Source organism: Dipteris shenzhenensis, chromosome 30 (assembly GCF_047967505.1).
Source record: "Dipteris shenzhenensis isolate YYH24624 ecotype China chromosome 30, Dip_SZ_1.0, whole genome shotgun sequence".
NCBI classification, from domain to species: domain Eukaryota; kingdom Viridiplantae; phylum Streptophyta; class Polypodiopsida; order Gleicheniales; family Dipteridaceae; genus Dipteris; species Dipteris shenzhenensis.
In genome coordinates, this window is record NC_141625.1 from 1,190,365 (window position 1) to 1,334,543 (window position 144,179).

Sequence of the window (144,179 nt, forward strand, 5' to 3'; positions counted from 1 at the left end):
GAGCTTTATTCTGAGAATCAATCTGAGTAAGAGCAGGGACAGCATCCTAAGAGAGAGCATGCATATCATCTTGTAAAATCCCCTCTGCAAGGGATACATCCATATCCTGAGTAGAAGGAGGCTGATGGTGCTCAACATGGGTGCAATCCTGAGCTTCTTCAGCAAGAGGAAGATTTGCCTATCTACCTTCCTCCAGTAGTGCTTCGGAGCAATAGAAGGCTTCTCCAAAGAAGCCATAGCAGAAACTGGAGGAGAAGGGAGAGTAACCTTGACAGTTGAAGAAGGAGTAGGAGGAATGGGCCTGGATGTAGAAGGGCAATCACGTGCAAAATGACCAACCTGTCGGCACCGATAACATGCAGTGGGAAAAGATCCAAAATGTAGCCTGATGCGCATCGGATGGGCAAATCCCAGATCAAGATCTAGAGTAGATGGCATGGGCTGCGTCATATCCCACAAAACACAAAGGCGAACATCACGGGAAGCTTGCAAGAACTCCTGTCTCGGAACATGAAGAGGCCTTCCCAAAAAAGCTGCAAGAGTTGGAAGATGCTGAAGAAGAGGCACAGGCAGCGCTTTGAGAGTATTCCAAACCGGACAATGAGTCAGAAGGGTAGCAGAAGGATCGAAAAGTGGATCCGAGGGCATCACATAAGCGAAGAAACCAGCCCCAGGAACACTAGCACGACTGACTAACCGCTCCACCACATCAGTCGAAGAAACATGGGCATAATAAAATCCTTTGCCTAGAAAGACAAAGAAGGAAATACAATCCGAACCCATTGCAGCTTCAGCCCAACGACGAAGTTGAGCGGCAGAAAAGAACCCTACCCATAAAGTAGAGATAGACTCCAAACTGCTGACCTATAGAAAACCTGAAACCAGAAGGGCAGAATCCAAAGAGCAAACAAACGGGGAACTTGATGAAGGAACATCTGTGACAGAGGCTGAGCATAACTGACGTAGAAGATCTAGCCGCGGGCCATCTGTGAGATCAAGCTTTGCCGATTTGAAAGAGGATGAAGAAGGCAAAGCACCGCGCTTCCATTGAATGAAGACTCGAGTAGGAGGAACAAAGGAAGCAAAAAAAACAAAAGATGTTTCAGGAGCCTGTATGGGCTGTACGGGTAGGAAAATCTGTACGGATCTTGCAGGTACGGATGAAGCAGGTACTGGCGTCTGCGCCACATCTGCCTGGACGGAGGGTTGTACGAAGGGCTAAACCGAAGGCTGTGTAGATAACTGCAGGGGTCGGGGGGACTGTACGGAATTCCGTACAGTTGACATGAGCTGTACGGATGGCGATGAAGGCTGCAAGGTGGAAGACGGGGGTTGTACGGGCAAAACGAGGGAGGGAACATAGGGGGATGGAGGGTCGCTCGACCAGGGCTGCAGGGGCTCCAGAGCTCTCCATCGTCTCACTCACACTCACACACACACACACACACACAGACACACTTTTTGTGAGAAGAAATATTTTATTCCTGTGAAATAATTACATTCATAGTTACTTTCAAAGTGGAGTAGCTACTACTCAACTGAAAATCTCAGTATAAGCTAGATATACATCATGATCAATCAAACGAGTTTGAAAGCAATCATAGAATGATTGCCGTAGAGATCAATTGAAAAAAACAAAAGATGGAAAAGTAGGATCACACCAAAGACTCTATGATTTCTGTCTATCCATAGAGTCCACAGTGCCCAGTAGCACACCCAAACAAAAAATAAATCAAACACCTGTCTAGCTGGATGAAAACCAAACATCCAAAAAAACCTACCAAAAGTAATAGTAGGAAATCTCACTCGAAGCCGCTGTCGGATGAGAGCGAGGAAATCACAAGTGTGGGGACAGTGCCAAAAGATGTGAAGCACAGATTTGGCAGAATGTAGACATCTGTGGCAAGCAGCCGGAGCAATATGTCTATGCACGAGTAACTATCCAGATGGAAAAATGCCAAGTAGGACTCTCCAAAGGAAAAGCTGCTACCGAAGAGGGACTTTGTAATGCCAAAGGAGACTCAGCCACTTTCTCCACCACTTTAGTGGGCGATCCATATGCCAAACAGAATTTGCTCTGTCAGAAATCCAACACTTTATACAGAGAAGGCACTATGATATGTGAGAGCTTCAAAGGACGGGCTGAAGAGGAAGAAGAATGTAGAGTCCAATCCTCAAGCCTATTCTGAAGTTCCAATTGAGGTACCGGCAAGAATGGTTGAAGCATTTCTGAAATTTTATGCCATAAAGGACGATAATGAGCTCCCAAACCATATTTGCTAGCAGCCATAGAAAAAGATAAAAGAGTGCCATCATCCTGAAGTACATCTGCCACAGAGGAAATGCCTTTGACAAATAGAAAGTAAGAACGCCTGGGTTCTTGTATAGCCAAAGGGGGGTGAAATACTTTGGACCAATAAAGATTCTCAGCCCTCAATGAATTTCCCGACAAAGAATCCCTACCATTCCATTCCAGGTGGGATAAAATATGCTTCCAATCAAGAAGCAAACGAGAGACAAAAGGACAGCCTCTGATCTTGCGTTGAATAGAACCAAATAGGAAATCCCACTACATAGGCTTCCAATGCCTAACAGTAGAAGTATCAATATGCAACAAAAGAGAGCGGATCATGAAAGCCCAAGGCTGATCCCCTTGCATGAACTGCAACATCGTTTTCCCCCTATGAGCAAGTATATGCATTTGAATATTGAGTATGTTCAGACCCCCGTGCATCTTTGGAGAGTAGAGACGATGCATAGAGAGTAATCTGAGACTTTTCTTGCCATTTGTTGAACGCCAGAAAATCTCCATGATAGCAGACATAAAGAAACCAGATCTGCCTTAGTGAACATGATGAGAGGCAGATAGAATTGTATGTATGCTATCAAAATGGATTGCGTGATTCGCAAACGAACATGTACTGGCCAAGTTGCAAGCTTCCAATATTCAAGTTTTGCCCTTAACTTTGTAAGCACCCAATCAATTTGTTGAGAACGAGTAAGTGCCAACCCTAGAGGATAGCCAAGATATCGAATCAGTTGAGAAGTTGGAACAATCTCCCCAGGCCACAAAAGACTATGCCAGTCTTTAGCATGCAATGGCAATAATTTTGATTTCTTGAAATTAACACGGAGACCAACAACCAAACCATATGTAGAAAGAGCCTGCATAATCATGGAGAGATCACTCCGAGTACTTTTCAGGGTGAAGAAAGAATCATCAGCATAGGCTTGGGTGATCATGCTACGTCTGCGAGGAATTTCCAATCCATGCAACATGTTAGTGTCCAAAAGGTGGTCCATATATTGAAGCATTGGATGAGTGGCTAAGGCAAAAAGTAAAGCACTGAGGGGACATACTTGCCGAATAGAACAACCAAGAGTCCAGGTTGTAGAAATATCCCCTGAAAGTATGCAGGCAACTTTACTATCTTGATATAGCCAATTGATAACTTGCTGCATTTTTGGGCCAAATCCCAAGGTCTGCATAGTTGATGAAATAAAATCCCACTGAACAATATCAAACACTTTGGCAATATCAACTTGCAATAGCAAAACATCCTGCTGCATATATTTGGCATATTCGATTCCAACATAAGCATTAGCAATGTTATCTGTGATATGCCTACGAGGAACAAAACCATATTGCGCAGGATGCAACCCATCATGTAAATAGCCTTTCAAACGATCAACAATCATTTTGGTAGTAAATTTGTAAATGACCAGCATAAGCGTGATAGGTCTCCAATCAGCCAAAGATTCACAAATTTGCTTTTTTGGAAGGAGTTTAATGTTACGCTCTAGCCGAGGTAGCATGACCTCGGAAGAATCAGTCGACATTTCCCTTATAGGATCTATCTTGCTGAAAATCACGGCTCCATGTAATGCATCTAGCAAATCATCAATCCGAGCCATTGGATACCTGTGCTTAACAGTGATATTATTTAATGCTCTGTAATCTATACAGAGGCGAAACGTATCATCCTTTTTCCTCTTTAATATCACTGGTGAAGCAAAAGGTGAGAAACTTGGTTGAATCTGCCCCAACTTGAGGTATTCTTCCAGTTGCCTACGCACCTCCGCTTCTTCAGTAAAACTCATTCTATAGGGAGGTCTATTTACAGGCTCTGCCCCCGGGATCAGTTCAATCTTATGCTGAACTTTCCGCTCTGGAGGTAACCCATAAGGTAGTTCATCCCTAAAGCATTCAGAGAACTCCTCTGTTATAAGATTAGCCAGCTTGGCCATCTCACCACTTTGCGTAACATCAGTGCTAGTCGAAGAATCATCCACCGACTCTACCGATGCTGTGCAAAGGTATAAAAACTCTACTTGAGCCTTTCTGATTTCCATCACGGAAACCAACGGTCCCTGAGGTATATCTTTTTCACCTCGCAAGACATAAAGCACATCATTCATCTTGAATTGATATACGTGCTTTTTCCAATCAATGGCTGGATTCTTCCTAGAATGCCACGCCATACCCAGGGCTATGTCTGCATGAGCAAGCTTGGTCATTTCAAAATCAAGCTTCTCAGCATAGTCCTGAATTCGAAGCTCCAACTGGGTAACCCTTTGGTCCCATACTTCAGTTGAACTTCCATCTGCCATTCTGACTGTATAAGCATAGTCAGATGGACTTGTCTTTAATTTCAGCCTCAATAAACAGGTGTGACAGTTGGTATCACCGGAGCCCTGACGGAACAGGGATCTCTGAAGGCACGGCGCCGATCGGTAACTCACAGACTACAAAGGGTTTGACAGCAGATTATGAACCAGCAGCTTCAGGTGAATGCTGGTCAAAATGAGATTAGGGAGATGGTGCAAGCCTTGTCGGCTAGACCGTCTAGGATTGACAAGGGCAAAGCTCCAGCAGAGCCAGAGCCCCAGTGTACATTCCTTAGAGCGTGCAGAAGGATCAAGTTGCTCCAACCACTTGGGAAGGGTTCAAAGCTGAATTCAAGAAACGGTGTTACATTTAACAAGACCTCGCTTCCAGGAGTCTGACAGTTTTTGATTTTGCCAAGCAGAGTTCACCATATGCAGCAATGTATGCTTTAAAAGAGGCCAATATTCTAGAAAAAACTCAACTGTAAGACCATCCCATCCTAGAGATTTCCATCTACCACAGGATTTGATTGCATCAGAAAATTCCCTCTCAGTGAAAGGTTCCTCCAATTCCAAAGCTTGAGTAGTGGAGATAATAGGAGAAACATGCTGTAAGAGTAAATTTCTGGCAGACAAAACCTGCTGCGAAGGAGGATCTGCAAAACCAAACTGCTGAGAGAAATGATGTACACAAACAGAAGCAAGCTGTGACCATGAAGTAGTCCATGAACCATCAGGCAGAAGCACCCTGCAAATGTTTGTTTTTAATCTCTTATGATGCAAGCTTTTAAAAAATTGTTTGGAAGAGCAACCTTTATCTGTAAAAGCTCTTTGTCTTGCTCTAGTCTCCCATTTAGCCAATTTCCTTTGATCATTTATCTTAAGACAATGTTTAGCTTGACATAGTGTTGTTTGCTCATGCACGGACAACGGACGAAGATGACTGAGTTCAGTGAGGTCTTGACAAGTCAATTTGGCGTGAGCAACAGTTTCCCTCAGAGTCTTCACGTAAGACTTGCCATATCCTTGAATTACAACTTGCATTTTAGAAACAAAAGAATCCCATGCATTATCAATATCAAAGTGGCTCTGAGAAGACAGAGAGTGAGATGCTTCAGTAACCATGGCCTTGAAAGCAGCATGCTGCAAGTAGCTATTGTTTACAATCAGATGTCACCTTTGAGGCAGTCTATCATCTGGCATATCATAAAAAGATAGCCTCAACCATAAAGGTGCATGATCTGAATGCACAAAGGCATAGTCAATCCACATTTTGCATGTAACATCATCATTTTGTTGTGGAGCTACACTATACCAGCGATCCAGACGTGCCTGATAGGAGGAAAGGGCATTATGTTGGAAAGTGTATCCTGGTCACAAAGGCTGTAATTCCTTCCAAAGATCAACCAAATCAAGGTGCATCAAGAATTGAGACCATGCATGCCTTTCAGGGGTTAACATATGAGTATGCCCTGATGTATTGTCACCATGTTGCGGAGCATTATTGAAATCCCCACAGATAAAGGCATGATATCTCCATGGATATTGCTGCATGGCACCCCAAATTATAGATCTATTCCGAGAAGATTGGGGTGCATAATTAGAAGCAAATTCAAACCCCTCGCCTTGAATGATGCATTGAAGAATAATCCATCTGCCTTGATTGTCATTTAAAGCAATAGCTGGCTGAAGCTCATGCTTGATCAGAAAGACTACTTTAGAGAAAGAGTGCTCCCCAGCATAGAAGATATCATAGCCACATTAATGACTTGTCTTTCCTGCATAGACATGTTGATTGTGTTCTTGTAGTAGTAAGGGGAAAGAGAGAGGTAGAAGACAAGTTCTATAGAAGAAAAAGAGAAAAAAACCAGTAAAAGTTCCCAGATGAACTATATTTCAGAAAAAGAGGGGAGAATCTAGCAATGGAAGAGTACATAGGACCCAGTTACCCAAGAGGAGAGATAGGGGATCAGAGAGTCTTCAGAAACCAGCGTGTAGATGCAGTCCGTGAGCAAAACCCAGCTGTTAGAGGCAGCCCGTAAGTAAACCCTGTAGAATCAGCGACCCAGGAGCAAGAAAAAAGCCTGCAGCAGCAGCCTGGAGAAGGCGGACTGGGCCGTACAGGTCCGTACACTTGTACGGAACTGTACGGAAATGTGACGGGCTGTACGGCTATTAATAAATGCTCCAAAACACCGCGTTTTTGACACACACTACCACACCACACACACAAACACACACGCGCGCACACACACACACACAGAGGCTTACACAAACACAAATAAAGTTTCATCCGTCACTGACAAGGCTGAAAGAAAGGGGGCTGAGAAGGTCTAAGATAGGATGGGCTGATAGGGAAGAGGTTGAAGGACGGACTGGGAGAGGTGAGGATGAGAGGGAAGAGGAAAAGGGAATAGTTTAGAGGTAAAGTTAGCAAGGAAAGGATGATGGGAGGACTGAGAGGTGAGTTGTGTTTGTGTGTGTGTGTTTGGGGGGGGGGGAGGGGGAGCAGGGTGGATGAGAGGTGAGGCGGGGGGGCTGAGAGGTGAGGCGGCGGGGCAGGGAATGAGGTGGGGGAGCAGAAGGGACAGGGCAGGGCGGAGGTGTGAGGCAGGGGCTGAGGGAAGGAGGCGGTGAGGAGGAGGGACAGGCAGGGTGTAGAGGGAAGGAGGCGGGGAGCAAGGAGGAGAAGGAGATGGCAGCAGGGTGGGGGAGAGGACAGCAGGGAGAGGGGGAGTAGCAGCAGCTACCTCTAGAGAGTAATTTTCCTCCAAGTGATGGCTGATTTGCTACCTCTAGAGAGTAATTTTCCTCCAAGTGATGGCTGATTATTTGTGAAGGCACTGACTTGCTAGTTGGACCTCTTGGTGGTGTGTGTGGTCCTTCATTTGTGGCTAGAAGTTGGAGACGAACTTTGTAAATGGTACTGAGAAATTATGGATTGGCATTAGCACACCCGTTATGGTTACTTCTTGACATTTGGTTTGCCCCATCATTAATCTCTGAATTATGTATATGATCTTAACAATGACCTCATACCAGATTTCAGTCATGTAATTGGTAATTGCAGCTTCTAGTGGGGTGGATGGAGACCCTGATGAGCACATTGCTAAACTTACTTAGTGCCTTCATCTAAGGGGGGTTGACCTTTATCTCAGTCTAGTGGGGCTACGGAATTTGACTGGGCATGAGAATACTTTGCCTAGAGATCCACATGGGACATCTATGACCACATAATTAGTCTTGAATATGCAGCTCCGATTGCAAGCTGTCACAATTTTGCACAGCCTTGGATCAAGTGAGTAGGTTGCTCCGATGCCAATAATGTCATACAAATGGCATGCCACAGGAGCATTGCATGGCGCACATGCACTTCTCACCTTTAGAGTATTAACGGGGCAAGCTAGGTGATTGCGATGGTGACGAATTTTGCAACGGCACTGGACATTACTGAGTCTCATGAAGACCCAGTGGCCAAAGCATGGACCATGGACTGGCTTACCAACCCCTAGTGGCCTCCCATCAACTGCATCCGTGGCCGCCCAAAAGGCAACGGACTTTTGAAGCCAAGCCAGGGTATTAGAGAATCATTTTGCTGCAAATTTTGAAGCAGACTGGAAAACATGCAGCTCCTCTTGTTTTGACTATTATCTCTTTCTGATTCCTATTGGAAGTTTTCTCCATGCAAGGGACCCTCTGTACTTTTATGCTCGTTGCTCTATGAAGGAAGAAGTTCCATGAGGCTCATTGGCCTCTTACACTTTTTCTTGCAGTATTTTTGGTTCCTTTTTTTGCAAGTATCTTTTTGTTTCTTGGGGAGCCATTGGAAGGCTTGTCCCAAGAGGTCACCTCTGTTGTGTGCTGAGTAATTTACGTCTTATTCCTTGTATTCCCAGATTAATCCATGGATTTCTTTCTTATAAAAGTGCATATGTCCCACATTGGCACTGCCCTCCTCCAGTCTGATTATTTAAAGTCCATAAGTTGCCATGGCCCTCTTGTTGATCATCTGCGTAACCATGTAATTCTATGTATTTTGTTGTTATGGAAAATCCTGAGATTACAACTTCATCATAAGTTAATGAAAATGCACAAGAATATTAATACCTTTGAAGTCAAGATGGATAATAAATAACATTCATTTTCAGAGACATGAACAAATTCAACAGATATAGAAGGACAAACATCACAAACAATAAATAGTTGTAGGGGATGAATCTTGCCGAGTCAATAATACATTTTGTAAAGTCTTTTATTATGAGATATAGTAGCTAATGGAACCAAAAGAGGCTATCAAGTCTCCTTAGTGGAGGGTCACACATCAACCTCTACTAGGGTTTACTTAATTAGGCACATACATGCCTGAAAATTGTTGCAAAGTTAAAGGTAATGTAGCAAATAATATTTTACTATACTGTAGGATCCACGACATGGGAGATGCATGATTCATGGTCAACAAGTGCTATATATTCCAGTTACAGGCTACATTGGTAATGACTCCTTTAGATATTTCATCAATGACCAAAATGAAAACTTTGCCATTGGTGGAGTGTCTGTCACAGTTTCCCCAACTGCACCACAGATATTCATTCCATATCATGTTTTGAAAGATTTTGAGGATGTGCCCATTAATTTTGACCGGTACGTTGTTAATTCAATAAAACCCAAATTTTCTTCAGCTCCTCATCATAGTTTCCCTAGTTACTGCTTTATTCTCCAGTATTCTGTCCTCCTGTTTAATATCTCGAATCATGAAGAAATCTTGCCGTAAGTACATGTGCTCTTCGTTAATACAAGAAAATAAAGCTCACACAGGCTAGCATCTGTATCTGTGATAATATCTGTGTATGAATAGAACATGTACGGTCTCTTTCTTTTGCTGAATAGACCTTTCCATATTTGAAAGCTTCTTTAAGTACGTTTAATAATCCATTTTGAGACTAATCACAGTGATGAAGACGGATTGGCTGTGGCATATTGGAATGCATCAGCTGAGCTTACAGTAAACATACATGCAAGATTTGGAACAATCTTTCTTGCAGCGGATGCTCCTCAACTCCTACAGCTAGCAGAGATTGATGTTTCCAATCCTCTTTTCTTGTATGGACCTACACGAAAAAGTCAAAATGATTTGACCTTTAAAGGACCTGTCAATCTGATAAATTTAGCAATTAACACACTCCTGTATGTGGGGTATGAACCTAAAACCCCTCTTTCGTATCCTGTGCTGTCAGTGTTTTGACAGAGTTAGTCTGATGAACTTGGCAACCCAAAAAGAAGAAAAAAATTGAAGTTCATGTAAGGATTTTCAAAATCTAGTGCGATGTTTACTCTAACTGTAAACTGTAATGTCTACTGACATAAAAGCTGCCCTATTTTTCCAACTTAAGGATACTGAAATAAAAGATCCACTATTTTTTCCGCTTAAGGTACAGGAACAAAGAAACGTCATGCACTACTGGCAAGGAAGAATGGAATCTAATTTTCATCCTAGATATTCTATAGAGTGTCTGTTCTGCTATTTATGCTGTAATTGAATTGACATTAAGAGATAGCATTCTAATTAGACCCATAAAGGCAAAATACATGCATTGGATCATATGGCAAAACCCTGCTGTACACTGAGATACATAACATCTATCCAAAAAATTAATGTAAAGCACTCATAAAATTGGCAACTGCAGCTGCACCATTTGACGGGCGGGGGGGGGGGGGACCTCAATTTCTAATGCTCAAAAAATAAATATCCTTAGGTCAGCATTTAAAAAAAGAAAAGAAAAAGAAAGAGACTTCTAAGTACGAAAAAAACCCACAAGAGCAGGCTTGAAGCAGTATAGATTGGAAAGAAACCAAGGAAGAGGCTGAAAGTGCCACCTGAATCCTGCTATAGGCTCAGAGAAGAAGGGAGAGCCCTCCATTCCCTAAGGAAAATATCCTTCCTAGCAGAGCATGCCCGAGAGGCACCCTGCATGGTCGCCCAACTGGCCATCAAAGTATATATGGTCTCAACCCAAATACTGGCCATGGTGTGAGAGGGATGAACTTTAGATCTATTCAATGCCTCTGTGCATTTGGCTCTCGAATATGACATGCTGTAATACTTGCCAGTATCTCCCAAGAGGTATACACAGAAGCATGCACTGGTTTGAAAGGGGAGAAAAGAACATCATCTAGAGGGTAATACTCAACTAAATGTTTTCAAGTGAGATAGCCCAAGAAGAGAGTCTTGTCTCTCAAAGAAGACCTAAGGTCCCAAACAAGAAAGCCAAGCCATTGAACCCCAGGTACTGAAGATCCTAGCAATCCCCTTTCAATTAACCTTCGCTTGTCTACAGTCCCATAAGCAATGATGAATTGACTCCTCAGTAGACGTATAGCAAGGACAAGTAGAGTCTGCCATGAACCTGGACCTAATGTAATCCCTCCATAAATAGAGAGCCAAAAGAATAGAGTGATTTTTCTATTCTTGAGGGATTTTCAGAGTCTCCAAAAGACTCTTTGTAAGTCATCATAAATGTGAAAGTTTTCCCAATGAGGGGGCTCTGGAGGGCCTCTAGCCTCTACTACACAAAACCTATCTACGTGTCATTTCATGATATCTAGCAGGTGGGGCCTCAACCACCGCAAGATCAAGACCTTGGCCAAGATCTTGTAACCAGAGTTCAGTAAAGTGATCGGTCTCCACTGTCTGGATGTCCAATCTATCTCCTCCCTTTGGTAGATCCCTGTGCATACCTGTAGCCTTTGAAATTGTGTCCTAGCTAACCCCAGCCCCATGGTCTGAAAAAACTATTTTGCATCCTATCATTGCACCTATGTGGCCTTGGAGGAATAGTATGAGAATTCGGCCCGACGGACCTCCGTGGCCTGCAAGTGGAGCTGCGTGCTCTCGTATCTATCTCGTTGAGCCACTGGCAGTCTAGGTCCTACTCTTTAAGTCTCTCAATGGATGCTAGGTTGCGTCACAAAGTTCTCTCCCACTGTTGAAGAGCATGTCTTCGACAACAAAGAACCTAGGACTGTAGCTCCTGGCTGCTCCATTCGATTGCGTCTGCAACCCAGGATGCCCAGGGCCACCCCACTAGTTGCATCCACATCCCACTAGCGCCTGCTACACCTAGAAACCCCTATTTGGGAAAGTCCGAGGTGGGGCTGCTCTAGATGGAGTACAAGCGGAGAATGATCTGACATTGTGATACCTTCTAAAATGCTCATAGAGCTTCTCCTGTGCAATGCCCAATCCCCAACATAAAATCTATTGAGGCACTCCAACAAACCATAATGCCTGCCCTGCCCAAGGAAAAGTGAAGACTAGCAGGGAGCCTAATAGACTTTGCCTCCCTCCAGGGGTCTCCGCCACCACCACTCATCATGAAAATGAACTGCTCCCAGGTCGTCGTCCTCTCCGCTACTCGCATCTTTGCGAAAGTCTAGGTTGTTCAAATCACCTCCAACAACAATCCAGGAGTCAATAATTTCCAAATCGTCCTCCGAGCAACTCCTTTCCAAACAATTCTTGCTTGATTGCAGTCCCAAAGGCAATGTCGCACTGACTCCTCTGCAGAATGACAATGACGGAAAGTGGGACATCCCCAAATCGTGATCTCCACAGGTTCACTGCAATCCCTCCGTGAATATAAAGCCAAAAGAAAAGAGTGATCTTTCTATTTTTGAGGGATTTCCATAACCTCCTCCAGAAATTCCTACGCATGAAGAAGCTATCGCAATGGGGGGCTCTGCAGGGAATCCAACCTCTACTGCTCAGCTGAAATCTCCTAGCATTACCAACCGTGAAACGAAAGAAGGGAATCCCCCTCTCTTGGTGCCTATGATCTATCCAATCCCACTCTCCTGGGTCCCACTGCACGCACCTGATAGGTGCACCTCCATATAGCCACAACCTCCAGGATCCCAGGGCCAAGAGCAAAGGGTCGAGGTCTAAGTACCACTGCAAGTCCGCTCCATGGTCCAGAAAACCAGCAATCCTGACAAGCTGAAAGGCAACGTCTAGAAGAATATCATCTGTGGATCTAGAGAATATACCTCCATCCCCAGCGTCAAAGACCAAAGCATCTTCCTCGAGACCTCGAAGAGCGATCACCTGTAGAGGAACTGCTGTCCTCGAAAAAGCTCCCATCCAAGTGGTGGAAGTAATAGGCACCTGAATTGTCCATTCCACCGGGATGGCTGCATCTATCTGCTGAATTTGTGTGCTACCCCTCTGAGGTGACTCACGGATTGTAGTCTCTGATCCTCAGGTAGCCTGATAAAAGCCTTCCAAGTGCCTACTGTGTAGGCAGGGCCTCTCTCCCATCCAGACCACTGCATATAACCGGAAGTGCCCAGAGGTCTGCCATGCTCATCAAGTATACTATCGTTCCAAATGATCGGCTGCCTATCAATCTCTTCAAGGGTAGAGGGCGGAACCCTTCAAAGAGTGTTCCTGAAGGCAGTCATGAGAAGAGAGGCTGGAGACCTAAGAGAGGTGGAAGACAAAATCCAGCGAGGGCTGTCCACCCAATCATCTCCTAAGGTAGGTGTGCAAGCCTGAATGCGTCCAAAAAAGAAATCCTTCCAAGGTTCCTGCCCAGGCATGAGTCCCCTCACCACCACCTTGCAAAGCGATGCCTTGCACTGCAAGTCTGGGTCAATGATATTAAGTTCCCCTTCCCATGTAGGGAGAATAATGGTCTCCGAGGCCAACCTCGCTGCAACATCTGTTGTGCCATCAAGTCCACTCCATAGAAAACTCCTGACTGGTCTAATGAGCTGAGTGATACAATCCCTACACCGGCACCAGCAAGAACACACAAACCAGGCGGTGGCCAAAAGAACCTGGTTTACTACCACAACTCTAGAGGCAAGGTCGAGTTTGGCTGAGCTCCAAAAAAGGGGCTTTTTCCTTATACTTTCTAATACTGGGGCAAACTGTTGTGCTGGACAGATGCCCAATCCTACCTAGCATCCCAAATACCTGACAGGAACACCCCTCTGAATCCAAGAAAAGCCAATGTCAACTCCCCAACCTGGAGTGTCCTCATCGCTGATCCAAAAGCCAAAGGATTTATGCCAATTGATGTGTGCCCCTGCAGCTGAGCAAAAAATATCCAAGGCTGTCTGGAAAGAATCAAGAGACTGCGAAGAGGCCTCAATAAAAATAGCAGTGTCATCAGCCAACTCATAGTCAAGAAGCTCCTACTCCTGTTTGAAGGGCAATCTCAACCCATAAAGCTCAGCCTGAGATCTAAGGAAGATACTCATAGCTTCTGCCACAAAGAGAAAGAGGAAGGGGGCTAAAGGGCATCCCTAATGAACTGATCTGGAAATCTTAAACCTGTCACCTCTTACCCCTCCAATCAAAACCTGGCTGTGGGCTGATTTGTAAAGGGAGGCCACCCCTCTAATCCATGTTTCTGAAAATCCAAACCGTAGAAGAGTGCCCTCAAGAAAACTCAAGTCTACTCTATCATAGACTTTCTCAAAGTCTAGGTGTAGAACTGCCAGTATCCTCTGCCGGCTCTGCATAGCCCACTCTGTGGCTTCCCAAAAGGAAAATATATTATCAAATATGCTCCTGCCATGCACAAAGCCTGCCTGAGTATCATGGATGAGGTCTAGAAGAAGGGGCTGCAACTGGATGCTAATCGCCTTGGCCAGGATTTTGTATAGAGTGTCGAAAAGAGTGATGGGTCTCCAATAAGAGATTTTAAGTGATAGTTTAGATATGTGAAAGCTTGCACCAAAAATCAAATCTAGCTTCTGCCATGCTTCCGATGGAGACTCCAAGTCAGATATATGATGTATGTAATCATCACCCAAAGCTAAAGCAATTATACCATATGCTTTTTCTTCTCTTGCTGGATCCCTTGCCGGTCGTGTCAGAGCTGAAGATTCCCCAGCATTTGAGGCCGTAGAAGAAGCGGTAGGAGAAGGTTTGACAAGTCCCCATAAGTTCTCCCGCATTAATGCAAAATTTACCTTCATTTGCCATGTATGGAACCCCTTTCCATTGAACTTCTCAAGATTATATAAAGTAGCCATGAGAGGGTCTAACCCAGATATTGGGCAGTGTCTATCTCTCTTACAAGGCAAAAAGAACTGCAATACTTCCAAAGTATAGCCACTTGTTGTAGCAAATAGTAGTGACTAGTTTTCAAACAATGATGCTACTTTTTATATGCTTCATAGAAGTGGATGAAACAACCACTTTCCAATCACAACCAGGTCTAGCAAGTCAAAACAAAACTGAAGCAACACTTGTAGTGAAGTTATTAAAAACTTCAAAAGACCAGAAATGCTAGAGTAGCATTTTATGTAGCATCTTTTCAAAAGCATGTAAAAACTGTCAAAACTAGAGAGCTGAACTTGGAGGGCTCATAGCACACTCTTCAAAGCAAAAGAAAGGGGGCTTTCTGAGGCAAAAGAAAGCTGATATACCACAGTAGATCCTCTGGGAAGAAGAGGCGAAAAAATGCGTCAGGTCGCCTTCACCTTCTTGAACAAAGTCGACTGGTTTTTCTCTGTTTTCTCCTTCAATATGCAGCCATTGCTGCTCAGATTTCAGCACAAGGTAGCTCTAGGTATGTAGAAGCTTGCCCTGGAAGGAATTAAGAAAAGACAGAGCAAGTGCAGAGAAAACACAGAAGAGAAAATCGACGACTTTTCTGCAATGGCGACCAGCAGCGCGGGTTTTTCTCCAATTGCTTGCAGCCCGAAGTTCGCCCTAACAAGAGGGATCTACAGCAGAAAGGGTGTGGGAAATGGTTGAGAATTGAAGGAGAACAAGCTCAAGCAAAATTTTTGGAGAAGAGGGAGAGATGGTGAAGAAGAAGAAGAAGAAGAAGATGATGATGTGGCAAAAATGGGCTCAAGGGGGATGAAATGGCTCTGATACCATGTTGAAACACTGAAAGGAAAGAGTAGAGTGAACACAAAATCAGAGTACTTGCATATAGAATGAAGAAGAAAGAGGTCCTTAAGTAGGCACCTCATACAAGGTCACTGACATCACTGATGACCTCAAAGCTCCACAATCATCTCCTCAATCTGCTCCTAGATTCACTCAATCATCCTATGTGGCTTTTCCACCACCTAACTGTGCTTGTGGGCACCTAACTGTGCCTCTAGCACTCACACATAGAAACATAAGGTGTGCCTGAGGCATACACCTTGAGATATCCCAACACCAACAAACGAACACCCTTAAGGTGGGGGGCGAGCTCCTGGGGAAGTGCCACAAGCATCCAATCTCTAGCTTGTGACTTGGAGGGGTGGGAGCCATGAATGCATGCGAAGAGAGTCGTGGAATACTCATGCTCCACATGCTCCAAATCCTTTTGCAACTGCTGTAGCTTGTCTTTTGAGAAAGTGATGGTTCTTGCGGCCGGTGTGGGTAGTAACGGATTGACTGAGTGGGAACCCATTCGTCAATTGAGGTGGAAAAGGCCGATTCAAATGCAAGGAAGAACTCCGTCCACTTTCCTGAAGCCCAAGAGACCCCTAACGGAGAATAGGGTACTCCAGATGAGGGGAGAGGGTGAAGGGAAGGAGGAAGAGAGAGGATGAATAGAGGAGGAATCAGCAAGGGGATAGGGGGGCAACAAGGAGGAGGGAGAGGAGAGGAGGGGGGGATAGAGGAGAGGAGGAGTGGAGGAGAGAGGTGGGGGGTGGGGGGAGGGCAGGGAGAGCAGCAGGTAGGAGGGAAGGGAGGGAGGAGGCGGTGCGCGGGGGAGGAGGCAGCGCGCAAGGGGAGGCTGCAGCAGCATGGGGGGGGCTGCAGCAACGAGAGAGGGGAGCAGGGGGGGGAGGCGGGGGGTAGGGGGGAGGGGAGGGAGGAGAAGCAAGGAGGGGAGCGAGGAGGCAGGGGGAGCAGCAGATAGGAGGGAGGGGAGGGGAGAGGCTGCGCGCGGGGGGGAGGAGGCAGCGCGCAGGGAGGGGCTACAGCAGCGAGGGAGGGGAGTCGGGGGAGGAGGCGAGGGGAGCAGCAGATAGGGAGGGAGGGGAGGCGGAGGGAGGGAGGGAGGGGAGGGAAGAGGCTACACGCGGGGGTGGAGGAGCAACGCGCAGGGGGGGCTGCAGCAGTGAGGGAGGGGAGGGAGGTGGCAGCAAGGAGGGGAGCAAGAAGGAGGGCAGCAGGAGCAGCATGGAGCAGCAGTTGTGTTCAGTGTGCTTGTATCCCTGTATTGGTGAAGGATGAGATGTATGTTTCTCTTGATGCACCTTTCACCAATGTAGAATTCAAGACTGCATTACTTGCCCTTCACAAGGGCAAGTGCCTAGGTTCGGATGGACTTACACCTATTTTTTAAATTACCTCTTGGGAGCAGATTGGTGATCACATTACATCAGCCCTGCAAGGCGTACGCGACTCTGGTGAGATGCTTGACTCACTTACAGATGGTCTCATTCATCTCATCCCAAAGGGGGATAACGATAGTATTTTGGATGAGCATGGCAGACCACTTGGAGCTTCCTCTTACATGCAGTGGTCTAGATGGGAGAGGGGCCCTGCATCTTCTATGGGAACATGGAAAGCCTTTAGGAGACTTCCTGCAGAACGACAGGCCCAGATGGCTCATCACCTCAGAGGGAGTGCAGGGAGAGTTCTACAGATTGATGCAGCCTTGCCCTTGGATTGGGTGGACACAGATGACATGCTGGGCATTCCCTTGCAGGTGATTGCTCTTCGTAACACACATGAGGATGCCCTAGTCTTTGATGTTTCTTCGGGCGGCAGACTGTCCAGATCCACAGACAGTATTTTGTTGGAGGTACCGTTTCAACCAGTCAGGGTAGTGGGCTTCATGGAGCATGGCTCTCTTTCAGTGGTACTTGGATCCTGACCCGTTACTCATTGCCCTGGGCTCATGGAGGCTATGGCTTTATGGAGGTGTCCCAGATAAGGTTTTGCAGTGGGACCCTGGGGAATGGGAGTGGATAGATGAAGGGCACTGAGAGAAGGGCATCCCCTTCTTTCATTACACGGTCAGTAATTCCAGGAAATTCTAGCTCAGCTATAGGGCTTGGAGGCCCACCAGATCTCCCCATTGGGAGAATTCTCATATTTCTGTAGACTTGTAGAAATGTTTTTGGCAGAAGCTCTGGAAATGCCACCGGAATAGAAAAATTACTCTCTTCTTTTGGCTTTCTATTCATGGTGGGATAGCAGTGAACCAATGGAGATCCAGGTTCAGGGCTGACCCTACTTGTCCTCGTTGCCGTTCTGCTTCGGAGACAGTACAACACTGCCTTTGGGATTGCAGACAAGCGAGAATCATATGGAAGGGGATTGCAATACTTTTCAGCACATTTGTTCGCCACCCCTTCTATATGACTTGGGGTTAAGTGGCTTGGCTCACTCTTTCTGGGCCCCAGGCTTTCTTTGAGAGACATGATTCGCGTCTTGGGCTCTTCGCATCCGATGACATCATGTGGAGTCGTGCTCTCTAGAGGATTGATAAAGACTCTGTCTCCAAATTCAAACCACACAGATCACGGGCGATGGCATCTATTCTTTCCACCCAGCCTTCTCGTAGATCACATGTATTTTAATTAATTCGTCCTTTTCTTTTCCTCATGCATATCCACGAGACCCTCATTTCCCTAGATGGTTCCCCTTGCCAAATGTCATCATTTTAGCCTTTCCACTTGGTGCACCATTTACCCCTCTCTTGGGGTACATTTAAAACCACTTGCCCCTTGGCATTATTGCACATTTAGGTGCACCTAGGCCTTAGCACTCAGAACCACCTAGTCAATGCCATTTCACCCTCACCTAGGACCTTGGCAGTTACTTCTCTTGACGGTTTCATTTATGCACATTAACTATTACAAAAGTTGGTCATCTAAGAGAAAATGCCCACCAATCTTTCCGAGGTCATGCTATCTCGGCTAGAGCATAACATTCCTTCCCTCTTCAAGCATCAGCGTCCTCGATGATGAAATCTGGGAACACTCTCCATAACTGGTATACGGATTCCCAGGTAGCTTCCGATAGAGGCTGACCATGCCATGCAACCAACACCGTGGGTATCTTCCGATTTCGTATTTGCATTGTTCCTCGGTCCAGGATTCTTATTGGCTTGCGCCTTGCAATATCCTCTATCTCCTGAAACAAAACCACACCTTCGATTAGTGAGTCACCTGTATGCAAAAATTTCTTTAAGCGCGAAACGTGAAAAATCGGGTGCACCTTACACCCCTGTGGCAATTCCAATTTATAGGCTACACTGCCTATTCTCTTTAGAATTAACCACGGCCCATAGTATCGAGGTGATAACTTAGCACACTCTCCTGAAGTCAACGACTTCGAGTGCGAAGGAACTCTGAGAAAAACTTTTTCTCCTTCCTTAAATACTCTTATAGACCGGTTCTCATCCGCATACACCTTGGCTCTATCCATAGCCTGGCGGATATTAGCTCTCGCAAGTGCTAGCATCTCCCGCATCTGAACCACAAAGTTCGCGGCACTAGGCACTTTCTGAGGTACTCCAACTATAGTTGGCTTGACTGGTCTATAACCATAGTTCAGCTCAAACGGACTGAACCCGGTAGATGAATGTTTTCTATCATTGTAGGCAAACTCCAACAATGGCAACCACTTGTCCCACGTATGTTGCCTCAATGACACATATGCCCTCAGCATATCCTCTAAAGTCTGGTTGACTCTCTCCGTCTGACCATCCGTCTCAGGATGATCCCTACTACTCATTCCCAACTCAGTCCTTAGTGTCTCAAATACCGCTGTCCAAAAATGACCGGTAAATCTGACATCTCTGTCTGACACTATGGATCTAGGCAATCCATGCAGACGAAATATATGTCTAATGAACAAATCCGCCACTTGCGGGGCACTAACGGACTCTCTAGTCGGAATGAAGTGAGCCATCTTGGTTAGACGATCAACCACCACCAGGATAGAATCATATCCTTCTTGGGTCTTAGGCAGCCCTACAATAAAGTCCATGGAAATGCTCTCCCACTTACTCAGTGGTATTTCCAAGGGCTGTAAAAGTCCGGGTGGCTTCACCCACTCGGCCTTACTTACCTGACACGAGAAACACCGTGTCACATATTCATGAATATGCTTTTTAATCTTTGGCCAAAAGAAATCTCGCTTCACGAGATCATATGTCTTCTCGACACCTGGATGCCCCGCACACGGGCTATCATGGCACTGTCGAATGACTCTCAGCCTGAGATCATTCTGACTAGATACTACAACCTTGCCATTTCTAACTAGCATACCATCCCTTATGGTATATCTTGCATAAGTTTGGCCTTTTCTGGATGCCAGGTCATCCTTTTCACTTTCCCTGGGTTTTAACACATGAGATTTAGGCCATAAGCTATGGACAAACTCGTCCACTTTTTGAGTTTCTCTTATCTCGGTCATTAGAGCCCTCTCTAATACCGTGAAACTCAGGTTGTGCATAATGCGAGATTACGCATCAGCAACCTTATTGTCTTTTCCTCTTCAGTACCGAATCGTTAGATTAAACTCCTGCATGAGCTCTGCCCACCTAGCTTGGCGGCCCCTCAAGTCAGGCTGTTTACAAAAATGTTTCAGAGTATCATTATCCACATCCACATAAAACTCTGAACCATACAAGTAATGCCTCCATGTTTTCAAAGCATGGATAACATCATACAACTCCAATTCATGAGTTGGCCAATTCCTTTGAGAGGGAGAAAACTTCTTGCTTTCAAAGGCTACTGGCCTTCCCTCTTGAAGGAGAACTGCTCCTACTGCAATGCCACTTGCATCAGATACTAGGAACAATGGTTTCTAGGGATCAACTATTTTTAACACCGGTCCTGAGACCACAGCTTGTTTTATGGTGTTAAAACTTTCTTATTGATTCTGTCCCCAAATAAAAGGTACTTTATCTGAGGTCAGATCAGTCAATGGCGATACTATTCCGGAATATCCTTTGATATGCCTTCTACCAAGAATGATCGCAACACGCGGTCAGACTCTGAGGGATTGGCCAAGTTAGTTCGCAGCCACTTTCTTCGGATCCATTTCTACCCCCTGTGGAGTAATTATGAACCCTAAATATTCAAGCCTAACCATACACAGTATAGTTTTCTTTTTATTTACATAAAGACTGGCTTTCCTCAAAGTACTGAACACTACTCTTAAGTGTTCACGATGTTCAGTAATACTTTTACTGTATATCAGGATATCGTCAATAAAATATACTACGAACTTTCCGATATACGGACGTAGTAAATCGTTCATAAGCATGACGAATGTCGTTGGAGCATTGGTAAGTCCGAAGGGCATTACCAAAAGCTCATAATGACCAAACCTGCTTCTGAAAGCGGTTTTATGCACATCCTCGGCTCTAATCTGGATTTGATGGTAGCTGCACTTAAGATCAATCTTACTGAAAATCACGGCTCCATGTAATGCATCTAGCAAATCATCAATCCGAGCCATCGGATACCTGTGCTTAACAGTGATATTATTCAATGCTTTGTAATCTATACAGAGGCGAAACGTATCATCCTTTTTCTTCTTTAATATCATTGGCGAAGCAAAAGGTGAGAAACTTGGTTGAATCTGCCCCAACTTGAGGTATTCTTCCAGTTGTCTACACACCTCCGCCTCTTCAGTAAAACTTAGTCTATAGGGAGGTCTATTTACAAGTTCTGCCCCCGGGATCAGTTCAATCTTATGTTGAACTTTCCGCTCTGGAGGTAACCCATAAGGTAGTTCATCCCTAAAACATTCAGAGAACTCCTCTGTTATAAGATTAGCCAGCTTGGCCATCTCACCACTTTGCGCAACATCAGTACTAGTCGAAGAATCATCTTCAAACTTGGGGAGATTTGGTCATGTGGCCAAATCTTGTAGGCTTCTTTCAAAGCACTAGGGTATGGGGAATTTTGGCCATGCAACCAAATCTTGCATGCTTCTTTCAAATCACCAGGTTTTGGGAGATTTGGCCGTGTGGCCGAATCTTTCAAAGCACCAGGGTTTGGGAAAATTTTGGCATGCTGCCAAATGTTGCTAGCTTCTTTCAAACCAGTAGGAAGATTTGGCCACATGGCCAAATCTTCAAACATTCAAAAGTTAAATTTGAATTTTAAAATTTAAAATTTAAAGTTCGAAATTCAAAATTTAAATTTTAAATTTTAAAATTCAAATTTTAAATTTTAAAATTCAAATTTTAAATTTTAAAATTCAAATTTGAAATTTGAAAATTCAAATTTCAAGTTTCAAGTTTCAAATTTTGAAATTAGTATCTAGAGATCCTACTTTCAAAAACATCGGGCCTACCGATGCCGTGCAAAGGTATAAAAACTCTACTTGAGCTTTTCGGATTTCCATCACGGAAACCAACGGTCCCTGAGGTATATCTTTCTCACCTCGCAAGACATAAAGCACATCATTCATCTTGAATTGATATACGTGCTTTTTCCAATCAATGGCTAGATTCTTCCTAGAATGCCACGCCATACCCAGGGCTATATCTGCATGAGCAAGCTTGGTCATTTCAAAATCAAGCTTCTCAGCATAGTCCTGAATCCGAAGCTCCAACTGGGTAACCCTTTGGTCCCATACTTCAGTTGAACTTCCATCTGCCATTCTGACTGTATACGCATAGTCAGATGGGCTTGTTTTTAATTTCAGCCTCTTCACGAGCTTGGAGTTAATCACATTGTGAGTTGACGCCGAGTCAAACAACACAATGACATCATGATTGGCCACTTGCCCTTTCATTTTAATTAACTCCGTATCATTAAAGGCTGTATACCCCGTTGCTGCGGGATTAGATAGGATGTTATCAGGCGCACTCGTCACTAGCTTAGCAACAGACACACATAACAAACAAGGTACTAACCTCTGAGAAGGTCCTGCCAGTTGCATCTGCATATGTTCCACATTGGGACTCTCCTGCATTTCCACGTCGCATTCAGATATTATCATATTAGCCGTGCGACGGTCTTTATTTAGTGGACAATCCTTCCACTGATGTCGCTGAAGGCAGCCAAAGCACAATCCTTCTTTTCTAGCTTTCTCTTTTTGTTCAGGGGTCAACGAGGACTTTGACCAAGCCCGGGCTGCCATTGGAGTTATTTTCCTTTTCACCCCAACGGTGGTACTTGTTTTTACTGGTCCCTCAACCGGCTTCACCTGCTTGGTTTGGCTACTTGGCTGCGCGACACTTGTCTTTTTTTTTTTTTTTGCAAAAAGAGACTTCTATTAAGTATTAAAGAAAAACCGTTAGAGCAAGCTCCATACGGGATACATCATGCAATGCACGAAAAGCTCAAGAGCCAAAAAGAAAGGATTGAGGCTGAAAGTGCCATCTCAATCCGGTAGAAGCCTCCGAGAAAAAGGGAGAACCCCTCCAAACTCGAAGAAAAATAGTCCTTCTAGAAGAGGCTGCCCGTGAAGAACCCTGCATGCTAGCCCATATGGCTATCAAAGTGTGAACCGTGTCAGTCCAAATACCCGTGAACACCTGTAATGGGTGTATCTGGGTGCCATCCAAGGCCTCAGTACATCTGGCTCTCCAAATGTGCCAAGAGGAAATGCTAGCCAAAATCTCCCAAGAGGTGTCCACTGAAACATGAGAAGCTCTGAAAGGAGTAAGTGGTACATCCTGTAGAGAGCAGGGCTCTATCATCTGCCGGCGGACCGAGAGTGCCCAAGAAGAAGGCTCACCCTCATAAAACACCTGGGGCCCGGTAAGAGATAACCATGCGACCGAGCCCCAAGTCATGAAGAAAGGGGATGTGTGAAAGATGCTGAGTATCCAAGCAACCCCTTTCCAAACAGTCCTCGCCTGACTGCAGTCCCAAAGGCAATGTCGCACTGACTCCTCTGCAGAGTGACAACGAGGACAAGTGGGATCAGCCCCAAAACGTGATCTCCACAGGTTCACTGCAATCCCTCCATGAATAGAAAGCCAAAAGAAAAGAGTGATCTTTCTATTTCTGAGGGATTTCCAGAGCCTCCTCCAGAAATTTCTACGCAAGTCTGCGGTGATGAAGAAGCTTTCCCAATGGGGGGCTCTGGAGGGAATCCAACCCCTACTGTTCAGCTGAAACCTCCTGGCATTACCAACCGTGAAACGAAAGAAGGGAATCCCCCTCTCTCGGTGCCCATGATCTATCCATTCCCACTCTCCTGGGTCCCACTGCAAGCACCTGATAGGTGCACCTCCATATAACCACAACTTCCAGGATCCCAAGGCCAAGAGCAGAGGGTCGGCTATAAAAAAAGGAGGAGTAAGACCATCAGAACCAGGGCATTTGCCCTTATGAAGGGCAGAAAGAGCAGCCTTGAATTCTGTGTTGGTAAAGCGTGCATCAAGTGAGCATAACATCTCTGGGGTGACCAACACAGGTAAACTCTGCCAAACTTCACCTCTAGCCGCCTCTCTGGCCTGTGAGTTCGGATCTGCGGAAAGAAGGGAGGTATAAAAATCTGTCGCTAAATGCATGACGGTTTCCGGATGGGACTGCAAAACGCCGTCAGAGTCAATAAGCTGCCTGACACTCTCTCTACTATGTCTGGGGCCAAGTGTAGAGAAAAAATGTTTATTGACTCTCCCTCCCAATTGTATCCAAAAGGACTCCCGTGCATGGAAGGCATACTCTGCTCTCTGATCAAGCAAGGTCTGCAAGTGAGCCCTTGCGGCAGCAAGGCGCTCCTGTATCCAAGCATCTGATGGTCGTTTCTGCTCCTCCCTCTGAAGGGCTGCCAACTGCCGGCGGATACCGATCTCTCGCCTGAGTACCTCACCTCGTCGAGCACTAGCAACTGAGTGATAGAAGTCGCTGATACTGTCAAGTGCTGTGGCCACAAGTGAAGGACCGGCCACCCCCCCCTGCATATGAGAAACCCAGATCTCCAACACTACCTCTGTGAGAGTCTCATCCATGTATAAGGCGTCTGGGATCCTGATACTGTGAGACCGTCCTCTCAGATGAGGCTCTGAAATGGACAAAATTACCGGAAAATGGTCTGAAGTGGAAACGCCGGGTGCAATGCAAACTGTCCCCCCTCTATCAAGAGCCCAGTCATCCACATAGAATCTGTCAATCCGAGCATGGATAGGCATCTGCACCCTATGGTTCGACCATGAAAACAAAAGTGACTGAGACTGAACAAGAAATGCATCATCTGACCAAGCATCTCTGCCACTAAACCTGAACAAGAAGGCATCCCAGGCTGCTCTCTCAAGGGAGTGGATACCACCTTCTCTGCCCCCTTTCTTATCAGAAGGTGCCTCAACCATGTTGAAGTCACCTCCAATAATCCATGAATCCGCAATGTCAGCCCACGAGAGCAACTCTTTCCAAAACAAAACACGGTCCCCTCTGTTGTTTGGAGCATAAAGGTTGAGGAAACCAACCTTACATCCGTCAAACAGAAGTAAAACCCACTGTGCCCTGGAGGGGGTTATGGTACCGTGTCCAATGACCAGAGGGAGAATAGAGTCTGAAACTGAAATGCATGTACCTCCTCTGGTTCCCAAGGCAGGAAGCCAAAAAGTCCGGCCTGAAAGCAGCTTACCTGACTTGGAGCAATCTCTGAAATCCAGTTTGTGTTCCTGAAGAAAAAGAATGTCTAGGGAACCACCTGAAACACCTGGATGGAGCTGATTCCTGATCAGCTGTCTGCGACGGCGATGAGGGATGCCGCCCAATCCCTGTATATTCCAACTGGCTATCCTCATCGGCGGGAGGAAGTGGGTTGGAATATCTTACCCGACCTGGTGGCGGAAACAGAAGCCTCTACCGGAGCAGACCTCCTGCCATACACACGAGGTCCGAGGGGAGGAAAATCCACAGGTGAGAGAGAGAATGATCTCTCAACAGGGATGCCGATAACTGGCTCTCCAAAAGTAGAGGGTACAAAATCATCATCTGGGAGGCTAGAGAGGTCCTCCAAAGCGGAAAAAGAGTTCCGCTGAGCCAGTCCTGGGGAGGGGGTACGAAGGATTCCTACCGAAGCAGGAAGAGAATGTAAAACCCCCTTCCCTCTGTCGAAAGAGGGAGGCACCTGTACTGGATCCTGATCAACAAGTGGTGCAGACGAGGTGCCAACTACCTGCGCTGCTGAGGAAGGTACAGCCTGATCCAAGGGTGGAGTCGAACAAGGCTCCTGAACAGTAGTCTCCTCCTGAGGCTCCAAGGGGGTAGCCTCCGAAGAGGTGGAGGAGTGAACTAGAGTAGAGGGCCTAGCCGCGACCGGAACCCACCGTGGGCCAGAGGTGGGGTGGGGTGCTGAAGGGACTCGAGTAGCCCTAGGAGAGGGGGGAGCCCGAGTCTGAGGCCGTATCTGTGGAGCGGTCGGTCCTGCTCCAGCTCTCTGTCGTAAGCGAGTACGAGCTGGTTGCTTTGTGGGCCTCTTTTTCTTCTTTGGGCAATCTTTGGCGAAGTGCCCCGAGGATCTGCAAATCCTGCACTGGTCCTGCCGACCTGCAACCTCAAATCTCTGGCGGAAAAAAGACCCATCAGGTCGCTGTAGCATGATATGATCATCTGAAATACTGGGGTCCTGGACAATGACCCTAACCCTGGGTACCCCGTCCATCCTGACCGCCTCAGCAGCCGAAGAGGGCTCGCCAGGGAGAGGGGGGATCTCTGCCACCACACCAAACCTCTCGCCAATAACTGAAAGAAGCCGGTGATAGACTGAGGGAAGACCAGGGAACCTGATGAAAACAGAAACTCCCTGCTTGTCCTCTTCAACTGGGTCAAATCCCAGTTGAAAAGGAAACAAAAAGATCCTCCTGTAGCCTAGAAGTAGAAACCCGGCCTGTAGCAGGTCTCTCGTGACGTCCGGGGAATCTAGGCACACCTGAAAGAAACCCCGTCCCAACAAACGAACATCCTTGAGGTGGGGGGCGAGGTCCTGAGGAAGCGCTGACAGCATCCAATCTCTAGCTTGTGACCTGGAGGGGTGTGAGCCATGAATGCGTGCGAAGAAAGTCGTGGAACACTCATGTTCGAAATCCTTTTGCAACTGCTGTAGCTCGTCTTTTGAAAAAATTACAGTTCTCGCGGCCGGTGTGAGCGGAGACGGATTGACTGAATGGGAACCCATTCGTCAATCGAGGTGTGTTGGCCGATTCAAACACAAAAATAAAAACTCCGTCCGCTATCCTGAATCCCAGGAGACCCCTATAAGAAAATAGGGGTAATCCAGAAGAAGGAGAGGATGAAGGAGAAGGGAGAGAGAAGAAGAAACGAAGCGAGGAGAAGGGAAGGGGAAGGAGAAGGGAGGAGAAGCAGCAGCAGGCTGCAGCCGGGGGGAAGCAGCAGCAAGAGCGGGGGGGGAGCAGCAGCCTGCAGCGGGGGGGGGGAGCAGCAGCAGGTGCGGGGGGGGAGCAGCAGGCTGCTGCGCAGGGGGAGCAGCAGCAGGCGCGGGGGGGGAGCAGCAGGCTGCTGCGCAGGGGTAGCAGCAGCAGGCGCGGGGGGGGAGGAGCAGCAGGCTGCTGCGCAGGGGGAGCAGCAGCAGGCGCGGGGGGAGGCTGCTGCGCAGGGGGTGCAGCAGCAGGCGCGGGGGGGGGGGGGAGGCTGCAGCGCAGGGGGGGGAGGCTGCAGCGCGGGGGAAGGGGCAGTGTAGGGGAGAGGGCAGGTAGGAAGGGGCAGCGAGGAAGGAGGGGAGGGGGTAGCGAGGAGAAGCAGCAGGGAGCGGGGAGAGAGGCAGCAGGGAGCGGGGAGAGGAGCAGCAGCAGGGAGGAGGAGCAGCAGGAGGGAAGGGAGGGGACAGCGAGGAGGGGAGCAGGAGGAGCAGCAAGGAGCGGGGGAGCAGCAGAGAGCAGGGAGAGCAGCAGCGAGGAGAGCAGCAGTGAGGAGGGGAGCAGGAGGAGCGGGGAGCAGCAGCAGCTTCCATGTATACGACACTTGTCTTTGAAATCCATTTCCTCTGAAATCCCCCTTTTTTCGGATACTCATACTGAGTCCCTGCCTGCACAAATGCACCAGATCTGCCCCTGACATCCTCATGGTTCAGGGCTACTGCAATAGATTCATCTAATGTAGTCACATATTTAGCTCGAACTTCCATTTTGATTTTGTCGTTCAGTCCATAGATATAGTCTTTTAACTGAACCGACATAGGGAGAGGGTCTGTTATTTTCATGACACATTCCCTGAATTTGTCGGTGTACTCTGCCACCGACAGACTCCTCTGACAAAGATTTCTATAAGCATCCCAAGCTCGGGACTCTTCATCAGGTGGGAGAAAGTGTTTCTTAAATTCAGCTTTAAACCCTTCCCAGGTGGTAGGAGCAACTTGATCCTTCTGTTGCTTTATCCACCATCTATCCGCTGCCTCAATAAACAAGTGTGTGGCCTCACGGATTTTCTTTAGATCAGATCTAATTTCACAAATGGCGAAGGCTTCTTCCCACTTGTGTAACCAAACCTCGATCACATCAAAGCTGCGCTCGGTCATCCGACCAGCGTACTTCTCCGGTCCATAATTAGCGATATTAGGCACTTTGACCCTTGCACGCTCTAATGAATGTATACTGGGCTCTGGCTCTGCTGGAGCTTTGCCCTTATCAATTCTAGACGGTCTAGCCGACAAGGCTTGTACCATCTCCCTGATCTCATTCTGACCAGCATTCACTTGAAGCTGCTGGTTCATAATCTGCTGTAAAGCATCTTCTAATATCAAAATCCTACCGATCAAAGTAGGTGTTGTGTGATGTGACATTTGTTGTGTAGACTGTGCTCTAGATTCACTAGGATTCACCCTAGAATTCTGTCCTTTTGCCTCCATAGGTTCACAATGGAAAATGGTTTTTTTTTTTTTCGATCTCCTTCCTCTTTTTTTTTTAAAAATAAATGCAGGAAATTAGGCGACAGTCTCTATTGTAGAAACCAAATCAACAACCGCCCAAAATTCGTATAGAGGGAAAAAAAATGCTCCCTGGAATTTCCTCGCAGATTAAGTGGGCGCGCACTTCCCGATTTTCCTTGTGTGTAAGTTCTTCACGTCAACAGCACTCAGCGTTAACTAGTGGATCACCCGGTCAACATCGACATCTAGATCCCGATCCTTCGCCTTCGTTATGTCGCCTCCTAATATCTGAGACGCCCCCGATGCTTACTCGCAATCTTCCGCCACCCCGTCACGGACAGTTCGCGTCACCTCTGCTGTAGCGCCCAGGCCATCACCTTCCCGTGGCTTCGTATTTATCTGGTCAGCCACCAAGTACCGATGTCGAAGGACTATCCACGAACCTTCCGCTCCAAATTCAAGGACATCTCATATTACCAGCCGCTACCTTATGTGACCCCCAAACTCCAGCCACGAAACAGAAGCCTCGTGCATCGTAGATAACGTCTGAATTTGTCGAAGGCCCGTATGGGATCTCCGTCAAGGTAGTCCACGCCAGACGATACGTAGGCCAATTGTCCGTCGTCACCACGTTGCACCAAGAGTCAGTCCGTCGATTTGGCGCTGAGGTCGTTCGACGATCCCACTTCCGTCTCCTTCGTAGCCTCGGCTCTGATACCAACTGATAAAGACTCTGTCTCCAAATTCATACCACACAGATCACGGGCGATGGCATCTATTCTTTCCACCCAGCCTTCTCTCGTAGATCACATGTATTCTAATTAATTCGTCCTTTTCTTTTCCTCATGCATATCCACGAGACCCTCATTTCCCTAGATGGTTCCCCTTGCCAAATGTCATCATTTTAGCCTTTCCACTTGGTGCACCATTTACCCCTCTCTTGGGGTACATTTAAAACCACTTGCCCCTTGGCATTATTGCACATTTAGGTGCACCTAGGCCTTAGCACTCAAAACCACCTAGTCAATGCCATTTCACCCTCACCTAGGACCTTGGCAGTTACTTCTCTTGACCGTTTCATTTACGCACATTAACTATTACAAAAGTTGGTCATCTAAGAGAAAATGCCCGCCGATCTTTCCGAGGTCATGCTATCTCGGCTAGAGCATAACAAGGATGTTCTAGCCACTCTCTTCAGGGCTGCTCATCTCTCGGTTGATTCTCTGTGGGAGGTTTTAGCTAGCATTGCAGCATGGCACATTTGGAGAGCTAGATGCACTGAGGCTATGGAGGGTTCTCAAGTTCACCCCTCTCATACCTTGGCCAGTACTTGGATAGATACGGTATACACTCTCATGGCCATTAGGGTGACCATGCAGGGCTCCTCTCGAGCAGCCTCCTCCAGGAGAATTACTTTTCTTATGGATTGGAGAGACTCTCCCTTCTTTGCTAAGAATTCCACAAGGTTGAGTTGGCATTTTCAGCCTCAGCCTTGGTTTCTTTCTACCTCATTCTTATGAGGGGCTTTTTATTACATGTCTAGCATGTTGTATTTTCGCACAGAGCTTGCTTTAGCGAGTTTCTTTCTTACTTAATAGAAGTCTCTTTCTTGCAAAAAAAAAAGAAAAAAAAAGTCTTGCCATTTGATCTGCTGTAATCTTTTTCCTTACTGGAATGAAATGGGCTTGTTTGCTGAATCTGAAAATTATAGTCCATATCCCATCATGTCCACTGGATGTATGAGGCATATAAAATATGAAATCCATGGCAATACTCTGCCAAGGCCTATCTGGAATAGGCAAAGGATGCAACAGGCCTGCTGGCTTTTGCCTATCATATTTCACCTTCTGGCAAGTGACACATGTCCTGACATATGCATCTGCATCCTTTCTCAACGTAGTGCGAGAACCTTGTGCCTAAGCTTGTTAGTGACACAGAGTCTTCCATGCATCATCCTAAAACCATTCTTGAGGGCATAATGTTCATGCTTTTGCCCAGCCACAAGCTGTTCATGTACCCGTGAAAAATCAGCATCATCAGCATAGTGATCTACCATGTCATCCAATTCATTGTGATATGAAATGGTCACTGCTGAAACTAGAGGCTTTTTAGACACTGCATTTGGGTGTGGCCTCCTTGAAAGAGCATCTGCTACCACATTTTTATTGCCTGGCACATGCACAATCTGAAAATGGATCATAGAAAGAAAATTGGCCCACCGCATGTGCTTCTCGAACAGCTTCCTCTGAGTGAGAAAGTACCTTAGGGACTGATGGTCTATCTGCAGATAAAAATCAGCACCCAAAAGATAGTGCTTCCAGGTGGTACGTGCATGAATAACAGCCAACATCTCCTGTTCATAAACCTGCATGTGGTACTTTGTATCACTGAGAACGCTGCTCTCATATTCCACAACTCTTCCATCCTACATAAGCACACCCCCAATGCTATGTCCACAAGCATCACAATGGACAGCAAATGGTTTTTGTAGGTCTGGTAGAATAATCACGGGCTCTGAGCGTAACTTCTCTTTGAGTTCCCCAAAGGCTGCAATTTCCCGATCCTTCCATCTGAAGGTGACCCCTTTCTTTTGTAAGGCATACAGAGGTGATGTTATCTCAGCAAAATAACGGATAAACCGCCTGTAGTACGAGCATAAGCCAAGAAAGCTTCGTACTTCATGGATATTCCTCAAAGGTGGCCAATTTCTGATGGCTTCCACCTTAGCAAGATCCATCCTCACTCCATCTACTGAGATAATGTGGCCTGAGAAGTGAATTTCAGCCATGAAAAATTCACTCTTCTTGGCATTTATAACCAGCTTGTGCTTGCGCAGCTCTTCGAAAAATGTGGCCAAATGCTTCTCATGCTCTGCCTCACTCTTAGAATACACAATGATATCATCGAAGAATGTGCCAACATACTCCCGATGATTTCTGAAAATTCTGTCCATGATCCTATTGAATGTGGCAAGAGCATTCATTAACCCAAAAGGCATCACTAAAAATTCATACAAACCAAAGGTTGTCCCGAAAGCTATTTTGTGCTCATCCCCTGGCCATATGCGTATCTGGTGATACCCACTTTTCAGATCAATATGGCTGAATACTGTGGACCATATTAATTGATCCTGAATATCATCTATTTGTGGGATTGGAAATCTATTCTTGATCATGACCTTGTTCAGAGCTCTATAGTCAATGCACATCCGCCATGACCCATCCTTCTTCTGAACAACTGGAGAGCAATAAGGAGAGGAGCTTGGCTGTATCAGCCCTTTTTCCAGCAGCTCCTTCACCTAGCTCATGATTTCCTCCTGTTGGGCTGCACTAACCCAATATGGAGGCTTGTTGGGTGGTGAGCTACGTGGAATCACATCAATACCATGATCCTCCAGCCTTTCAAGTGGCAATTCCTATGGCAAAGCATCATAAAAACAATCCTGAAATCGCAAAAGAAAATCTGTCCTGTTTTTATCCAGCTCTGAAAGGCTGGGATTTTCCTCACTCAAAGAGCCCTCTTTTGCAACAATCAAGTAAGCTGAAAGATGCTTTTTCATTATATTTGTAATAGCAAAAGCTGATACAACAGGGACTAACTCTCCTTTATGTTCTAAAGAACATGGGTCTTGCCCCGATGAGTAAGTGTAAGCTTCTTGTATCTGGTGTCAAGCACACCTCCAACTTGGTAACACCATGGCATCCCCAACAAAAAATCACACTTAGGTAGTGACATAATGTAAAACTCTTCTGTGTCCACATAATTCTGAAATGCAACCGCAACTTCCCGATGATCGGAGTGATAGGAGTGACCAACTCGGGATTAGCCATGTTTGCTTCACCCCAAGTCCCATATCTTCTGCATGTATATGCAACTTTGCTACAAACTCAGGTGAAATGAAATTCGTTTGGGCTCCTAGGTCAAAGAAAACATGATTGATCCCTGATCTTTCCCGAAGCCCTGCATTACTCCATTTTCTCCGATTCATGCGTGCCTCCAATAACATCAGGCAACAGACCAGCACTCGTTGTCTTTGGCTTTTTCCCCTTTGTGTCATCTTTCTTTTCCTCTTCATGCTCATGCTTTTCCTATGCAAAGGACTTCCTCTTCCGATGAGGGCATTCATGGACTCTATGGCCTTCCTGCTTGCAAGTGAAACACTTGTGGGCTTCAAACAGTGCCTGTTTCTCCTCGGGAGACAATCAAGGTCATGGCGAAGGCTGTCCACGCCTCTGGCCTACAACAAAGGCTAATTTTGCTGGTTTTTCGAACCGCTTGGCCTTTTTAAAATCTTTCTTGGCATTACCTTTGTTTCCCGAGCTGTTTTTGAACCCACTGATCCATCCCTGCATCAAGCCTATGCTGTATTTGCATTCTCTATGAGTTGGTACAGATTTGTCACTTGTGTTTTTGTGCAATAATCCCTTCTCTCTTTAGGCAGTCCACAGTAATATTTCTTAACCTGCTCAGAGAAGGGAACCTAATAGTAAGAACTAACAGGTAACAAGGCATCCCAAAATTTCTTTTTGTATTCATCAAAATTCCTGCAACCCTCTGCATTAAGCTGATGCCACTAAGTCATAATGTCCACTTCAAACGTTGCAAATACATCAAAAATTTCAACCGGTCCTGCATCCCACTGAAAGTCTCAAACTTGACTGCTGCCCCACCTTCTTTGAAGTCCTTTAGTTTGCCCTTAGGCGCCAGATTGTCATACACTGGTGGCTGCAAGTATGGGGGCTGCATCAATGCAGGTACATTAGTTCTAGTTCCCATACTGAGATTACCCATGCTAAGCCCGTACCAGACATCTGCGGGGGTTCCAAGGAACCACCCTGCATACCAGGCATCCCTGTGTGCATTCCGGGCTGCATCCCCATGTTGGCATACATTACATTTGCACTCCCGGGCTGCATCATGCCTCCCATCATAGGCTGTTGAACCGGCTGCATGCCAGGCTGAAATGGAGCATTCTGAGGGCCTGACATACCCGTTCCTCCCATGGGCTGTCCCACCATGCCCTGGAAAACTGATCCACTACCAAAATAGCCTGGTTGCATCACAGACTGAGGGTAGGACTGCTGTCCTTGATGCACAAACTGAAAATTATTCCCTTGCAAGGGATTTTGCTGCAAATTTGTGGCTGTTGGGCATTTCCCATCCCAGATCCATGCAAAGGCATATCTGGTCCATGCAAAGGCACCTCTGGTGGCTGTCCACTGAAAGATACATGCATGTGAGTCTTCTTTTTCTTCGCTGCCCACTTGCTTCTGGGAGGTGCTTGCAAAATTTCTGCAAGGTTTTGCGTGAGCAAATTCAAGCTTCCATAGTACTTGCCACTCGCGCTTTATGGAGAGCTTCTCCCTTTGAATCATCACACTCCTCCTCATCGTGAGGGCTACATGCATAGACTCAAGGGGAACATGATGTCCCGCATCTGGTGCATCATCACCATTGGCATAAGGCTCTTCCTCGTGGCCATTTGACAACTCTGCCTCCTCCTACGTGGAGAGAGTCTCTGACCGCTCACGGTCGGACATCGTGGCTGTAATACAGATGCAATAACCACTTCTCTTCACACAAAGTTACTAGGGCCCACCTTCTATAGAAAGAGAGTGTGATCCCGACAACGGAACCACTATATCTAGCCTTCAAAACCGCAAAGGGTGGTAAACCACAACTGTCCCTGATCACACCATCAATTCTAGCCACTTAGCTCAAATACCATAAAAGAAAGTACAGGTGAGGCTAGAATGCCCCCGCTCAATGATCACACAGCGACACCGGTTGGCCCCAAACACTTGGCACCCCTTGCAGTATTTCTTTATTCTTCGTTAGTGAACAGTAATAGCAAACTTACAACCAAGGCGCACCCGGAACTGTTCCCACTAGCTACCACTGTTCACTGGCCCACACTAGGCACACACCGCATCAAACTGGCAAACTGTGCATCCCAACTGCTAGAGGAAGACATAGGCATCCTCTGACCTCAATAACCTGGTCTCAACCTAGGTTCACCCTCTGTAACTGGGTGATTGCAACAGACCCGCGGAATCCCGTAGAGAATCTCAAAACAGAGAACTAGAAATCAATCCCACAGTGAAAACAAAGAGAAACTGGGCTGGAAATCTCGGATTGCGTGCCCATAGCACGGGCTGCCACCAAAAATACATGCTCCTCATAAGAATAGGTCCCCAAGATATCTAGAACCCTGCCAAAGACCTCAAAATAGAGTTTCACAACTAGAAACCCTAATTCATAGCAAGAGAAACCAGCCTCAGGCTGCGTGCAAGCACAGGACACCTGAAACAGGGTTTGTATAGGGTGTACAGCCCATCCGTACAATCCGTACACAGCCCCTGCAGCCTGGAGAAGGTCTGTACAATCTGTACGAACTGTTTGTCAGTCCGTACAGCCTATGAAATGCGTCGTATAGCAACGGATCTACGCCAAGAGGAGTGCGAGCAGATCGTAGTAGAGGCTCCTTGACTTGGGCTGCATGCAACAAGGCTGGATGCAAGGAAACAGAGAAAAATAGCAGCAAAACAGTGACCAGCAACCTCTGGAAGGTCTGGTGCAGTAAAGAAGGAGCACGAGAAGATGTAGAAGTGGGCGAATTCTAGAGTAGGCCCTTGATTTGGACTCCATTTTCCCTAAAGGAGGGGAAAAGATGATAAAAGTGGGGGAAAGATGCTAAAAGTGGAGTTGGTAGGTTGCATGCCTGACATGTGGCACATTAATGCCCCTAACCCCCTCTACCAAGGAAACGTTGGTCTCCTATGGGCAACTTTTGACATGTGGCACATTAATGCCTCTAACTCCCTATACCAAGGAAAGGTTGGTTTCCTAGGGGCAACTTTATAAGGCTCTAACCCCACTAACCAATGACAAACATTGGCCACAGCACTTGCACAGCACTTGCCAGTATCAACGACTTTTATCACTCCGTTGCTAGTGCTCGGCGAGGTGAGATACTCAGGCGGGAGATTGATATCTGCTGGTAGTTGGCAGCCTTGCAAAGGGAGGAGCAAGAATGACGACCATCTGATGCTTGGGTACAGGAGCGCCTTACAACGGCAAGGGCTCACTTGCAGACATTGCTTGATCAGAGAGTAGAGTATGCCTTCCATGTATGGGAGTCCTTTTGGATACAGATGGGAGGGAGAGTCAATAAACACTTTTTCTCTACACTTGGTCCCAGACATAGTAGAGAGAGTGTCAGGCAGCTTATTGACTCTGATGGCATTTTGCAGTCTCATCCGGATACCCTCATGCACTTAGCGACAGCTTTCTATGCCTCCCTTCTTTTCGCAAATCCTGACACACAGGCCAGAGATATGGCTAGAGATGAGATTTGGCAGAGTTTACCTGTGCTGGTCACACCAAAGATGATATGCTCACTTGATGCACACTTTACTAACACAGAGTTCAAAGAGTGCTCTCTCCGCCCTTCATAAGGGCAAATGCGCTGGTTCCGATGGTCTTACTTCTTTTTTTACAGCCTTCTGGGATATGATAGGTGATCATATTACTTCAGCCCTACAGGGCATTTGGGACTCGGGTGTGTTACGCTCTAGCCGAGGTAGCATGACCTCGGAAGAATCAGTCGACATTTCCCTTATAGGATCTATCTCTGTAATATATGTGTTTGCGCTTCATGTAAATGATCGGGAGGGATTTAATGTCAAGGTCCTAGGTGAGGGCTGATAGCACCAGACTAGATAGATCTGAGACCAAGGGCCTAGTGCTAAGATTGTGCCTAGGGGCATGGAATTAAATGCATCCCAAGAGAGGGGTGAAATGTTGCATTAGGAAGGCCCTATATGGATGACATGTGGCATCTAGATCTATCTAGGGATTTGGGGGTTGCTAAGGCTAGAGAGAGAAGAGAAGGATTTGATTCACTTGAATTTCAACGTAGATCTCTGGCTTGCTTTGTGCCTTAGCAGAATAGGCTGGGAGGAGAATCATGGTGCTACTCCCGTGATCTGCAGTAGAGGCTAGTATAGAGAATAATTGGTTGACAATTGGTATCAGAGCTCGGTTGAGTGAGCAAGGGACGGGAGACGTTGTTTGTGAAGGGCCTGCGAGGGGACTTGGATCCCTGTAACGACATGACGTGACCTTAGAAGAAGGTGGAGCGCTGGTGGCGAATCACCCGAGGGTGACGACGAGAAGGCTGCAGAACATCAGACGGCATCGAAGGAAATTCAGCGCTGCCGACGAGGTCCGTGAGGAGCGGCGCTCACGTGGAGGGTCCTGAATTGGTGAAGCGATACGTTGATTGCGACGACGTCGTGCAACACGTGGACCCACGAACGGGCTGATGCAAGTGATTTGACGAAGATAGCTCGTGGGGTGAAGCAGGTTCTCCGCTCATGGACTCGACGGACGGGGTTAGCTGATAGGTTGACGCAGAACGACGGAGCGTAGGTCCGTGGGCTGGGAGATATTCGTCGACAGGTTCGGAGAGTAGGGTTCCCGTAAGCCTGACGGAACAAGGACCTCTGAAAGGCACGGCGCCGATCAGCTAACCCAGGGATTTGAACGATGAGGCGGAATTCATCAGACAGATTTAGACCAGGAAGCTTTCGCCAACTCTGTGTTTTTTTTCCCTGATTAGTTTCGTTGATGCTCCGCTTACTTGAGCAGGATCTCGTAAGTGATAAGTATGCATAAAGTTTGATGTTGTAGCAAGGACAGATTGTGCTTGAGACTATGCCTGTATACTTGAGTCTGAGTTATTTGCAGAAATTTCCCTAGTATAGGGAAAGGCGGGATTTGAATATATGCCTTTGTCAAATGCGTAGTTAGTGTGCATGTCAGATTGCAGGTATTCCCTAGTATAGGGAATTATGTTCAGAGTGTTAGTACACTGAATTGTGTCAACCTTTGATTACAGTGTTCTAAGGGTGTTAAAAAAAAAAAAAAAAAAAAAAACACACAAGCCCCAAAACAAAACACCTACTGAACTAAATGGAAGCAGAAGAAGGGGCTTCCAGGAGGGACCCTGGTGAATCAGGAGTCCGGCCGACCCAGCAGGGATCGCGCCCAGTAGCTCACACTTTATCTGGCAGGATTGCATTGCTAGAGGATGCCTTGCAACAGTTGTTAGCGCAGCAATTACAAGCCAACGCAGGGCAATCTGAACTTAGGAGAGCGTTACAGAGTATGTCTGCCATACCTTCTCGAGAAGAGAAGGGAAAGGCTCCAATGGAACTGGAGTCTAGGGTCCATACGGTCGAGCCTAGGAAGGCTAAAGTGCCAAATATTGCCAATTACAGACCGGAAAAGTATTCTGGTCGGATGAACGACCGTAGCTCCGATGTCATTGAGACCTGGTTACACAAATGGGACGAGGCGTTCGCCATTTGTGAGATCAGAAATGACATCAAAAAGATCCGCGAGGCCACCCATATGTTTAGTGAGGCTGCGGATCGGTGGTGGATTAAACAACAAAAAGATGGCATAGCATCCACTACCTGGGAGGGGTTTAAAAGAGAGTTCAGGAAACACTTCTTACCTCCTGACGAAGCATCCCGAGCTTGGGATCAATATAGGAACCTTCGTCAAAGAAATTTATCAGTGGCAGAATACACTGATAAGTTTCGCGAGAGTGTAATGAAGGTTGACGAACCCCTGCCTCAATCAATCCAAGTGAAAGATTTCATATTTGGATTGAATGATCGAATAAAAATGGAAGTTCGGGCTAAGTACGCGAACACGCTAGATGATGCAATAGCTATAGCCCTGAACTACGAGGATGCCAAGGGCAGCAAGCCAAGTGGGTTTGCACAGGTCGGAACCCAGTATGGGTATCCGAAGAAATCTGGGTTTAAGAAGAAGTGGGCTAGTAGAGGGAGTGGTGGTTCGCAGCCGAGTGGTCAAGCCAAGCAGGCGAGACCGGCTGAAACTCCTAAACCAAGTACCACCATTGGAGTGAAGAGGAAAGTAACCCCAATGGCAGCCCGGGCTTGGTCTAAGTCTCCCTTGAACCCAAAACAAAGGGAAAAAGCGAGGAGAGAAGGCTTATGCTTTGGTTGCCTTCAACCTCATCAGTGGAGAGATTGTCCACGTAATAAAGATCGTCGGATGGCTGAGATGGTGATCTCAGAGTGCGACGTGGAGATGCAGGGAAGTCCCAGAGCGGAAGAGATGCAGATTTAGCTAGCGGAATCTTCTCAGAGGTTAGTACCTTGTTTGTTCTGTGTGTCTGTTACTAAGTTAGTGACGAGTGCACCTGATAACATCCTATCTGAGCCCGCAGCAACGGGGTATACAGCCTTCAATGATACGGAGTTAATCAAAATGAAAGGGCAAGTGGCCAGTCATGATGTCATTGTGTTGTTTGACTCAGCGTCAACTCACAATGTGATTAACTCCAAGCTCGTGAAGAGGCTGAAATTAAAGACAAGTCCATCTGACTATGCGTATACAGTCAGGATGGCCGATGGAAGTTCAACTGAAGTATGGGACCAAAGGGTTACCCAGTTAGAGCTTCGGATTCAGGACTATGCTGAGAAGCTTGATTTTGAAATAACCAAGCTTGCTCATGCGGATATAGCCCTGGGAATGGCGTGGCATTCTAGGAAGAATCCAGCCATTGATTGAAAAAAGCACGTATATCAATTCAAGATGAATGATGTGCTTTATGTCTTGCGAGGTGGAAAAGATATACCTCAGGGACCGTTGGTTTCCGTGATGGAAATCAGAAAGGCTCAAGTAGAGTTTTTATACCTTTGCACAGCATCGGTAGAGTCGGTGGATGAGTCTTCGGCTAGCACTGATGTTACGCAAAGTGATGAGATGGCCAAGCTGGCTAATCTTATAACAGAGGAGTTCTCTGAATGTTTTAGGGATGAGCTACCTTATGGGTTACCTCCAGAGCGGAAAGTTCAGCATAAGATTGAACTGATCCCGGGGGCAGAACCTGTAAATAGACCTCCCTATAGAATGAGTTTTACTGAAGAAGCGGAGGTGCGTAGGCAACTGGAAGAATACCTCAAGTTGGGGCAGATTCAACCAAGTTTCTCACCTTTTGCTTCACCAGTGATATTAAAGAGGAAAAAGGATGATACGTTTCGCCTCTGTATAGATTACAGAGCATTGAATAATATCACTGTTAAGCACAGGTATCCGATGGCTCGGATTGATAATTTGCTAGATGCACTACATGGAGCCGTGATTTTCAGCAAGATAGATCTTAAGTGCGGCTACCATCAGATCCGGATTAGAGCCGAGGATGTGCATAAAACCGCTTTTAGAAGCAGGTTTGGTCATTATGAGTTTTAGGTAATGCCCTTCGGACTTACCAATGCTCCAGCGACCTTCGTCATGCTTATGAACGATTTACTACGTCCGTATATCGGAAAGTTCGTAGTACATTTTATTGACGATATCTTGATATTCAGTAAAAGTGTTACTGAGCATTGTGAACACTTAAGGATAGTGTTCAGTACTTTGAGAAAAGCCAGTCTTTACGTGAATAAAAAGAAAACTATACTGTGTATGGTTAGGCTTGAGTACTTAGGGTTCATAATTACTCCACAGGGGGTAGAAATGGATCCAAAGAAGGTGGCTGCGATACTAACTTAGCCAATCCCTCAGAGTCTGACCGCGTTTTGCGATCATTCTTGGGATTTGTCCAGTTTTATAGAAGGCATATCAAAGGATATTCCGGAATAGTATCGCCATTGACTGATCTGACCTCAGATAAAGTACCTTTTATTTGGGGACAGAATTAACAAGAAAGTTTTAACACCATAAAACAAGCTGTGGTCTCAGGACCGGTGTTAAAAATAGTTGATCCCCAGAAACCGTTGTTCCTAGAAACCGATGCAAGTGGCATTGCGGTAGGAGCAGTCCTCCTTCAAGAGGGAAGGCCAGTAGCCTTCGAAAGCAAGAAGCTTTCTCCCTCTCAAAGGAATTGGCCAACTCATGAATTGGAGTTGTATGCTGTTATCCATGCTTTGAAAACATGGAGGCATTATCTGTATGGTTCAGAGTTTTATGTGGATGTGGATCATGATACTTTGAAACATTTCTGTAAACAGCCTAACTTGAGGGGCCGCCAAGCTAGGTGGGTAGAGCTCATGCAGGAGTTTAATCTAACGATTCGGTACCGAAGAGGAAAAGACAATAAGGTAGCTGATGCGTTGTCTCGCATTATGCACAACCTGAGTTTCACGGTATTAGAGAGTGCTCTAATGACCGAGATCAGAGAAACTCAAAAGTGGACGAGTTTGTCCAGAGCTTATGGCCTAAGGCTCATGTGTTAAAACCCGGGGAGAATGAAAAGGATGACCTGGCATCCAGAAAAGGCCAAACTTATGCAAGATATACCATAAGGGATGGTATGCTAGTTAGAAATGGCAAGGTGGTAGTACCTGGTCAGAATGATCTCAGGCAGAGAGTCATTCGACAATGCCATGATACCCCGTGTGCAGGACATCCAGGTGTCGAGAAGACATATGATCTCGTGAAGCGAGATTTCTTTTGGCCAAAGATGAAAAAGCATATTCATGAATATGTGACACGGTGTTTCTCGTGTCAGGTAAGTAAGGCCGAGCGGGTGAAGCCACCCGGACTTTTACAGCCCTTGGAAATACCACTAAGTAAGTGGGAGAGCATTTCCATGGATTTTATTGTAGGACTACCTGCAACACAAGGAGGGTATAATTCTATCCTTGTGGTGGTTGATCGTCTAACCAAGATGGCTCACTTCATTCTGACTAGAGAGTCTATTAGTGCCCCGCAAGTAGCGGATTTGTTTATTAGACATATATTTCGTCTGCATGGATTGCCTAGATCCATAGTGTCAGACAGAGATGTCAGGTTTACCGGTCACTTTTGGACAGCGGTATTTGAGACACTAAGGACTGAGTTGGGAATGAGTAGTGGGGATCATCCTGAGACGGATGGTCAGATGGAGAGAGTCAACCAAACTTTAGAGGATATGCTGAGGGCATATGTGTCATTGAGGCAACATACATGGGACAAGTGGTTGCCATTGTTGGAGTTTGCCTACAATGATAGGAAACATTCATCTACTGGGTTCAGTCCGTTTGAGCTGAACTATGGTTATAGGCCAGCCAATCCAACTATAGTTGGAGTACCTCAGAAAGTGCCTAGTGCCGCGAACTTTGTAGTTCAGATGCGGGAGATGCTAGCACTTGCGAGAGCTAACATCCGCCAGGCTATGGATAGAGCCAAGGTGTATGCGGATGAAAATCGGTCTATAAGAGTATTTGAAGAAGGAGAAAAAGTTTTTCTCAGAATTCCTTTGCACTCGAAGTCGTTGACTTCAGGAGAGTGTGCTAAGTTATCACCTCGATACTGTGGGCCGTGGTTAATTCTAAAGAGAATAGGCAGTGTAGCCTATAAATTAGAATTGCCACAGGGGTGTAAGGTGCACCCGGTTTTTCATGTTTCACGTTTAAAGAAATTTTTACATACTGGTGACTCACTAATCGAAGGTGTGGTTTTGTTTCAGGAGATAGAGGATATTGCAAGGCGCAAACCAACAAGAATCCTGGACCGAGGAACAATGCAAATACGAAATCGGAAGATACCCACGGTGTTGGTTGCATGGCATGGTCAGCCTCTATCCGAAGCTACCTGGGAATCCGTATATCAGTTGCGGAGAGTGTTCCCAGACTTTATCATCGAGGACGCTGATGTCTGAAGAGGGAAGGAATGTTACGCTCTAGCCGAGGTAGCATGATCTCGGAAGAATCAGTCGACATTTCCCTTATAGGATCTATCTCTGTAATATATGTGTTTGCGCTTCATGTAAATGATCGGGAGGGATTTAATGTCAAGGTCCTAGGTAAGGGCTGATAGCACCAGACTAGATAGATCTGAGACCAAGGGCCTAGTGCTAAGATTGTGCCTAGGGGCATGGAATTAAATGCATCCCAAGAGAGGGGTGAAATGTTGCATTAGGAAGGCCCTATATGGATGACATGTGGCATCTAGATCTATCTAGGGATTTGGGGTTTGCTAAGGCTAGAGAGAGAAGAGAAGGATTTGATTCACTTGAATTTCAACGTAGATCTCTGGCTTGCTTTGTGCCTTAGCAGAATAGGCTGGGAGAAGAATCATGGTGCTACTCCCGTGATCTGCAGTAGAGGCTAGTATAGAGAATAATTGGTTGACAGGGTGAGATGCTTGACTCACTGACCGAGGGACTCATACACCTTATCCCGAAAGGTGGCAACATGAATTTTGTATCCCATTGGAGACCCATCACTCTTTTGGGCACTCTGTACAAAATCCTGGCCAAGGCGATCAGTATCCAGTTGCAGCCCCTTCTTCTAGACCTCATCCATGATACTCAAACAGGCTTTGTGCATGGCAGGAGCTTATTTGATAATATTTTTTCCTTTTGGGAAGCCACAGAGTGGGCTATGCAGAGCGGGCAAAGGCTAGCAGTTGTACTCTTGGACTTTGAGAAAGCCTATGACAGAGTAGATTGGGGTTTTCTTGAGGGCACCCTTCTACGGTTTGAATTTTCACTAGATCAGTTCGTCAAGGATGCCCTTTAGCCCCCTTCCTCTTTCTCTTTGTGGCAGAAGCTAGGAGTATCTTCCTTAGATCTCAGGCTGAGCTTTATGGGTTGAGATTGCCCTTCAGAAAGGAGCAGGAGCTTCTTGACTATGAGTTGGCTGATGACACTGCTATTTTTATTGAGGCCTCTTCGCAGTCACTTGATTCTTTCTGGACAGCCTTCGATATTTTTTGCTCAGTTGCGGGGGCACACATTAATTGGCATAAATCCTTTGGCTTTTGGATCAGTGATGAGGACACTCTAGGCTGGGGAGTTGACATTGGCTTCTCTTGGATTCAGAGGGGTGTTCTTGTCAAATATTTGGGATGCCAGGTAGGGTTGGGCATCTCTCCAGCACAATAGTTTGCCCCAATACTAGAAAGTATAAGGAAAAAGCTCCTTTTTTGGAGCTTATCCAAACTCGACCTTGCCTCTAGAGTTGTCGTAGTGAACCAGATTCTCTTGGCCACCGCTTGGTTCGTGTGTTCTTGCTGGTGCCGGTTGCATCACTCAACTCATTAGACCAGTCATGAATTTTTTAGGGAGTGGACTTGACGGCACGGCAGATGTTGCAGCAAGGGTGGCCTGGGAGACCATTATTCTCCCTAAATGGGAAGGGGGCCTTAATATCATTGACCCGGACTAGTAGTGCAGGGTATTGCTTTGTAAGGTGGTGGTGAGGGGGCTCATGCCTGGGCAAGAACCTTGGAAGGATTTCTTCTTTGGACGCATTCAGGCTTGCACACCTACCTTAGGAGATGATTGGGTGGACAGCCCTCGCTGGATTTTTACTTCTGCCCCTCTCAGGTCTCCTGCCTCTCCTCTCATGACTGCCATCCTCAAAGCTTGGGGGAGCTTCAGGAACACTCTTCGAAGGGTTCCGCCCTCTACCCTTGAAGAGATTGATAGGAAGCCGATCATTTGGAACGATAGTATACTTGATGAGCATGGTAGACCTCTGGGCACTTTTCATTATATGTAGTGGTCTGGATGGGAGAGAGGCCCCACCTACACAGTAGGCACTTGGAAGGCTTTTATCAGGCTACTTGAGGATCAGAGGCTACAGTCCATGAGTCACCTCAGAGGGGTAGCACGCAGGATTCAGCAAATAGATGCAGCCATCCCGGTGGAATGGACAGTTGAGATGCCTATTACTTCCACCACTTGGATGGGAGCTTTTTCGAGGACAACAGTTCCTCTATAGGTGATCGCTCTTCGAGGTCTCGGGGAAGATGCTCTAGTCTTTGACGTTGGGGATGGAGGTATACTCTCTAGATCCACGGATGATATTCTTCTAGAGGTTACCTTTCAGCCTATTAGGATTGCTGGTTTTATGGACCATGGAGTGGGCTTGCAGTGGTACTTAGACCCCAACCCTCTGCTCTTGGCCTTCAGATCTTGGAGGTTGTGGTTATATGGAGGTGCACCTATCAGGTGCTTGCAGTGGGATTCAGGAGAGTGGGAGTGGATAGATCATGGGCACCGAGAGAGGGGGATTCCCTTCTTTCATTTCATGGTTGGTAATGCTAGGAGATTTCAGCTGAGGAGTAGAGGTTGGATTCCCCATTGGGATAGCTTCTTCATCACCGCAGATTTGCGTAGGAATTTCTGGAGGAGGCTTTGGAAATTCCTCAGAAATAGAAAGGTCATTCTTTTCTTTTGGCTTTCTATTCATGGAGGGATTGCAGTGGACCTGTGGAGATCACGATTTGGGGCTGATCCCACTTGCCCTCGTTGTCATTCTGCAGAGGAGTCAGTGCGACATTGCCTTCGGGACTGCAATCAAGCAAGAATTGTTTGGAAAGGAGTTGCTCGGATACTCAGCACTTTTCATACTTCCCCTTTCTTCATGACTTGGGGCTTGGTCACATGGTTATTTCTTACTCGGCCCTTCTTGGGCACTCTTGATCCGCCGACAGGTGATAGAGCCTTGCTCTCTTCAGGAGGTACTACATATTCCTTTCAGAGCTTCACATGTTTCAGTGGAGACCTCTTGGGAGATTTTGGCTAGCTTTTCCTCTTGGCACATTTGGAGAGTGAGATGCATAGAGGCCTTGGATGGCACCCAGATACACCCATCACAGGTGTTCATGGGTATTTGGAGTGACACGGTTCACACTTTGATAGCGATATGGGCTAGCATGCAGGGCCCTTCACAGGCAGCCTCTTCTAGGAGGACTGTATTTCTTCGATTTTGGAGAGGTTTTTTCTAAGAGGTTGCTACTGGATTGAGTTGGCACTTTCAGCCCCAATCCTTTCTTTTTGGCTCTTGAGCTTCTCATGCATTGCATGGTGTATCCCGTATTCCCGTATGGAGGTTGCTCTAATAGTTTTCTTCAATACTTAATAGAAGTCTCTTTTTTGAAAAAAAAAAAAAAACCATTGGTATTGTCTAAAGGCAACCTTTTAATCCTTTTTAACCCCTCTTCGCACATGAAACTTGGGAATCTATATGGGGGCAAACTTCCTAGCTCCATCACACCCCTCCGCGAGGTCAAAGTGATGCCATGCCTTGATTCTAACAATTAGGTCTAGCTAGTGTGTCCAGTTAGATGTTAGCACTAGGGGTTTTCAGGAACTCACTGCTCCTCTAGGCGAGTCTCCCATGGCCAAACTGGTCACAAACTTAGTCATTGTTTATTTGCTTACAAAATTCACGTCCCCGTGACACACACCACCTGAAAATAGTTCCAAACTCCAAGGAAAGGTACTACATCGCAAAGTAAGGCACAAGAGGCTATGAAAAGGCTACCAAAATCCCACAGGCTGATCCAGATATCTCTAACCCCCAGCCTAAGCAAGGCAAGGAAGCTCGAGATAGACCTCCAGAAGTTCAGGCACTCTTGGGCTGAAAAACCATCCCAAGATCTGCCTCCAAGACCCTTGTACTGGGTCTGAGAAGCCTTGGAAGTGCTTGTGATCGAACCGCAGGTGCTTGGGCCACCTAGGCTGAATGTCGAGCCTTCCAAGGGCTGTTGTGTCACCGAAGGGCAGCCCGCTGCTACATACACAAGGGTGCTTACTAGAGGTGCGCACTATGCTCAAAAGTGATCAATGGAACTCAATCGGACAACATACATTAACTCCTTGAGGGAATAAGAATCCCAAATTGAAAAGTCTTTACTTTTTCTATCTTAGGGCATTTCTATGTTTTCACCTTACAAGGTAAAATCTGTGTTTCTGACTATGTTTGCATTATGCTTCAAGAGATCTTCTTATTGAGATTGTTCTGTGAAATGATTCATTTTAATCAAAGAACATCCTATACGGTCACTGTTTCATACTATGCTCTATTTTGGCAGAGACATTCATTTCAACGGGAACAATTCTGTCAATATTTCTGTGATGGACGAGTATGAGACTATGGCATATGGAAGTATTTCCCTTATAATACTTCCTGTAAATGACCCCCCATATATAAATGCTCCTTTTAGGGCCTTACTTGATTCATTTGGGGCCATCATTTATGGATTTTATGAAAATGGAACTTTGATTCCTGTTGAAGGAGATTTTGGTTTCATAACAGTAGGTGATCCTGATCAATTTGACTTCAGAGGTAAATGATATTAAGACTCTACCTGAATGATTTTTGGATATTCTTGCACATTCTTTCAGTGTATGACTAATCCTTACTGTTAAAATTCTATTCAATAACTTCAAGTTAGCAGCTTCAACTTTCTCATATTTGAACCTGTCCTGCGATAGGATATGGAGAAGAGCTGCGAGTTGAGATCCTACTAAAAGTGAAAACTGGTACTCTGTCTCTTACACTACCAAAAAATGCCACAGAATATCTGGAGACAGTTGAAGTACATAGTGGGCATTGGGTGCCTTTTGCATCTCCTGTCACCGAAGATTTTATTAACATTTCTGGGCAGGGCGTAAAGTTCCATGCAACATTGAATGACTCCAATGTGGCCTTGAAGACAATTAAGTACAATGTAAGTCCAGATTACTCTTCACTTGTATCTTCTTAAACGTTTCTTTTTCATTTTGGTAATCTATCTTGCTTTTTGTTGTTCTTTTGCAAAACCTATCATATCTTAATATTTTAAGTATGACTATTATATCCAGAGGCACTACAGTACTCCATTGCTATACTGAAAAGTATGTATCAACATTAGAAGATTTTTCTTTATGCATTCACTAGATTCTCAACTAAAGGGAAAAAACACTCTTACGTGGCAAAAAACATGCTCATCATAGAGTGCTAGAAAAGCACCAAGGCTGAGGCTGAAAATGCCACCTCAACCCTATAGTGGACTCTGAGAAGAATGGGGAGCGGCGAGCCACACCACAAGCTAAGGAAAATTGTCCTCTTGGCAAAAGCCGCCCGAGAAGACCCTTGCATGCTCACCCAAATGGCCATCAAGGTGTGTACAATATCTATCCAATGTGTGAGAAAGGTGGATCTAGGAGCCATCCAAGGCGTCCGTGCATCTAAATCTCCAAATATGCAATGCGTAAATGCTCGCTAGAATCTCCCAAAAAGTATGCCAAAACGCATGTGCAGGTCTATAAGGAAATTTGGAAACACCATCCAAAGAGCATGAATCAACCAAATGTCGTCAAACCAAAAGAGCCCAAGAAGAGTCACGCCTCTCGTAAAAGACTTGAGGCCTCAAGAGAGAGAGCCAAGCCACCGAACTCCAATTCCTGAAGAACAGGGAATGAACAAAGGCACCCATAAGAATAGCAATCCCCTTCCATATGACTCTATCTGCAGTTTCATAGACAATCCTGAATAGACTACTTAGTAGAGAGGCAATGAGGGCAAGTAGATGATGTGCCTAACATGGACCTCCATTAGTTCACTGCAATCCATAGTAAACGGAGCCAAAAGAAAAGAGTCATTTGAGGGAGTTCCAAAGTCTCTTTCGGAAAGATTTTTACAGGTCAATAGAATCATGAAAATTCTCCCAATGAGGAGCTTTGGTGGGCTTCCAACCTCTAAGGCTGAGCTAAAACTTCCTGGCATCACTGACCATGTAGCAAAAGAAGGAGAGTTTCTTCTATCAGTGCCTTGCATCAATCCACTCCCACTCCCCAAGGTCCCTCTACAAACACTTTATAGGGACACCTCTATAAAGCCAAATTTGCTATGAACCTAGGGGAATGTGATCTAGGTTAGGGTCTATACTTGACCTAAGAACCTAATAGGTTGATAGACAATGTCCTCAAGGATATCTGCATCTATACACCTGGACATGCTGCCTCCAAAGTGAACATTAAAGAGGTCCCTTTCTGAACGTCATCATAGTCATACCTGTCCTCATGAAAGCCCCAAACCAAGTAGAGCTATTGTGAGGTAGGTCATGTCCGACAACCCAATCTATGGGTATGGATGCATCAATCTGCTCAATTTTCCTTGCACTCCTATCAGGTGACTTTCCAATTGAAATTTACAAGTGCATCAGACACTCCATAACAATGGTGTGGGATGACATGCTTTTCATTGCCGTCCTGTGTCCTATATTTATCTTTCCATCAGTGATTCTCGATTTGTTGCAAGTTGTGTGAGCATCCGTGTGATGGTTTGTGGGCTTCATGGACGTGCCGTTATATGTGGCAATCAAGCATCAAATGCTTGCTTGAAGGTTATGTGCAAAGGTGGTACCCAAAGTTGGAATGTGCTTTAAGTGCCTTGGTCTAAGCTTTGTGGGAATCCTTGGGAGTGGTAAAAAGGCAGCATGAGGTGGCTAATCAAGGATGACGTGGCTGGAATTAAGAAAAGCATGCATGCATGCTACGTAACTGAGGAAACGATGCTTCTCGTCCACAAGTTGGCAAGTACACGAGATGACAGCAACCAAGAGAAGGAGACGGCGGGATCTTTCAGAAGGAGGGAGTCGAGGGACGGACGGTGACCTGGGTGGGAGTTTTTGCTGGCTGGAGCGTCACTTCTAGGATGCTAGCTCTATCAGCTAGGGAGAAGGCGGCTAGGGAATTGTCCTGAAAGGACCGTCGTGGGCTGATAGTGGCGAGCGGCTGTGTGGAGAGAGATGGCATGAGCTCGGGGAGTCGGGGGGTATGCTTGCTGGGGGGATCGTGACTGCAGGCTGGAAGGACATTGAGCGACAGAGACCATGAGCTCCATGAAACAAGTGAGCAAGAGAGGAGTAGTAATGCTTGTGACATCCCATGAAGGAGAGGCGACGAGCTGAAGTAGGCGGATAATCACGTGAGATGATGGATGAGCCAACTATCAATGGCGAGCTGATGGTACGTGCAAAGCACATAGGCTGGGAGCTTTGAGGCTGGGTCTTCTGGACGGAGGTGTAGCATCGCTACAAGAAAGCTAGAGAGCTTTGGAAGAATCTGAGTGTGTTCCAAGAGCAAGCCTAGAGAAGCTGCAGTGCTCAGATCACATGGAGGCCAGGGATTCGTGAGCTCTCCATGAGCAAGAAAGGAGCCGCAGTACTCGGTATTATTGCATGAAGGAGAGATGGGCTACGTGGGAGGGCGTAGTCATGAGATGGGGCTGGTTGTATTCCATCAAGAGGTCGTAGGCACGAGGGTGATGGAGGCTCTTTAATCTGATGAAGTGAGTGGGAGATCTGAAGTGCAGGTTTTGGTTAAGCTTGTTTACTCGCTCCAAAGTGGAGTCAAGGAGGGTCGTGGTGATTATACTAAGCTGACCTAAAGAGAGCGTGGAAGCTCTACGTAATTCGGTAAAAGGAAGAGCGCCACTGTCGATGATTCCGTGGAGATCCTTGCATGTGATCTTAGGGTACCTTAGTGGCTTGAGAAAGCTTAGTAGCGATCGTGTGGTCTCGAAGGGTTGTGTTGAGCTTCAAGGCCAAGCCCCTGGCAAAAGCTTTTTGAAGAAGGATAGTGCATGCATGTACACAGAAGCCATGAGGGCTGTGAATAGAAAGGCTGTTTGATTCGAGGATGGTTGATGGATGAAAATCCACAAGGTGGCAGGTTTTAAGCATACAAGGCAGTTGGTTACTTGATGACAATGAGGTCTAGGATGTCAGCGAAGATATGAGCATGGTTGTTTATACCTTGAGCTATCAGGAAGTGTTCATGGTAGCTATGCAGTTCTGAAGTTGTCATTTTTTGGAGTTTATGTTTTATGGGTCATCTATGTGTTTTCTGAGCTTGATCTGAGTTTGTAGGAGAACTTGTCCTAAGCTGTATAATCCACTGCGTTCTTTTTGAGGTTATATAGCTTTCAATGGAAATGTGGCCAGAGTGTGAGTTGTATCCGAAGGTGTGTAGAGACAAGGATGTTGAATGAATGCCTTTTACCTTCTGATAGTGTTGTTCACTTGCTTTAAATGTGGATGAGGGTGGCTCCTGTGAAGGCAGATTAGGCTCTATTGCTTTTGTCCATCCATGTTTTGGTTCCTCCACAGAGGACTGTGCACTTCAGTTACCAAGTGTGAAGCTGTGCAATCAGTTGTAGTGTTGAAGAGCTAAGAGAGACGCACAGTTTCCAGAGTTTTGGGAGCTGCCAAATGAAAACGCAACTAGATTCTTGGAAAGGATGGAATCTACAGCACTTATGAAAGATAGGGCAACCCCTGAGATTTTGTTTCAAATCATAAATTATTGCTTGGAGGGAGATGCAAAAGCATGGCTGCAGACTCAAGTTGTTACCTTCAGGACTGCTCATCCTTAGTAGCAAAATCCGGAGTATACAGTGGTGAGAGAAGCCTTTCTTGCACGGTTTGCACAAGCCAGGAGCCCTAATGAAGTTTGGAAAGAGCTGTGCAAAGTGAGACAAGAGGAGGAGTAGGAGGTTTGACCAGTACCTGATTCAATTTGGGAGATTATGGAGTCTCTAGTGTGAAGCTCTTGTGCCGGAGGTGCCTTCTCAAATGATTAAGAGAGACTGCTTCATTTCAAGCCTGAAGCCTTCACTCCGTTTGAAGGTGGAGTTGAGGAATATCGATAGTTTTGAGGATGCTGTCGATGGAGACTGCAGGAAGAGGCAGAAGTCAGAATAACAGGAGAGAAGCTATGACTGGAGGAGAAGTAAGTTCAAATGGAATAGGTAGACAACGGGGATATATCAGCAATGTCCAATGCTGGAATTGTGGGGAGACGGGACATTTTAGCCTTCACTGTGATAAGCCAGCCAGGGCAAGAGGAGATGTCTATCCTGTGCAGCAGAGAACAAACGATAGATCAAGTAATTACAGTATGGAGGTGAAAGATCTAAATCAGCTCTATACCAGTGGTGTGAAATGGGAGGATAAAGGGAAAGGAAAGGCAATTAGCTTGATCAGAATGGAGACCACACCAGAGATTATGTCTATACCCATGCAGTGCAATATGAGCTGTAGGCTGGAATTGGAAGAGGAACTTGAGGAGACAGTCACAGACGAAGAGACAGAGAGTGAGACAGAGGAAGAGAGCATCTCATCAGAGGAAGAGAATCAGTTGTCTTCACTGTTGAAGGAACCGGATGCATATAGAGTTGATGATGTAGGGGAGCTGGAAATCATTACGCTTATTATGAATGGAGGCTTGCCAATTGCTATGGAGGAGGGTGTTACTCAGTTAGATCTGTGTGAGGTGGCAGAGAAGAGCCCAAATGAAGGGGTTGCTACCACAGGTGGCAGAAGGTTGAGAGCCCATTAATGGCAACTAAGAATGAGTCTGTATGTGTAGTGGTAGATGATGATCATGTTCTAGTTCCATGTGATGATGTGCATATGATGGCTGGTCACATTGCAGCAGATATGCAGCCACTTGAAGACAAGGCTTGGAAGTAGTGCATGGTTGAATGCAATCAGTTCGTGGTTGACACTGTGATTGTGCATACCAAAGGGACTGAGATTTCAGATTCAACAAGTGAGGAAGAGAGGTGAAACTAGCAGTGAAGATGAGAGCTCAATCATGTCTGACAGTGACGAGGCTGATGCGGCTATTACTCATAAAATAAAAGACCTGCATTGTGCATGCGGACTTTGATGTGTATGGTGAAATCGAGATTCAATGTTTACAGGATGATGGTGATTCAGATGATGAGCTGGATTGCATTCTTGATGATGCACTGGATGATATGTTAGCATTGATCTCTTCGAAAAAGAATGTAAACACCAGTATGCATATTGAACTGGATGGTAGTGATAGTGTGGTTGATGATCAGCTAGATGCTTTACTTGATGAAACCCTCGTGGATTTTGCATGTGTGGTTGGTAATGACAACAAAATATGTACTTCTCATGATTGTTCAGAGAATGAAGATGTCAGGAGGACAGGATGCATTTCCAAAAGGAGCTGCATTTTGGGTATTATTGCATGAAGGAGAGATGGGCTACGTGGGAGGGCGCAGTCATGAGCTGGGGCTGGTTGTATTCCATCAGGAGGTCGTAGGCACGAGGGTGACGGAGGCTCTTCAATTTGATGAAGTGAGTGGGCGATCTGAAGTGTGGGTTTTGGTTAAGCTTGTTTACTTGCTCCAAAGTGGATTCAAGGAGGGTCGTGGTGATTATACTAAGCTGACCTAAAGAGAGCGTGGAAGCTCTACGTAATTCGGTAAAAGGAAGAGCGCCACTGTCGATGATTCCGTGGAGATCCTTGCATGTGATCTTAGGGTACCTTAGTGGCTTGAGAAAGCTTAGTAGCGATCATGTGGTCTCGAAGGTTTGTGTTGAGCTTCAAGGCCAAGCCCTTGGCAAAAGCTTTTTGAAGAAGGATAGTGCATGCATGTACATAGAAACCATGAGGGCGGTGAATAGAAAGGCCGTTTGATTCAAGGATGGTTGATGGATGAAAATCCACAAGGTGGCAGGTTTTAAGCATACAAGGCAGTTGGTTACTTGATTTTTTTTCCGAAAAAACAGTGCTAATTATATTACTTCGAGAACAAGATACAAAAGGTCAGCTTGTAGCTGACGGGCTGCGTTCACAAATCGGACACAGCCCTAAAAGGTAACACAATAAATCACTCTCTCACGTCGGGATAAGGCGAGTGTGAATGAACAGCCATCGGGGTGGTGAGTAGCACCACCGAAGGCCCTGCGAGGTCTGCTCGAAGAAGAGGCCCTGAGTGTTCCAAGTCCGAAGGAAGCGTCTCCGCTTCTCTTGACCGGACCGGGAATCTCCCTGAATCTGGTCCCACTGGCCTCTGAGGGTATGAATAATCTTGCACCAAATATCAGTCATGACCTAGGCAGTCGATAAGGAGGTGCCACCGAGGATCTGCGCGCAACGCGAGGTCCAAATGTGCCACCCTGCTATGCTGCTGATAATCTCCCAGACTGGCTGCCTCTCCTGAACTTCTGTATCCGCCTCTGCTAGGTGCTGCGGGATACCCTCGAGCAGCCCCCATGTGCCCTGCGTGATAAGGAAAGTGGGGTCCTGCTGGCATGCCTCGAATAAGTGATGTAGACCAGGTGCGGTGCTGCACCAACAGAACGCGCCCCACGTGATCAAGCCTAGCTCTCGTGCTGCGCGAGTGAGAATCCCGAAAGTCCACCTCCACACTTCCTGGGCGCGAGTGCAGCTCCACAGGCAGTGCTTTGGTGACTCCTCAACCACATGGCAGATCTGACAGCGTCCGTCCTGGCCTATCTGTCTCAACCAGCTCCCCACCGGAAGACCTTTGTGGGCGAGAAGCCACAGGAAGTAGGAGATCTTCCGCGGCCGCCAGCTCTCCCACAAGGCCTTCCAGAAGGCCTGCAAAAAGAATCTGGAAATACCCTGTGCATACCAGCTGGGGCTGCTGGGTGGGGGGGCGGCTCTGCATCCTCCCAAGAACTCGCCTGCCCAAAGTCGTGCTGTAGGCGAAGAAGGAGGTCGGCCCCTGTCCTGTCACAACCTCTGGCCAGCTCCACTCTCCTGGGTCCCACTCAAGCTCTGACAAGGCCCGCCCCTCCCAGAGCCAGAGACGCCAAAGCTGCAGCTGATCTTGCTCAATGTTAGGGTTGGTATGCCAGGCCTTCCCCGAAAGGCCTACGATCCGAACCCTCTGCCATGGGAGTAGGGGGTCGATGAGTGCATCCTCTCTCCTGAGTCGTCCATCCCCCATAACCGCGAAGAAAGAAATAGAGGAGTCGACCATACGTCCTGCGACCACCAGTGGGATGCCACGGGGGGTGAGTTGGTTACTTGATGACAATGAGGTCTGGGATGTCAGGGAAGATATGAGCATGGTTGTTTATACCTTGAGCTATCAGGAAGTGTTCATGGTAGCTATGCAGTTCTGAAGTTGTCATTTTCTGGAGTTTATGTTTTATGGGTCATCTATTGAGTCTATAGGAGAACTTGTCCTAAGCTGTATAATCCACTGAGTTCTTTTTGAGGTTATATAGCTTTCAGTGGGAATGTGGCTAGAGTGTGAGTTGTAACCGAAGGTGTGTAGAGACAAGGATGTTGAATGAATGCCTTTTACCTTCTGATAGTGTTGTTCACTTGCTTTACATGTGGATGAGGGTGGCTGTGAAGGCGGATTAGGCTCAGCTGCTTTTGTCCATCCAATGGAGACGGCGTCAGCCAGACAATACCGACCAACAGGATACACGGAGACGGTGATTACGAGGACTGGAGCTAGAGCCAGAGACATGTTAGACTTGGAGTGAGTCTTGTTGGTTGTGAACAAAGTGGAGACAGGTTCTGAACACAAGTGAGCAAGAGTGTACACACAAGAAAGCTCCTATACAAAAGTTCAAATGAAACAACACAAGTACTTGGTATATATAGTACCCAAGTACTACTGGTCAACCATAGGATTGACTTTATGCCTACAACAACATATCTTTGTAATGTCTTATAAATCACCCCTCAAAGATATGGCTGAAAGTACCTTGAAAACATCTAAGGTGTACCCTGCAGTACCTTTTTTTTTTCTTTCCGGGGCAAAAAAAGACTTCTATTAAGTATTAAAGAAAACCGTTAGAGCAAGCTCCATACGGGAATACAGGATACACCATGCAATGCATGGAAAGCTCAAAAGCCAAAAAGAAAGGATTGGGGCTAATAGTGCCATCTCAATCCGGTAGCAACCTCCGAGAAAAAGAGAGAATCCCTCCAAACTCGAAGAAATACAGTCCTCCTAGAAGAGGGTGCCTGTGAAGGGCCCTGCATGCTAGCCCAAATGGCTATCAAAGTGTGAACCGTCTCACTCCAAATACCCATGAACACCTGTGATGGGTGTATCTGGGTGTCATCCAAGGCCTCTGTGCGTCTGGCTCTCCAAATGTGCCAAGAGGAAATGCTAGCCAAAATCTCCCAAGAGGTGTCCACTGAAGCATGTGAAGCTCTAAAAGGAATATGTGGTACATCCTGAAGAGAGCAGCACTCTATCACCTGTTGGTGGATCGAGAGTGCCCAAGAAGAAGGCTCACCCTCATAAAACACCTGGGGCCCAGTAAGGGATAACCAGGCAACTGAGCCCCAAGTCATGAAGAAAGGGGAAAATGCTAAGTATCCAAGCAATTCCTTTCCAAACAATTCTCGCTTGATTGCAGTCCCAAAGGCAATGTCGCACTGACTCCTTTGCAAAATGATAGCGAGGGCAAGTGGGATTAGCCCCAAATCGTGATCTCCACAGGTTCACTGCAATCCTTCCATGAATAGAAAGCCAAAAGAAAAGAGTGATCTTTCTATTCTTGAGGGATTTCCAGGGCCTCCTCCAGAAATTCCTATGCAAATCTGCGGTGATGAAGAAGCTATCCCAATGGGGGGCTCTGGAGGGAATCTAACCTCTACTGCTCAGCTGAAATATCCTGGCATTACTAACCGTGAAACAAAAGAAGGGAATCCCCCTCCCTCGGCACCCATGATCTATCCACTCCCACTCTCCTGGGTCCCACTACAAGCACCTGATAGGTGCACCTCCATATAACCACAGCCTCTAAGATCCCAGGGCCAAGAGCAGAGGGTCGGGGTCTAAGTACCACTGCAAGCCCGCTCCATGGTCCACAAAATCAACAATCCTGACAGGCTAAAAGGCAACCTCTAGAAGAATATCATCCGTGGATCTAGAAAGTATACCTGCATCCCCAACATCAAAGACCAAAGCATCTTCCCCAAGACCTTGAAGAGTGATCACCTGTAGAGAAACTGCTGTCCTTGAAAAAGCTCCCATCCAAGTGGTGGAAGTAATAGGCATCTCAACTGTCCACTCCACCGGGATGGCTACATCTATTTGTTGAATCTTGCGTGCTACCCCTCTGAGGTGACTATATCCTCTGATCCTCAGGTAGCCTGATAAAAGCCTTCCAAGTGCCTACTGTGTAGGCGGGGCCTTTCTCCCATCCAGAGCACTGCATATAATGGGAAGTGCCTAGAGGTCTGCCATGCTCATCAAGAATGCTATTGTTCCAAATGATCGGCTACCTATCAATCTCTTCAAGGTAGAGGGCGGAACCCTTCGAAGAGTGTTCCTGAAGCTCCCCCAAGCTTTGAGGATGGCAGTCATGAGAGGAGATACAGGAGACCTGAGAGAGGCGGAAGTAAAAATCCAGCGAGGGCTGTCCACCCAATCATCTCCTAAGGTAGGTGTGCAAGCCTGAATGCGTCCAAAAAAGAAATCCTTCCAAGGTTCCTGCCCAGGCATGAGTCCCCTCACCACCACCTTACGAAGCAATGCCCTGCACTGCAAGTCCGGGGCAATGATATTAAGGCCCCCTTCCCATGTAGGGAGAATAATGGTCTCCCAGGCCACCCTCGCTGCAACATTTGCTGTGCCATCAAGTCCACTCCATAAAAAATTCCTGATTGGTCTAATGAGCTGAGTGATGCAATCCCTAGACCAGCACCAGCAAGAACACACAAACCAGGTGGTGGCCAAGAGAACCTGGTTCACTACCACAACTGTAGAGGCAAGGTTGAGTTTGTCTGAGCTCCAAAAAAGGAGCTCTTTCCTTATACCTTCTAGTACTGGGGCAAACTATTGTGCTAGAGAGATGCCCAACCCTACCTGGCACCCCAAATATCTGATAGGAACACCCCTTTGGATCCAAGAAAAGCCAATGTCAACTCCCCATCCTGGAGTGTCCTCATCACTGATCCAAAAGCCAAAGGATTTATGCCAATTAATGTGTGCCCCTGCAGCTGAGCAAAAAATATCCAAAGCTGTCCAGAAAGAATCAAGTGACTGCGAAGAGGCCTCAATAAAAATAGCAGTGTCATCAGCCAACTCATAGTCAAGAAGCTCTTGCTCCTGTCTCAAGGGCAATCTCAACCCATAAAGCTCAGCCTGAGATCTAAGGAAGATACTCATAGCTTCTGCCACAAAGAGAAAGAGGAAGGGGGCTAAAGGGCATCCCTGACGAACTGATCTGGAAATATGAAACCTGTCACCCCTTACCCCTCCAATCAAAACCTGGTTGTGGGCTGATTTGTAAAGGGAGGCCACCCCTCTAATCCCTGCATCTGAAAATCCAAACCGTAGAAGGGTGCCCTCAAGAAAACCCCAATCTACTCTATCATAGGCTTTCTCAAAGTCCAGGAGTAGAACTGCCAGCCTCTGCCCGCTCTGCATAGCCCACTCTGTGGCTTCCCAAAAGGAAAATATATTATCAAATATGCTCCTGGCATGCATAAAGCCTGTCTGAGTATCATGGATGAGGTCTGGAAGAAGGGGCTGCAACCGGATGCTGATCGCCTTGGCCAGGATTTTGTACAGAGTGCCGAAAAGAGTGATGGGCTCCAGTGGGATACAAAATTCTTGTTGCCACCTTTCGGGATAAGGTGTATGAGTCCCTCGGTCAGTGAGTCAGGCATCTCACCCGAGTCCCAAATGCCCTACAGGGATGAAGTAATATGATCACCTATCATGTCCCAAAAGGCTATAAAAAAAGGAGTAAGACCATCCGAACTAGGGCGTTTGCCCTTATGAAGGGCGGAGAGAGCACTCTTGAACTCTGTGTTGGTAAAGCGTGCATCAAGTGAGCATATCATCTCTGGTGTGACCAACATAGGTAAACTCTGCCAAATCTCATCTGCGGAAAGAAGGGAGGCATAGAAAGCTGTCGCTAAGTTCATGATGGTATCTGCATGAGACTGCAAAACGCCGTCAGAGTCAATATGCTGCCTGACACTCTCTCTACTATGTCTGGGACCAAGTATAGAGAAAAAGTGTTTATTGACTCTCCCTCCCATCTGTATCCAAAAGGACTCCCGTGCATGAAAGGCATACTCTGCTCTCTGATCAAGCAATGTCTGCAAGTGAGCTCTTGCCGTAGTAAGGCGCTGCTGTACCCAAGCATCTGATGGTCGTTTCTGCTGCTCCTCTACAAGGCTGCCAATTGCCGGCGGATACCAATCTCCCGCCTGAGTACCTCACCTCGTCGAGTACTAGCAACGGAATGATAAAAGTTGTTGATACTGGCAAGTGCTGTGGCCACATAAGGACCGGCCACCCCCCCTTGCATGTGAGAAAACCAGATCTCCAAGACTTGCCTCTGTGAGGTTCTCATCCGTGTATAAGGCATCGGGGATCCTGATACTGTGAGACCGTCCTCTCAGATGGGGCTCTGAGATGGACAAAATTACTCGAAAATGGTCGGAAGTGGAAACACCAGATGCAATGCAAACTGTTCCCCTTCTATCAAGAGCCCAGTCATCCACATAGAATTTGTCAATCTAGGCATGGATAGGCATCTGCACCCTATGGTTTGACCATGAAAACAAAAGTGACTGAGACTGAACATGAAATGCATCATCTGACCAAACATCTCTGCCACTGAATCTGAACAAGAAGGCATCCCAAGCTGCTCTCTCGAGGGAATGAATACCACTTCTCTGCCCCCTTGCTTATCAGAAGGTGCCTCAACCATGTTGAAGTCACCTCAACCCTGCAGTACCTTAAGTACCATGGTTGCACAAATTCATCCAGATGGATATGCAACCTATGGGAGTACATGAAAACAATGTCATTGTGAATCACTTCACAACCCCCCTCGACATTGTGAGAATGTCTCTGATCCTCAAACCATGTCGATGTCGTAAGAAAAGATCTATTAATAGGGCTTTGGTGAAGGTATCTGCCACATTGTCCTCAGATGGAAATACAATCAGAAATACAATCCCGTACATAATGATAATGATTTTCAATGTGTTTCATGCGAGCATGAAAGACAGGATTGTTGGCTATGGCAATGCAACTCTGGCTATCACAGAAGATAGAGTTTGCTTCGCCATCATGTGCATGATGCAAGTCATGCAAAAGCTTCCTTAACCACATTAACTTCGTAGTGGCTGAATTTGCAGCTTTGTGCTTTGCTTCACTGGAGGAAAGAGGGACTCGCTCTTGCTTCTTACTGAGCCATGAGATATAGGCTGAACCCAATGAGAAGCAATAGCCAGTAGTAAACCATCTGTCATCAATGTCCCCTGACCAATCTGAGTCGGTGAAACCACTCAGCTTTAGATCACAATGTGAAGCATTATGCAAGCCAAGAGAGAGAGTGCCATGGACATATTTGAGAACCCTCTTTGCTGTATTCCAATGTGTGATCGTGGGCGTAGGCAATATTAGGCTGTGTGGAGCATAGATATATCAAATTACCAACCAGCTACCTGTATAAAGTGCCATTAAACTTTTCAGCAGTATCATGCTTACTCAGCTCGAGTCCCTTTTCCAATGGAGTAGCCACATGCTTACAGTTCGAATACTTTGTCTGTGACATAGAGATCCCATCATGGGTCTGCCAAAACTCAATGCCAAGACAATAGTGCAATAGGCCTAAATCTGTCATGTCAAAGTTGTGACATAAACCAGACTGCACTACTGCAATTTGCTGCAAATCACAATGAGTGAGTATGGTGTCATCCACATATAGTACCAACATGACCAATTCTGATTTTTGCTACAAAACATACAGATCTGGCTCTGTATGAGTGTTTACGAAGCCCTGGGACAGCAAAAACTGATGTATCTTCTGATACCACGCACGAGGTGCTTGCTTCAGCCCATATAGAGCCTTCCTAAGCTTGCATACCTTGTGCATACCTTGTGCTCTTGTCCGTTCACCTCAAACCTTGGGGCTGATGTACATAGACCTCCTCTTAAAGATCTCCATTGAGGAAAGTGGACTTGAGATCCATCTGGTACACTGACAAACCATAAAACACAGCAAGAGAGATGACAGAACAAATGGTGGTCATCTTGGCCACTGGAGCAAAAGTCTCCTCATAATCTATACCCTCCTCTTGTGCATACCCCTTGGAAACCAAACGGTGTTTGTATTTCTCAACTGTGCCATCTGAATGGTATTTCACCTTATAAATCCATTTCGTGCCAACCACAATTTTCCCAATGGGCGCATCAACCAAGTCCCATGTGGCATTCGTCTCAATGGATTTAATCTCAGCTTCCACATCTTTCTGCCATGCTGGGCTATGCTGAGCATCCTTGAGGCTTTGAGGCTCATTTTCAGCTTCCATCACTGAGGTCATCAAAGCAAAATTGACCTTTTGCTGATTTTTCTTAGTGTTGGCCCTGGTTTTCCCCAAAGTAGGCTGATCCTTAGCATCTTGAATGGTCAACCTTGCCCAACGTGGAATAGATTTCTGTGCTGTACCACTCGGGGCTGCATCAACATCTTTAGTGGCCTCAAGACGTTGAGAATGCCTCCAACCATGAGGCTGTCTATTCTCATTAATTGGCTGCAAATTTGAAACATCTGAGGGAGAGCCATCCTCAACATGTGGCAAGCCATCTGAACTATGAGAATTAGAAGGGGCAGCATCAAGAGACTCCAGCTCATCATTCTTAAACTGGATGATGTCCAAAGGGGTGTCATCGTATGGTGGCAAGTCTGCACTAGTGGGTTGCATGCACTCATTCTCAGCAAAGAGAACATCTCTGCTGATTATTACCTTCCTGGTAAGCGGGATTATAAAGCCTAAATCCCCTGCTTTCAGTGCTACACCCCACGAAAATGCATTTGACACTCTTGTCATCAAGCTTTGTCCGATGTGCATCTGGAACCAAAGCATATGCCACTGAGCCAAAAAATCTGAAACGACTAACCTTTGGCTTAAATCCATACAAAGCCTCAAATGCAGTCACATTAACCAAAGCTTTGGTAGGACATCTATTCTGAATATAAGTGGCTGTCACAACTTCTTCTCCCCAAAAAGCCTTTGAGACTATTTCATGAGAGTATGATTCTTTCTCTCAGGGAGTGGATTCTGCTGTGGTGTGTAAGGGCATGTCAAGTGATGTTTAATCCCATGCTGCTTCAAAAATCCCTCGAATGCATGTGACATGTACTCTCCCCCTCTATCTGAGTTGAGTGTTCCAATTCTAGAATTGGTTTGGTTCTCCGTCATAGATTTGAACTCTTGAAACCAATAGAGCACCTCAGATTCTTCCTTCATGAGAAATAGCCATGTGAACCTGGAGAAGTCATCTATAAAGGTCACAAAGTACCTTGCTCCTCTATGCGTGGGAATAGTCATGGGGCCACATACATCACCGTGCAAATACTCTGGTTGCCTTGACCCAATTCTTGCTTTGTTTACTAAATGGCAAGTGATGCAATTTGCCAAGTGCACAACCCTCACACACTTTATTTGCTTGTTTATGCAATTTTGGCATTCCCTGAGTCATATTATTGTTGTACAAGTAGGACAATGCCCTGTGATGGACATGTCCAAACCTGGCATACCATAAATGAGCCTGGGAACTGTTTGCTACAGCCAATACCTTTTGATCATAAGGCTGAGCATCAAGCTTGTATAAGCCTCTGTCATATGTGCCAGTTGCTACAACCTCATACCCTTTCTTTGGATCCTTGATCCTGCATTGGTTATCTTGAAATTCGACCAACATATGTTGATTATGGGCAATATTTGAAACTGAAATCAGATTTTGCCTCAAATCTGGAACATACCAAACATCTCGGGTATACTTAACTTTCCCATTATCAAGCTGAATAGGAATGTGCCCAACTCCGATGATGTCTTGAGAAGCATCATTGGCACATGTAACCTGTCTGACATGAACAGGTGTGATGCTCTCAAACCACTCCTGGGGGAGGAGTCATGTGCTTAGTAGCACCACTGTCGATATACCATGTATCACTTGCAACAAGGGAAGCATCCCCTGATTGATTTTCAGCATTCAAATCCCCCCTGGCATCCATCTTCTCATTAAATGCAGCAAACACAAAATCTTTATCACCTTGGGCAAGACGAGCTTCACCATGTGCATCTGAAGCACGAGTTTCAGTGGGGGCAACAAAATTACTGCTAGAGCTGTCCCTTTGCCTCTTCTTTTCATTGGCAATCCTTTTTAGACACTCTACGATGTAATAACCTGGCTTCTTGCAATAATTGCGTTTGCCCTTTTTTCTAATTTTTGCTTGAACTGCTTGCATTCCCCTCCGTGGGCTGAGTTGTATGGCTATGTTTTGGCTCAAACTTTTTCTGAAATTTACCCTTTCCACGCATGGCAAGCGCTTGCTCACCCTGACGAGAGGCTTTGGCAAAATTTGAGCATGTCTCCTCTTCCTGCAACAAAAGCCCAACTAACTCATTGAACGAGAGTGGGGCTGCCCTGAGAACAATGGTCAATGATGTGATGAATGTGCCGTATGAGAGTGCTAAGCTATTGAGAGTAATAGAGACAAGCTTCTTGTCTTCTATTTCCTCATCAATACTTGGGAGGTGATCACGTAGATAAGTGATCCTTGCAATATGATCAGTGATGGCTTGGCCTTCCTGCATCTCGAGATCCTAGGCAATGGCCCTTGCCTCATTCTTAACATGATACATGTTTGCCAATCTTTCCCATGCTGCCTTTGCATGTTTGCACGACTTGATAGTCGTCAAATGTGCCTCTTCACATTTGTGGCAATCAAAAACATCGCTTGGGCATTGCGGTCGTTAAACTTCTTCTGCTCCTTCGTCAATGCTATGGGACTAGCAGGAGGGGCTGTAGCAGTCTACTGTGTCTGACCCAAAGAAGCTGTGCTGGATGTAGATGAGCCTGCTGGCCTCACCTCATCCCCACTAACAATATCCCACAAGCCCTTACCAACCAAGATGTTCTTAAGCACGAATGACCACAAGGCATAGTTTGGTCCATCCAGCTTGTCACCCTCCTATAAATTGCCAAAACTGTTTGAAAGAGTCGACATGATGAAAATGGGATACGCACAAGCTGCAAATGTACCTGCAAAAAAAACTGCAAGTCGTAAAAGTGCAACTATCTGCAAATGTGCCCGCAAATCCCAAACTAATACTGGCTGCAAATGCAAAGTACGACTGGCTGCTTTGAAATGCCACTGATTGCACAATGAAATCATTGCAAAAATGGTATCAACCAATCACTGCACTCTGTTGCAATCTAAAGTGCAATCGCAAACTGAAAATGCACAACCCAAATCTGAAATAGTGCACCCACGAGTGCTCAAATGCATCCAATGGAGCTCAAAAGCATCCACAACTATAAAGTAACTACAAATGCACCCAACAATGTAGAGTATCTGCAAATGCACCAAAGAGTGCAAGAGTATGGGCTGCAAAAATAGTCCCAAAGCGAAATACACAGCTCAAAACAGTTACTGAAAGTGCACCTTGGCTCGAAACACCTTCAAAATAGTCCACTGACTGTGTAGGCAAGCTGGAGATGACAAAGGAGCTGAAGTGAGCTGATTGGAGCTAAATGAAGTTGTCGGGAGTACTTCTGAACACAACACATGTGTAGGGAAGAGCCTATAGAAGTATGGAGACGCCTGGAGCTGCTGGAACACACCCGAGAGAGGCTCGAGCTTTCTTGTGTCGAGATCTAAGCAAAAACGCAAACAGTCAAAAACTGCTCAAATCACCTTCTAACAAGTCGTACGGACTCCCGACGCTGTTGCACAACTGCATACGGGCTGTACGGGCAGATCCGTATGGACAAAAAAAATAGGAAAAAAAATTGTCGCCTGAAATGGTGTGGGACATGTATGTTTTTATGCGGACAGCTCAAAATTTTCAAAAAACGTCGAAATCGGACCTCAAAAGGTCAAAAAACAGCCACTAGATTGTTGGAGCTACCTCAAATGTGAAAGCTGGAGAGCTGAATGTGAGAACTAGGAACACGCACTGGAGCACCAAGCTTGTGGGAGTCTGGAAGCAAGCGCAGGAATGGGCTCTAGAGACGGAAGCACTTTGATACCAAATATAGGAACAAAGTGGAGACACGTTGTGAACACAAGTGAGCAAGAGTGCACACACAAGAAAGCTCCAATAGAAATGTTCAAATGAAACAATACAAGTACTTGGTATATATAGTACCCAAGTACTATTGGTCAACAATAGGGTTGACTTTATGCCTACAACACCATATTTTTGCAATCTCTTACAACTTGCCAGTGGACTGAGGCACAAATACAGCCTATTATCCACAAGCCAATGGGCAAGCTAAAAGTTCCAATAAACTGATGAAAAAAGTCTACAGAAGAACAGCTCTGCTGATCACCTTGAGGATTGGGATCGACAGTTGGATGCAGTGCTATGGGCACTCATCCAATGCTATGGGCACTCAAAACAACACACAAAGTTGCAACAGGGTTAACACCTTTCAGATTGGTATATGGTTGTGAAGCAAAGCAGTAGTACCAATGGAATTTCTGGCAAGTAGCCTAAGAGTGGCAATAGATAATAAATTATCTCCAGAAGATTCAATCAATGCAAGATTAGAGCAACTTTTGCAATTGGATGAGGACAGGCTCACAAGTTCCCATACAGCTGATATCATTCAGAAAAGGAGGGTGATTTATTGTTGATGTTTGACAAAAAATTGGGGAAAATGCCAAGTAAATTCAAGCTCAAATATGATGGTCCATTTAAGGTGCTTGAAGTTTTTGAGCAAGGTACATTCAAATTGGCTGACCTACATGGCAACATATTTAACAAACCAGTCAACAGTTTTAGGCTCAAACCTTATGTTGGACCAGACCCCACTCAAGCAAAAATCAACACAATCTCTCTGCAACTATGCTAATACTGGAATCATGATTCTATATTGATTTCAATGGTTCATACTGATAGATCTTTTTATAACAGGCTCCGGCTACAATTCGACACAAGTCCACTAGGCTCACATGAAACGTCATGCTCATCAGATTGGTGGCACTACCCACAGAGGTGATGGTGGCACTTGTTAGCCACCACAGGGCTTAGCTAGGTGGCACTTGTTCACCACACGACTACACATATTGATAGTTGCCAACACTCCATCACAGGTTTTATGCCACCATAGAAACCTCACACATCGAAGCCCCCCTCCTAGGGTTGATGCCCTGCAGATCCCACTCCATGAGCTCTATGTGTCGATGCCGCTATGGTTAGGATTATGGGTTTTCTTTTGTGTTTGTCATGGGTGTTAATGTCCGCTTAGTAGGTCCACCCCTTAAGCTCATTGTATCAGTTTCTTTTAGTCTCATAGACCCTTTGGTCTTTTGAAGACTTTTAAGAAGCTTCCTTTCTTTCTCCCCTATCCCCTCAGATAAGCACCTGGCTATAGGATGATCTATATAAAGAAGTGACCCGTCTGATCTAAGCATATGAAAATCCAAAACGTAGAAGCATACGCTTCAAGAAAGCCCAATCTACTGTCATAAGCTTTCTCGAAATGAAAGAGTAGAATGGCTAACCTCTGGCCACTCACCACAGTCCAATATGAAGGCTCCCAAAATGTAAAGGTATTGTCAAAAATGTTTCGGCCATGCACAAAGCCCATTTACGTATCATGAATAAGGTCTAATAGAATGGGTTGTATCCTCATGGCAGCTTAATATATTTGACTAACTCCAGTAGTTTTCTTTTCAGCCTGATTGTTTGTAGTTGTTGGGATGTTTTATTGAACATAAGAGTCATTCTTGGCTTTGATGGATTTGATCATACATAATAGAAAGTTATTTTCTTTAAAAAAAATAAAATATATAATTTTTAAATTTAGAGTTGTTCCTTTCTGAGATTTGCATGTTTGACAGGGAAACTCTAGTAGTACTACTCTATCTGTTATTGTAAATGATATGGGATCATGGGGATGCTCTTGGGATTGTAAAAATGACAAAATGAGTCCACTCATGGATGAGTCAAACATCATACTGTCATTTTTCCCTCCTACGCCTACCATTCATGGTGAGTAAAATTCACATATCTTTTAAAAAGAGTAGACCAATATTTATAATAAGTATTACAAGAACAATTGCTATATAGTTTGAAAGAAATTTTCATTAATTACATAGTAAAATTAAATGAGAATATAACAAAGGGTATCATCTCCAAATAAATAAAGCTTGCAAAATATTACATCCAATTTTTCAAAACCTAATTCGCAGATGGGGGTCATATTAAAAGATTTTTAGTTTGAGCTTGAAAACCAGATGTTCCTTATTTTGTATGAATTCATTTCTTTTTGGACTATATGTGAATACCATATATGATTTTGATGCATGTTTGTGGAGGCCATTGTCATGTCCAACCTTGTTGTAGAAGAGTGAAACCATAATGAGGCTGCATATATCCCATTTAATAATAATATGCAAGCAATGATCCAATGATGTCGAGGTAACTGGTGAGTCAAAGGTGGATATAATGTAGGTGAGGTAGCATGCACCTTGCCAAGTTTATGCAAGAATCTTGAGTTGGTTGGGCCTCTGGTAGATAGAACGTGCTAATGCAAAGATGTTTGTTTTAGATGTTTACTTGGCTTGCAATCATTCTTTTTTCTCATGTGAATCATCTACCTCTCTCTCTCCTGCTAGTACTCTATGTACTCCTTCTCTTATGCTTAGTTCCTAGATTTTGCTCTCACTCTTGTATACCCTTCTCTTGTTGTCAGTAGTAAAGCATAGTTGTTTTTCTTAATTCATTTGCTCACTCTCTTAGCTTATCCCTACAATTGGTATCAAAGTGATCCCTCGTCAGGAGTGTCTCCTGAGTAGCATAGTTAGGAGGCTTTAAAATCAAGGCATGGTTGTCCAGCAACAATAGCATAGAAGAATTGTCACATTCAACTTAAAAAGGCACTAATCCCTGGCATATGCACATCAAGATGTGATTTATCTAGTAGACATAATAGAGAAAGTGTCTCGTAGCTAATTGACTCAAACAGGGTACTGTAGTTCGATCCTGATGCTGTCTTGCATATAGCCTGATTTTATGCCGCTCTACTCTCAGCAAATCTTGATGCATTGGCTAGAGATAAATGCAGATACGCATTGACAGAGGATTTCCTTCTTATACAATGCAGCAAACTCTCACTTCTTTCAAGGTAGCTTGGGATTTGTTTTCTACTACATCAGGTGCACACATTAAATGGAATAAATCAATGGCTTTTTTTTTTTTCAAAAAAGAGACTTCTATTAAGTAAGAAAGAAACCCGCTAGAGCAAACTCTGTGTGGAAATACACCATGCTAAGCATGTAATAAAAACACCTTAGAGGAATGAGGTAGAAAGAAACCAAGGCTGAGGCTGAAAATGCCATCTCAACCCTGTAGAAGTCTCAGCAAAGAAGGGAGAGTCTCTCCAATCTCTGAGAAAAGTAACTCCAATCTATGAGAAAAGTAACTCTCCTGGAGGAGGCTGCTCGAGATGATCCCTACATGGTTGCCCAAATGGCCATTAGAGTGTGTATCGTATCTGTCCAAGTATTGGCCAAGCTCTGAGAAGGGTGAACCTGAGAACCCTCCAAAGGCTCAGTCCATCTGGCTCTCCAAATGTACCATGCTGCAATGCTAGCTAGGATCTCCCATGGAGAGTCGACCGAGGAGTGAGCAGCCCTGAAAACAGTGGCCGGAACATCCTCTAGAGAGCACGACTCCACAAGGTGTCGTCGGATGTGAAGAGCCCAAGAGGAGTGAAGTCTCTCAAAAAATACCTGGGGCCCTAAAAGAGTAAGCCAAGCCACTGATCCCCAGGTCATATAGAAAGGTAGGTGAACAAAAGCGCTGAAAAGCTCATCCAAAATCATGTCATTCCACATGATAGGCTGCCTTTCAATCTCTTCACGGGTGGATGGGGGAATCCTACGAAGAGTACTCCTGAAGCTAGCCCATGCTTTTAGGATAGCAACCATAAGAGGGAAAGAGGGAGACCTGAGGTCCCTAGAGTGGCACCAACAAGAGCATACAAACCATGCTGTGGCTAGAAGAACTTGGTTAACCACCACCACCCTGGAGGCCAAGTCAAGTTTGGCTGAGCTCCAGAAAAGGAGCTTTCTTCTGATGCTTTCCAACACCGGAGCAAACTGTTGTGAGGGAGAGATGCCCACCCCAACCTGGCAGCCCAAATATCTGACGGAGAAGCCCCTCTGTACCCAAGTGAAGCCAATATCATTACCCCAGTCAGAGGTGTCATCCTCGCAAATCCAAAAACCACTGGATTTATGCCAATTAATGTGTGCACCTGCAGCCGTGCAAAACAAATCCAAGGCTGTTTGGAAGGAAGTGAGTGTCCTGGGGCAGGCATCCAAAAAAACAGCCGTGTCATCTGCCAACTCACTATCCAAGAGCTCTTCTTCTCGGCGGATAGGAAGCCTCAGCCCATAAATATTAGCTTGAGATCTAATGTAGATACTCATAGCTTCTGCCACAAACAGAAAAAGAAACGGGGCAAGAGGACATCCCTGGCGGACGGATCTGGAAATCTAAAACCTATCCCCTCTTACCCCCCCAATGAGCAATTGGCTATGGGCTGATTTGTAGAGAGAGGATACTCCTCTAATCCATGCATCTAAAAAACCAAAGCGAGATAGAGTACCTCTAAAAAATCCCAGTCTACTCTGTCGTAAGCTTTCTCAAAGTCCAAGAGTAGAATGGCCAATCTCTGGCGGCTCTGCATGGCCCATTCTGAGGCCTCCCAAAATGAGAAAATATTATCAAAAATACTTCTGCCATGCACAAACCCTGTCTGCATGTCATGAATCAAATCTGGAAGAAAAACCTGTAGCTGCAAACTGATGGCTTTCGCCAGAATCTTGTAAAAAGTGCCCAAAAGAGTGATGGATCTCCATTGAGACACAAGATTCCTATTACCCCCTTTGGTATGAGATGAATGAGAGTGAGTCTGGCATCTCACTAGAGTCCCACACGCCCTGCAGGACTGATGTAATGTGATCACCAATCTGCTCCCAAAAAGTAATAAAAAAGGAGGGGGTAAGTCCAATCAATGGCTTTTGGATTAGTGATGAGGACACTCTGGATTGGAGAGCTGATATTTGATTCACTTAGATTCAAAGGGGTGTCAATGTCAAATACTTGGGATGCCAAGTCGGTATGGGTATCTCACCATCACAAGAGTTTGATTTTGTGTTGGAGAGTATCAAGAGAAAGCTCCTTTTTTTGAGTTCAGCCAACTTGACCTTGTTTCCAGGGCGGAGAATATGCATCCCCGACCATCCAAACCATATTCGATGGGCACGATACTTTGCATGAGCCCTTAAGCGGGTGATATTGAGTGCATGGGTTGCATACCTATTAGAGACTCACACGTTCGAAAGTGTGGTTTTGACCGTTGTGCATGATGAGTGGTTAAAAAACATGGTATAATGCATCCTCAACATACAAACCATATCTGATGGGCAAGATACTTTGCACGGGCCTTAGGTGGGTGAGATTGAGGCATGTGCAAAGTACCATGTCCATGGAAGACTTGCACATTTGCATAAGGCACCTTGAAGCATGTTTTTAAACCCTTGTGCATGACGGGTGGTGAAAAAACATGGTACAATGTGTCCCCGACCATGCAAACCACATCCGATGGACACGATACTTTACACAAGCCTTAAGGTGGGTGAGATTGAGGTGCATGCAAAGTCCCTGCCCATCGAAGGCTCGCATGTTTGAATAAGCCACCCCAAAGCGTGTTTTTAATTCCTGTGCATGACAGGTGGTGAAAAATATGGTATAATGCATCCCCAACTATCCAAACCATATCCGATGGGCCAGCTTCATGAGTACTCTTATCGTAACTGGATCTGCATATTGTAGAGTTAAGCTTGAAAGAAGAGTTAAGCTAACCTAAAGCATTCTACTACCCTTTTAATATGACTAACTCCGCTTGTGACACCATGACTCTCATTGAACCATATATATAACCCCCCCCCTCCACACACGCACTTTTTTTTTTTGGGTAAAGAAACTTTCCATTAGGAAAGAGAATTGCCTCGCTCAACATCGCCTTCATGTGAGAATACACCACCGTCAGCATCATATTGGCTAACCACAATTTATGCATGTGCACATGTTGACATGTCGCACTGCATGGCCAACCCTTAAACTCCTAATTTCCTCATACGAGGTTTAAGACCCCAACACTACTAGGAAGAAAATCATTTATCAAGGATATCTTGAAGATAAGCTGCTATGGGCGTAAATGATGAATTGCATGATGCTAAGCTTTTTTGAAGTCATTGTTGAATTTGATGTTGTTTGTTTGTTGTGGACTATTTTCCACCATGGTATGAGGACATAGCTCAACTCTTGTCCATAAAGAAATTCTAGTGTGATTGTCACCTAGTAAAAAATACAAAAGGATCATTCAAGCGGCACCCTTTGAGTTGATTGCGGGATAGCTATATAAACTGGGAAGAGATTACATCCTCCATCGGTGTGTACTTCCACATGAAACCACAACAACCCATGAGGAAGCCTACGCTATGTTGGGTGGACGAAGTATGGCTGTTGAAGCTACTACTGGGAAGGTCATGAGAGGCGATTGTTGCTCGTGGCCCAAGCTGGTCTAGGATTGCTATGCACATGGCACAAATGTGGCTCTTGTCAATGAGGGTGCCACAAACTCACTAGGCGTAAGTTTCTCCATCTCAAACATTTCAATCCATTTCCACCTTTCTACTGTTGGGGTGTTGATTTTGTGGGGCCAATCTGCCTAGGAACCAAAAAAGGGAACTAGTACATGATGGCAACCATTGACTAGGATACTTAATGGGTGGAAGCTCGGGTAGCATCTACATGTTCCACACCAATGGTGGCATTCTTTCTTTATGATCAGATTATTCTTCCTTGAAGCTTAGCCATGTGTCTTCAATATGCTTCCACACAGGAGTGTCTGCAGGAGTTCTCCACTTGCCATCGGTTGATCGATAGGAGAGAGGAAAGGACATATTGAAGCTCATTGCTTCAAGAAGCAAGAATAGAAACAAGAGAAGCACCATGTCAATCTCCTTACTAAAAAAAAAGGCTGAACTTCATACATGGTATTTAGACAGTGGTGCTTTTAAGCACATTACTCCTCACAAGGAATGGTTTGATAGCATCAAACCTATTTATGGCACATAGGTTACTTGAGCTAATGATGCTTCATAGGACATCATGGGGTTGGGAGATGTTCCCATTCTTTTGGAAAATGGAAAAAATAATATATCTGTGATGTTTGGTATGTTCCTGACTTGAGGAAAAATCTGATTTCAGTTCCATCTATTGCCCATGATCAGCACATGTTGGTGGCATTTCAAGATAATCAATGCAGGATCAAAGACCCCAAGAAAGGGTATGCAGTGGTGGCCACTTGCACTTATGATGGGGGTCTTTATAAGCTTGATGCAAAGCCATGTGTGCAGCATGCAATGGCTATCTCAAATGCCTCTCAGAGTGATCTTTGGCAAGCTTGGTTTGGGCATGCTCATCCCAAGAATCAGTGCAGCACTGCCTTTGGGAGTGCACTCAGGCGAGGACGATTTGGAAGGGTGTTGCTAGGATACTTTGCATTTTTCATAGAGCACCCTTCTTGACCTGGGGATCAGTTGCTTGGTTGTCACTCACTGGTCCACAAGCTTTCTTCGAGGGACATGACAGCCTTCTTTGTGGAGTCATGCTCCCTCCAGGATGTTTTGTTTACTCCATTCAGAGCTCCCCATGCTTCTGTAGACCATCTTGGGAGATTCTGGCTAGTATTACAGCATGGCTTGTTTGGAGAGCTAGATGTACAAAGGCTTTGGAGGACTCCCAGGTTCACCCTTCTTAGACTATGGCCAATATCTGGGCAGCTACTATACACACTTTAATGGCCATTTGGGCGAACATACAGGGAACGTCTAGGACTGCTACTGCTAGGAGGGTTGCTTGTCTGGAGGGGTTCTCCTTTCTTCTTTGACTCTCCTTCACGGATGAGGTGGCACTTTCAGCTGCCACCTGGGATTTTTGTTTGCTCATTGTGAGCTGTTTTTTCTCATGCTTGACATGATGTACTCCCGCACTTGGGCTTTGCTCTGCGTTTTTATTCATACTTAATGAAGTACTCTTGACATGATGTACTCCCGCACTTGGGCTTTGCTCTGCGTTTTTATTCATACTTAATGAAGTACTCTTCTTGCATTCAATCATAATATGGGTGAGGGAATGCCTGAATTACAGCAGCCTGCAACTGAATTATGTGAAGGGTGTGTCCTTGGCAAGTTGCACCGTACGCCTTAAGGATGGTTTAGTGAGGGCCACTCAAATATAGCAGCTTGTGCATAGAGATGTATACAGGCCCATGAATTACTACGAATCAAAGGAGGGCAAAATATTTTGTCAAATTTATTGATGATTACTCTTGATTCACATGGCTCTTTGTCATGAGAGAAAAATCTGAAGTGTTTTATTAGTTTCAAAACTTTCATCAAGGACCAGACCAATTCTAGAATCAAAACACTCATAACTAACAGAGGGGAGAGTGCATGTCTGATGCCCTCAAAGATTATTTGTCTGAACATGGGATTATGCATCATAAGACAATGCCTTACATACCACAACAGAATGGAGTTGAAGAGAGAAAGACTAGAACACTAATGGAGATGATACAGCGCATGCTAAAGCATAAGACATTGTTAAAGGGATTTTGGGGAGAGGCTATAACTATAGCCACCTACATACAGAATAGATGCCCTACAAAAGCATTGGTCAAAGTTACACCTGCTCAGGTATTCTATGGCTATAAGCCAAAGGTCAGTCATTTCAGAGTGTTAAATTCAGTGGCATATGCTTTGGTTTCAAAACAGAATAGATCAAAGCTTGATGATAAGAGTATCAAATACATTTTTGTGGGTTTAGTACTGAAAGTAAGGGCTACAGAATTTATAATCCTACTACAAGGAAGCTTATTATTAGCAATGAGTATGAATACATGATTCCTGATGTCATTGGGATGCCACTATGCCTTTGGATGCCACATATTGAGGAGATTTCTCCCTCAAATGTTTCAGATAAGCGACTAGCTATTGGGGATACATAGCCCATTGTTTATCAACGTCATGGGGTATGGCAAGCAAGTGGTACCCACTTGATGTAAGTGGTACAACAAATAAACCACTTCCGAAATGGGCAAGGTTGACCATTCAAGATGCACAGAATCGGCCTTCTTTGGGAGAACCAAAGCTAGAACAAGGCAAGCAAACAATCAGGTTAATTATGCCTTGATGAGCACGGTGATGGAAGCTGAAATTGAGCCTCAACATTATCAGGATCCATAGGGACATCCCTTATGACAAAAGGCCATGGAATCTGAGATCAGATCCATTGAAAGCTACTCATTAAATGCAGCAAACACAAAATCTCTATTCACCTTGGGCAAGATGAGCTTCACCATGTGCATCTGAAGCACTATTTCAATGGGGGCAATAGAATTACTGCTAGAGCTGTCCCTTTGTCTCTTCTTTTCATTGGCAATCCTTTTTTGACATTCTACGATGTAATGCCCTGACTTCTTGCAATAATTGCATTTGTTCTTTTTTTAATTTTTGCTTGAACTGCTTGCATTCCCCTCCTTGGGCTGAGTTGTATGGCTGTTTTTTGGCTCAAACTTTTTCTGAAATTTGCCTTTTCCACCCACGGCAAGCGCTTGCTCACCCTGACTAGAGGCTTTGGCAAAATTTGAGCATCTCTCCTCTTCCTGCAACAAAAGCCCAACTAACTCATCGAACGAGAGTGAAGCTACCTTGAGAGCAATGGTCAATGAAGTGACGAATGTGCCATATGAGGGCGCTAACTATTGAGAGTAATAGAAACGAGCTTCTTGTCTTCTATTTCCTCATCAATACTTGCGAGCTGATCACGTAGATCAGTGATCTTGGCAATATGATCACTGATGGCTTGGCCTTCTTGCATCTCGAGATCCTTGAGCTGATTTGTCTAGGCAATGGCTCTTGTCTCATTCTTAACATGATATATGTTTGCCAATCTTTCCCATGCTACCTTTGCATCCTTGCACGACTTGATAGTCGTCATAATGTGCCTATTCACATTGTGGTAATCAAAAACATCACTTGGGCACTGCGGCAATCAAACTTCTTCTGCTCCTCTGTCGATGCTATGGGACTAGCAGGAGGAACAGTAGCAGTCTGCTGTCTGCCTGTAGTTTGACCCAAAGAAGCTGTGTTGGATGTAGATGAGCCTGCTAGCCTCACCTCATCCCCACTAGCAATATCCCACAAGTCCTTACCAACCAAGATGTTCTTAAGCATGAATGACCACAAGGCATAGTTTGGTCCATCCAGCTTGTCACCCTTTGACAAATTGCCAAAACTGTCCGAAAGAGTCGACATGATGCAAAATGAGACACCCACAAGCTGCAAATGTACCTACATGTACCTACAAAAAGAACTACAAGTCCCAAAAGTGCAACTAGCTGCAAATGTGCCTGTAAATCCCAAACTAGTACTGGCTGCTACAAATGCAAAGTACGACTGACAGCTCTGAAATGCCACTGATTGCACAATGCAATCACTGCAGAAATGGCATCAACCAATCACTATAGTCTACTGCAATTTGAAGTGCAATCTCAAACTGGAAATGCACAACCCAAATCTCAAAGAGTGCACCCATGAGTGCTCAAATGCATCTAACAGAGCTCAAAAGCATCCACAAATGTAAAGTAACTATAAATGCATCCAACAATGCAGAGTATTTGCAAATGCACCTGAGAGTGCAAGAGTATGGGCTGCAAAAACAGTCTCGAAGCGAAATACACAGCTCAAAACTCTTACTGAAAGTGCACCTTGGCCCGAAACACCTGCAAAACAGTCCACTGACTGTGTGGGCAAGCTGGAGAGATGACAATGTAGCTGAAGTGAGCTATTTGGAGCTAAATGAAGCTATCAAGAATACTTTTGAACACAATACATATGTAGAGAAGGGCCTGGAGCTGCTGGAACACACCCGAGAGAGGCTGGAGTTGAAAAGAGGCCAGATCTGAGCAAAAATGTTGAAAAACAACTGAAAACTGCTCGAATCGCTTTCTAAGTCGTACAGACTCGAAATCAGGTTCTGACAAGTCGTACGGATCGCAGCATTGTCGCGCAATTGTACGAACAGATCCGTATGGACGAATAAAAATAGATTTTTAAAAAAAAATTTCTCATAAAATGGTGCGGGACAGATTTGTTTGTATGCGGGCAGCTCCAAAATTTCAAAAAATGTCAAAATCGAATCTCAAAAGGTCAAAAAACAGCCGCTAGACTGTTGGAGCTACCTCAAACGAAAGCTGGAGAGCTAAATGTGAGAACGAGGAACGTGCACTGGAGCACCAAGCTTGCGAGTGTCTGAAAGCAAGTGCGGGAATGGACTCTAGAGATAGAACTGCTCTGATACCAAATGTAAGAACAAAGTGGAGACAAGTTGTGAACACAAGTGAGCAAGAGTACACACACAAGAAAGCTCCAATAGAAATGTTCAAATGAAACAATACAAGTACTTGGTATATATAGTACCCAAGTACTATTGGTCAACCATAGGGTTGACTTTATGCCTACAACACCATATCTTTGTAATCTCTTACAGTTGGGGTGACCTCACACAATAATCCAACCCCACATCTAGCCTTTGTTCCGGCCTAGAGACAAGCCCCTAACAATAGTTTCCACGAGTTTTAGAAATGGGAAAACAAAAACGGGCGGGAAATAATGTTTCGGAGTTCCGCTCACCAGAAGAATCGGTGGAAATGGAGTTTTGATTTTTAAGTTTAATGAAATATATTATATATACATAATTATTATTAATACATATGTCATACAACAAGGCTCGAGAGGACAACAAGGAGGAAAGGAGAGGGCAAGGGCTGAGGAGAGCAAGGAGAAGAGGGTATGGGCTGAGGATAGCAAGGAGGAGAGGAGAGCAAGAAGGAGAGGTTGGAGAGGAGAGCAAGGATGAGAGGAGAGGGCAAGGGTTGAGGAGAGCAAGGAGGAGACGCTGGAGAGGAGAGCAAGGAGAAGGGGCAGCAGGCTGAGAGGGGGATTGTAGGATGAGAGGAGAGCAAGAGGAGAGGCTAGAGATGGAGAGCAAAAACTACCAATGGGGTTCTGTGGTTGAGGCGGGTGTGTGTGTGGTGTGTGTGTGCTAGTACTTTTGCTTCTATAGCTGAGCATGGTGTCTACAAGCTCTTACATTGCTGCTCTATAGCTGGGCTCCAGAGGCACTGCAAAAAAAAAAAAAAAGGGCTTGCTCGAAATGCCATTTCTAATTTCGGAAACGGCGCCGAAATGGCTAACTATTTCGGGTGCCCAGAAACTCCGTTTTTGGGCACTATGCCCCTAACCTGTGCGGTACTCTGGCAAAATGGCGATGACATACCCTTGCCCTGGCATCGGCCCAACACCCTCCTAACCTAATAATCTACTACACTGGGCATGCTCCTAAACCTGATGTCAAATCTCCTCAAGCCGAGCTCCTCCAGTTTGTGTCAATCCATATGCGTAGACCATCTCTGCCACTATTCTTCGCTTGCTGCTGATGCCGCAAGGATTGCAATCTCGTGCCAAGGCATCTTCACGAACGAGCTCAACACCCCCCTCTAGAAGCCTCAGGGCCAATCTGGTATGCAAATTGATGAATCTACACATGTCCCGTACAACGAGGAAGTAGTCTGCTCACAAAGATCTTTCTTGTCACAGCTGCTCCTCGCAACCCCTTTCCGGCAATTTGCTGGCCCAAAAGTGTCCAGCAGCTCATGTACAAATCGCTGCATTGTGAAACAAGACACCCCCTCTGGATCTGCCGAATCTCTACTCCCGCGCTGGTAGTCTGCATAGGTCCACTCGAGTCAACGAGAACTTACTCCTGTGGTCGCAGAGCCTGCCCGGAAGCCTACCTCGTACGAACTCCATATGCCTCTACCCACGTGTAGAGGTAGAACAGTGCCTCTGCGTATTCCCATCAACTAGCAAGCCATCAAACGTTTGGTATAGAATAGCTCGCCGCGGCGTATCTGCAACTAACTTCCAGTCATCACCATTTTGTCCATTGGTGATAAAAGATGGAACAGAGCATTTGTAAACACCATGATCCACTTTCCTGCCGCAAACCACATGTCTTGGACCAAACCTATGCTACCCAACAAGGGCTTGCTGCACTCCTACCGTAAGATCAAGTAATTTTACAGAAAGATCCACCAGAGATGTAGCAATCCGCTTCTCTGTATGCTCTATGGTGAGCACAACTACTGAGATGCAGCAACCCGCTGCTCTGTATGCTTTTTGGTGAGCACCACGACTACTGCTCCTATTCTGTCCTTGCACTCCTCAGGCTGCATGTTCCTCAGCAAGCTTCAGTCACCATCCTTAGTGCAACTTCCTTAGATGGCACACTCCAGCAGCATGTGCTATCTTACTGGCTGTTGGTGTGCATCAAGTATTGCTCCTAAGTGGGTGAGGGCTGTCTCTAATCTGAGAGGAACTCAGAGGTAGGGGGTGACGGGGGAAGCACGGTGGGAGAGGAGAGGGGGATGGGGGAGGAGGCGGGAAAGGGATTGCTGGGCTCTCGGTTGTCTTTTGAGAGTTTAAAGGGATCACCGAAGATATATAAAGCGAGGCACCATTGTACTTTTAAATTTTCACTCGAATCTGAGTACTTTGCCGCATACCTATCTCCACCTTGCATCTCTAGTTTCGCTCACATGTGAACTCTTGGTCGTGTGCACCTTTTGATGTCTTTCCTACCATCGCTACAGCTTCACGGAGATTTTTGTTTTTTTCCCGATTTGTTGCCGAGTAAGGCCTACGATTTTGAATGTGTTGAGGAGGAAACGAGCTGCTATGGTGAAGAAACGTGGGTGATTTTATTACGGTAGGCAGCCTAGAAGGAACTTTTCCTTTTCTAAGCTCTCGTTAAGCCATGTGTCGTGATTATAGGCGTTGATCTTTATGAAGATCCAAGGGTTTGAAACATGCTTTCTAGAAAAGCAAACTTTTGTGAGCTCTCCTTAAGCCACTTGTACAATTTTAGGCCCTTGATTTTAGATTTTTTTAAGGGACTAAAACAATCCTTCCAAATTTGACTCAAAAGCATACTTTTTAATTTATTCTTCCCACAAATCGCTGTAATATTTTCCTCCACCACTTGGCTGGGCGATGCATTCACCAAACAGAATCACCTCTCTTTGAAACCCAAGCTTGAGGAAAAAGGATTTTATATAATGCAGGCACAGTAATCTGAGATAGCCTCAAAGGACGAGAAGAGGACCCTGGAGAAGTCAAAGTCCAATCTTCTAACCGGCGGTCCTAGAGTTCCAAAGGAGGAATCAGAACAAAAGGCGAAAGCATAGAAGTAATTTGTCACCACAAAGGACAATAATGAGAGCCCAATCCATATGTAGTGGCTACTAGAGAAAAGGGGAGCACAGTACCAGCATCATCTATAACATCAGCAACCGAGGTGATTGCTTTAAACGAGACAAAGTAGGAACATCGAGGTTCCTATAAAGCCAAGGGAGGCTGAAAGACTTTCGACCAGTGAATGCTTTCAGCTCTCAAAGAATTCCCAAGCAAAGATTGCTGTCCATTCCATTCTAGATGAGAAAGAACATGCTTCGAGTCAACAAGCAAGCGGGAGACAAAAGGGCAACCGGGAAAAGTGCCATCAGTGTAGCCAAAAAAGAAATCCCAGTGATCGAGTTGCCAATGACCAAACGCAGAAATACTGATATGGGTGACCAGAGTCCTAATCGTAAGGGCCCAAGGCTGATCACCTGGTAGAAATTGCAGCAACATTTTCCCCCTATGGGCAAGAATATGCACATGAATATCCGTGATGTTCAATCCACCATGCATATTGGGAGAACAAATGTGATGCATCGAAAGTAGCCTGAGACTTGTTTTGCCATGTTTGGATCGCCAGAAGATTTTCATAAAGACAAACATGAAAGATGTAAGATATGCCTTAGTGAACATGATCAATGGCAAGTAAATTTGAATATATGCCACAAGTATGGATTGCACTATTCGAAGACGAACGTGCAAAGACCCGCAAAGGCCCAGTTGCCAGTTTCCAATACTCAAGCTTTTTTCGAAGCTTATAGCCAAAACCCAATCAGTTTGTTGTCGGCGAGTGAGTTCACCCCAAAGGGTAACCAAGATGACGAACAAACTCAGTGGGTGGAATGATATTCTTGGGCCATAATAGACTATGCCAGTCTTTGGAATGCAAAGGCAGCAGCTTAGACTTCTAAAAATTAACATGAAGACTAGCTGCCAAACCATAAACAGAGAGGGCTTGCATCAAGGCACCAAGATCATTGGGCGTATTCTTTGGGGTAAAGAAAGAATCATCAGCATAAGCTTGAGCAACCATGCATGCACACACATGTGTGTGCGCATGCATACATGCATGCATGTCTCTCTCTCTCTCTCTCTCTCTCTCTCTCTCTCTCTCTCTCTCCCCACTTTGGGGACAGCCTCTTGTAATATAACAATACATGGATTTCACTTTAAAAAAAGTGTTGTGTGTGTATGCATGCATGCATGCATCTCTCTCTCTCTCTCTCTCTCTCTCTCTTTGTGTGTGTGTGTGTATGTGTATTTATTTATTTTAAAGGAAAAAATCTGGCTGCACGATGCCTGTGTTATATCCTTTTATCAAAGCTTAATCAGAACAACATAGTCTAATAAATTATCCTTGCGTCTATTGAATAAAAAAGGTGATCTTTGGAAAGAATCTTTGGAAAGGCACCTAGGTTGAACATTATCCCAACAAAAATATTCTCTAAGGAACCCTTTGCTAGAGCTAGGTTGCACTATGGATATAGGTAATTTGAGTATGTGTAATTCTAGCTCATGATCCAAAAGAGGAACAATGATCACAGGCCGACAAGTATAACATTAAGGCTTGATAGACAAAAGGTCTCCTAGGTGATTCACAAAGTTTCAAATAATTTGTACATTGGAAAGGATCTCACCCTCTCCAACGAAACATATTGACAAATGCCATACATTGAAATGATAATGACATTTTTTTCGTTCTAATGAAACTCTTAAAGTGAAGTTGAGCGACTGACTAATTGTCTTAGTTGACGTAATGTCATTTTAAAAGTTCATTTCGCACCACAGTTTGTAATAGCTTGAGGAACGTATCAACATAAGATTGTACTTTTTTGTTTTTTGTTGACTTATGGAATGATGAAGCCATTCCTAAGGTTTTCCTGGAAGCATTAAAGACAAAGGAAAAACTTAGAGTTGTGTTGCTTATGTAAAATGCTTTTTTAATCTTTTTCTACTTATGCAGGAAGTACTACACGGAAGATCATTATAGCGAGTTGTTTAGCTGCAACTATCATAGCAGGATGTGTGATTCTTGTTTTGTTGCCGTGTTTGATCGTGAGGCTTAATGAACAAAACTATACACGACACACTGTGTTAGCGAAGTCCGCAGGCACATCCTACACAAATGAGGAGCACAAAGTCCAAAGCTCTAGGGTGAAATGGCTATACCATCCTTTTGGGATAAACTCTCCAAAATTAGAAAAATAATAATAAACCAGTATAGGATTACTTTAGGTGTACTATGTTGCATGAATTGAAAGAGAATTTTATGTGATGCAAAGATTCTATGGTCTCACTTTTCAATAATGGCAAAGACAAAAGACATAAGAGTTAAGAGGGATCAAATTATAATACAAACAAGGTGCACTCTATAAATTTTTGCAACATGACATGAATTCATCAACATGTTTACTCCATCCAGGTTTACAATCCATTTTGGATCCCTTCAAGAAGTGGAGATGTAGCTACAAAATGTCTATCCACACCCAATCCAATCGCCTTAAACCTTCGTCGTTTTGAACTTAAAAAAATGTGAGCTTACAAAGTTTTACTTCTATTGGTGCTAAAGTTATGTTACGGACAAACTTTACATGATAAAAGACCTTGTTTTATCATTTTGTGGTCATTTTCTTTCAACATGCATCTAAGTCATAGTTAGATTTAAAATGCCATGAATGATTTACATAACAAAAGATTTTGTTCGACATGACCTATGACCTATGACCTTGGCAGCTTGAAATGTAGTATTCATAAGAATATCATTTGTAGATCTAGTAACCTGCCCCTAGTGTGAACATCAAAGGCCGAGGCATCCCCATATGACCCTCATAGTCCCACAACCTAGATCCTATCCCATATCCATGTCCACTTATCATGTGATGTGGATTTTTCATTAATACCAAAAAGGGCTATTGCCACATGTGAAGGGGATGGCACCCCACCCTACATATTATACACATCGTTCAACACTTTTTAATCTTATGATGCAATAGGAAAACTAAAAGAATTGTGCTTACCAATTTTTTAAAAGTATATACTAATAATAACTTTTTGTATGCAGGTTAGCATCATCAGAAGAGGAATCATCAAAAGCTATGTTGAGAATTCAGTAATCCTTGTAGAATAATCACTACAAAAAAAAACCTTCTTCTTTTCTAAACTATTTATTTGTTCGGAATATACATAGAGTACATCTTTTTCTTTCTTTATGTTTGTCGTGTCTCAAGATGCTCTCCTTGTTGAGAATATATGTAGAGCACATCTTGTTCTTCCGTTAATTTTGTTGTGTCTCAAGATACTTTACTTTGTATTTTTACATTTATTCCCACTTTTTCATTTTGATTCTTAAAATGCTCATCGTATTTTTATAAGTAATGTGCTCATAATTTATTGAAATTTCACAAAGACTAACAATTCATGTACATGCGAATAGACTTTACAATACCTTATCGAAAAGCAGTAAAAAAATACCAATAATAATGTAGCAATTAATATGTATGCAAAGGGATGTGGTGATAATATTGTGCAATAAGAGGGACAGAAGGCCCATGGTTGAGGTGGCATGATTTGCCTTATGCCAACCCCTCCATGTGGATGGCCCCATGTGTGCATTGAATAGGTTGGTTGTGCATAGTCCAAGGGCTAATATTATAGAATTGCGAAGTAGGATGAGGTTACAAGCATCTATGTGGTAGCACTCCACTTGTTGTCATAGGTGTGTTTTGTATATTTCTATATTAGAAAAGGATCCATGCAGAAAAGGCACCTAATCCTAGCATAGGATATTGAGCTTCGACTTATGTGGACTTGGAGGCTAAGGGTTTTCACACCCAATTGAAGGTATATAGCCATTACCCTGAGATGGAAGATGCCCTCCCCCACCTTGTGCATGGGAGGCCTCTTTATTGATGTTGACATTAGCCATAAAAGAAAGTTATGCGTGAAAAGAAGGACACTTCCTCTCCCATTGGCCTCTCTTCTATCCTTGTTAATTGATGCCCCCTTTCTCTCCACCATGAGCTCTCCATCTTCCCCTCATATCCTCTTTCTCCCCCTTTGTCTTGCACCATGCTTTGCACCACACCTCAATCTACCATCCCAAAAAAAAAGAGCAAGTAAAGAGAAACAATGAGATCTTGTGTTCATTGGAAAGTTGAAAGGGTGGGAAGAACATTTCAAAGAGGATCATTGAGTCTTGTGTTTTAACATCTCCCTAGATCACTAGCTTGACAAAAAGTTATTGTCACACAAGTGATATAAGAATTGAAAATGGCTTGGTTCTTGTTTAGGAGATTCAAGAACCATAGGGTATGAAAACTTACAACAAGTAGCACCTCAAACCCTTTCATGTTTGTTCTTCACCTAGGTTTCTTTATGGTATGCATCCCAAACCTAGGGGCGAATATGCAATCTATCCAAGGATACCAATAATAATGTAGTAATGAAAAAGTGAGTATGGTGATGTGGTGAGAAATTGTACAATAAGAGGGCATAGAGCCCATCGTTGAGGTGGTAAGGTTTCCCTTGTGCCAACCCTCCATGTGGATGGCCCCATATGTGCATTGTGAATAGGTTGGTTGTGCAAAGTCCAACGAAAAATATTATGGAATTGGGAAAGTATGATGAGGTGGCAAGCATCCTTGTTCTAGCCCTCTACTTGTCCTCATAAGTTTCATTGTGTATTTTTATATTGGGAAAGGGTCTATGAATATGAGCTTTGAATCTTAACATAGGATATTGGGCTTTGATTAATATGGAAATGGAGGCTAAGGGTTGCTACACCCAATTGAAGGTATTTAGATGTTATGCTCACATACAAGATGCCTTCTCCCACCTTGTGCATGTGGGAGGCCTCTTTATTGATGTTGACATTGACTATGAAAGCAAGCAGAAGGCACTTCCTCTTCTATTAGCCTCTCTTGTATTTTTTCCTAGTTAATTGATTCCATCGTTTCTCTAACCGTGAGCTCTTCTGCTTCCCTCATAGCCTCCATCTCTCTCGTTATTCCCCTCGCCAACATGCTTCATCCCATTTTCATTGTGCATTACGCTCAACTCACATCTCCCAGCTTTTTCTTTCTCCTATTTATCCCTCCCCGCATGTATATACTTCAAATGTCATCTATGTTGGTCAATGGTGCAATGGAGGATCCGTACACACACACACACACACACACACACACACACACATGAAATTATGTATGTATATGTATATGTACTTCTCCTGGTGTCGCTATTGGGCTCTTTGGTCTCTGTATCATGCTCGTACGATTCGTATGTATGAGCACTCTTTAGGAGATTTCTTTCCATATTTTTGTTCTTTGTATCAATGTACTGTTGCAACATGTTTCTCCTATTATTTCCAATACTCAAGCTTTGGAATTGGAGGAACCCTTTACTGAGAGGGAACTGTCAGATGCAATCAAATCCTGTGGCAGATGGAAATCTCCAGGATGGGATGGTTTACTAGTCGAGTTTTTTCTAGAATATTGGCCTATTTTGAAGCATACATTGCTACATATGGTGAATTCTGCATGGCAAAATCAGAAAATGCTAGACACATGGAAGAGAGGTCTTGTTAAACTCCTTCCAAAAAAGCAAATTTGTGAGTCTTTGGCAGACTGGAGACCTATCACTCTTATGCCAGTCATTTACAAAGTCACTACCAAAATGATTGTTGATCGGCTAAAGGGGTTTTTACATGATGGGTTGCATCCTACCCAATATAGCTTTGTCCCACGTAGGCATATCACAGATAACATTGCTAATGCTTATGTTGGAATTTTAAACCAACTTTGAACATTGACACCTTAGTGGGACAATAGCTGAACTTGTTCTTTTCAACTTATCAACTTGTAGTCTACACCCATTCTCACATACAATTGCCCCTTCTCCACCTCTCCCCAAAATCTATTGCATCCACTGATTAGTGTCCTTCATGCTATTCTCAATTTGAGAAATCCTTGCAATGAGAGTTTCAAGGAATTCTCCCATGTCCTGTGTTATTACTCCACCACCATCTGAATGGATTTCTCCCCATAAGGAGGCCATATATCATGTGTTCATGGCACATGCATCCTTAGTATGCTTGCACATGTCTTGAATGGACTTTAAAAGATGGTATTATCTTGAATATGATAAGCTCCTACTTGCATGCTTGGTTGCACGGGCTGAAGCTACCCCCCTTCTAAGTCGTTTCATTATAACAACAACGTGACATTCACGGCTAGACTTAAAATGCCTTGAAGACAACTTGGGGGCCTGATTTGCTCCAAGGGTTAAAGTCTCCACCCTTGCAACAACTTGTTTAGTTGCACGAAGGCTATGTGGCTCACAAAAAGATGACAACACAACGTCAGAAATTATGGAGGCCTCAACCCTTGCAGCTCGGTTCATTGCACGAAGGCTTTGTCGCCCATGAAAGCACAACTCCCAAATATTTGGAACAGTGGTAGAAGTCATTTCAACAGCTCCATGTCCAAAACAGAATACAAAAGCCTTTTCAAGTATGTATTGACTCAATTGTATAATTGGATCAGACCAAAGGCTTTGAAATTTGTTGTAGTCCAGAGATGAGAGAGAGAGAGAGAGAGTGAGATAGAGAGAGAGAGAGAGAGAGAGAGAGAGAGAGAGAGAGAGAGAGAGAGAATGCACTCACTTCACATACACATAGATGGGCACTCTGATGTATGTGTTGAATGAGTTGTGTGATTGCATATCAAAATGAAGGCATGTCAATCCTATGCTTAGATGCTCAGAAAAAGGACTCCTTCCTAGCAAACCTAGAACAACTAGAGATGTGAAATTTCTGCTGCATGGAGCACTTGCCCAAATTTTAGTCTCATTGAAAGACTCTAGGAACCTACCTAAGGAAAATTGTAAAATTGCAATAATATCTAGGCAAATGCATGTATGTCAATGCAAATGCATAAGCATATATGTCAATGTATGACACCTAGAATCCAAAGTAGCTAATGTCAGTGACGATGCATAACATCAAGGTCCATCACTCCAAAACACCTAATGTCAACAACGATCCATAACATCAAGGTCCATCACTCCAAAGCACCTAATCTCAGCGACGATGCATAACATCAAGTTCTAACAGTCCATCACTACTCTCTCTCTCTCTCTCTCTCTCTCTACTTGAAATGTTACCATAGAACACTTTTCAAGACGAAAAGATTCCCAAATAGAAGCTTGTCTTAAACCATGAAAATGTAGCGGCCCCCCTAGTTCTTGCCATAAAGCAAAATAAAGAATCCCATAAATCAACACTATATTAGAGAAATATAATATAGTCACTTCAAAAGTAAAATTTGATATTTTTTATTGAAACATTAGCTCCATTGAGGACCCAAGTTTTAGTTATGTTGGGGGAGACTAGACCATGCACAATACTTTCCCAATTCCTAGAACCCAAGCAACAAGCTTCCGTATGTTGCTATGGCAAAAGGCCTTAATAGATGTGAACATGGTCCCATGGCCAAAACATTTGTTGATTTGCAATTGAAAGAAAGATGTTTGTTGTTTCATATACATCAAAACCACAAACAAAAGCCAATTTATAGATGTTGCGTTAGGAAGATTCATTAGAGTAAACTAAATTGCAGTATTGATATATGCAATAGGATTGTTATAGAGCTTTGACATCCATCATATAAATGTGGTGTTCAAAAACAAAATTAAACTTGCAACAACTGTCAATTTTTATTTGGTATATTAGATGTATCAAATTAATGCCAAATGCATATGTTTCTATGTTGATAAATTGCACTATTGACATATGCAATAGGATTATGGTAGAGCTTTGACATCCATCATATAAATGTGGTGTTCAAAAATACCGTTCCATCACAATAGAGCTCATGAAACTCTCCATCACAATAGAGCTCATGAAACTCAGAGACATGGTCTTGATAAAAACCTTTTTTTAAATTGCTTTCTTGTGCTAAATATAATCAAAACCATTGACACATAGCCAAATTTGCAACTAAAATTTGCATCACATCGTTTAACACAATCATTAACAATTCCATACTAGTATTCATACTCACAAAGTAGCTCATCTCCAAAGGAGATATCCTTTATGGTTTGCACAGTAATGTAGCCATGGGCACTCAAATCTCCTTGTGACTTTTGAGCCCAAGGTGGTAGCTTAGGGATGCATACAAATATAACATTTGTTCTTTCTTTATAATACATTGAGCTATATATATATCCAGTAATGTTTCCATACAATACATCTCCCACAATACATTTCACATCTGTCAATGGCTCAATGAATGGATCTTCAAACATTCCATAAGTCTTCATCCTTGGGAAAAACTTGAGGAGAGATCTCCAAGTATCATGATCATACTTTGGACCATTATATACCATCAAATCTTGTTTCTTCTTGATGCTCGTATGTACAAAAAGACCATATCCTGCCCCAGGTATTGTTGATTTCTTTAATTCATAATGGATGCCATTCATTTCGAACACGTGCTCTATGGGTATGGGCAATTCATGTTTCCATAAACCATTGGATGCAGGATCAAAATTTTGTAATAAGATAGCTCTTCAACTTTTTAGGACAATCTGCAACACCTATCATATGTTTAAAATCAAAGAATCATTCTTTTAGTGGAGGAATACAAACTCACATCACAAAGCACAAAGAATTTTTGCACAAGGTACTAACTCAATGTCTATTAATTATTTCACAAAACAAATTGAAACATAATGTTTTGCAAATCGAATCTAACTAAATAGTGTCCAAATATAAATCAAAATGTAGGTACAAATGTTTTAGCTGAGCATTTGTGTCTACAACTCTAATTAACAAGATCAGACAGATTCACTAAGGGTTGTCTATGCAATAAAATTGAATCAAGTTGGCTAAGAATGCCCTTGCAGCATTAGCAATGATTTCCCTTTCCTTGCATCCAAGAACCATGGCAAAGCATTTTGCCTCACTATCTTTCAACAGCCCCATTTTGGCAAATTTTCATAGCATGCATTCTTCCTCTTCATCAATGTAACATGTTAAGCATGCACCATACTTCTTGTAGTAGGACAAGTCCCTCTCACACTAGTTTTGGTTATAGGTGAAGAAATACCTTTCTCTGTGTCTTTTTCTGAACTACAAGTAGACATATGAGATTCGACATTCATCCTTTCAAGCACTTCTTTGTTTTCTTTCTTTGAATTCAAGGATCACTAGTTGAAAATAATAGAACATATCATGCCCTTCGACAATCGGAATCTGTTAGAAGAGATGGCACTACACACATCTATTGCATCATCTAGCATCTGTAGGTACGGCAATAACTCATGAAGCAAAGTAATATTAAAAGATCCTTGGAACAAAATTAATACATCATATGGAGAATATAGCAAGATAACATATGGAAAACATGAACACCATATAAAGGGACAATTTCAAGCACCTGTTGCTTCCTCTTCTGTTTCCCAAAACTTTGAAGCGTGTTTTTGTAAATGCTCACGTTGCTCTTCATTGAAGGGTTGAAGCACTTTTTGTCCTGGTTTGGTATCAATTTCTTTATCCCCTCCACCTTCAATTGTATCATCTTCTTTTGGTACCCCCTCTATTGCCAATATTGGTTTTTGCAAGCTAGCCCATTGTCGAATTTCATGATTACTGTAAGCATATGTGCAACAAATACTTTCCACCTTTGCCAACTCCTCATAAGTCTCAACAACTAAAATAACACGCCTCTTACAAGAAAGAGACTCTATTGCAGCAAGCCCCTCAGAGAACAAGTCCAATACATACTCATCTTCTCGACAAAAACCCATGATCATGTCTTTCATGATACTTGAACGTTTTCTTCTCAAGGACAATTCAATGTCAAATTCATCATCATCATCCTCATCACCTGATTCTTTTGCACCACTTGATTTTTCATGATTTTCATCTGCAACATATCTTGATGGCACATTGTGCATTGGTATAGCACTCAATATCATTGAAATGCTTTTTCTTGCTGGTATTACCAGTACACAGGCAATTAAGCCATCCATAGATCTAGTGACAAATATATCTACAGTTTCAAAATTAAGGCAAGCAAAGTGTATTTTATATTGTCCGCATGTCTTATTTAATGCTTCTTCAAACATGATACATGATCCATGGTCAAGAACACCACAAGAAGGAATTGCACTGGGGGAGAAGCGATTGTCATCAAGCTTTTCAACAAACACTCAAAGCGATCCTCATTCCAATTTCTACTTCTGCTTGGTCCATACATTACATCCAAAAAAGCAACCCCTATTGCCATTGGCTCTTGGTACACATTATGTATAAATTCCATTCCCTCCATGTTTGAACCGACTGTGTAGAACCTCCAAGGCCGGGTGGAATTCGGTCCATGACTTGAACCTTCACTTTGTCCCATAATCCACCTCAGATACCCCTTTGCAGCATGAGGCAATGGTGGAGTTTCCTTGCCTTGTTGAAGCTTCAGTTTTAACCATGAATCAGAGCAACCACAAATCCGATGATACAATTCTGGAGTAATTTTAAAATGTAATCTGCACTCATCCCAATTTTTTAACATTAAAGAAGGCCGTTCTGCCGATATAAACATATAAAGTTCTTCTTATAGTGTAGCATCTCTCTTGATCTGCATAGCTCGTCCTTCAATATCAAGAATCATGGCATCAATCTTTGTTTTAGTTATGACTACTCTATCTTCCTTAATGTCATTTTGAATTTGACCAATTTGATCATCACTCAATCCACGCAAGCATCTAAACATTGAGACTGTGGGTTTGCCTATGGCATTTTCCATCTTGTGAATATTTGCCTGCAATGTAATCCTGAAGGATGGAGATCCAACCATCATAAATGGAATCGCTTGTAATTATCATATGTACATCCTTCATGGCAAAGCTATTGCCCAATGTTACCTTGCTAGTGTCAATGAAAGCCTACAAAATATATGAATCCATTAGAATGCAATAATTAAGAAAACATTCTTGTAAAAAATGATTCATAATTAAAATATGTACTTACATCCCAATTCTCACGATCTGGATATCCTTTTGCAAGCCCTTGTTGTGCTTTCTTGGGTTTGTTAATGAGAATCCATTGTCCCCTCACCTGCTTAAGTATATCAATGGTATGGAGATTGTCTCAAGATATTTTGAGACTCCAGGTTTGCCATCTTTGATATCTCCACACAAAAGCGTGCGGGACAATTCACTACAATCCTCGCTTGATGTGTGCGGTAGTAGTTCTTTCTTTGGGCCGTGCTGTTATCATCGTTAGATGTGAATATTTTAGCAGCATATATTGAATGTTGTCCAAATAGTATCCAGTAGTGGCACTTGGTTGAATCCTTTTTATCTACCCTTTCTAGCGGCTACTTTGTTTTAGGATTGAAAGGCATTAAATCCGCTACAGCAGCAGGAGGCCTAGAGTTATACCCGAAGTCTGCAGCAAGCCTGATGGTTTCTTTTGCCCTTTTTTTCCTATGACTTTCCACTTGGCTCCAATTCACTATCACTGCTTCTTTCCACAACTGCTAGCATACCCTCTAGAGGTGTTCCTTCCTCTGGTACATCAATTATAGTGAGCTTTCCTTTCTTTGCCCCTTCTCCACTACCACTTGGTGCTATAACCATAGTCAACTTTCCTTTCTTTGTTCCTTCCCCACTATCTTCCCCACTCTTGTGCTTCTTTAATGTTGCTGAAAGTTTGTGATATGATTCAATGATTGTTGTCACTGTGTCAATTTCATTTCCATCAATTGATTCAACACTTATCTAGCCTCTTGAGTGCATGTTGTCATCTACATCAAACTTCATACGAGATGCTTCATAATGGCTAGGATTCAAGAGAAATTTCTTATTTTGATTTATAACGATTAACAATCCAATGTCTCCCTCTTTTCCACCCACATCTTCTGTGATTCGATGTACCGATCCAACACAAGTGTATGCACTTTTGTTAGGTAACAAAACAAATAAGTGAACTCGTGTCAACTGTGATCCCTCAATACTGTATATGTCAAAGTACCATGGTATGCTTTTTTCTCCAAATCCACTTACAACTTTCTCAACCTTCTTCACATTTGTGTCTTTCCTGTAAAAAATCCAAGCATTATACAAACTATCATCTTTATAATCTTTAATGTTAGACAAAACACATTATCAATAAACATATCTGAAATAGAATCAAGAATTAACAGCAAACATAGTGGTAGATTTGAGAAAGCACCCGGGTCTAGGGAGATTTGGCCACACTTATGGGCTTCTTTTAAAGCACCGGAAGGGGAGGTTTGGATGTGTGGCAAAATCTTATGGGCTTATTTCAAAGCACCAAAGTTTGGGGAGATTAGCCTTGTGGACAAATCTTGTGGGCTTCTTTCAAAGCACTAGGTCTGAGAGATTTGACCGTGCAGCCAAATCTTGCTAGCTTCTTTCAAATCGGTCAAATCTTTCTAGCTTCTTTTAAATCACCTAGGTCTAAGGAGATTTGGCCGTGTGGCCAAATCTTGCTAGCTTCTTTCTAATCACGAGGGTCTATGGAGATTTGGCCATGTGGCCAAATCTTTTCAAAGCAACAGGGTTTGGGGAGATTTGGCCGTGCAGCCAAATCTTTTCAGAGCACTAAGGTTTGGGGAGATTTGGCTGTGCGGCCAAATCTTGCTAAATTCTTTCTAATTAGGAGGGTCTAGGGAGATTTGGCCATGCTAGCAAGATTTGGCCACACAGCCAAAACTCCCCAAACCTTGCTGCTTTGAAAAGATTTGGCCGCATGGCTTATGTGGCCAAATCTTTTCAAAGCAGCAATGTTTGGGGAGTTTTGGCTGTGCGGCCAAATCTTGCTAGCTTGTTTCGAATCATAGTGTCTAGGGAGATTTGGCCATGTGGCCAAATCTTTTTAAAGTAGCAAGGTTTAGGGAGATTTAGTTGTGGTGCCAAATCTTCCAAATCTTCCTAGCTTCTTTCAAATCACCAAGGTCTAGGGAGATTTGGCCATGTGGCCAAATATTTTTAAAGCAACAAGGTTTAGGGAGATTTAGCTATGGTGCCAAATCTTCCTAGCTTCTTTCAAATCACCAAGATCTAGGGAGATTTGGCCGTGCGGCCAAATCTTGTATGTTTTGAAAGAAGCTAGGAAGATTTGGCCGCTGTGGTGCCAAATCTTCCTAACTTCTTTCAAATCACCAAGGTCTAGGGAGATTTGGCCGTGCGGCCAAATCTTGTATGTTTTGAAAGAAGCTAGGAAGATTTGGCCATGCGGCCAAATCTCCCCATTTCAAAATTTAAATCTTAAGATTCAAATTTCAAATTTGAAAATTCAAAATTCAAAATCTTAGATTCAAAATTTAAAATTCAAAATTCAAAATTGAAATTCTGAATCTTAGATACAAAATTCAAATTTCAAATTTCAAGATCTGAAAGTCAAATCATATACTAAAGACCTTACTTTCAAATCACACTTCAAGATTTGTACTTTTACAAGACTCTTGCTCGTGGTGTTTCGAAATGGAAAAGATGGAGAACATGCAAGAATCAGGTACACTTTCGATTTCTTTTGTATTCTTACTTGGATGATTGAGTAGCCATTGTTGTTTGTGAGCTTGTGCTCTTTGGATGCAGAGGAGTTTTGGGGCCGGAGTTCTGGGCCATGGAGCATCATAGGTAGGGAGGAGCAAGGTAGGCTGGAAGAGGCTACGAGGATTTGATTCGCAGGAAGGTAGGAGCAAGATAGGACAGAAGAGCTACGGGATGCAAGAGTAGAATAGGGCAGAGGAGATTCTGAGCAGAAGAAGAAAGGGGTGGAGGATTTGATTCGCCAGAAGGAGTGGAGGAGTTGATTCGAGGAGGGACGTTGAGGGAGGCATGGAAGAGAGGAGAGGGCGCACGGAAGAGGCCGGAAGACATAAGAGGAGAGGGCGCTACACGGAACTGGAAGGCGTGGAAGAGAGGAGAGGGTGCACGGAAGAGGCCGGAAGATGCAAGAGGAGACGGCGCAAGAGGCCAGAAGATGCCTTCAGAGGAGAGACCTTGAGCATGGAACTGGAAGGGAGGAGGGATCTCGAGCGATGGAAGAACACAGCGTGTGTTGAGGGAGGAGAGGGCGCACAATACTGGAAGGAGGGAGCCGATGGGAGCATGGAAGAGAGGGGAGGATGCGCACGGAATTGGAAGGGAGGATGGAAGAAGACAACGTGTGTTGAGGGAGGAGAGGATGCACAGAACCGGAAGGAGGGAGCACGTGGGAGCATGGAAGAGGAAGGAGGGAGGAAAAGGGAAGGTTGCAGCGAAGGCAATGTCCACAAAAAGCATGTTCCCTCCAATCCCCCAAAAAAGGGTGTACAGCCAAAAAAAGAAAAAGAAAAAAGAAAAGACCTCTTTCTAATCCAACTATTGAGTGTGGAACCTATGGAATGTTTAATTGATAATCGAAGTTTAAAATCTACATAGTTAAGTGCACATTGTTAGGATAAATCTGGGATGGGGAACCTCCCGGGACCTCTCATTTTGACATAGTTTTGAACTTTTTTGCTTGCAATTAGCTAACCAAGGGTGGAGGAGTGTTTTCCAAGAACTACCCCATCTAAGACATTGTCCTAAGGCTCTCAAACCACCCTAGTTACACATTTGAGATCTAGGAAGGGAGAGAACAAGGTGAGCCTAGCACTTGATCCCCCATGAAGATAAATTCAATTCCTTCTCATAGTTTTACTTTTTATGCTTGGTTTAAAAGGTTTGTTTAGCTTTGCCTTTTAAAGTTTTGGTCTTTTAATAGTTTAAGATTTTTAGGTTTGCTTTTAGAGTAAAAGTATGATTTTAAAGTGTAATAGCGTGAATAATGAAAAGCATGTATGATGTTTTTGAAAGTAGGATTCCAGATACTAATTTCAAAATTTGAAACTTGAAACTTGAAACCTGAAATTTGCATTTTCAAATTTCAAATTTGAATTTTAAATTTTAAAATTTGAAATTTGAAATTTGAACTTTAAATTTTAAATTTTAAAATCTAAATTTTCAATTTTTAAATTTAACGTTCGAATGTTTGAAGTTTTGGCCATGTGGCCAAATCTTTCTACTGATTTGAAAGAAGCTAGCAACATTTGGCAGCACGGCAAAATTTTCCCAAACCTTGGTGCTTTGAAAGATTTGGCCACATGGCCAAATCTCCTAGAACCTAGTGATTTGAAAGAAGCATGCAAGATTTGGTTGCATGGCCAAAACTCCCCATAGCCTAGTGCTTTGAAAGAAGCCTACAAGATTTGGCCACATGACCAAATCTCCCCAAGTTTGAAAGAACGCCACAACCAAATCTTCTCAGTGCTTTGAAAAAAGTCACCAAGTCTCGAAGGATTTGGCCGTGCATCCAAATCTTGCTAGCTTCTTTGAAAGCACCCAGGTCTCAGTAGATTTGGCCGTGTGGCCAAATCTTATGGCTTCTTTCAAAGCACTAGTGTCTTAGGAGATTTGGCCATGTGGCCAACTCTTGTTGGCTCCTTTCAAAGCACCATGGTATGGGGAGATTTGACCATGTGGCCAAATCTTGTGGGCTTCTTTGAAAGCACTAGGGTATGTGGAGATATGGCTTCTTTCAAACCACCAAGGTCTAAGTAGATTTGGTTGTGTGGATTAATCTTGATGGTTTCTTGAAAGCACCAGCGTCTCGAGAGATTTGGTTGTGTGGACAAATCTTGCTATCTCCCTTTCAAAGCACCATGGTCTGTGAAGTTTTGGCCATGTAGCCAGATTTTGCTTGCTAAAATTCAAAGCACCAAGGTTTAGGAAGATTTGGTCGTGTAGTGAAATATTGTAAAGCATTTTCATCCTAAGTCACACTGTCAGATATCAATATTGAACTATAACAAATGTTATGTATGCAGGTGCCACATTGAAAGTGGGGGTTAAAGTCAACTTGCTTGTCAGTGGAAAGATTGTTGCCATTGGGACAATATTCTCTACATCACATGATGACATGTGCTAAGGTGTGCCCTTGGGAGAAAATAATGTATCAGTGGCGATCGATATTTGTATGGATGAAAGTGCACTTCTGCCATTTCCTATAATGGATGCATTCTTAGTCTATGAGGCTTTGCGTAGTGTCAATGGAGCTATTGTACCAATGAATGATATAACATCAGATACCATTGATGTTGAACCTCTATGTGAATATGATGAGTTTTCCATTCGAGAATCATGGAAGGACAAGAAAGTTTTAATATGGGATGAGAAGAAAACTAAGAGCATTGCTGAGGGTGTTGTTTTGTATGTCTACCCATTTGAACCTACAAATTTTGAGATGCTTGGTGAAGGTAATCTAGGTGTGCGAATTGAAAAGTATCATAGTGAAACACTATATTAGAGAATTTAGGAAAATCCCAATTCCCACGAAATAAAATATAGTCACTTCAAAAGTAAAATTTGATATTTTTTATTGAAACATTAGCTCCATTGAGGACCCAAGTTTCAGTTATGTTGGGGGAGACTAGACCATGCACAATACTTTCCCAATTCCTAGAACCCAAGTAACAAGCTTCCGTATGTTGCTATGGCAAAAGGCCTTAATAGATGTGAACATGGTCCCATGGCCAAAACATTTGTTGATTTGCTAGTGAAAGAAAGATGTTTGTTGTTTTATATACATCAAAACCACAAACAAAAGCCAATTTATAGATGTTGCGTTAGGAAGACTCATTGGAGTAAATTAAATTGCAGTATTGATATATGCAATAGGATTGTTATAGAGCTTTGACATCCATCATATAAATGTGGTGTTCAAAAACAAAATTAAACTTGCAACAACTGTCAATTTTTATTTGGTATATTAGATGTATCAAATTAATGCCAAATGCATATGTTTCTATGTTGATAAATTGCACTATTGACATATGCAATAGGATTATGGTAGAGCTTTGACATCCATCATATAAATGTGGTGTTCAAAAACACCGTTCCATCACAATAGAGCTCGTGAAACTCTCCATCACAATAGAGCTCATGAAACTCAGAGACATGGTCTTGATAAAAAACTTTTTTTAAATTGCTTTCTTGTGCTAAATATAATCAAAACCATTGACACATAGCCAAATTTGCAACTAAAATTTGCATCACATCGTTTAACACAATCATTAACAACTCCATACTAGTATTCATACTCACAAAGTAGCTCATCTCCAAAGGAGATATCCTTTATGGTTTGCACAGCAATGTAGCCATGGGCACTCAAATCTCCTTGTGACTTTTGAGCCCAAGGTGGTAGCTTAGGGATGTATATAAATATAACATTTGTTCTTTCTTTATAATACATTGAGCTATATATATATCCAGCAATGTTTCCATACAATACATCTCCCACAATACATTTCACATCTGTCAAACATTCCATAAGTCTTCATCCTTGGGAAAAACTTGAGGAGAGATCTCCAAGTATCATAATCATACTTTGGACCATTATATACCATCAAATCTTGTTTCTTCTTGATGCTCGTATGTACAAAAAGACCATATCCTGCCCCAGGTATTGTTCATTTCTTTACTTCATAATGGATGCCATTCATTTCAAACACATGCTCAATGTGTATGGGCAATTCATGTTTCCATAAACCATTGGATGCAAGACCAAATTTTGTAATAAGATAGCTCTTCAAATTTTTAGGACAATCTGCAACACCTATCATATGTTTAAAATCAAAGAGTCATTCTTTTAGTGGAGGAATACAAACTCACATCATAAAGCACAAAGCATTTTTTTCACAAGGTGCTAACTCAATGTCTATTAATTCTTTCACAAAACAAATTGAAACATAATGTTTTGCAAATCGAATCTAACCAAATAGTGTCCAAATATAAATCAAAATGTAGGTACAAATGTTTTAGCTGAGCATTTGTGTCTGTAACTCTAATTAACAAGATCACCCAGATTCACTAAGGGTTGTCTATGCAATAAAATTGAATCAAGTTGGCAAAGAATGCCCTTGCGGCATTAGCAGTGATTCCCCTTTCCTTGCATCCAAGAACCATAGCAAAGCGTTTTGCCTCACTATCTTTCAACAGCCCCATTTTGGCAAATTTTCATAGCATGCATTCTTCCTCTTCATTCAATGTAACATGTTGAGCATGCACCATACTTCTTGTAGTAGGTCAAGTCCCTCTCATTCTAGTTTTGGTTATAGGTGAAGCAATACCTTTCTCTGTGTCTTTTTTTAAACTACGAGTAGACATATGAGATTCAACATTCATCCTTTCGAGCACTTCTTTGTTTTTTTCTTTGAAATCAAGGATCACTGGTTGAAAATAATAGAACATATCATGCCCTTCGACAATCGGAGCTTGACCAAATCTGTTAGAAGAGATGGCACTGTGCACATCTATTGCATCATCTAGCATCTATAGGTACAGCAATAACTCATGAAGCAAAATAGAATCACCACAATCTATATCAAATTTTGTAGGGAAAATGCAATTTTCTGCTAGATTCACACAACCCGTGTAAGGTGAAACATTAATGAACACTGTTCTTGCTGGTTTGCATTCCTCTTTGAAACAACACCACACTCTCATTAATGGTTTAAACTCTGCTTCCACATTCATCCTATCTGGTCGAATGATTCTACTCTTTGTATGCTTGTGGCATGCCATCGCACCCCAAACCATGAAGAAATGTAACTTTCTGTTAACATGATGCTCCAAAGTGTCCAGCATGTGTTGCACCATGCCCTTTTCTCCTCCAGTGGACCAAATGCCAACATGGTAATGATCGAGGAACCATTGTAGAAACTCTAAACACCCAAGACGGAGAACAAGCCAATGCTTCCCATTGTGCAAGCTCATATGTTTGTTTGACTTCGAAAAACAACGCTCGAGCAATAACCCTTTCAAATCTATCATCACTGCTAGTCTTAATTTTGTTATCACCTCTTTTGACATTATTTCTGAGAGTGACATTATGTCTTCTCCTTTACCTTCTAAGATTTCTTCCTGCACCTTGGCTTCATACAATGACATTGCATCTTCTCCTTTACCTTCTAAGCTTGCATCCACATTTGTCAAAGGAACATTAACTCCAGACATTACATCCTCAACATTTTCAATCAACCATGTTGAGCTTGGAACTTGCATGCTAATGTTCAAATTAGGCACATAATGAATCATTGGATCAGGTGTCACATATACAGGCAATGCTTCTAGCGATGTGAAATTGAGATGGCCAAGATCTATTGATAAATAAGGAAATGAAATTCATAAGTAGAAACAAATTGAAGATTGAGTTGGAAAACCGAATTGTCAAACTTTAGGTTGTGTGCTCTCAATGAAATTTGTTTGAGTGAAAGCATTCATGTTTTTCTTTTTCAAAACAAAATTGGATTACTAAAAAAAGAAAGCATTCATGTTCATATGCATAGTATACCCCCTAAAGTTGTTGAATCTATACCCTTTCAAGTTATTTTAATCCCCAAAACTACATATCCTTACAATGCCAAAAACCTTTGCATAATAGATAGAGTGGAGTCCAACATTATCTAGCATTGCCCAAGTGTTCCCACTAAGAAAAGATTTGGCCAAGCAGCCAAAACATATTTGAGCATTCATATGAAGTGAATAAGGATAGAAACAACAATTTACACTAATTCATTCATCATGAAACATATTCAAGAATACATATGTTCATGTTTGAATTATGGCAATAAGATAGAAGAAATTTCCAAGTAATATTAAAAGATCCTTGGAATGAAATTAATACATCATATGGAGAATATAGCAAGATAACATATGGAAAACATGAACACCATATAAAAGGACAATTTCAAGGACCTGTTGCTTCCTCTTCTGTTTCCCAAAACTTTGAAGCGTGTGTTTGGTATCAATTTCTTTATCCCCTCCACCTTCAGTTGTATCATCTTCTTTTGGTACCCCCTCTATTGCCAATATTGGTTTTTGCAAGCCAGCCCATTGTCGAATTTCATGATTACTGTAAGCATATGTGCAACAAATACTTTCCACCTTTGCCAACTCCTCATAAGTCTCAACAACTGAAACAACACGCCTCTTACAAGAAAGAGACTCTATTGCAGCAAGCCCCTCAGAGAACAAGTCCAATACATACTCATCTTCTTGACAGAAACCCATGATCATGTCTTTCATGATACTTGAACGTTTTCTTCTCAAGAACAATTCAATGTCAAATTCATCATCATCATCCTCATCATCATCATCCTCATCACCTGATTCTTTTGCACCACTTGATTTTTCATAATTTTCATCTACAACATATCTTGATGGCACATTGTGCATTGGTATAGCACTCAATATCGTTGAAATGCTTTTTCTTGCTTACCAGTACACAGGCAATTAAGCCATCCATAGATCTAGTGACAATTATATCTGTAGTTTCAAAATTAAGGCAACCAAAGTGTATTTTATATTGTCCGCATGTCTTATTTAATGCTTCTTCAAACATGATACATGATCCATGGTCAAGAACACCACAAGAAGGAATTGCACTGGATTGTCATCAAGCTTTTCAACAAACACTCAAAGCGATCCTCATTCCAATTTCTACTTCTGCTTGTTCCATACATTACATCCAAAAAAGCAACCCCTATTGCCATTGGCTCTTGGTACACATTATGTATAAATTCCATTCCCTCCATGTTTGAACCGACTGTGTAGAACCTCCAAGGCCGGGTGGAATTCGGTCCATGACTTGAACCTTCACTTTGTCCCATAATCCACCTCAGATACCCCTTTGCAGCATGAGGCAATGGTGGAGTTTCCTTGCCCTATTGAAGCTTCAGTTTTAACCATGAATCAGAGCAACCATGAATCTGATGATACAATTTTGGAGTAATTTTAAAATGTTATCTGCACTCATCCCAATTTTTTGACTTAAAGAAGGCCGTTCTGCCAATATAAACACATAAAGTTCTTCTTGTATGCAGCATCTCTCTTGATCTGCATAGCTCGTCCTTCAATATTAAGAATCATGGCATCAGTCTTTGTTTTAGTTATGACTACTCTACCTTCCTTAATGTCATTTTGAATTTGACCAATTTGATCATCACTCAATCCACGCAAGCATCTAAACATTGAGACTGTGGGTTTGCCTATGGCATTTTCCATCTTGTGAATATTTGCCTGCAATGTAATCCTGAAGGATGGAGATCCAACCATCATAAATGGCATCGCTTGTAATTATCATATGTACATCCTTCATGGCAAAGCTATTGCCCAATGTTGCCTTGCTAGTGTCAATGAAAGCCTACAAAATATATGAATCCATTAGAATGCAATAATTAAGAAAACGTTCTTGTAAAAAATGATTCATACTTAAAATATGTACTTACATCCCAATTCTCACAATCTGGATGTCCTTTTGCAAGCCCTTGTTGTGCTTTCTTGGGTTTGTTAAAGAGAATCCATTGTCCCCTCACCTGCTTAAGTATATCAATGTATGGAGATTGTCTCAAGATATTTTGAGACTCCAGGTTTGCCATCTTTGATATCTCCACGCAAAAGCGTGCGGGACAATTCACTACAATCCTCGCCTGGCGGGTGTAGTAGTAGTTCTTTCTTTGGGCCGTGCTGTTATCATCATTAGATGCGAATATTTCAGCAGCATATATTGAATGTTGTCCAGATAGTATCCAATAGTGGCACTTGGTTAAATCCTTTTTATCTACCCTTTCTAGGGGCTGCTTTGTTTCAGGATTGAAGGCATTAAATCCGCTACAGCAGTAGGAGGCCTAGAGTTATAACCAAAGTCTGTAGCAAGCTTCTCCACATGCTCTTTGTTCAACCCTCTATATACATAGCTTGGAGGAGCTTTTTGACATCTTGCAACTGGAATTGGAAATGTTGCATGCAATCTGAATGGGTAGTATTTTTCATATTCCACCAAGCCTGACGGTTTCTTTTGCCCTTTTTTTCCTATGACCTTTCCACTTGGCTCCAATTCACTACCACTGCTTCTTTCCACAACTGCTAGCATACCCTCTGGAGGTGTTCCTTCCTCTGGTACATCAATTATAGTGAGCTTTCCTTTCTTTGCCCCTTCTCCACTACCACTTGGTGCTGTAACCATAGTCAACTTTCCTTTCTTTGTTCCTTCCCCACTATCTTCCCCACTCTTGCGCTTCTTTAATGTTGCTGAAACTTTGCGATATGATTCAAAGATTGTTGTCACTGTGTCAATTTCATTTCCATCAATTGATTCAACACTTATCTAGCCTCTTGAGTGCATGTTGTCATCTACATCAAACTTCATACAAGATGCTTCATAATGGCTAGGATTCAAGAGAAATTTCTTATTTTGATTTATAACAATTAACAATCCAATATCTCCCTCTTTTCCAACCACATCTTCTGTGATTTGATGTACCGATCCAACATAAGTGTATGCACTTTTGTTAGGTAACAAAACAAATAAGTGAACTCGTGTCAACTGTGATCCCTCAATACTGTATATGTCAAAGTACCATGGTATGCTTTTTTCTCCAAATCCACTTACAACTTTCTCAACCTTCTTCACATTTGTGTCTTTCCTGTAAAAAATCCAAGCAATATACAAACTATCATCTTTATAATCTTTAATGTTAGACAAACACATTATCAATAAACATATCTGAAATAGAATCGGGAATTAACAGCAAACATAGTGGTAGATTTGAGAAAGCACTAGGGTCTAGGGAGATTTGGCCGTGCGGCCAAATCTTATGGGCTTCTTTTAAAGCACTAGAAGGGGAGGTTTGGATGTGTGGCAAAATCTTATGGGCTTCTTTCAAAGAACCAAAGTTTGGGGAGATTAGCCTTATGGGCAGATCTTGTGGACTTCTTTCAAAGCACTAGGTCTGGAGAGATTTGGCCGTGCAACCAAATCTTGCTAGCTTCTTTCAAATCGGTCAAATCTTTCTAGCTTCTTTTAAATCACTTGGGTCTAAGGAGATTTGGCCATGTGCCCAAATCTTGCTAGCTTCTTTCAAATCGGTCAAATCTTTCTAGCTTCTTTTAAATCACCTGGGTCTAAGGAGATTTGGCCGTGTGGCCAAATCTTGCTAGCTTCTTTCTAATCACGAGGGTCTACGGAGATTTGGCCATGTGGCCAAATCTTTTCAAAGCAGCAGGGTTTGGGGAGATGTGGTCGTGCAACTAAATCTTTTCAAAGAACTAAGGTTTGGGGAGATTTGCTTGTGTGGCCAAATCTTGCTAAATTGTTTCTAAGTAGGAGGGTCTAGGGAGATTTGGCCATGCAGCCAAATCTTTTCAAAGCAGCAAGGTTTGGAGAGTTTTGGCTGTGCGGCCAAATCTTGCTAGCTTGTTTCTAATCACGAGTGTCTAGGGAGATTTGGCTGTGTGGCCAAATCTTTTTAAAGCAGCAAGGTTTAGGGAGATTTAGCTGTGGTGCCAAATCTTCCTAGCTTCTTTCAAATCACCAAGGTCTAGGGAGATTTGGCCGTGTGGCCAAATCTTTTTAAAGCAGCAAGGTTTAGGGAGATTTAGCTATGGTGCCAAATCTTCTTAGCTTCTTTCAAATCACCAAGGTCTAGGGAGATTTGGCCGTGTGGCCAAATCTTTCTAAAGCAGCAAGGTTTAAATTGAAATTTTGAATCTTAGGTACAAAATTCAAATTTCAAATTTCAAGATTTGAAAGTCAAATCATATACTAAAGACCCTACTTTCAAATCACACTTCGAGATTCGTACTTTTACAACTCTTGCTTTCAAATCATGGTGTTTCGAAATGGAAAAGATGGAGAACATGCAAGAATCAGGTACACTTTCTATTTCTTTCCTTTTCTTACTTGGATGATTGAGTAGCCATTGTTGTTCGTGAGCTTGTGCTCTTTGGATTTCAAGCAGGCATTTCAAGCAGGTAGTAGGAAAGGATGGAGTTTTTGTTCGCAGGAGGAGGAAAGGGTGAAAGACGCTAGAGTAGGAAAGAGCAAGATAGGATGGAAGAGGCTGAACAGGGACGAAGGAGCAGACGGAGATGTATCATGGCATGCAGCCTTTGCTCTATGGTTCCAAATCCAGGTCACGGACCAGTAAATGGCATTGGCATTTGCTTCAACCTATTGCTCAAGAGTGCGTAAATTTGTGTCGTAGCTGTAGTCGATCGCTCCCACAGAAGGAGGCTGGTGTAGAGCGTCTCTTAAAGGATCAAATAGATCCAGAACATCCGTGAAAAGCCAAGGCATTGTGCTTTTGTTTGGATGGTCGTAGTTCCAGAAACTCAGAGAAAAAGTTTCATTTTGACATAGTTTTGAACCTTTTTGCTTGCAATTAGCTAACCAAGGGTGGAGGAGTGTTTTCCAAGAACTACCCAATCTAAGACATTGTCCTAAGGCTCTCAAACCACCCTAGTTACACATTTGAGATCTAGGAAGGGAGAGAACAAGGTGAGCCTAGCACTTGATCCCCCATGAAGATGAATTCAATTCCTTCTCAAAGTTTTACTTTTTATGCTTGGTTTAAAACGTTTGTTTAGCTTTGCCTTTTAAAGTTTTGGTTTTTTAATAGTTTAAGATTTTTAGGTTTGCTTTTAAAGTAAAAGTATGATTTTAAAGTGTAATAGCATGAATCATCTAAAGCATGTAAGATGTTTTTGAAAGTAGAATCTCTAGATACTAATTTCAAATTTTGAAACTTGAAACTTGAAATTTGAATTTTAAATTTTAAAATTTGAATTTTGAATTTTGAACTTTAAATTTTAAATTTTAAAATCTGAATTTTCAATTTTTAAATTTAACGTTTGAATGTTTAAAGATTTGGCCATGTGGCCAAATCTTCCAATTGATTTGAAAGAAGCTAGCAACATTTAGCAGCATGGCAAAATTTTCCCAAACCCTGGTGCTTTAAAAGATTTGGCCACACGGCCAAATCTCCCAAAACCTGCTGATTTGAAAGAAGCATGCAAGATTTGGTTACACGGCCAAAAATCCCCATACCCTAGTGCTTTGAAAGAAGCCTACAAGATTTGGCCACATGACCAAATCTCCCGAAGTTTGAAAGAATGCCACAACCAAATCTTCTCAATGCTTTGAAAGAAGTCACCAAGTCTCAAAGGATTTGGCCGTGCATCCAAATCTTGCTAGCTTCTTTGAAAGCACCAAGGTCTGAGTAGATTTAGTTGTGTGGCCAAATCTTATTGCTTCTTTCAAAGCACTAGTGTCTTAGGAGATTTGGCCATGTAGCCAACTCTTGTTGGCTCCTTTCAAAGCACTAGAGTATGGGGAGATTTGACCATGTGGCCAAATCTTGTGGGCTTCTTTGAAAGCACCAGGGTATGTGGAGATTTGGCTTCTTTCAAACCACCAAGGTCTAAGTAGATTTGGCTGTGTGGATAAATCTTGATGGTTTCTTGAAAGCACCAGCGTCTCGAGAGATTTGGTTCTGTGGACAAATCTTGCTATCTCCCTTTCAAAGCACCATGGTCTGGGAAGATTTGGCCATGTAGCCAGATTTTGCTGGATAAAATTCAAAGCACCAAGGTTTAGGAAGATCTGGTCGTGTAGTGAAATCTTGTAAAGCATTTTCATCCTAAGTCACACCATCAGATATCAATATTAAACTATAACAAATGTTATGTATGCAGGTGCCACATTGGAAGTGGGGGTTAAAGTCAACTTGCTTGTTAGTGGAAAGATTGTTGCCATTGGGACAATATTCTCTACATCACATGATGACATGTGCCAGGGTGTGCCCTTGGGAGAAAACAATGTATCAGTGGCGATCGATATTTGTATGGATGAAAGTGCACTTCTTCCATTTCCTACAATGGATGCATTCTTAGTCTATGAGGCTTTGGGAGTGTTGTTCATTGGAAAGCACGATCAATGAGTTGTGTGGAAAATGTCAATGGAGCTATTATACCAATGAATGATATAACATCAGATACCATTGATGTTGAACCTCTATGTGAATATGATGAGTTTTCCATTCGAGAATCATGGAAGAAAAAGAAAGTTTTAATATGGGATGAGCAGAAAACCAAGAGCATTCCTGAGGGTATTGTTTTGTAAGTCTACCCATTTGAACCTATAAATTTTGAGATGCTTGGTGAAGGTAATCTGGGTGTGGGAATTGAAAAGTATCATAGTGATGTATCAGGCATCGATACCATCCACTTAATAAAATGGCCCATTGCACAAATAACCTTTTTAGATGGAACTTCATTAAGAATCGATGACACCATGAATTTTCCAAGTGGTTCTAGGCAAAAGCACATGGAAGATGAGGACCCAAATGGAAAATCCACAAAAAAGAGGCGTTACTACATGATAAAGAGGAAAGCTAAAAAACATGGCATGCCATTAGCATCATCTAGACTCACAAGGGATGCACTCACAAAAGTATCTATGATTGATTGTTGTAAACAACATTGTTGTCAATTTGCCGATCGTCAAATGATATCCAAATTATGCATAGAGTATTGGGGCCAAAGTTTGGAGGCTTGCACCAATTATGTATATGACACTCTTGGGGTTGCTTGTCGAAAAGATGACAATGGGCAGTTCAAATATGTCTTTTCATTGAATGGTATCCAAGTTTGTTGTAGAGCATGGTATGAAATGCATGGTATTCCAAAAACAACATTTTATCGATATAGGGAGCAATTTGAAATTGGTAATACAAAGGTGCATGCATGGTAATAAAGGAATCGTGCGGAGAGGTTGGCACCACACAAAACTAGTTAGAGCCATAATCCAAGATTTTGTGGATAACAATTCTGAGCGTATGCCACACAAAAGTAGAACACTTCAAGATGGATCAAGGGAAACACAGCTGGTGATACCGGATGTATACAAGCAGGTTAATATTCTCTATGAGGTTAACATGTAGTTAAAGCATAGTTTGGGTTGTAAGGAGATGTCAACTTCCACATTCAACCATATATGGAACACGGAATTCAAGCATGTAACTTTGTCAAAAACAAGTGAATTCTCTAAGTGTGGTTTATGTAGTGCAATCAAGGCTCAGCTTGCAGCGACAAAATGCCAAAATGAACGTAATAAGTTGATGGAAGATAGAAGAAAGCACATGTTACAACAAAAAAGTTGTAGAAATGTGTACCACACTTGGTGCAGATTTTCTAAAATGTATTCTAAGACATACTTGTGCATTATCCATGATAAGATGGACCAAAAGAAGATAGCCATCCCTAGATTACGCAATCGTTCAAAGGACACAGACAAATCCTTTCAGCTCCCAGTGGCTTTGACTAGCATGATAACACATGGACATGGTCAAGGATGTTATGGTCACTTTTCTTTATCCTTGTGGCCGTCGGATCCTAACTTCAGAATCAGTTCTTTGGCTTTGTGTTTGAGAAATCTTGAAAGATTTGATAACCATGCACTTGGAGATTTGGTACATTGTGGGATGCCAAGGTTTGATAATGCTCTGCTAAATGCACTAACCTCAAGAGAAGCATTGGATTCTCACTATGTTTCTAATGACAAGCAACAACTTCATCTTGGAGCAGTGGGTGGAACATTCAAAGACCTTGGACTTGGAAGTTCCCATCAAGAAAATCCTTATAAGAAACTACCCGAACACCTATTGTTGCAGTTCGATAATTGTGGTTGTGAAAACAAGGACAGGTACTTGTTTGCATACCTATCATTACTTGTTGCTCGAGGGATTTTCAAGTCAATTCAATTGGGATTCTTGATGGTTGGGCATACACATGAGGATATTGATGCAATGTTCAGCAGGTTTTCAGAGAGGTTAAGAACTAGCCAAACATTGACATTTGCACATCTCATGGATACTTTTAGACAATGTGAGGAGTCTTCTTCAATGCCATTTTTGGTAACGGAAGTCCCTGATTTCAAGAGCTATGTTGATGGATGCCTATGCGATGGGCAAGATGCTTTAGTGGGACACTCAAAGCCTCTCCAATTTTGGTTCTTTATGCAAAATGAATATCATGCAATATAAAGTGCATCCACGATCATTAGATTGGCAACCAAGTGAAGGTGGCATTGAGTTGTGGAAGAGACATCCGGATGGTCATCCAATGCTTCCAAGTGGAGAGCCACCTTGTGTACCCAAGTTCGAGTATGTGAAGATCACTCAGATGTGATAGTTGGTATCAAGGAGTATGTACACTTTTGGGAAAAATGGGCACACTTGCAAGTTCTAGAAGCATCTTTCACAAAGTTTTACAAGCCGGTAGTGAAGTACTGGAAGAACATGATTGATGAGCTTCATAAACCAAACAATAGTGTAGAGGGCATGTATGAGAGATTTTGGCCAAAGACGCAACATATTGATTGTGTGCAAGTAGTTGATAATGAAAACGATGAGTTTCAAGGAATTGAAGAGTTGAATGATCACTACTGTGGACCTCAGAGAAAAAAGCCAAAACAATCATTTGATCCAATGGTTGATGTAGGATAATAAATCTAAAAATTTCAAGAAGGTTTTCATACAATATTGGGCATCTATATGCAAAAGACGCAATGCACAAATTGAGGAGGTGTATGCAGATTGTTGGAACAAGATTTGGATGTGCAATAAAGGTGATCCTCCACATTGAGAATTTGTTGATGCTATGGTATGGTCATGGGTTCCAAAAGGTAACCTCTCAAAGAAGGTTTCCTCAAAGAGCAGCAACCTCCGCATCAAGGTGAAGATACCAACCATTGCACGCAAGCAAGCTTTATCTAGTTTCTCTCATAGTATAGATTCCAACTCTGATGCTGACTCCACAATGGAGTGAAGGTACTTGAAAAGCATGACTTTTTTTTCCTTGCACAACGATAATTTAATTGAATACTGACAAATATTTGGAAGGTATGACATTGATCTTTTTTCTTTATCTTTTTTTTTGCAAATTATTGCTTTGTGGTTGCAAGTTCTGCACACTTGACAAAATATCAAGGACTTGTTGCATTCTTACTTTTTCTCCAACTAAACTAAAATGGTGTTTTTGAACACCACTTTTTTTCGAGAAGAGCTTCGTTGAACTCAAACATATGATGTTCTTTTCTCGACTAATGCAAAACATTGACACTCCAAACTGTGAGTTTCATATACACGGCCAAATCCGGTGAGAAAGTCAATGGAGTGCACTCAATGCATTGTAATTGCAACCCCTCAAAAACTACCATGCATTGGTCAAAACCTCAACATTTGACATTTTATTTATGTTGATGCAAACCATGCATATTTGTGAGATTTGGATGGACCGCCAAATCTGTGGGAAAAGTCAATGAAAAACATTGAATGTTACATAATTACAACCCCTCCAAAATTCCCAAATTATCAAGATTTTCCCAAATTCTCTAATATGGTGTTGTGATGTATCAGGCATCGATACCATCCACTTAATAAAATGGCCCATTGCACAAATAACCTTTTTAGATGGAACTTCATTGAGAATCGATGACATCATGAATTTTCCAAGTGGTTCTAGGCAAAAGCACATGGAAGATGAGGACCCAAATGAAAAATCCACAAAAAAGAGGCGTTACTGCATGATAAAGAGGAAAGCTAAAAAACATGGCATGCCATTAGCATCATCTAGACTCACAAGGGATGCACTCACAAAAGTATCTATGATTGATTGTTGTAAACAAAATTGTTGTCAATTTGCCAATCGTCAAATGATATCCAAATTACGCATAGAGTATTGGGGCCAAAGTTTGGAGGCTCCCACCAATTATGTATATGACACTCTTGGGGTTGCTTGTCGAAAAGATGACAATGGGCAGTTCAAATATGTCTTTTCATTGAATGTTCAAGTTTGTTGTAGAGCATGGTATGAAATGCATGGTATTCCAAAAACAACATTTTATCGATACAGGGAGCAATTTGAAATTGGTATGCGAAGGTGCATGCATGGTAATAAAGGAATCGTGCAGAGAGGTTGGCACCACACAGAACTGGGTAGAGCCATAATCCAAGATTTTATGGATAACAATTCTGAGCGTATGCCACACAAAAGTAGAACACTTCAGGATGGATTAAGCGAAACACAGCTGGTGATACCAGATGTATACAAGCAGGTTGATATTCTCTATGAGGTTAACATGCAGTTAAGGCATAGTTTGGGTTGTAAGGAGATGTCAACTTCCACATTCAACCGTATATGGAATTCAAGCATGTAAATTCGTAAAAAACAAGTGAATTCTCTAAGTGTGGTTTATGTAGTGTAATCAAGGCTCAGCTTACAGCGACAAAATGCCAAAATCGACATAATAAGTTGATGGAAAATAGAAGAAAGCACATGTTACAGCAAAAAAGTTGTAGAAATGTGTACTACACTTGGTGCAAATTTTCTGAAATGTATCCTCAAACATACTTGTGCATTATCCATGATAAGATGGACCAAAAGAAGACAGCCATCCCTAGATTACGCAATCGTTCAAAGGACACAGACAAATCCTTTTAGCTCCCAGTGGCTTTGACTAGCATGATAACACATGGACATGGTCAAGGATGTTATGGTCACTTTTCTTTATCCTTGTGGCCGTCGGATCCTAACTTCAGAATCAGTTCTTTGGCTTTGTGTTTGAGAAATCTTGAAAGATTTCATAACCATGCACTTGGAGATTTGGTACATGATGGGATGCCAAGGTCTGATAATGCTCTGCTAAATGCACTAACCTCAAGAGAAGCATTGGATTCTCACTATGTTTCTAATGACAAGCAACAACCTCATCTTAGAGCAGTGGGTGGAACATTCAAAGACCTTGGACTTGGAAGTTCCCATCAAGAAAATCCTTATAAGAAACTACCCTATTGTTGCAGTTCGATAATTGTGATTGTGAAAACAAGAATAGGTACTTGTTTGCATACCTATCATTACTTGTTCCTCGAGGGAATTTTCAAGTCAATTCAATTGGGATTCTTGATGGTTGGGCATACACATGAGGATATTGATTCAATGTTCAGCAGGTTTTCAGAGAGGTTAAGAACTAGCCAAACATTAACATTTGCACATCTCAAAAATACTTTTAGACAATGTGAGGAGTCTTCTCCAACACCATTTTTGGTAACGGAAGTCCCTGATTTCAAGAGCTATGGTGATGGATGCCTATGCAATGGGCAAGATGCTTTAGTGGGACACTGAAAGCCTCTCTAATTTTGGTTCTTTATGTGAAATGAAGTTCCTATCATGCAATATAAAGTGCATCCACGATCATTAGATTGGCAACCAAGTGAATGTGAAGATAGTGGGAGAGAGGGAAGGAGTCTCACTTGAGGATTTCTCACAAGCACAATGGGGGAATACACATAAAGGTGAAGGCTGAAAACAGTTTTCCTCTTCTTAGTTGTGAAAGCCAAAAGAACTCAAGTACAAAGAAAATAGAAGAACCCTATATGTGGGTCTCAAACCAAACTCAACTAACTAAGGTGGCATACTAACTGAGCCACAAACTAGAGTAGATAAGGATAGCTGTCATCCAGCTATTATTCGTGGGCGGTGTACCAACTGCATCTCCAGCTAACAAGTCGGTGACATAAATACACAACGGTCACCCTGGCATATCACGAGTGGAGCTCGATATCTCAACACTCCCCCTCGAGCTCAATCCCAATTCCTGCACACCAAGCAGGTCTCTGAACTTGCGCAGCTTCTCTGCGCCCAAAGCTTTCATGAATATGTCAGCTACCTGATCCTCTGTGCTGACATAAACTAGATCAATAAGACCTAGTAAAACCTTCTCCTGCACATAGTGATAATGCACCTCAATGTGCTTTGTTCTAGCATGAAAGACTGGGTTCTTTGCCAAGTGTATGCTGCTCATGTTGTCACAATAAATGACAACTGGCCCATCTGTAGACTGATGCATATCATAGAGTAGCTTATGCAACCAAGCTACCTCACATGCAGCCATTGTTGCACCCCTGTACTCAACCTCTGTGCTCGACAAGGCAACTGTAGGCTGTTTCTTGCTACTCCAAGTGACTGTAGCATCCCAAAAGAGAACACATATCCACTGGTAGATCGTCTATCAGAACTACTACCAGCCCAATCAGCATCAGTGTATCCATGCAACTGTATCTGAACCCCAGCCTCATAAAATAGTCCATACTGCAATGTGGACTTCACATACCTGAGTATGTGTCTAGCCGCATCCAAATGCGGTTTCCTTGGAGCCTGCATAAATTGACTTACCAACCCAACAGCATAGCTCAAATTTGGCGTGGTAATAGTCATGTAAATCAAACTTCCTACTATGCGTCTGTACATAGTAGGGTCTTCCAGAAGCTCACCTGCACCTGCGCTCAGCTTCACATTCTGCTCCAAAGGAACTGAAATAGGCTTACAGCCTGTCATCCCATATTTGGATAGCATGTCCAATCCATACTGCCTCTGCAAGAGATGTATCCCACTTGGTGATCTAATCACCTCAATGCCCAAGAAATAACGCAGCTCTCCCAAATCCTTCATCTCAAACTTCTGCCTCAATAGCATTTTCACATGAAGGATACCTTCATCACTATCACCTGTGATGATCAAATCATCAACATAAATGACAAGCAGCATAATCCCTTTCTCTGTTTTTCTCACATAGAGTGAGAAATCTGCCTTGGAAATCTGAAAGCCAACAGTGACAAGATACTGTCCTATCTTGTCAGACCATGCTCTAGGTGCTTGCTTCAAGCCATACAAGGCTTTCTTTAACCTGCAAACAAACTCAGGATGAATAGCATGAACATAACCTGCTGGCTGCTCCATAAAGACCTCTTCTTGCAAATCACCATCATGCAAGAAGGCATTCTTTACATCCATCTGATGTAAAGACCATCCCTTTGATGCGGCCATAGCAATGGCTACTCTTACGGTTGCCATCCTTGCAACCAGGCTGAAAGTTTCTTCATAATCAATGCCATATGTCTGTGCATACCCCTTGACAACTAATCTTGCCTTGTATCTATTCACAGAACCATCTGCATTGTGCTTAATCTTATAAACCCACTTACAGCCAATTGCATTCTTGTCTTTAGGCAAAGGCACCAATTCCCATGTAGCATTTGCATCCAAGGCATCCATTTCTTCATCCATGGCTTTCTCCCATTTTTCATTTCCCATGGCTTGCTCAAAAGAAGTGGGTTCTGGTTCCTGTATCACTTTGACCATATAGGCATAGTGAATGGCTGTAAATCCATCATATTTCAGCCTATCCACAGGATACCTAACCCTGGTAGGCCTGCGCAAAATAGGCTCACTTCCAGGTGCTCTCAAAACATCCGTGGTCTTCCTTACTCCAGGTGTAACAACAGAAGGAATACCCAACTCATCATCAATGCTCTGTTCTGAGCCACTGGATTCACCATCCACACAAGAGTGACCTGCATTCACATCAAACATGGGCTGATCTACCTTTTCTTTTCCTTTTCGTGATACCTGCATACCACTCTCTGCATTTCTTTGAGGAGATTCTCCTGATCTCAATCTGCCTGTCCATGGCGAAGTATGTGAACCACTGCTAGACGACACTGCAGGTCCACTGATATTTTGTGATTGCTGCTGTGAATTCTGTGCAGCATTACCATTTGGTGCATCTACATCAATCATCACATTTACTGGTTTATACCAGCTGCTCATCTCATAAAAAACAACATCTCTGCTCACTGTAAACTTACGAGTAGAAGGGTTATAGCATCTATACCCTTTCTGCTGCAGAGAATAACCAATAAAGACGCACTTCTCAGCTTTTGGATCCAACTTGGACCTCAACTCTTTTGGCACATGGACATAGGCAATGCAACCAAAAATTTTCACATGAGAAATATCTGGTTTCCTACCAGTATACATCTCCTCTGGCGTCATGCCATGTATTGCTGCAGTGGGAGTCTTGTTCATTATATAAACTGCTGTAGCAACTGCTTCAGCCCAATAATAATCTGGTAGATCTTTTTCATTTAGCATAGCCCGAGATACCTCTCCAATATGCCTGTTTTTCCTTTCTGCAATTCCATTTTGCTGTGGGGTATGACTGCATGAATATTGCTGCTTTATACCATGCTCCTGCAAGAACCTTGCAAACTCATTTGAGAGGTACTCTCCCCCTCCATCTGACCTTAGGCATTTTATTTGCAGGCCTGTTTCTTTTTCAACCATAGCTTTGAAAGCTTTGAAGTGCCCAAACACTTCACTTTTCTTTTTCATAAAATACACCCAAAGTTTTCTGCTGAAGTCATCAATAAATGTGACAAAATAGTGACAGCCACCAATAGATGCAGCTTTAGTAGTCCACACATCAGAGTGGATTAATTCCAATGGCTTTTTACTCTCTTGAACATGCCTAGGAAAAGGTTTCCTTGCCTGTTTCCCAAATTGACAGGCTTCACAAACCTTGTGCATTTCTGCAACCTTGAATTTAGGCAATCCTGCAACAATATTTTGGGCTTGCATTGATTCAAGTCGCTGTATATTAACATGACCAATGCGTTGGCGCCAGATATCAATATCTGCAACTACACCGGTCCCATGTGCAAACATTGCTGCACTCAATTCAGGCGTGTCTGCATCCAACGTAAACATCCTGTCCTTCTTCTTTCCTTTTGCTATCAAGCGACCATTATTTTTCATATCCTCAACAAAGCATCCATGAGGATTAAATCTGACCTGCAAGCCCTGCTCAACCATCTGACCAATAGAAACCAGGTTCTTGGTGATGTTCGGGACATGAAATACATCAGACAAGTATTTCTTTTTCCCATCCTGCATAGACAAAGGAATTTTGCCAATCTGCACAATAGGATGTGCAGTATCATCACCAGTCTCCACAAATCCTGGTTTTTCCATTTTCCTTGAATCCTGCATCCATTCAGCATGACCTGTCATGTGGTTTGATGCACCTGAGTCAACATACCACACATCATTGCTTTCTTCTGCACTTGTCACAGAATTTGTCATATGCTGCACCATAAACAAATGCTCATTTCTATCATCACCCTGTCTACTAGAGGATGCATAATTGCCTTGCTGCAATTTTCCATTCATAATGTCATTCTGCTTTTTGTAGCAGTCTTTAGCCATATGCCCCATTTTACCACAGCAGTAGCATTCAACACTGCTGTTTGCATTTTGGCCTCTCTGCCATCCACCACGACCTCTTTGGCTCCCCCTGCCTCTAGAGTTACCATGTCCTCCTGCATAGGACTGGTTTTCTTGCATTTGCTGCATATTCTGATTTCTACCACGGCCTACAGATCGGCCTCCTCTACCTCTGCCTCTACCTCTGCCAGCATTTGAGTAGAAGACAGTTTCTTTTGAAGTTCCTGCTGAAGAAGATGCACCACCATTTCTCTGCTCTTCAGAAATTAGAAGAGCAATCAACTCCTCAAAATCAGGAAATTTTTCACGGACGGCAATGGATGTCCGGAACTATGCATAATCCTTTCCTAGACCATTCAAGGTCACAGAAACTAAATCGTCATCATCCACTGGCGACCCAATGGAAGCAAGTGCATCCGCAATTTTCTTCACCTTCATGTGGTAGTCATTGATGCTCATATTTTCTCTCTGTACATTGTGCAGCTCCTGCTTGAGCTGCATTTTCCTGGCTTGCGTATTTGTGCTATACATTTTTGCCAAAGTATCCCATGCCTTCTTTGGCGTACTTGCATCCTGAATATGCACAATCATGGAGTCCGAAATACTGATAGACAGCCAGTACATAACTTTCCTGGCTCTCTCATGCCATCCTTTAAATGCCTGCATTTCCTATTGATTGGGAACATTAGGAAGAACAGGTTCTTCTTCATTTCCTGTAATGAACTCCCAATAGCCTTTTCCCATAAGGAAATTCGTCATTCTAAACTTCCATGCCTGAAAGTTGTTCTTGTCAAGCTTTTCAGTGACAATCTATGAAAGAGAATTAGATGCCATTTCAGAACACCGCAAAATATTCTGTCACTGCAAAAAACACAGCTTTTGCCTCACACGGGCAGATCTGCAAAACTGATGAAAGTGGTATTTCACCACACAGTCACTTCCTAGTGACGATTTTGCATCAACAGGCAACAAGCATGAATCTGCAACTCCCAATATCTCTGCACACAGGCATACGATGCAATTTCTGCGGCAACTTTTCACCGACTAGCCGAGCAGTGGTCGCACAGCCAAAATAGGGCCTTTTTCTGAGTGCCTGCGAAGAACTTCCGCCTTCAAAACGGGCCTCGAGATGGCCTCGAATCAGAAAAATAAAGTCACTAAGGGCTTCGCCCTTGCCCGCAGCATATACTGCACTCTCGCCACACCGCGAAGGGCGTCTCAATTTGAGACAATGCACTCTTGCACTTCTGGCTGTGCTACCTGCAGAGATTTGCTCCCAAACTCGAAATAGGAAAGCAACACTGGTCCTCTTACCAGGACACCGTGAACTTGGTTTTCTTTCTTGAGCTCCTTACCACGAACAAGGCTCTAATACCATGTGAAGATAGTGGGAGAGAGGGAAGGAGTCTGACTTGAGGATTTCTCACAAGCACAATGGGGGAATACACACAAAGATGAAGGCTGAAAACAGTTTTTCTCTTCTTAGTTGTGAAAGCCAAAAGAACTCAATTACAAATAAAATAGAAGAACCCTATATGTGGGTCTCAAACCAAACTCAACTAACTAAGGTGGCATACTAACTGAGCCACAAACTAGAGTAGATAAGGATAGCTGTCATCCAGCTATTATTCGTGGGTGGTGTACCAACCGCATCTCCAGCTAACAAGTTGGTGACATAAATACACAACGGTCACCCTGGCATATTGCGAGTGGAGCTCGATATCTCAACAGTGAAGGTGGCATTGAGTTGTGGAAGAGACATTCGGATGGTCATCGAATGCTACCAAGTGGAGAGCTACCTTGTGTACCCATGTTCGGGTATGTGAAGGATCACTCAGATGTGATAGTTGGTATCAAGGAGTATGTACACTTTTGGGAAAAATGGGCACACCTGCAAGGTCCATAAGCATCTGTCACAAAGTTTCACAAGCCGGTAGTGAAGTATTGGAAGAACATGATTGATGAGCTTCATAAACCAAAAAATAGTGTAGAGGGCATGTACGAGAGATTTTGGCGAAAGACGCAACATATTGATTGTGTGTAAGTAGTTGATAATGAAAATGATGAGTTTCAAGGAATTGAAGAGTTGAATGATCACTACTGTGGACCTTAAAGGAAAAAGCCAAAACAATCATTTGATCCAATGATTGATGTACAAAAAGGACACTTTCTTTTGGTCTGACCAGTAGAAAAAATTTACCCAATTTGGCTAGGCATTGCTCAAACTGATGTACAAAAGGATAATAAATCTAAAAATTTCAAGAAGGTTTTCATACAATATTGGGCATCTATATGCAAAAGACGCAATGCACAAATTGAGGAGGTGTATGCAGATTGTTGGAACAAAATTTGGATGTGCAATAAAGGTGATCCTCCACGTTGGGAATCTGTTGATGTTATTGTATGGTCATGGGTTCCAAAAGGTAGCCTCTCAAAGAAGGTTTCCTCAAAGAGTAGCAACCTCCCCATCAAGGTGAAGGTACCAACCATTGCACGCAAGCGAGCTTTATCTAGTTTGTCTCATAGTACAGATTCCAACTCTGATGCTGACTCCACAATGGAGTGAAGGTACTTGAAAAGCATGACTTTTTTTTCCTTGCACAACAATAATTTAATTGAAAATTTGACAAATATTTGGAAGGTATGACATTGATCTTTTTTCTTTATCTTTTTTTTTGCAGACCATTGCTTTGTGGTTGCAAGTTCTGCACACTTGACAAAATATCAAGGACTAGTGTTGCATTCTTACTTTTTCTCCAACTAAACTAAAATGGTGTTTTTGAACACCACCTTTTTTCAAGAAGAGCTTCATTGAACTCAAACATATGATATTTTTTTCCCGGCTAATGCAGAACATTCACACTCCAAACTGTGAGTTTCATATACATGGCCAAATCCAATGAGAAAGTCAATGGAGTGCACTCAATGCATTGTAATTGCAACCCCTCAAAAACTACCATGCATTTGTCGAAACCTCAACATTTGACATTTTATTTATGTTGATGCAAACCATGCACATTTGTGAGATTTGGATGGACAGCCAAATCTATGGGAAAAATAAATGAAAAACATTGAACGTTACATAATTACAACCCCTCAAAAATTCCCAAATTATCAGGATTTTCCCAACTGCTCTAATATGGTGTTAATCACAATTGTCTATGTTACATGAACTACCCTCTCCCCAAACGAATGCCTGTAATTTTGTACACATGCATGTTAGTGAGATAGAAAGAGAGAGAGAGAGAGAGAGAGAGAGAGAGAGAGAGAGAGAGAGAGAGAGAGAGAGAGAGAGAGAGAGAGAGAGAGAGAGAGAGAGAGAGAGAGAGAGAGAGATCTAATCAACCAACTACATAAGGATCTATGAAATTTTAGTTGCATGGAGCGCCTGCCAAAATTTTAGTCTCATTGAAATAGTCTAGGACCCTACCTAAGGGCATATTTTTAAATCATAACAATATCTAGGCAAATGCATGCACACACACACACACACACACACACACACACACACACACACACACACACAGAGGATCACTTCACATGGCTCTTGCATTCACACACAAATATAAACATACATACATTTATAATCCTCAAAGAAATTTCTCTACCTATTTATCCATCCATATGTATATATAATCATATATTTCTATGATATATGCATGTGTAGAGGTATGGTTGTTTAATTCGAAAAATGTCTTTTTTTGTTTACTCAAACAAATTCTCATATCATGAGACAATGTGCCCCAAGGAAGCAAAGAATTCCTTGGAAACGTAGAAAGCAAGGGCAAATGGTAAAAAATAATCACCTAGCTGAGTAAACAAAAGTAGTGGAGAGAAGCTAGCACTGGTCCAACAACAAAATCGAGCACCTGTAAGAAAAAAAAAGTAAAGCTAAGTGAACCATACATGTTTTAAGCATATGTGTGTTGAATCATATGTCTCATGGTCAAAGCATTTTAGTACATTTTTAGAATTTCATGCAACGTAAGGATTGAGAGAGAGAGAGAGAGAGAGGTTGCGTCAAATATAATGTATCTATTATGAAAATTATTGCAAAGGTTTGAAAAAAAGAACAGAAACCACCTCCATCATTGAAGAGTCTAGGAACCTACCCCTAGATGGTATCCAATCAACCAACTACATCAGGATCTATGCCTCAACAAATTAAAAATCGGTTTAACTAAAGCATCATGCTTAGACCCATGCAATACTTAGAATTACCCATGCATCATGCTCAAACCATGAGACAATGTGCCCCAAGGAAGCAAAGAATTCCTTCTTGCCACATGTCTCACATTCACACACAAATGCATGTATGCCAATGCAAATGCATAAGCATATATGTCAATGACACTTAGAATCCAAAGCGCCTAATGCCAGCGACGACGATGCATAACATCAAGGTCTAGCACTCCATCAATATGCTCTCTCTCTCTCTCTCACCGCCTCCTCGCCGCTCTCCCTCGTCGCCCCCTCCCTCGTCGCCCCCTCCCTCATCGCTCCTCCCCCTTGCCGCTCTCCCTCACCGCTCCCCTCGCTCGTCGCTCCCCTCCCTCGCCACTCCCCCTCGATGCTCCTCCCCTTGCCGCTCCCCCTCGATGCTCCTCCCCTCGCCACTCAGATCCCTCCCCTCACCCTCCCTCGTCGCTCAGCCTCCCCCTCACCCTCGTCGCTCCTCTCCTTGCCGGTCCCCTCGCCGCTCTCCCTCGTCGTTCCTCCCCTCGCCGCTCAGCTCCCTCCACTCACCCCTCCCTCGTCGCTCAGCCTCCCCCTCCCTCGTCTCTCCTCCCCTCGCCGCTCAGCTCCCTCCCCTCACCGCCGCTCAACTCCCTCCCCCTCACCGCTGCTCAGCCCCCTCCCTTGTCGCTTAGCCTCCCCCTCCCTCGTCGCTCAGCCCCCTCCCTCGCCGCTCAGCCCCCTCCCCCTCCCTCATTGCTTAGCCCCCCCCCCTACCACCCCCTCGTCGCTCAGCCCCCTCCCCCTCGTCGCTCAGCCTCCCCCTCCCTCGTCACTCGCCCCCTCCCTCGTCGCTCAGCCCCCCCCTCTACTGTAGCTCTACTCTGCCCCCCTCCTGTAGCTCTACTCTACCCCCCCCCTCCCGTAGCTCCACTCTACTCCCCCCCCTCTCGCAGCCTCTGCACCACCCCCCCTCCCGTAGCCTCTGCCCCACACCCTCCCGTAGCCTTCCCGTGGTCTGAGGGCCCTTGTCTGCTGCAAGCCCTGGCTTGCCACTGGCCTTGCGCAGGCCAGAGCACCCCTACAGCAATGCTAAACAAGATCTGCCTCCCCTGGAAATTGTCCACTTAAACAAGTCCTACAATGGCCCACAAACCCAAACTGTCTCCGAAGCCAATTGTGGGAGAGATCACAAAGCGCATCTCCAGGAGTGGATTAGCAATTGACTGCCAACCAGCCTTGAAAACATCGGGTGCAATGGACACCAATGCAGTTCTTTCTCCCGCAGCCATCATCTCTAATCCAATCACTGCCCCCCCCACCATTGTATCACTTAGCCTGCCCCCCACAGGAGAGGGTCATAGTCCCTCACCCCCCATACAGCTTCCTTCTGTCTCCACCACTCTTATGTCCCCCCTTCCCCTCACCCAGCAGCCTTTCTCCACTCCTCTACCATATACAGCTAGCCTATCGCCCACGCCCCCACAACCATACGCCATGTCCCAGTTCGCACCCCCCCGGGTCCCACCTGAGATGATAGATTACATCTTTGCGGAGCTACATCGACTATGGGATCACACCGTAGCACAAGACCAGCTTATTCAGAGCATGCACCAGGAGATCACTCACCTCCGTCAGGAGGTTGTCTCTCTCACTGCTACAGTCACAGCGGCCCTGCACACTACACCAGAGGTAGAGGAGCGGATCGCTACTATCCAGACTGCTATTGCAGAGACTACTGGGTGGACGTTGCGAGACGGGCACCCAAAGCAGCAGTCTCAGCCACCATCGCCGAGCAGGAACAGAGGGCCAGTAAGGCTCTCAACATCCGAGTACGAGGTATCCCCCAGGCAGATTCACTCACCCCCTTAGCGGATGCGACTGCTTTTGTGACCTCTACCCTCGACCTCGTCGAGCATGGGATCGAGCATGCATGGCGCATAGGACGGGACCCCACGTGCCCACAGCCACTCATCATCCGATTCAGGGATACTCAGGCTCGACTTGCAGCACTCAGGCAGCGTGCTACACTACTGGACCACCCTACTATCTTCATGGATGAGGATCTCACACCTATGCAGGTGGAAGAGCGGCGCACCCTGCTTCCAGCGAGATGTAGCCCGTCAGGAGGGGAAGTGGGCTATCGTCCGAGATGGCCGCCTGTTAGTTGGCCCCCGCCGCCGAGCTCCACCAGGTACTCCAGACATGGTAGCAGACTCCCCCCCCAAATAGGGAGACATGGTCTATGAGACTCAGACTCAGCACACAGTACCCTTGGCATGCACCGTATGGAACTATAATGGTACCCTATGGTCTGACCCTGGGAACTTCTCAGAGTCATACACTGGACGCGACATCGTTTTCTATACAGAGACACATGAGAGCCCTAAGCGCCCTCTCCCCTTGGTCAGTGGCTATACCTGGGAGTCAGTATTCCATGAGGAGACTAGATATACTGGGGGGGTCCAAGGGTTAGGCGGAGTTGCAGTACTCCTTCGCTCAGCGCTCATGAGCTTGACATCCATGGTTAGACGGGATGCCCATGCCCATTACCTATGGCTCCGATTCCGACGCCCCTCCACATGCGACCTCTTTATTGCAGTCTGCTATTTTTCTCCTGAGACGTCACATTTTGCACGGATGCTTCGTGAGGATATGGGGGTATCCCCTATCTAGATCTCTACTCAGACATTGTGGAGTTCTCCAGACGCGGAGAGGTCCTCCTAGTTGGGGATTTCAATGCAAGGACAGGTGCACGTCGGACATCACTCCTTGTGATTTCCACTCAGATCCGGTCCTATTACCTGAGATGGACACAGAGGACTCGGGCTTCCCTCGCTCCTCAGCTGACAGTCGCGCTCCCGTTACTGGGTATGGGCAGGCTCTTTTGGACCTTAGACATATACATGATCTGGTCATCTACAATGGACTAGATCGGTGGCCTGCCTCCTCTGGTTTCACATGTTTCCCACATGGCGGAGGAGCCAGTGTCGTCGACTATATTATGGGATCTCCTGATTTAGCCCCATAGATCACTGACTTCCGCACTGCACCCTTACCCCCAGGAGCTGATCACACTTACCTTTTCTTTCATATACTTGCATCCCGAGCCCCTCCCAGCCACACCCCGCACTATACTACCTATCATGATATACACTTCGATCATAACCTCTCACCTGATTACTCAGCCCACCTAGCCTCCCTCCTCAGACACATAGGCACCATACCCTCTCTAGATCACCGAGCCACCCTTATCACCCACTCCCTTCACAATGTAGCCTGCCACATCTTTCCTTCCACTACCTGGTCCACCCGCCCTCCACCAGCTGGCTCTACTCCTTGCAACAGATGGTATGATGACGAGTGCAAAGCATTACGCCACACACTCCGACTCACGACCCAGCGAAACGCTAGGGCCAACCCATGTCTCACCAGGGATTATCGTCGACTAGTTCGTCGCAAGAAGCTAGCCTTCTTGCGCTAGAATGAGGATATGCTATTGAACATTCTGTTTAGTAGCAACTCCAAGGATTTCTGGAGGAAATTCCTAGAACGCCGATCCCCCCCCCCCCACGGACACTTCCCTCTGGCACACCTATGCATGCACACTCTATGATATCCCTAATCAGCCCCCTCCCGACCTCTCAGCCACCCCCTGCCCCAATTCTTGTATCCTCTTCACAACCCAGGGAGTCACCCACGCAGCGCATAAGCTTCATAACGGTCGAGCTAAGGATCATGAGGGCCTATGCACAGAGTTTGTTGCCTATGGCATCAAAACTCTAGCCCCCATCCTGGCAACGCTGTTCAATGAAGTTGTCTGTCATGGGTTCCCCAGAGCTTGGACCCTGAACATTATCACACCCATCCACAAAGCAAGAGATCCCATGGATCCAGGGAATTACAGGACCATCATGGTTGGACATGTTATGTCCAAGATCTATGCATCAGTGTTAGATGGCGAGGTCAGTGCTCGCGCAGAGATACAGGGGCTTAGGGCATCCGGACAACTCGACTTACGATCACATTTTTACACTTAGAGGGATCATTGAGGAGGCCAGACACAGGAGACAGAGAGTATATTGTTGCTTTGTGGATTTCCGCAAGGCATTCGACACCGTTCCCTGCGCCCGACTCATCAGACGTCTGTAGGAGTTAGGCTACGACTCAGTGATTATCTGGGCAGTAGTAGCTCTCTATGAGCGGGTGACGGGGTAGGTCAAGATTGGCACCAGCTGGACCCCAGAGATCACGAGCACTATCAGAGTCAAACAAGGATGTCCCTTGTCACCGACTCTATTTGGCCTCTACATCGACGAGCTCGAGACCACCATCAGGACACTCGGAGGTGCAGGCTGCTCTCTTGTGGAGACTGACATCCAGATTCTCCTATACGCAGACGATGTAGTACTACTATCCTCTTCTGCTACTGGTCTTCAGTGACACTTGGATGGACTTCAGGCCTTCTGTGATACACATGACTTGAAGGTCAACCTTGGGAAAACCAAGGTGATGATCTTCAACACTTCCAGACCCGCTATGCATCGAGAGCAGTTCCTCTTCGCCGGCGACCCTGTTGAGATAGTTGACTCCTACACATACTTGGGCATTGTCTTCTCAGGCCCGATCTTCATGATGCGCCTGGCCATGCAGGCCAGGATCAGCCGGGGATATGCCGCTCTTGCCAGGATGGAGCGGCAGTGCTACCACTCCCACTTCCAGGACCCGCGGACCAAGTCTCTCCTTTTTTATTCTTTGGTCTGCCCAGTAGGCATGTACGGTAGCCCTTGGTGGGGAGTCGACCTTTCAAACACAGAGTGGGCTCGAGTTGAGCGCCTGCAGATACTAATGTTTGCTCGGATGATCCGTAGCAAACCATCGGTACCACACTAGATCATTCTAGCAGAGTTCGGCGCCTCACCCCTACAGCTTGATGCGGCTTTTCAAGCTATCACCTACCTCCACAGAGTCAGGGATTTTGGCTCCTCTGCTGACGGTCGCCTCCGCCTACCTTGGTTAGCCCTATCCTCCTCTATGGCCTTATCCGTTGATGGGGACCAGCGATGCTGGTATAGTCGTCTTTCCAGTTGGTTCACTCAACTGGGCCTCGACTTAGATCGGTTGCCTCCTTTTCAGTACAGCCTCGACGCTCCACCATCTCCTCTCTCCCCCACGGACCAAGAGGTCAACCGGCTCATTCGGGCGGATCTGCTCCAGCTCCACACCTGGCCGACATGGTTTCTTCACTCCGAGCTTCCTGTGAAGCTCAACTTCTACCGCCGACACTGCCTCCAAATCTCACAGGAGGGCTTCATCACACCTCCGGGTTACACACAACTTCATCTACCACATGCGCTCTGGATCTCCCTCGGTCAGTTTAGGGTCTCGTCACACCGATTACGAAATCGAGAGTGGACGCGCAGAGGGTATCCCACGAGAGGACCGCCTTTGTCCACTTTGCGACTTACAGGAGATTGAGTCGGAGGAGCATTTTGCTTTCAGATGTCCTATCTATTATGCCATTCGAGGCCGATACCACTGCCTCTTCCGCAACGGGTTCGGCTCCCTCCCACACATGTTACAATTCCCGGATCAGTGGTGCCTAGCTGCTTTCTTACATGAGATGACCCACCACCGAGATACTTCTCTTCGAGCACGGTGACACGAGCAGCACACATAGCGTGAGGACACCTAGCGGCCTATCACTGACTTCTTTCAGTCACAGGATACCTCTTCTCAGTCTAGCCGACGATGCGGATGTGAGCGAGAGCCAGAGCCATGACAGCTGCGTCAGCGGACAGACTCACACATCCAGGTCCATGACATTTCGTCTCTCGGCCCACTGGGGTTACCGTTGCCCTCATCCACAGGGCCACCTGCCGCCCCCGACGATCGAGCTCGACTAGGCCGCGTGACGTCAGAGGCCAATCATCTATCGCAGGGTTTTTTCTGACTTCCCATTTGACGGCCCCTCTATGATTGGTCTCTGACGATCACCACCTGCACATGTATACTGTATCTCCCCCCTCTGCCCCATTTTTTTTGTGCCCCCCCTTCTTCTTCTTTGTATCATCTGGAGGTAGACACATATTTTTTGTATCAGGACTAGACACATAGTCCTTCATAACCTCTTTTTTGTAGAAACGGTTGGTTGGCCCGTTTTGAGACCACCACCGTTATGCTCATTGTATCAGTTATCTTTAGTCTCATAGACCTTCACGGTCTCCCGAAGACTTTAATAAACTTTCTTTCTTTCTTTCTTTCTCTCTCTCTCTCTCTCTCTCTCTCTCTCTCTCTCTCTCTCTATCTCTCTCTCTCTCTCTCTCTCTCTCTCTCTCTCTCTCTATCTCTCTCTCTCTCTCTCTCTCTCTTTATCTACCTGAAATGTTACCATAGAACACTTTTCAAGACCAAAAGATTCCCAAATCAAAGCTTATCTTAAACCATGAAAATGTAGCAGCCCCCCTAGTTCTTGCCATAAAGCAAAATAAAGCATCCCATAAATCACAATTGTCTAAGTTACACAAACTACACTCCCCCCAAACGAATGCCTGTATTTTCTTACACATGCATGTTAGCGAGACATAAAAAACGAGAGAGAGATCTAATCAACCAACTACATAAGGATCTATGAAATTTTAGCTGCATGGAGCACCAGCCAAAATTTCGATCTCATTGAAAGAGTCTAGGGACCTACCTAAGGGCATATTTTTAAATCACAACAATATCTAGCCAAATGCATGCATGGAAAGAGAGAGAGAGAGAGAGAGAGAGAGAGAGAGAGAGAGAGAGAGAGAGAGAGAGAGAGATTTATCTACCTATTCATCTAGCTATATATCTATCAATGATATCTACTATTTATCTATCTATACTTATGTATAATCAGATAGTATGATTATATATGCATGTGTAGAGGTATAGGGGTATGAGTGTGTGTGTGTGTGTGTGTGTGTGTGTGGATAGGTAGATAGTGTGATAATTCAAAAGTAGATTGTGTAAAGCCTTTAATTTATCCATTGCACCTTTAAGCTTTTGTAAAACCGCATAAGGATCTACACCTACAAAATGGTTCAACTAATGCATCATGCTCAGACCCATGCATGCCAGTTTGAATTGTACCCATGCATCATGCTCAAATGATGAGACAATGTGCCCTAAAAGAAGCAAAGAATTCAACAAGTAGAAAGCAAGTGCAAATGGAAAGAAATAAACATCACCTACCTGCATAAACAAAAAGTAGTGCAAAGGAGGTACTAGTGGTTGAACAATTGAGTCAAGCACTTGCAAGAAAAACAACCAAAGAAAAAAGGAAAAGCTACATCAACCATACATGTTTTAGTTTCAAGCATATGTGTAATGAATCATATGTCTCATGCCCAAACCATTTCATTACATTTTTATATTTCCATGCATCATAAGGATTCAACCTTCGCAATAAATTTCATAATAGATGAAATCTCTCTCTCTCTCTCTCTCTCTCTCTCTCTCTCTCTCTCTCTCTCTCTCTCTCTCTCTCTCTCTCTCTCTCTCTCTCTCTCTCTCTCTCTCTATCTATCTATCTATTTATCTATCGAACCGAAATGTTACCATAGAACACTTTTCAAGATGAAAAGATTCCCAAATCCAAGCTTGTCTTAAACCATGCAAATGTAGCGCCCCCCCTAGACTGAAAGCACAATAAAGCATCCCATAAACCACAATTGTCTATGTTAAATGAACTACTCTCCCCGAGCTCTCCCCCCAAACGAATGCATGTATGTTACATGAACTACCCTCCCCCCCCCCACGAATGCTTGTATGTTCTTACACATTCGTGCATGCATGAGAGAGAGAGAGAGAGAGAGAGAGTGAGAGGATCACTTCACATGGCTCTTGCACTCACACACAAATATAAAACCTATACACATTTATAATCCTCAAAGAGATTTCTCTACCTATTTATCTATCCATATGTATCTATAATCATATATCTCTATGATATATGCATGTGTAGAGGTATGTGTGTTTAATTCAAAAAATGTCTTTTTTTGTTTACTCAAACTAATGCGTGTCTCAAGTATGGGTGTGTATGTGTGCACATACACATTTCAACACATACAAAAGCGCTTAATTCAAAAAAGTTCTCAATAAAAACATAAACAAACCTCTTTATTTTAATACAAGAACTTAAGAAGCTTAGTGTAAAATTAACAGTGTAAGTACTTGCAAAGGAAAATGTGAGTTTGAGAGAATTCGATGTGGAAAAGAAAAAATGGTTATGATGGTGCATGCAAGAGGATTGGGTTAGGACAATAAAGAACTTAAGGGGGGGGGGAATTTTTCTAATTTGAGGAGCTTAAGGGGTGAAAGGTTGATGGGAGTGGAAGATAATGAATAAGAGGGGAAATTAACAAATTTTAAGGGGAAGGAAGGAATTTTTTATTTTAACTCAATTAGAAAAAGGTGGTAAATTAGAAACGATGATAAAGTAACAAAGTTGAATAGATGTAAGAATAAAGGAAATTTTTATAAGAGCATGAAATTTGGTGAAAGAGTTTAATAGAGTAAAGAAGCATTAAGATAAAAAATAGGGAGGAAGGGGGGGGTGGAAATAGTAGGAGAACTAAGGGAAAAATTAGGGCTGATAGAGGGGGGAATTTTAAAAAATAAATGGAAATAACGTAAGTAGAAAAAAGGGGGACGTGAATGAAGGGATAAAGGAAGATGGAGATATAGGGATTTAATAAATGAGGAGAAGTTGGCCTTTGAACAAGGGACATAAGCTAATCAAATAAAGGGAACACTTAATAAAAGGTGACGAAATAGTGAAAGGGAAAAAAAAAATTAACTAAAAGGAGAGAGGGGTGGTGGTTTAAGATTGAGCATGAGGGTAGCAAATATAATAGAGGTGAAAAGGTAGAAACTTTTTATTTAAAAAAAACTACAAATGGGGGGGGGGGGGTTAATATTGAGCATGGGTTTAATAAACTTTAAAGAGAAAATGGGAAATGAGGTGATGGGGGATAAGGATTTAAAAAATCAGTGGAATGAAAAAAAGAAAGGGGGGATGAGGGGGGGGGGGAGTCAAATAAAGAAGGTTATGAATGCTTAGAAGGGAGAAGAGAAAAAGATCGAGTCCATTGAGGGCAGGTCAAACCGTGCGAGCGGCCATCACGCAGGGAATCCAAACCCCAAGAATGTGGGGGCGGACAGTAAGGATCAAAAAGCCGCGAATGAAGGTCGAAGGCAACGCTCAGGTACTAAGCAAGGCGACAGGTAGTATCACTGCGACTAGTACAAAGCAGGGAGCGGAGGGCAGTGTACAACAATCAGCACACGGTGAGGAAGGCATGGTAGTATTCACGGAGAAAGGGGCTTAGCACATGGGAAGAAATAGGATGGGAATGGGAAAAGGTGGTCCCAAGTGGTCCCATGCATATTTCTATCCTATTCCCATCCCACCATGTGCTAACAAAAAAAGAACTAAGGATGGGTTTAGGAGGAAGAGGACACATGGCATCATTTCATGTGTTTAAGAGGTGGGGACCTTGTGGGGACAAGGACACATGTCATCCTTCCATGTTTTTGAATCTCTAAAAAAGGGGAACCCATTCTGGCTGCCAGGGTCTAGAGGCCATGGTCCAGGATGGGAGAAAAAGTGGCTACTCCCATGCTAAATCCATCCTAGACCACTTGGTGTAGGATGGGAGTAATGCTGACAAAAATATTCCCATCCTAAACCCATGCTAGCCCCATCCATGTGCTAAGGCCCAAAGGAATGTACAGTGGGAAAAGGTGTCAGTACACAGTACGGAACTAAAAGGGTAGCGTAGTAGAACATAGGGGAGTAGAGTGCAAGGCTAGAGGAAATTGTAGTGGGTAGAAGTAGTTGGTGGTTTGGATTTTTATAGTTAGGTGAGAAGGGTAGTCCGGGAAGGGAGAGTCGGGGAGATGGGGAGGTGAGCTGAACGAGGTAGTTAGATAGACATGAGCGGCCTGCGAACCAAAATTTGGTTAGCATAACTTATGGTGGGTTTTCCAAGCGACATGTGTGGGGTTTTTTTTTTTGGGGGGGGGTTTTCCACTAAGTTTTGTGAATGCTTTAGGAAAAATAATTCATAGCAAAGTTTACGGAAAAATAGGACCCTTTAAAAAGGAAAATTAGGACACTTTAAAGGAAAAGTAAAAGAAGAATTAAGAAAGAAGTATAGAATATAGAAAATATTTATAAAGAAAAAAGTTTCAGAAAAAAGAAATGTACAAAGTAAAAAATACAGGAGATTTAAGGAAATAAAGGGTAAAACTGGAAAAAAAGGGGATTTTAATTTTTAAAGGTAAAAATGAAAGTAAGAAATAGAGGAAAATATAGGAGAAGATGAAAAAAGGATAGGAAATAATGGACTTTTAGGAGGGATTAATGAACAAAGGCCATAGGAATAAACGTTAGAAAAAGGAAAATTAGGGAAGGAAGTTATAAATTTTCCTTTTATAGAGAAGGAAATTAGGGAGAAAAAAAGGAAATATATAAGGGAAAATTTGGGATAAATGAGGGAAGTAGGGGAGAATAAGGACAGACAAAAGGGGGGGGGGGGGATTTGGAACAGGGGAAAACACAGGAGCAAGTGTTTATACAAAAGGAGGAAGGGTTAGGAAGTGTGTGTGTGTGTGGAGAGAGAGAGAGAGAGAGAGAGAGAGAGAGAGAGAGAGAGAGAGAGAGAGAGAGAAAGAGAGAGAGAGAGAGAGAGATAGATAGATAGATAGTTTTTTAACGTCGTAGGAACAATCCCAAGGAGCCAGTTCTGACTCATCCGACATCGATCCCTGAGGATCTAACACACAACACCCAACGACAGAAACCAGAGCCTTAACCACCAAGACCCACGCGGGTTTTTTAAAACTTGGTGGGGAAGGATGGCCTATACACCGCAGAGATAGATAGTTTTTTAACGTCATAGGAACAATCCCAAGGAGCCAGTTCTGACTCATCCGACGTCGATCCCTGAGGATCGAACACACAACACCCAACGACAGAAACCAGAGCCTTAACCACCAAGACCCACGCGGGTTTTTTAAAACTTGGTGGGGAAGGATGGCCTATACACCGCAGAGATAGATAGTTTTTTAACGTCGTAGGACAATCCCAAGGAGCCAGTTCTGACTCATCCAATGTCGATCCCTGAGGATCGAACACACAACACCCAAAGACAGAAACCAGAGCCTTAACCACCAAGACCCATGCAGGTTTTTACAACTTGGTGGGGAAGGATGGCCTATACACCGTAGAGATAGATAGTTTTTTAACGTCGTAGGAACAATCCCAAGGAGCCAATTCTGACTCATCCGACGTCGATCCCTGAGGATCGAACGCACAACACCCAACGACAGAAACCAGAGCCTTAACCACCAAGACCCATGCGGGTTTTTTAAAACTTGGTGGGGAAGGATGGCCTATACACCGCAGAGATAGATAGTTTTTTAACGTCATAGGAACAATCCCAAGGAGCCAGTTCTGACTCATTCGACGTCGATCCCTGAGGATCGAACACACAACACCCAACGACAGAAACCAGAGCCTTAACCACCAAGACCCACGCGGGTTTTTTAAAACTTGGTGGGGAAGGATGGTGTATACACCGCAGAGAGAGATAGTTTTTTAACGTCGTAGGAACAATCCCAAGGAGCCAGTTTTGACTCATCCGACGTCGATCCCTGAGGATCGAACACACAACATCCAACGACAGAAACCAGAGCCTTAACCACCAAGACCCACGCGGGTTTTTTAAAACTTGGTGGGGAAGGATGGCCTATACACCGCAGAGATAGATAGTTTTTTAACGTCGTAGGAACAATCCCAAGGAGCCAGTTCTGACTCATCCGACGTCGATCCCTGAGGATCGAACAGAGAGAGAGAGAGAGAGAGTTTATTAAAGTCTTCGAAAGACCGATGGGTTTATGAGACTGTGAGAATTGTGATACAAACTAGCTGGGGGGTTGAGCTACTAATCGAGCATCCACACCCATACAAAAGACAAAAAATTGTATCCTACATAGTCATATAAAAAAAAGTAATCTACAACATCACCATTATTATTAGCAATAGAGCAGCTATCATCATAATACATAATACTAAGTGAAATGTGCTCCAAGGTCAGCATGGTCCCTTCCCTCGTCAAGATCGAGGGAGTGATAGCATGAAGTCAGATATAGAATGTTGTTGGCTTCCTGTGGATGTAATCCTCTGCTGTCTCTTGGTCACAGCTCTATGCCTAACAAGTGCAACAGTCACCCTTGCCAGTCTCACACCCACTCTGAACATGGAGGGAATATCCCCACATCTAATTTGTGCATCAACCCTCTATCTGAGCTGCCATGTCATTGGCTCTAGGTCCCGATCATGCCTAGAACCTATAGAGGGGGGTATGTATGGTTTAACTGGAAGAACTCCGTGACCATGCTCTGAGAAGAGTCCACTAAGGTATGCCCCTCATGTCTCTGAGATTGAAGTAGGTGCTCACGATGCCCAACTACCTCATGAATGAACGCGGCCAGGTACCTCTAATCTAGAAAAGAGAGAAATTCAGATAACAGCCCGGAGCTATCTCTAAAAAGGAAATAAAAACGTCCTTTGATCTCATAGCAAATAGGGCACATAAAGATGAAATGTTCCTCCTACTCAACCTCATGTAGGTTGCACAAGTGCATATACGCCTCTTCCTCAATATACCTCTACTCGACCAATCTCAATACAAAGTTTATGTGAAGAGACTCGAAACTGTCCAATGGATATCCTCAATGAATGGGGCAAGTGAATCTGTGTATACCCTGGTGGGTCAATAAATCCCTCATTCGAGATATGTAGGCAATACTCTCTATAGAAGCTCGATGAGAGCTCATTTGGTTCCAGCCAGTAGGTCCAAAATGTGTATAGCTGTAGAAGATCCTCCCATATGACCCAGTTGATCTCATGATACCGGAGTGGGGAGAATAACGCATTGGAAGGGAGGAAGTATATCCAATGTTACCCCAATCACTCAAAACCATTGCACTATGTGTGAAAACCGACATCTCTGGTCTCCTGCCTCTGGTAATGCCATGGAGGATTACAATGCTAACCACAGTAGTTTGCTGCATCTAGAGGTGTGATCTCCATATGCTCTAACTCAATATAAGTAGCTAATGACCTAAAATGATGCATCGAGCTATAGTGGTGAGGATTCAAACTCTAGATGATCTGGTGAGGAATTGATGGCTTACTATGAATCATCCGTGATAGCATAAGAACCTATAGTCACTCCACATGAGCCCACTCAATATCAGACAAGTTCGGCCCCCAACAAGGGCTGCCATACATCCCTCACAGTCGAACCAAAGAGTCAATGAGTAAACACTTGGTCCGAGGGTCTTGAAAATGTAAACAAAAGCACTACCTCTCCAATCTAGCTAGTGAGGCATATGGCATGCGTGTGTGCATGCACAATCACATGTATGAATGTATGTATGTACATGCGTATGTATATGTACTTATCCTGGTGTCGCTATTGGGCTCTTTGGTCATTGTATCACCGTGCTCATACGATTCATCTGTAAGAGCAACTCTTAAGCGGATGTCTTTCCATATTTTCAATCTTCTTTGTATCAATGTCTTTAGGATGCTCATTCCCTTGGATTCCTTCCTCTAGCCCAGTTAGAAGCCTTTTATTGCTGCTTCTATGTTTGAGTGCTATAGCTCTTCTACTTTGGACAACTACAAATGTACATTTCTTTGAATGAAATATCTCTTTTACACATAAAATTGTGTATGTTTGTGTGTGCACACGCACGCATGCATGCATGCATGTGTGTGTGTGTGTGTGGAAGACTTGACAACACCCCTTTGCATAGTGAAAAGACAAAAGAGCGAAGCTAGACAATGGAGTAGGACTAATTGCATTAACGGAAAGGTTTGTACAAGTCGATGAATCCTTGTTTATAAAGGAAACCAGAAGAGGGCCATTTTGTAGAAATGAATTTTGTAGAAACTGTATAGAAGTTGAGCTTGGATAAGTCCTGGCAAGCATCACTTTTATTGAAGAGGGGAGTCTACCTACCTGCCAAAAAAAAGGACATAAGCATTTCCAAAAAAAAGAATGAGAAATCAAGCTTTATGGACAAAATTATAGTCATAAGCACATAAAAGGTAGGGAGGGAAAAAAAATGCTAGGAGAGACCCTTCAGAAAAAATTAGGCTATATAGATTAAAAAAGGTTAATATAGGATATGACAAAAAAAGTTTCACAATATTAGGTAAGGAAAAAATGGAAAAGAAGGGAGAAACAATTATAAAGGGATAAGGTTTAGAAGTAATCTTAAAGTGTAAAGTAATTAGAATCATAAAAAGGAAATAAGGCAAAAAGGTGGAGACCTTTGCCTGAAAGGATTTAAGTAGGGTTTGGAATAGAGTATAAAAGGAATACAAGGTTTGGTAAAGAGGAAAGAGAAAAAAGTGGTAGAAGTAGGAAAAGACAAAGGGAAATAGATTAAGATAGAAAATATAAAAAGGAAACCAAAGGGGGTTTAGAAGAGTCTATAGGGGCGAAGAATAATTAGGTGAGAAAGCTTAAAGAGAAAGGGAAGGGGGGGTCTTAATGAAACTTAGAAGTATTAAACCAAATTAACCTTTGAGTCCATTCCGTGAGGAGACGTGCCGGACGCAAATTGAGAGCGAGCACGAGTCTCGTAGCTAAGAAGACAGAGAAACTGGAGTAGCTTGATGGGCGGCATCGACAATTGTGGAGGAGCAGCTTGTAGTGGCAGCTCCATTCCGTGAGGAGATGCCCGATGCAAATTGAGAGTGAGCACGAGTCTCGTAGCTAAGAAGACAGAGAAAGTGGAGTAGCTTGATGGGCGGCATCGACAATTGTGCAGGAGAAGCTTGTAGTGGCAGCGCAGCCTCGCCGGACACGAAGTGGGAACAACTCGCAGCAGCAGGCGTGTGTGGGCAGCACGGGCACCAGAGCGAAAGCAGCTAGCAAACTGCAAGCAGCAAGAGGGGAGTTAGAGAGGTTTGGGGGAGCACGGAAGCCGTAAAACTACAGCATGAGGCTGTCTTGGCGCACGGGCGGGTGAAGGGACAGCAATAGAACGTTGCAGAGGCTGCATAAGAAGATGTAGTACAGCAAAGGAGGGGACTTGTGCAGAGGAGGTGGTAAGGATCCACAATGTGGCAGAAGGAGGAGGCAACAATACAAGCTCGCAAGGGGTTTAAATAAGCAAGTAGTGAGTCGTCATGGGAGTGGGAAAGTCAAGAGGCATTTGAAGGGGAACTCAACGGGGGAGATTGGGAGAGGTTTACGTTAGGTGGGGTAGGCTAGGGAGAGCAGTGATAAAAAGTGAATAACTTAGGAATAGATAATAATAGGAGAAAAGGAAAATCTAGGATATTAAGGAATTAATTGAAAAATTAGGAAAATTTAAGAAGAAACTAGGAAATAATTAGGAGAAATAGGAAATAATTAGGGAAATTTAAGAAATTAGGAAAATAAAGAAAACTAGGAAAAAAGGAGAAAATAGGCAAAATATAAAAAATTAGGAGAAAATTTTAGGAAGAAAATTAGTAGGAAAAAATATGGAGAAAATTAGGCAAAAAATAGGGAAAAATTGGAGGAAAATAGGAAAAAGTAGGGAAATTTAGGAGGGAGAAAATAAGGGAACCTAGGGGGAGGTATATAAGGAAAATTTTAGGGAATTAAGGAAAATTTAGGAAGATGAGGGTAAACAGGGAAAAGTAGGTAAATAGGGAATTTAGGAGAAAGAGAGGGGAGTGAAGGTTAGAGAGAGTGTGAGGGAACGACTCTAGAGAAATAGGGGAAATAGGAAAGATAGGGAGAATTAGGAAAAAAATGAAACACTTAGGAAGCGTATGGAAAAAATGGTAAATTTTAAGGAAAATTTAAAAATCAAGCAAAGAAATTTAGAAAAAATGGAGGAAAATTAGGAAATAATTAGCCGAATTAGAAGATTATGCAAATTTAAGGGAAAAAAGGGGGGATAGAAAGAGTTACAAAATATAATGAAAATTAAGAAAGGTGCAAGAGTGGGATAAATTGAGGGGTTTTATTGGGGGAATTTAGGAGAATAGCAAGGGGAGAAGGTTAGAGAGAGAGTGAGGGAAATTTTCTAGATGGAGAGAGAAAGGGGGAAAGGTAGTTAAAAAGGGTTTTCAAAGGAAGAAAGGTAATTAGTATTTTCAAAAGGAGAAAGAGGAAAGTATGTGTGTGTGTGGTAGACAAGACAACAACCCCTTTTGCATAGTTAAACGACAAAGGAGTCAGGGAAAAGGATAGAAAGAGAACATTATAGAGTACAGGAAGTGCTTGAGTTAGTAGGTAAAACATCTAAATTGTATAAAAACGTATGTAAGAGTTTATTTGATAAAGAGTGTCAATAATGCTTTAGCAAAAAATATTTTTGCAAAAAAAAATAAAGCCGATGAAGTCTTGGCAAGCATCTTTTTTATTGAAGAGGAGAATCTGCATACCTACCACCATCCAACAAGAAAATATGATAAGAACCAAGTTAACTTAAATTGGGAAGACAGGTGTCATAAACACTCCTCCCTTGTTATTAGGGTCACAATAAATTAGAAGCATAGCCATAAACTTAACAAGCACTATGTAAAAAAATTAAGTGTAAAAGATGGGTTTTACAAGAGTCAAAATGCATAGGAATAAACTTGGTTACAAATAACGAGAAAGTGGAGGGTGGGAAACATTTACTTGGGGGAATTAGTAAGGGGCAAAAATTAAATTGGGGGGAGAGGGGGGGTTTTGAGAATTAGAACTACATATATGTTGAGGAGGGGGATGGGGGAGAATTTTGTATATATTGAGTAAATCAGTGCATTTGTAGAGGAGCATTATGGTTAGAGAGGGAGAAAAAATGTAGAGAGAGATAAGGGGATATAGTTATATATGGAGTAGGGTGCGGGAAAGAGGAAGGTTTTTTTTTTTTTTGAAAATAAGGGGTAGAGAGGTACTTTTAGGAAAACGGAAAGTGAGGGAAAATAATTTCTATGCAAGCTTGGAATTAAAGCGCTTGGAAAAGGTACTGAAAAAAGTACATTAAGTGCAAGATCACTTTAGTGAAAACACGAACAATAAAACATTTTTAATTAAAAAGGAGGTGTTATAATAAAGGAAGTAGTCTAAGGAAATTAAGGGAGAGGGGAGGGGGGATTTTGAGTAAACCTAAGGGAATAAAAAAGGGGGGGAAGAAAAAAAGGGGGGAAGGAAGGGGGGGCGGGGGGCGAGGGGGGTGGAGGGGCGTCTTTTATAAAGGAGTGGAAAGAATGTGACATGAAGGAGGGGAAGAGATTTAAGTAAAGGGGGCATGAGGGGATAAGTAACAAATTAAGGAATCACAAAGGACAAACCTATGAGTCCATAATGGCTGACCACGCTGGACAGCATGACGAATGGGGAGCCGGATGGATCGGACACGTTCTGAAAGCAGATAGGAAAGAAGGGCCTTTGGAAGAGAGTCGACTGACGGAACCACAGACCATACATGCAAGGAGGTCGATGACGAAGCGTTAGGTAGTAGTACTGGATGTAGGGAATAAGGGGAAAGCCCAATCAGCAAAGCCAATACAGGCAGGAGGTGAACACAGAGGTATCCGGGTGGGTGGTGGAACGGCTGTGAGAACAGCTTCGCAACAGCATAGTGAGGAGCTACTGTGAGCACAGCGTGGGCAGCAAAGTAGAGGTAGGTACTAGGTAGGGGGATGGAATTGAGTTTGAACGGGCAGGAGGGAAAGACTGACAACAGAGTAAGGTGTCAACAGTGAGGCGATGGTAAAGAGGTGGGGAGTAGGGCCATATAAATAGAAGGAAGCGTGATCAGTCGGGGGGGTCGGGCCAACAAATAGGTAGGGAGGTCAGATATTGGGGCCACGTGCAAGGTGTTAAACCCAAAAAAAGGGTCGATGGAAAATGTGAGGAGGGGTGATCAAAAAGGACTTAAAAATTTTTTTTAAAGGAATAATGTGGAACTAAGACAAGGGGGAAAAGGAAAGTTTAGAGTAAATACTACAAGGATTAAATAGTTAAGAAAGTAAATGCTTAAATAGTTTTTAAAAGAGGATTAAATAACAAAAAAAATACACAAAAGAGCAAGGTAAATTAAGTGAATAATTTTGATTAATTAAAAAATAAATAAAAAGAACAAATGAAGAGCTTGGAAATTAGGAAAATTGAAAAGAAGGGGAAAGAGGGGGGGTAGGGCTTGAAAGAAAAAGGAGAAAAAAGGGGGGGGGAACTTGGGAGTTTAATTTAATAAATTGAATAAAAAGGAGGCATTAAGTGGAACTAAGAGAAAAAATTAAAGGAGAGTAAGTGTAAAAAATTTAAAAGAATTAAAAAGTAAAAGGAAGAAACAAGTTGAATACATTCAAAAGGCCTGCCCTTGAAGCTGAGAGAGAGACCAAAGGCCAAAAAGTTGAGAGAGAGAAGAAGAAGAAGAAGAGAGAGAGAGAGAGAGAGAGAGAGAGAGAGAGAGAGAGAGAGAGAGAGGACTTGGATGTGCAACAAGGAGAAGAGAGAAGAGAGAGAGAGGGGGGGAGGAGGCTTGCCTTGAAATAGAAAGAGAGAAAGAGGGATGTGGAAATTAGAGAAGGGCATAAAAAATGGATGAAATTCTTTTCACTTTGAGAAGCTCACCCACCATCAATAAGGCTTCCACGTTTCGACATGGCAGGCCAAAAAAAGGAAAGAAAAGGGGGGAAGGGAAGGAGGGGGGAGAGAGGGGAGAGAAAAGTTAGTAGACAAGAGGTGTTCAAAAGAAGGGTTAGGAAGTGTGTGTGTGTGTGTTGTAGGATCGATAGGCAAGGAGAGAGTGCAGGTTACAAAGAGTCGATAAAGTTTGTCACGTCAAATCTTAGATAATGAAAAAATCTAAGTACAAGGTACTTGTACCTAGACCTAGGACTAAGTGTCCCAGGTGTCACATAGGACTAAGTGTCCTATGTGGCCTAAAAGGCACTAACACTACAAGTGCCTACACTTATGCCTACAAGGGACTTACCATGGCCTATAGGGCATCACTAGAACCACCAGAAGATGGCCTACAAACCCCCTCCATGGGATGGGCTGAAGTACTCTGGAAACATCTCAGAATACCTGGTATTTTCTGGTCATGGTGGCACATGTTCATCCAAAAGGATATAGCCACCTATGAATGTACAAGGGATGTCGATCATGTAACAAAGGGAACCAAGTGTAAAGCCTGTTGGAAGACTTCAAACTTGGGACGAGGAAGTGCCTTTGTAAACATATCTGCTATGTTGTCCTCTGTGGGAAGATAGGACAACTCTATGTCTCCTGCTGACAACTGCTCCCGAACATAATGATAGTGAACTTCAATATGCTTGGTACACGCATGAAATACTGGGTTACAAGCAATGGCCAAAGCACTCTGGCTGTCAGTGTAGACAATAGTGGAGGATGTCTAGCAAATACCAAGATCTGTAAGTAACTGTCGAAGCTAAACACACTCTACTGTAGCGGTGAAAGCTACCCTGTACTCAGCCTCACAGCTAGACGTGGCAACTGTTGGTTGCTTCTTGTTGAGCCAAGAGATACATGAATTGCCAAGCAAAAAACAATTGCCAGTATGTGACACTCTAGTGTCAGAACATCCTGCCTAGTCACTATCCGTGTAAGCATGCATGGTAAGTGAACCCTGATCACCATAGAAGAGGGCTAAATCCTGAGTGCCTCTTAGATATCTAAAGACTCTCTTCACTGCCTGCCAATGCTATGAACTGGGCATCAAAGGCTCTTCATTGCAAGGTGTAGCAAGGAGTGCAAACTCAAGAAAGTGACCATGTTGTCTGTTCCCTGATCTTGTCCGGGCAGCAAAAGGCTGATTTTGTTTGCTATCCCTCAATGTATCAAGAAGCCATCTGGGAACTTGCCTTTGCTGTCTATTGACAGCTCTTTCTTCAATCACTGCATCATGAGTAGTGGGATCATTTTGTGCCGGAAGAGAAACCTACAAATCAGCATGAGGTTGTGGCTGATTATTGCTTAGTGGAGGGTGCGCAAGAGGCTCATGTTGCTGGTCAAAATCCTCTTCTGATGATGGCAGAGGTAACCAAGACTCAAAGGCATCAAACATGTCAACATTTGGCTTTGCTTTGCAGTCCACAAGAGGAGAAGCTGAATGTTCAGCAAAGATCACATCTCTACTGATAATAATCTTCCCAGTATTTCGTTGATATAACCGATACCCTTTGCTCTCTTGGCTGTAACCAATAAATATGCATTTGATTGCCTTGTCATCAAGCTTATGTCTCAGCTGAGATGGTACATGAACATATGCAAGAGACCCAAAAACTCTCATGTGTGAAAGTGAAGGCTTCCTACCTTTCCATGCTTCAATGCCCGTGTAGGTGATCTATTCAGCACATAGTTGGCACACACTACTGCATCAAGCCAAAATTTATTGGGCAAAGACTTGGCCTTAAGCATGCATCTGGCCATCTCCATTGTAGACCTGTTTTTCCTTTCAGAAACAGGATTCTACTGAGGAGTGTAAGGAGTAGTGCATGAGTGAATAATGCCCCGTGAAGATAGAAATGCATCAAACTCCTTTGACATATACTCTCCCCCCCTATCTGTGTTGAGGGTGACAAGCTTGCATCCTGATTCATTCTCAACCATATTCAGCCATCTCTGAAAGCATAAGAAAACTTCAGATTTGGCCTTTAAAGGATATACCCAGCAATATCTTGTGAAATCATCAATGAGAGTCATGAAATACTTATACCCCCCAATGGCATTTGTCCTCATTGGGCCACAGACATCACTGTGTACTAGCTGCAATTTCCTTTGGACAATTCTTTTGAAAAGGAAATCGATGCATCTTACCCAAAAGACAACCCTCACACACATGTTTGGAAACTGTGTGAGTCTGAGGTACATCATTTGCCATCTGCTGTGAATGTAGCTTTGCAAGAGCTCTAAAATTGAGATGGCCCATTCTCTCATGCCAAAGATGACTTTCAGCAAGCTGTGAATCTGAAATAGCCAATGCTTCAATAGAAAGTGCAGCTGAATGATGATCAAGGTGATAAAGCCCTTTTTGCAAAGTGCCAGTGAGAACTATGGCATTATCATCACGAAGATCAAAAACTAGACATCTGTAGCCATAAAAAATTACTCTGAAACCTGAAGTAGCAATTGCTGAAATTGAAATCAAGTTGACTTCAATGCCAGGCACAAAAAGAACATTTGTTAGAGTGACAGGATGGCTTGAAATGGATGTGAGCTGCACATCTCCAACTTCTTTTACAACATATGAAGCATTATTAGCACACGTAACAGTCCCCCCTCGAGCTGCATCAGCTATAAAAAGTGAAACAACTATTTGCAAGATGTGACATGCTTGGAAGCACCATTATCAAAGTACCAGGACTGAGCGTCATTAGCAGTAAAGAGTGCATCAACTTTGGAGGGATCAAATGAGCAATGGACAGCCCATGCCCAATCATCCTGAAGAGCATGTGCATGTGAAGCATCTGCTGGCTCATGGGATTCAATAGCATGTGAGGCATTAACTGTCAATCCTGCTTTCTTTTTCTCCGAAGCAATGCGCTTCCTGCATTCTGAAATGTCATGTCCAGGCTTGTGACAATAGTTGCATCTTTTCTTCTTTGCCTTATCTGCTGTATTTTTAGATGCATGGGAGGAATTGCAGCTGCTATGCGCAGATTTTGGCTTGCCCATAGGCTTGGAAGCCTTCCCTCTTCCTATCTGCTGTGAAGCAAATGCATGATCATGAATAATGGCTTGTCTATTAGCTCTACTTTGCTCTTCCTGCAAAAGCAAAGTAACTAGCTGATCAAAAGAATAGTGGTCTGGATTACCCATGGCCACTAATCAAAGGGTTGTAGCAAACCCTTGATGTGTATCTGGCAATCCATTCAATGTGGTACTGACAAGCTGTGAATTTGGCACCACCTCATCAATGTTGGCAAGCTTTTCCATGAGGTCCTTGATCTTTGTCAAGTATGAATCCATGGACTCACCTTCATTCATACCGACTTCCTGTAATTGCCTTCTCAAATATGCAACACGAGCTTCATTGCGAATCTAATAGAGAGAAGCCAATTTATCCCAAGCATCCTTTGCTGTCTTGCAAGACCGGATGTGTGGAATAATGATTCTCTTGCATGATAAAGCAATGCATGAATGTGCATTTGCATCTCTTGCATCCCATCTTGACTGTTCTTGAGTTGGAAGAGCAGTAACAAGAGTGCTAAAGGAAGAGGCATTAGGAGGAGTACCCCCTGCAGAAGGACCAGCATTAGAAGCAACCACTGTAGCATTGGCTGACCTCAGATCAGCTCTAGAAACAATATTCCACAAATGCTTTGCAGCAAGAATATGTTTCATGAGATAAGGCCACATCGGATAGTTGGTGCCATCCAACTTATCATCTTCACGAAGAACTCCAAAGAAATCTTGATTGTTCCCAACCATAGCAAATGTGATACCCTGAACCCAAAAGCCTCAAGGCTATCACTGCAAAAAGCTGACTGTCCAAAAATGACAACAAATATCTGCAAATTTCTGACCCAAATCAAAGGGCAAATGCAGATCTGATCCAAATGTGACTGTGGCACTTAATGTTCACTGCAAAAACAGCAAATCTGGCAAAAGCCCCAAATTTAATGAGGGCAAATAGGCCAAAAAGAGGGCAAATGTAGAAAAGCCCCAAATTTTGCTGAAATTTTTGCAAATGTGACCCCTTGAAGGATAATCTGACTCAATGTCCTGCAAAAGTGACTCAATGTCTGATAATCTGACCCAATGTATAGCCTCAAGGCTTTAAACTGAAAAAGTATGATTTGTTGTCCCAAACACCAACTAAAATTTAGCTCCCAACACAAAAGCCCCAAATTTTATTGACCTGAGTGATGACATGGCACAATGTGACAGTCCTGAACCTGAAATTAATTGAAAACTTCAATTTTTGGAAAGATTTCTGTTGTCAACCTTGTCCAAAATTTGACAGGTTGAAGGTCCAGATGTCAAAAGCCTCTTGGAAATTAGGGTTTGACAGTCAAATACTATCCAAAAACAGTAAAAGACTGCAAATATTGATTGTGTATTATCTTCTGGTCCCCTGAGCATAAAGCTGAGACTAAAAAGACCTCAGTAGATAGAATATAACAGGCCACAAAGCTGATGCAGTAGATTGAAGTGCAAAAACGACTGGAGCATAATTGGAACTGCACTTAGGCACCTCGAAATAAGTGTGTAACTGCAAGTGTTTTGTTGGGGATCTGAATAGGTTGCGATAGTAGAACGACTCCTGCAAATGACTGTGAAGAGGTGACTGAAGGTTCACGGAAGTTGGGTGCCTAGATTCACTAAAGCATCACTTGAACTAGGCGTCTACTAGAGGGAAGTGCAAAAGCGACGACTGATGGCCACGGTACTGTGTAGAATCTCGAAACTGCTGCAACTGGAGCCTACGAGGAGTCGCCTCAATCTGGGAACAGCAAAGAGACACTTGGTGGCGATGAAAGAGCTCAAGAAGCCTTGGATAGCAAACAGAGGAAACGTACGGTGATCCGCACGTATTTGTACGGAAGTCCGTACAACTGTACGAAAAAAGGAGGCGCAGGAAGCAGATCTCGCTCTGATACCACTGTAGGATCAATAGGCAAAGAGAGAGTGTAGGTTACAAAGAGTCGATAGAGTCTGTCGCGTCAAATCTTAGATAATGAAAAAATCTAAGTACAAGGTACTTGTACCTAGACCTACGACTAAGTGTCCTAGGTGTCACATAGGACTAAGTGTCCTATGTGGCCTAAAAGGCACTAACACTACAAGTGCCTACACTTATGCCTACAAGGCACATACCATGGCCTATAGGGCATCACTAGAACCACCAGAAGATGGCCTACATGTGTGTGTGCATGAGAGAGAGAGAGAGAGAGAGAGCATGGGGGGAGGCTAGTATTAACATCTTCAAGGCAACAAAAGACCTTTGAGACAAAGTACAATATAATTCATGAGATATTAGAAGGGAGAGCTTAACTACCTTTCTCGTCTAGTATGACGTTGGACAAGGGTAGTCCATTGGGATTTATGGTCTCAAAGTTGTGCCATCATCGTAGGACTCAGTAGGAAAATTGAAAGCTGAAAATTAAGATGGTGAACTATGGTAAGAACTAGGGCCTCATCAACTAATATAATGGAGGCAAATGTATTTGATTGACCAACAATCGTGTGCATGTTTCTATGATGATATATTAGAGCTTCTGGATTGATGGGGTGAGGTTTGACTTGTACACCAAGTTGTGTGCCTCTTTGTTGGGATGGCAATGTGGCTATGTATGGCCTTTCATTACGCTACCCCATTGCTATGAGTGGAATGTTTTGCATTTTTCCTCATTAAAAAAACATCATGAAAGGTTTTTACGACTTCACAAACCCAAAATGATATTTCCCGCCAGAGCTTTTGGTACTCCAATTTGTTTTCTATGTCACCGTAAGTTGAAATAAAGTACCACCTACATCGTGTGCTCCCATGAGCAAAAATAAAATACCACCTACACATTTTTGAAGCACTGCAATGGGCTCTCTTTGGATGACCCTTTGTGGTCTTTCCATTAGCCTAAGACTAAAAAGAAATCCTTTTGGTGTGACATGTTATGATGCACTATAGTTGATGTGACAAACAAATTTTGGAGTAATAATAGACAATTTCAATTGTTGGATGGTAAGGCTATGTATCTTGTATTACCACTATCCATGCAATATTTCTGAGTTGGAACCCTTTTTGCTTTTGTGTACGGCAGTGTGGCCTTTGATTATAACAAATTTAATTGCGCTATTTGTAGTCTTTGATCGTGGTAATTGATGGAAACCTTTCCTTTTAGGGTTTTTAGGTGCTGTCCCTCTTAGAGCACCCCACATCTAGCCTGTCGACTGGTTGTGTTTCTTGGTTTTTCCCCAAAGCCTCTTGGTAGTGGTTTTTAGAGGGCTGGGCCTTCTCCCCCCTGCTTGGAGCTCTCTTTGTTGGTCCTTCCTAGCCAGCCTCAACGGACCTTCAAGAGGGCCTTTCCTCTCTCAATCACCTCTTTTCTCTTTTCCTTCCTCTTGCGGCGCCCACCTAAGATTTCTTGTGCATTGTACAAGACTATTGAAAGCATGGAAGAGTGAACCGTGAAGGCTTAGGCAAAAGGAGATTTCTAACTAAAATGAAGAGAAACTCAAGATGTTATTGGCTTGTGTGAGGATATAAGCACATTCATAATTGGCCCACAACTCTTCCTAGAAGAATGAAGTATTCTCTATAAAGGTAGAATTTTTCTTTTTAAGGGTACAATTCTCAACCGTTTGAAAAAGTATAGGGGACCCATGCAATAAACATAGTATGGTGTCAACCCTACAAAGTACAATGTATGCGCAATCACCCTATTCATCAATACACACATCAGGCCATCTACATGGAGGGATCGCTGAACTGAAAGCTTTGCGCCTCGACCATGGGCATGCCTCCTAATTCTACATTATTTCTACCATATCATGTTGCGCACTTGCATATTAATAAACACAATAACATTGATCATTTTTTATCGATTACTCTAGGTACATGTGTGCATGACCCAAAAAAAAAGTTTCCTCTTATCCTCCCATATTCACTCAGTGCCTCTCTTCCCTATGCTTCAAACCACTCCCTTCTATTGAGATCTTTAGGAGTCCCCATCCCTTGCCTCTCCTCCGTCACTCTAGGTGTTCCACTGCTATTTTCTAGCTACCTCTATGAACTGTTTCTTTGTCTGTGTTTATATCTATTTCCATTCGTCAAAGTTAGCTGAGTGATTTTGTGCAGAAGCTATTACAGTAGCACACGTGCAATATCATATATGACATTTGCTGTGAATGGATTAACATCTGAGAGGACAACATGAACATGGGGATGTATTGTATGAACAAACAATTGAAGTTAGAAGACGTGAATGGATTAACATCTGAGAGGACAACATGAACATGGGGATGTATTGCACGAACAAACAATTGAAGTTAGAAGACGTAGAGCACTTGAAATGCCTCAATGAAATATCAAGAGTCAGCTACGATTGGAGTGGATACCCAATAGGGAGGAGGATTACTAGGAAGTGAGCGGCAAACATAGTTTCAACATAGTTTTTATGTTCATGATTTATCTCGCCTGTTGAATCTCCATGAAGACTCATCACGGTCACCACCACCACGAGGCGCCTCATACCTGGCTTTAGGTGGCATATACTTGCCAGTTTGTGCAGCAGGCTTCTCTGGTTCTCGATCGCTTCTTCCCCAGTTATCGTCCTCTCTTGCCCGTACCCTGAATGGCTGTGGCCTCTTATCATCAGCAGGAGGTGCCAATCGATCATCAACTCGGGGACTGGTCCACCTATCAGGTTCCTGATCACCATCAGTAAGTTTCCTGCGCATTGATGGAGGGACAAATTTAGCTGGCTTTGGCTCTTCCGATCTGGACACCAGAGCCTGCTTCGCCAATCGGTCTCGCTCCTCAAGTTCCAGTTCCTTTTGCCTTTGCTTGGCAGCAATCTCATCCAGCTTTGCTCTTCTTTCAGCCTCCTCTTTGCGTCTCA

The 144,179-nt window shown here is 43.7% G+C and overlaps 2 protein-coding genes across 3 annotated transcripts in view; one reads left to right on the forward strand and one right to left on the reverse strand.

Moving 5' to 3' along the window:
• Positions 1 to 45,398: 45,398 nt before the first annotated feature.
• Positions 45,399 to 81,531, forward strand: LOC147881588 (protein GAMETE EXPRESSED 2-like). Of its 2 annotated transcripts, none has more exons than XM_087402041.1 (4): positions 45,399 to 45,963; positions 46,238 to 46,491; positions 46,641 to 46,876; positions 81,432 to 81,531. In XM_087402041.1, the coding sequence occupies exons 2-4, from the start codon at positions 46,281 to 46,283 to the stop codon at positions 81,495 to 81,497; spliced, it is 513 nt and encodes a 170-aa protein (XP_087258167.1). In that variant the 5' UTR covers positions 45,399 to 45,963; positions 46,238 to 46,280; the 3' UTR covers positions 81,498 to 81,531. The 2 variants fall into 2 exon arrangements, with proteins under 2 accessions (XP_087258167.1, XP_087258168.1); XM_087402042.1 differs by lacking the exon at positions 81,432 to 81,531 and adding an exon at positions 80,334 to 80,391.
• Positions 81,532 to 143,556: 62,025 nt separating this feature from the next.
• The window catches only part of EIF3A (eukaryotic translation initiation factor 3A), a 6,561-nt gene continuing 5,938 nt past the window's right edge, over positions 143,557 to 144,179 (reverse strand). Inside the window, exon 13 of the mRNA XM_087401269.1 lies at positions 143,557 to 144,179. This exon is cut by the window's right edge and continues 9 nt beyond it. Coding sequence (XP_087257395.1) covers positions 143,740 to 144,179 — 440 coding nt within the window. The 3' untranslated portion in view covers positions 143,557 to 143,739.

What these genes read in the sequence shown, in the direction of transcription:
- LOC147881588 (XM_087402041.1), top strand. Translation starts at nt 46,281, where the DNA reads ATGGACGAGTATGAGACTATGGCATATGGAAGTATTTCCCTTATAATA. An exon ending in TGATCAATTTGACTTCAGAG is followed by an intron (nt 46,492 to 46,640) that starts GTAAATGATATT and finishes GTCCTGCGATAG; the next exon opens with GATATGGAGAAGAGCTGCGA. An exon ending in TGAAGACAATTAAGTACAAT is followed by an intron (nt 46,877 to 81,431) that starts GTAAGTCCAGAT and finishes TTTTGTATGCAG; the next exon opens with GTTAGCATCATCAGAAGAGG.